The sequence below is a fragment of the Phyllostomus hastatus genome, unplaced genomic scaffold, assembly GCF_019186645.2.
Source record: "Phyllostomus hastatus isolate PE091 unplaced genomic scaffold, TTU_PhHast_1.1 phas_contig_209, whole genome shotgun sequence".
NCBI lineage: Eukaryota > Metazoa > Chordata > Mammalia > Chiroptera > Phyllostomidae > Phyllostomus > Phyllostomus hastatus.
This window is the reverse complement of record NW_025333735.1, coordinates 4,132,388-4,234,553: the sequence shown is the minus strand read 5'-3', so window position 1 is coordinate 4,234,553 and position 102,166 is coordinate 4,132,388. Positions and strand designations below refer to the sequence as shown.

The 102,166-nt window shown below is 40.5% G+C and overlaps 1 protein-coding gene across 2 annotated transcripts; it reads left to right on the top strand.

Moving 5' to 3' along the window:
* The first annotated feature begins 35,491 nt into the window (after positions 1–35,491).
* Positions 35,492–87,748, top strand: SAMD13 (sterile alpha motif domain containing 13). Of its 2 annotated transcripts, none has more exons than XM_045835502.1 (4): positions 35,492–35,561; positions 40,673–40,757; positions 70,987–71,098; positions 86,593–87,748. In XM_045835502.1, the coding sequence occupies exons 1-4, from the start codon at positions 35,552–35,554 to the stop codon at positions 86,734–86,736; spliced, it is 351 nt and encodes a 116-aa protein (XP_045691458.1). In that variant the 5' UTR covers positions 35,492–35,551; the 3' UTR covers positions 86,737–87,748. The 2 variants fall into 2 exon arrangements, with proteins under 2 accessions (XP_045691458.1, XP_045691459.1); XM_045835503.1 differs by lacking the exon at positions 35,492–35,561 and adding an exon at positions 39,226–39,313.
* Positions 87,749–102,166: the final 14,418 nt, after the last annotated feature.

Genomic DNA, 102,166 nt, shown 5'->3' with positions numbered 1-102,166 from the left:
AAAAGAAAGAGAGTGTAAGAAATCATGTCCCCAAGTCTGAAACTCATACAACTGTGAAGTCACAATGTGTGGGTTTGGAAACAAGCAAAGGAATTAACAGGGAAACTTGTCTAGAACTAAATTCCTTTGTCAGATATAAATGAAAAACCATGCAATGGTGACATCTCCACAACCTAATGGTCTCCTTATGAAGAAAACCTAAAAGTGACATTTAGAAAATTACAAATCACATGAGGAAATCAACTGTCATGAGGGAGAGTTAGCAAATACTTGTACAACAAAATGGGAAATTAGCAGTATACAAACCAAAAAACAAGTAGTCCATCCTCAAAAATTCAACTTTAAGAATATGGAAAGATTGGAAGATGAACTAAATAAAAAGTATAGAAACAAAATATATACTCACTGAGGGGAGAAGCGGTCGACTATCATTGCATAGGTAGCTGTGTACAGGGAAAGAGAAAACTTAAAAACCAGAAAGGAGAACTCAGAACATGGCACAGAGAGATGAAAAAATGTGTAGGATAAAAGAAGATCCAAAATATATCAATGAGAGAGCAGTAGGTATTCATTTTTCAGAGCAACAATGACTAAGAATTATCTAGAATTAAAGAAACATGAGTTTCAGATTGAAAAGTACATCAAGACCATGAATAAGTGAATAAAAGCAAATGTATACTAGATACAGCAGAGAGAAACTGAAGATCATCAAAGAACATGAGAAAATCTTCAGAGGAACCAGAAAATAAGTTACCTACAAAGGATGACAATTAAATAGACTTTTCTTTAACAGCAAAAATAGGTGCTGAAAGATCACAGAATAATAACTTCAAGAGCTGAGAAATAAATATCTGTTAACCTACAATCCCATTTTAAGTTAAACTTTTTTTTTTAAGAGTGAGGGATGCAGAGAAGATGTTTTCAAAGTCAGCCCCTTACTTAAAGAAATATTTTTTTAATTTACTTCAGTAAGAAAGTAGGCCCACAAGAGTAAAATACAAGATGCAATAATAACCAAAGGAATTAGAAAATATCTTAGCATTTACCATACATAAATAAAATAAAAATTTATGAAGTGGTTATGAACAAGATCATTTCATGTATTTTTTTGAAGCCACAACCATTTCTAACTACACTTTGAAAAACACTAAAATAGGTTTTTCTCCAATAACTCAAAGGTGGTGCAACGTTCATAAATCAAACATTCTCTCATTATAATTCAATACATTAGCATCCATTCCTAATTTTAAAATTTTAAAAATAAATCAATTATAAATAAAAGAAAGCTGTAGTAATGTGGTAGTGATCATCCTCAAAAACCCTGTCACAAACATTTACTTTATAATAAATATCAGAAGCATTCGTATTTAAGTGAAGAACAAGACACAATTATTATTTAACCTTTTTTTGAGACCTTAATCAATGCAATAACATCAGAAAAATAAACAGGTTTGAATATTGGCACTAAATGGGCAAAACATGTCTGCATTGAAAATCTAAGCCAATAAATTAGAAAATGACTGGACTTAATAACAGAGTAGCATAAGATATCTAAACACAGAATCAACATACCAAAATCAATAGTTTTCTTGTATGACTCAAATAAACAATTATAATTGGGAATATAATTTTTAAATCCCACTCATAATATCAACAAAAACATTATCATACTAAAGAATTATTGTAACAAAACATGCTAAAGAGAATGTAGAGAAAATGGAACCCTCATGCATTCTATGGCGGGAATTCAGACTGGTGCAACCACTAAGGAAAACAGAATGGAAGGTCCTCAGAGAATTAAAAGTGGAACTGCCTTATGACCCAGTGATTCACTTCTAGGTATATATCCAAAGAAACACAAAGCACTAATTTCAAAGAATATATTCACCCTTATGTTCTTTGTAGCATTACTTACTAATAGCCAAGACACGGAAGCAACCCAACTGCCCATCAATAGACAAGTGGATACATATGCACAATGGAATATTACTCAGCCATAAAAAAAGAACAAAACCTTATCATTTGAGACACAGAGTGGGTGGACCAAGAGGGCATTATGCTAAGTGAAATAAGTCAGTAAGAGAAAGGTAAACACTGTATGACTTCACTTGTATGTGGAACATAAAGAATAAAATGAATAAAATTGAAACAGATTCATAACATGGAGAATAGATGGACAGTTTCCAAAAGGGAAGGGAAGTTGGGAGACTGGGTAAAGAAAGTGAAGGGATTAAGAAGTACAAACTGTTAATTACAAAATAGTCACAGGGATATAAAGTACAGCATAGGGGTTACAGTCAATAATATTGTAATAACTATGTATGGTTCCAGGTGGGTAGTGAAAATATCAGGGGGAATACTTCGTAAAGTATATGAATTGTCTAACCACTATGCTGTACACCTGAAACTAATACCAAATAATAATAAATGTAACATAAAAGAAGGTAGACCTGATTGAAGAAAACTGTAAATCTTTATAGGAGAACATAGACTATAACTTCAATAATGTACAGAACCATTGTGTCCCTAAGATGGAAAGACTGATGAAGATTCTCTTTGACTAAACTTTAGACAGGATCCTCTGAGCCCTCCTTTCTACTAGGGCTCATCCTTGGGCCCTGTCTTCAACCAGGCTAGTGCAGTTTTAGAAGAATCCTGCTAAGTCAATTTAGCAAAATTCCCCCACCCTTAATGTCTAATTATCATGGCCTTTCTTCAGCAAGAATCTTAAGTCAGTTTATCAAGAATCCCCTTACCCTTGATGTCTCCTCTTAGTACTTTTTTATCCATCAACCCCCCTCACTCTGCTTTTTGGCTATGAATCCCACTTGCCTTTGCCGTATTAGGTATGGAGACCAATCTCTCTTCCCTGCTGTGATAGTCTTGAGATCTACTGCAGTACAATAATCCTGAAGGAGGTCTTCTTACCAGTTTAACAAGCATCAGAATTTCTTTCTTTAACAAGCGCTGATATTGTAAAAAGACTCTTCAAATAATCTCTAAAATTTAATGATTTCCAATCAAAATCCTAGATAATTTTTATGGAGTTTATTAAATTTATTCTCAAAATTTCATGAAAGAGTACAAAGGTAAAATTTTACAAAATGATTTTGAAAAATAACAAAAAGAGGTACATTGTCCTTTATGGTCCTACTACAATTAGAACAATATGGTACTGATGAGGGGAGAAATAGATCAATAGAGGGCAAGAGTTCAGAAATGTCCCAAAGATCTACAGGAGTTCTGTATGCATAAACTGATGCAGATTGCATTTCAAAGCATTGCAAGATGGGGGGAAGAAACTGATATGTAAATGGTATTGAAAAAGCTGATTATCCATTTGAAAATTTTAACACATTATAGCAAACATAGAAACAAATTCCAGGTGGAATAAAAATAAATATAAGCAACAAAACTACACATTTACTAAAAAGTCAGAATAACATCATATAATTTAGAATACATTTTTGTAAGCAAAACCCCAAAACTCAGAAGCAATAAGGAGACTAAATACTACAAATTTAAACCATGAAGTTGAAATATATGAAGGAAAACCTCCCAAATAAGATTTTAAAATAAATAATATTCTGAAAAAAATTGCAATATGCATCACAAAGGATTAATCTCTACTACACATAAAAATGGCTCTAACAAAAGACATCCCAACTAAAAGTTAGAAAAGATATGAATAGTTTATAGAAAAAGTATAATGGCTAATTTTTTTACAAAACCCAATTATATATTATATTTCAAGGGAATACAAGATGGCAAAACAATGTAAAAGACTGGGAGGGGTCATTTTTCCTGTAAAAGAACTCAGAAAACTTCATGGGAAGTTGTTTGGGGATTGACATGAAAAACGACAAAGACAAAGATGTAGAAGATGTGGGATATAAGAAATGGTGAGATTAAAGCAAGAGTTAAAGGACAAAAAATCCCAGGTGAAACAGAGTAGGCCTAGGAAACAACTGGTCCAAACTAGAACAAGAATTCAGAGACCTTTCCCAAAATTGTCTTTCATAGAAAAGGGTAAGATGGATCTCAATAATACATAGGGTAGAGGTGAGAAGCAAGAAGATATTAAGGACTGAGCAAAAAGAAAATTTACTTTTTCTAACAAAAAAAGATAGAAAACAACAAAAATCTTAACTAGGAAAATTGCAGCCCAGAATGAAGTACATTAGAACATGGTGTGGGATCTGAGCAAATAATGGAGCGCAACAGTTAGGATCCATTTTTTTGCCCAACAGGAGGAACATTTTATTTCCTGTGGTAGGCAAAAGGATGACTTCTCAAAGACGCCCATGCCCTACTCCTCAGACCCAGTGTATATGCTATCATACAGGGCTGGCAAAGGGAACTTTGCAGATGTGATTGAGATTATGAACTTGAGACAGGGAGATTATCCTGGATTATCCAGGTGAACCCAATCTAATCACATGAGTCCTTTACAGAGAACCTTTTCAGGCTGTTGTCAGAGAGAAATGTGAAGGTAGAAGAAGGATCAAAGAAATGCAATGTTTTTGGCTTTGAAAATGGAGAAAGGAACCATGAGCCAAAGAATGCAGTTGACCTTTAGTAGCCGGAAAAGGCAAGAAAATAAATTCTCCTCTGGAGCCTTCGGCAGAAACCATCCCTGCTGTCACCTTGGTTTTTTAGCTCAGGGAGACCCACGGAAGACTTCTGACTCCCAAAACAACAAATTTGCGCTGTTTGAGGAAACCACTAAGCAATCACATTACTTTTAGTACAGCTCTGGGTTTATGGGGCTTGTTAGTTACAGCAGCAGCTGAGCACTGATGCATGCCACAAGGTGCAGGAGTCACGGTGTTGACAGCTGGCTCTGCAGACAAAGGTATCTCACAGAGTAGCATACATTTATTCTTGATTCTCAACCTGTTAGAATTAATCCACATATAATGTAAAATTAGATTAATCTGGTTAGGGAAGATAAACATTAATTATTCAAATGACAGAAATTGGAAGGTGGAAGGACTAGTGGATGGAAGAGTGCCCTTCTCTTACAAAATAGGAACTCTTAGACATCACTGAAAGTTGACTGAACAAGGAAGACAGATCTATGTATAAAATTTGAAGTTACACAAAGATACCAATAGAAGAACTGAAGACAGTGTTATTAAATATCAAAAATTATAATAAAAAGGGGGAAGTAACATGGAGGTTATAAAACAGTATCTAAAATTGGAAAAACTTCAATTGCAATATAAATGTAATAGAGTCACAAACTTGAATTCATATCCCACTTGGGGTAGAGAACATGTAGCCCCTTTACTTTATCCTTATCAATCTAGTTCCAACCCCCCCACCCCCCGCCTTTCCAATGTCCATCCTCTGGCTAAGGAAATCATTCTTATGCTATGGAATTTAATGTGTGATCCAGACTAACAAATCAAGCTCTTCCTTACAGGGGTGTCCAACCTGCAGCCTGCAGGCTGCATGACGTCCAGGATGGCTATGAATGCGGCCCAACGCAAAATTGTAAATTTACTTAAAACCTTTTTTTGGCTCACCAGTTTTCATTAGTGTTTGTGTATTTAATGTGTGGCCTAAGAGAAATCTTCTTCTTCCAGTGTGGCCCAGAGACACCAAAAGGTTGGACACCCCTACCAGTGAGTTTAGAAAAAAAATCAATCTCTCTAAGAGTGCTCACCTCCACCTGACTTCTCTACCTCAGATAATGTGTCTGTGGGAAGACAGGGAGATGGTTTACCTGTGTGGTGTGTGCCCACTGCACTAGGGACAAGGATTCCTGCCCCTTGTGCTGGCCCTTAGGTGTGACTGGACAGCCACTGCCCCTCTTAGCCATTTTTCCTCCATGTGTTAGGCACGATGCTGGCACTGAGTCTACATCATCTGCTCTTTCGCATAAGAACCCCCAGTCTGCTCCAGCCTTGTTGAGTTCCCCCTCCTCTGAGCTCACAGCATATTTTGTCCATATTAGACATTTGGCTGACTTCTGCAATGATTCTCAGGAATTATAGATATAAACATGTGATGTATTATCATCTGTTATGAGATTGTAATGGGTACTTCGTTATTAATAATTTAAATACCAAAGATTCTCTGAGATTCAAGTAATCCTCTTACTCATATTCTTTCAGCTACTTAAGGTCTAATACATGTTCTGGGGTGGGAAAAAGAGGAGAAGGGACAGCTATGGCCCCCCAAACACCCGGGGGGGTGTCACCCATGAGATTATCTACATCATAGATGTCATGGTGGAGATGTCACGAGTTGCTGACACACTTGCTTGTAGCAGCTCCTGGCCTATCACAGCGCTCTAGTGTTTCTCCTTTCTTTTTTCATCTCACCAGACAACCTATAATTCCTGGCAGGCAAGGACTGGGTTGTGTGCCCCTTGGAACCAACCTGGCAGTCTTATGACAGAAGGTGTGTTGATTGATAGCCCAAATGTCAGCCTGAAAAGACTGAACACAGTAGCCCAGTAAAATCATAAATTAAATGGGCTCATGTAAACTGTCGATTCTGGAACACAAGCACAAAAATTAGAGCTTACAGCTATTTTCCTCCATCAGCAGCATCACAAATGGACGAAGCAAGAGCTTTAAAATAACATCAACCCAAAATAATACCTTGGTCCTATCGTGTACAGGTTGTGTAGAACTGAGGAAGTTACTTGGCCTTGATGATCCTCAGTCTTCTTCTCATTTGTGAAATAAAGATTCAAGAATGCAAATAAAATTAAAACTAGTTTAAAAAGCAAAGTATCTGAAGCATCTAACACACTTTCTGGTTCAGACAGGCATACAGTGGATGTTAATTATTTCTTCCTTGTCCCTTTCCCTCAAGGAGCAAAAGGAGGTTATATACCCAGGGACACAAGAAAAGAGAAAACCTGGGACATCAAAAGGTGCTGTCTGATAACTCTGTGGGTCCAGGAGCGGCCCCCCACCCCCTTGCCATCACTGTCTGTCCTGCTACAGTTGGGCAGATTGTGAGTGACCGTGGGCCTGCTGTTGAGGCCAGTCTTCAGGCTAACTCTCCAGTCCAGCTGTGGGCCTGGCTGGCTGGGCTCCTTGTGAAGACAAGTGCCCCTTTGTGCCTGTTCTTTCCATTTTTAGAAAGATGACTAATCTGTTCTCTGCCTGAGAGATAAATGCCTTGTAAACTGTTGTCCTTGCCCAGGTCTATGACTATATTGCAGGAGCCCGCAAGGTTCACAGGGTCCTGGCACTTACTGAAGTGGCGCCACCAGGCAATTAAAAACCTGGCTTAAGGTGGTCTTTCCCTGCGCATCTCGACAGAGAGGAGTCTGCACACCTAGACAGGAACACACAGGGACACCACGGCAAGCAGCAAAGATAATCTCCAATTCTAGTTAACCTCTTTTCCTCTGGGGGGGAAAAACCCTTTTATAACATTAGCCAAGGGTTGTTCTTTTGTCTGGGTCATGTGGAAAATCACGTTATTCTAGAAAGGAAATGAAGTGGCATTTCTTGGCAGCCAATTTTGAATTCTGCATTTTAAATCAGTCAACGAGCTTCTGCAGCTGGCGGAAGATAGAATCTTATTTGAAAAGAAGAACGAGAAACTCATCAAAGAATTACAACTCCTTGGGGTAATTTTGATTATAAATAGGACGGATGCCATCTGTCTAGCATGGCTTCTTCATTCATTCATTTGCTCATTCAGAAATATTATTAGGCATGTCAGTTGTGAGAGCCCTCTGTTCAGTACTCAGGATCCAAAGATGATAAGGCACAAAGATGGGGGCATATAGTGAACAAGTAATTAAAGCCATGTGAGACAGGTGCAAAAGAAATGCATAAGCAAAGCACAGTGATAGCTGAGATGCAGAGCTGCAGAAAGGCTGTCAGAGAACATTTCCCAGTGTAAGCTCTGACCTTTGGTTTAAGGATGAGTTGGTCTCTAGGTATATCAATGGGGAAGGGTGTTCCAGTCAAAGGGAGCAGACCATTGGGTTAGAAGTAAAGAACTCCCAAGTTTTAGGCTTGAGAAGCAGATTTTTGCAGGAATATCATGAGTCAGTGTGGCTTTTGAGAATGTGGTTGACGTTCTCACCTGTATGGGCATACAGGTTTTGGAGCCATCATGTGTAGTGCAGGTGGGTAGTTGAATCCTTAGTGGGAACATACAGAGCAGAGGTCACAAATGGGCAGCTCAAGGCCATAAATATAGTAGTGGATGTGGTTGGTTTGGATTGCATAGTGCTTTTAAATATTTAAATGCATTGCCAACATTTAAAAGTTGGGAAGATATAACAAAGAAAGAAAATCTAAAATTTTCTGAAAACAAAAATCAGAATATCTGGCAACGCTGAGCCCATATTCTTGTAGTAACAACTGACCAGGTCTGATCAACTGCTCCCCTTTAAAAGATGCACTCAGCTCATCTCTTTGTCTCTCTGTCCATTTTCACTCACACCACCTATTTCGTCCCTGAAGTCCGGAGTTCACAAAGAGAGGGCTAGAGAACTGCGACAATGAAGGGGCCTGCGACAGCAGAATCATGGCAAAGGGAAATGAGGGTTGCAGATGCAATTAAGGTTGTCCATCACTGACCTTAAAACAGGGAGGGTATTGTGGATTGCCCAAGTGGGCCCAACATAATCACCAAAGTCTTTAATAGTGGAGGAGGGAGACAGAAGAGATCAGGCAGTGTGAAGACTCAGCCCCGTGTTCCTGACTTTGCAAATAGGGGGATGGAAGAGTCCTTAAAAATGGGAGAGCGAGGAAGTGGAGGAGAGTCTGAGAAACAGGAGTGACTATTCAAGCATGGTCAGAGTAATGCCATGTGAGAAAGACTCGACCAGCCATTATTGGCTTTGAACATGGACGAGGCCCATGAGCCTCTAGAACCTGGAAAAGGCAAAAAAAAAACAGATTCTCCCCAGTGCTTTGCTGACACCCTGATTTCAGCCTAGTGAGACTACCAACCTAAAAAGTGTACAAAAGTAAATTTGTGTTATTTCAAGCCACTAAATTTGAAGGTTATGACAGTCACAAAAACTCATACTTGGCTGGTAGATAAGGAGTAGGCAGGGAAAGAGACTGCAGAAACCACAGAGATAGGAGAGAACCAGGGAGGGGCCAGTTAGATAATCAGGAGATGACCATTTTCAAGAAGGAGACACTATCAAATGGCACTGAGATGTGAAATCCAGCTCTGAAGGCAATGCATGAAGTTTATCTAGGGGCAGTCAGAATTACCAAGGGACATAGTGAGGAATCCCAGTTCCCAGGGTTGACTCCAGGCTACTGTTTTAGGCTCTGATACCAAGACAAGTTTAGTTATCCCTAAATGTGATGGCTTGATGTTTTACTAGATTAAATAAGTACTTTTACTTGTTTACTTAACTCTTACTTCTAAGGCTCCTTGCAGCCTTTCAACAGAAGAAAATCTATTTGAAATTTAATGGCACATTTTATTAAAGCTATTTATCTGCATGATTTCCGTCCCTATGCGGATAACAAACTCCTTGCAGAAGGTAATAGGTGCTTGCCAAATATTTGCTGAATGGATAAATGAAATTAATGTAGCCACTAAAGGACTCTGTTGTTTTCCAAAGCTAGAAGGATGGACAGAGATCATTTATCTCTTAAGCCTCCATAAATTAAATAATTCAGGTTACTTATGTACATTCGCCTTCATGTGGGTGAAGTTGTAATTTTCTACTTGGATGCCTGGAATCTTCCACTACTTGTCAGGTCATCAGAACCAGCCAGGATTAATGCCCAGAGGGCATGTGGTTCAGGGTGACAAGGCACTAGCCTAGATACAGTGAAACCTTAGATAAAATGAAACCTATCCCTAACCTGGTCCTGGAGGTTGCAGAGAATACCCCCACTTACATACCTAAAAAGCTGACCTAGAAGACTGGCCTCTGAAAATTATCCAACTACAAGTGCCAGCCTTGGGTACCCTTGAGCCAGCCACAATGGCCCTCCTCCACTTGGTGTAACTATGAAGTTCAAAACATGACATGCACGTGGATCCTGGACACAGTAAATAAACAGATCTACTTCGCCATCTGGGACAAGTTGCCAAGGCCAGGGAGAGACAGTGTTGTGCTGCTGCAGTTCGAATGGAAGAAAATAATTCCAAATGCTCTGTGTTTAATGGAAGGCTAGGATTCAAGGAGAACATTCAAACAGAAGGAAGGGCCATGAGCTGAGATCCAGAGGACGGAATCAGAATCTGGGAGGTTTTGAGGGACATCTTCCTCCTAGGAAAAGGAAGATCAATCAACTGTGGGAACAGTAACAAGTGACTGACAGAGAGCGCTGACTCTGTGTTTTCATTTCAGTGATGTCAGGAATGACTTGTGACAACGTTGAAACAGTTGGGACAGAAGCCAGGTTGCAATGAGTTAAGAAAATGCTTTTGGAAATCTCAGCTGAGTTGGGAAAGTGGATCAGGATGCTAAAAACAAATGCCATAATGAAGGAGGATTTTTTTAATTTTGTTGTTGTGTGTTTGGTTCTATTTTTAGAATTAAGGGGACTTGAACATATATCTGTGGGAGCCAGAGGTTTAAAACAAGGAAGGAAAATGATAAAGGAACAAAGATGGAGGTGAGGTGAAGAGATGGGATCATCCACACTAGCCGCAGGTAGATTAGTCAATCAATATTTATTGAGCTCTTCCTATGTGCTGGGATGAACAACACAGACAGATACGGTCCTTTCCTAGTGATATTTACAGTCTAGAAGTGAGCATGTTTTCTGTCACTTTAGTTGCAAGTGATAGAAGCCCAACAGCTTAAGAGAAAAAGAGTAATTTAGGTAACTGAAAAAATCCAGGCATGCCTGACACCAAAGACTCAACAGAATGTCAGAATATTCCGCCCCCCCCTCTCTTTCTCTCTACATGTGGTAGCAAATATGGTAGCCACTATTTTCATTAGTATATGGTCCATAAGGCCCACAGTCTCAGTAAAATATATAGACTATATCTCGATCAATGGCTCTGTCAAGATTCTCTGGATTGACTCTGACTGGTGCAGGTTTCAGTTATGTGTCCATTCTTACGCATTAACTGTGGCCAGGGAAATGAGGTGTTTTGATTTGCTCTAAATTGGTCATGTGTCCACCTCTAGAGCAGGAGTTAGGGTGGGATCAATATTAACTCACCACATGGACTAACAATAGAAGAGAATGGTTCAAAAAAGGTAACTTTGGCTTCTTGGCAAGAAGAAAGGGTGCTGGGGAGTCCACTGCAGAGAGAATGCCCATGAAAAGAATAAAATGCCTCTCTTATTTTCAGGCTGGAACAGAAGAGTGAAGGACTGGTGCCAAAGTGGACAGCTTTGAAGATGCAGGGGGAGAATGGGAAAGTCAGTACCTAGCAGACTAGCTTTCTTGCAAATGTGGAGGCCAGTGCATGTACAGCGAGGACAGGGCAGTGGAAAAGGGTTAAGGTTTGGAAGAACAGCTGGGGAAAATAAGAAAAGGAGCTGACTCATGACAAAAGGATCATTAAGTTTAACTGATTTTGTAAACCATAAATTTGTCATGGCCCTAATTTGCACAGTTATACAATTTTCTCCACAGGTTCAGCCCTGAATAATCATAGCTATGTCCGTTTGTGTAGAAAGGCACAGTGAGGAGCCCAATCTTCCTACCCATTCTGGGACAATTTAGCTATCAGGCAGACCCCCAGGAGTGGTGTTTGTACAAGGGCTTTAGAAGCCTTTTGGGAGAAGTGGTGCAGAAGGAGATAGAGTAGGCCTGCATGACACTGACTGTAGGTGGCACAACCCTCCCACCTCTCAGGAAACCACGTGCTAAGACAGGTCACTTCCTGGATGGCATGGGGATACCCAGTGCTTGGACCGCTCCCAGTCCCTGGCCCCTTGGGGATGGAGAAAGTGCAGGCTGCCCCTGTGGCTGCCCCTAGCAAGCGCTTCATAGCCCAGTCCCTGGTACTTTTCTCCACCTGTAAGCTGTTGAAGAACTAATTTTGGTGAAGCTCCTCCTGAATACCAGGCACTTTAAGACTGATACCTCATTTAGCCTCTCATCACACTGAAAAGTGGGTATTATTATAGTAATTTTATAGAAGACGATATAGAAACTCAAGATGTCGATAAACTTGCCCAAAGTGATACAACTAAGAAGAGCGTGTGGGTGGATAAAGGCCTTGGCTTTCTCTGTCACATGCCTTCCCGTTTTCTGCTGTTTGGTGTCCTGGAACACTGCTCATATACTAGGGTCCAAAGATTTCTGAAGGGCCTCAAATGTATTGTCAGAGCCTATGGGATTGTTTCCTCCTTTAAAAGGAGGAATAATTTGCTTGAATTTCAGACTTTGGCCTGGAGAACAAGGAGACACCTCTCAGCCCTGAGTGGGTGTGGACAGCAGCTTCAGCAGTAAGTACTGAGCTTGTTGTGGTGTGGGTTACAAAGGACGGGGCCACCCTGGCTAACCACAGCAGTGCCTTTGCCAGGGATGTGTCACAGAGGGATGGCGGTGGCTTTCAAGAAAGCCAGGAGGAGGCATGCAAGCTGCCAAGTGGAAAATGTTAAGGACAACAATGGTTACAGCTGAAAAAACTTCATTGGCCTTTAAAGGGCAAGGTCCAGGGGTGTTGGCATGAGTTACAATACTCAAAGAGGCCCACCCAAACCCTACTGCACTGTCAACAGCTCCCATGCTTGTGCCCAAACCAGGAGGACATGGAAAAATGAGTTTAAAAGAAAGCACTGCACAGAACATTATTTTTAATAAAACACTTACACTTTAAAAAGAAAAAGCTTTTAGCCCTTCCAAAACCTCCTGGATGGAGGTGTTATTAAGCTCATCTTATAGGGGCAGAAAACAGAGCTCGGAGCGGAAGGTCACAGCAAAATACTAACAGGGGCAGAAATCAATCCTAGGACCTTCCAGTTCAGGGCATCTCACTGAGCCCACTTGAAGCACCTTTCCCAGCAGCACTGGAGGAGGTCAGCCTGGAGGTCGGTTGCTGTCTTCTTGAATTATCTAGTTTCATACCAATGTGCTATTTTCTCCTCTTGTAAACAGTGAATGAGTGAATGCATGTTTTACACTTCAGTGAAACATTGTACAATGGAACAGAGGTCTTCAGTGCTTCACGTTCAGTTAATGAGAAGTTTTCTCTGACTCCTCGCCAGGTGAGCCCCCCTTTAAATAAAGTCAATATGTCATTTGCTTTCATTGTTGGGGTAAGCACAGGCAGGGCATGTGGATTTTGTCTTTGGTAATAAAAGGGACGAAAATGGGACTTTGGTGATGCTACATGTTAAACTGTGACTGCTCTTCACTGGGTCGTTTCCACCTGTACCCGTCCCAGACAGAGGTGGCGCTTGGCCAGAGCCACTCACCTGGTGTGGCTTGACCACCACAGCTTTGTTATTGTGCTCATGGGCTTTAAGACAAATGTGTACCTAGTAACCAATATTTACCATTTGGGGAAGACCATTAAACAAATCAGATTCCTGACCTAACTCAAAAACAAATAATTCTACTTAAAAAATGGACAAAGGACGTGAACAGACATTTTTCAAAAAAAGATATACAAATGATCAATAAGCACATGAAAAAGTGCACCACATCATTAGTCATTAGGGAAATGACAATCACAACCACAATGAGATACCGCTTTACACCCATAAAGACAGCTATTATAGAAAAGAAAGAAAAAAAGAGGGTTAAATTTTATGTTATATATATTTTACCACAGTAATAAATAAATAGTCAGATATCCATTTTTCTTTGAAAAAATAGGCTGAGACTATGCAGACATAGGAGGCCCACATTCTCAGACAGCACGTTCATGGCAATAGAGGAGGCCTCCGAGCAGAGGCTCTTGTGAGCTCGCATCCGAGTCGTAGATTACTATGTCACCCAAGAAGCCCCCAAGCACTAGAGTCTCAGGAAGATTGAAAGGATTTATACAGTAAAGGGGGATACAAATGACAAAGCTAAGGGACCAGGTGTTATTTCTGGGAAGTAAATGGCTCTACCAAGGTTCATTGGACCGGTGACTGGCCAGGTGAGCATTCATTGCCTGGACCACACCATATCTATGTGTCCCTGTGGCACATAGGTCTCAGCTCAGGCAGGACTCCATCATATTTTCTGAGCAGGAAACAGTCTTCTGCGTATGAGTGTTTTTTGGGGGGTCTGTCTGGTCAGATAAAAGATCACTTATAGCACACGTTATTTCTCACCTTGTACCCAGGTAGTCTGGAGATACACAAATTCCTCCAGCCAGAGCAAGAAACCCAGGAGAATGATTTCTAGTTGTTGGGGGATCGGCTGGGAGTGCAAGAAAACATACTAATAATAACTTCCCTCCAACCTTTCTAAGATGTTCTGGCTAGGCTAATAGTCAAATTAAAATAAGACAGATTAACAGGAGAAAAAGTCCAAAATGTATCATGAATATATGCAGGGATATCATAAGATATTGGGAACTGAAGATGCCTTGAGCAGGTGAGAGTGCCATTTTGGACAAAACAGAAGGAGGCAGGAATCTGAGATTTCAAAGGGAAAGCAGGCAATTTACAGGTAGAGGAGAAAGAGCAAACATGATAAATTCTTGCTGGGCCACCAGAAACAATGGGATATAGGGAAGTTCAAATAGGCTTTGGTAGATTTTCTCCTTGTCTGCTACATTTAGCAGGCAATTATAATTGTCTGCTATATTATGGTGCTAAAGTGATGCTCCTTTCCTTTATGTAGGTGTTTGCATATGAACCGCTTTAAGCAGATAAGAGATTCTGAGTCTTTTGTTTCTTAATAAGAAGTTCAGAATCAATATACCCAAAAGCATATGTGGACTGCCAAACTTTGGTCCTCTTCATAGTTCGGCCTATAAGGAGCTTTAAGATTGCCACTCTGCCCTGATGACAAAACTCTGAACACACTGAAATAGAAACAACTCTTCTTAGATTCAAAAGAAAGGGGAAGACCCAGGGCAAACTACTGTCCCTAATGTTGGTGAGGCAGCCAGACAAGCATAGGGAGTCATAATTTACGGAGCAGAGACTAGGGAGTGGTTGCTGCCGTGGGTTCCAGTGCCAGGGGAGGAAAACCAGGACTGTCCTTAATGAATTAAAGAAGGTCCAGCATGGGTAAGTCTGTGAATTAACAACTCCTAGGGAACCAGTCTTAGGGGGTGGGGAGTGGGTGGCACACTTTTGTGATTTTTATCTCCAAGAACTTGGCCAGGTTTTCACAGTAAATATCTGAGAAATATTACCTCAGGTTTTCAGCAGGGAGAGGCAAAAGGGAACCATTTTGAAATACACCAGAGTGGGATGCTCTGTTTTTAACAAAGCCTGCCCTCAGGGGAAACTAGTTATTCAAAGGCCACTGTGCTGAGGTACCATCAGAGTTCGCCTGTCCTGGGGGAAGGTAAACACCTAACTGGGGCTGACTGTAGTCATTTGTTAGACCTAAGGAGGTGATGATTCCTATGACCTAACTGTGATATTTTAAAGATGCAATAAGAGCCCTGTATTGGGGGGGGGGGGAGCCATATGAAAAGATGCTCCACATCATATATCATCAGAGAAATGCAAATTAAAATGAGATACCACTACATATCAATTAGAATGGCTAAAGTTCAGCACCCTGACAACTCCAAAAGCCAGTGAAGATGTGGAGAAACAGGAACTCTCATTCATTGCTGATGGGAATGCAAAAGGGAATAAAAATCTTATACTACTCTGACTTACTATAAAGTGGAATTAGAATAAGATATACTAACAAACTGATAAAAAGAACTCACATACCGACAGTTTCTTTGTCAGCATGTTGTGAGTGCCAGCAGTTCCAGTTCCTGCTTGTACAAGAAACGGCCTTGACCACGACTTCGGGTGACACAGGTCGCCCAACTGCAGGCATTTGGCTGGTACAGACCAGCTCCAGGATGTTGACATTAAAGATCCATATCAGGACCACCAAGGACACTGCCAGCAAGTCCACAGCCCCCCCCAAGTCTCTCTGTTCTGCTTGTGCCTCTCCCTCCCTATAAAAACCCCTTCCTGCACTGAGATGGAAAGATGGGCTTTGAGACTCAGGTCCCCATCTTCCAGGTGGCCGCACTTGAATAAAACCACTTTCCTTTACATCAGCACCTGCCTCCCAAGTATTGGCTTTCAAAGTGACAGGCAGCTGGACCTGCATTCAGTTACAGGAATGCAAAGTGTACAGCCAGTTTGAAACATGGTTTGGCAGTTTCTTACAGAGCTATGCATATTTTATCACATGATCCAGTCATTGTGTTCCTTGATATTTACCCAAAGGAAGTAAAAAGTTATGTACACAGAAAAACCTGAATGTGACTGTTTATGGCAGCTTTATTTATAATTGTCAAAACTTGGAGGCAACCATTATGTCCTTCTATAGGTGAATAGATAAATAAATTATGGTACACCCAGGCAATGGAATATCATTCATCACTAAAGGGAAATGAGCTATCAAGTCATGAAATTATGTAGAGGAAGCTTAAGTGCATATTATTAAGTGAAAGAAGCCTTTCTGGAAAGGCTACATACAGTATGATTCCAACTATATTCCAACATTCTAGAACAGGCAAAACTATAGATATGGTAGCTGCTAGGAGCTAGTAAGGAGAGAGATAAAGATCCGCAGAGGATCTTTAGGGCAGTGAAAATACTCTGTATGATACCTGTCATACATTTGTCCAAACCCACAGAATGCACAACACCAAGAATGAACCCTAATGTAAGCTATGAACTTTGATTATGATGTGTCAATGTAGACACATGTGTCTACAATGTAGACATGTAGTACAATTCATCCATTGTAACAACTGTACCACTCTGGTGGGCAATGTTAACAGAGGAGGATATGCATGTACTGAGGCAGGACGTAGATGGGAAATCTCTACACTTTCCTCTCAATTTTCCTCTCAATTTTTTGGAATCTAAAATACTCCAAAAAAAGTCCTTAAAGCACCCCAGGAGCTGGCTGCGGTCTCCTCCGTGATCACTGAGGTGGTCCTCAGAGAGGCAAGTCTACAGCCTGCTGCAGCAGCACTCCCAGCGAAACTGGAAAAGTGGTGTTCCTACTGCCTGTCATATACCAGACCCAATAAGCAGAGACAGGGATTGAATCATTGTGGGCATTTTATTCAGATGGCTGGCGGTTTAAGAAAATGGCGGGTTTGTACCCTAATGGACTGTCTCACACTTCCTTCCAAGCCAGCCTTTTTATAACAGAGAACAAAGTGCAGCAAGGGGTTTTGAAATTCAGGGGAAATCAGATTAAAAACTGCAGCACTCTTGCCCTGGGTGGTTAGCTGTTTCAGACCCGCGGTGTCTGTCTCTCCCTGCAACACCATGGCTCCGATGTCTCCAGCTATGCCCCAGGAGGTCGGCTGTCTCTCCTGGGAGTGGTGGGCCATACCTGCAGTTCCTGAAACAATGGCTTTAATATATACATTATCTACTAGGTTTATTAACTATTTACTAAAATTTTCCAACTCTTGAGTCCCCTATCACCAGGAGAGGTCAGTGACCAAGACTGGTGTCTGCAACAAGCACCAGATCAAAGGATAGGAGACAAAACAGACAGAGGATATTGACAAAGCTAGAAGAAGGAAGCCCATCGGTTGGCATGGAGTTATTAAACTCGGAGAACTAACGAGATGGTAAATGGGAGGGAGATGATAAGAGTTAAACTAGAGTCAGAGTGAGGTGCTGGGGCTGCTGGAGCTGGTTCCATTTGGACCTCATCAGCCTGAGTACTCCCACCACTTGTGGGGAGGAGGTGCTTCCTCTCCCCAGAGAGGGCCAGAGGGGTCCCTGAAAAAGAGAGAGAATGCAAATACATCCGATTCCACCCCGAAATACATGTATGGAATTTTATTTCCCTGAAAACTGCTCAAGCAATGCCTATTTCAGTAATGTCATAAAACGATTTTTTCAGCAGGCAAAGTTTATAATACTAGAATTAGAAAGACAATCACAGAAAACGTGGACAAGTTGTGCACAAAGAAAATTGTGACTAAGGTGTTACTCAGCCGACGTTTCTAGCATCCTAATGTCCAGCAGGTGCTGACCATCCAGAGTCTAAAAAGTCTCTGTGTGGCAAAAGAGTTTCAAACTAAAGGCTGGATTTGCCAACAGTCTGACTGACTTCTGGCCCTGAATTGATTTCCTGTCACTGACTTGGTAGTAATAGAATGTGCAGTAATACTATGCTAACATGTCATATAAATCTTCATGTGCTCAACATTTGATTTTATTATCGTGGGCCTCCCAGAGTGTGGATTTGTTTCCTGTTAGGCAGTTTTTACATAGTTTTTGCTTTCCTTAGCCTATTTGTGTGTGGTTAGCCCCTTTGATGTTAGTACAAACAAGTATATTGACAGTCACCAAAGCACAAATTGTTAACCCAGACTGGAGAAGTTTCATAATTTTCTTTCTTTCATTGAATATATATTGAATATATTTTTCCATTTTCATTCAATGGAAAAATGAAAGTTGGAAGTAAACATAATTCTGCTTTAAAATTAGTTGAGAAAGAAAACTCAGTTGATGTGTTTTAATCAAATTAATTTTAATAAGTGCTAATGTTTGAAACCCCAAACCAGAACCAGAAATTCTGTTAAGGCCAATGAGTTATACACAACAGGGAGAGTTATGCCCCCAAAGCTGAGTAATAATGTAACCCAAACTTAAGACTTCCCCACATACTGCACTGCTTCATTTACCTAAAAAATAATGATGATATCAATTTCCTACTAACATTGGATGGTTCCTAAATAAATCAAGATACAAAGGTATGACGTATGTTTGTGTGTCCTTGAAAGCAAGGAGATGAGTACTGATTGGACAGCTACTCTGTGCTCACCAGGTTCTGGGGGTACCGCAGTGGCGAGGCAGGGGAGTGGGGAGGAGTTCAGGTCAGGGGCATGGGACGAACAGCTCTCTGATGCCCCAAGTTGTCTGGTGCACCTGCATGGCCAAACCCTCTGCGCTCATCTCTAGCTTCCCTACTTTCAATAAGCTCTGTTGCTTGGAAACTCACATAAAATGTAAAGTGGGAGTGTTGCAAACCAACCTATCATAAACCCCCATGCCCTGTTCATATTGCTTTTGTGGCGTTTCAAGGGGAAAGCCTACATTTAGCCTGCCTTTTGCTGAGAAGCCATGAAGTTTCGTTGGCCTGTCAGGGGGACCCGCGCTCTCACACTCTGATCGCAGGAAGCTTGAGGTCTAGATATCTCTTTTCTAGGACAGGTTGGGGCTACAAAAAATAGTACTTTTTCTCCCACTGTCTCAGCTCATCTAGCTGGACTAAGAATTAAATTAACAGAGGCAAATTAATAGGAGAAAATCAAATTTTAAATATATGTGCACAGGGAATTCAAAAGCATGAAAATCTCAAAAACAGTGAGGCAACATTGGGTACAGATGACATTTTGGACCACAAAAAGGAGGGATATGGGTTAATAGATTTCAGGAGTGAGAATAGGTGATTTACAGGTAGAGGAAGAGGAGCACACATGTGCAGGCAAACTCTTGCTAGGAGGCTCAGAAACGATGGACACAGGGGATCTAGCTGCCAGGTCCCTGCCTGAAGCCCTCCTATTGGACATAACTCAAATTAGGCTAAAATGAACATCTTAAGATGTCCTTCCTGAAACAGCTTGGGTTTTTTAAAAGTCTTTTGGATGGAAAGGGGGAGAGGGGGCTCAAAGGTTCTTTCTGAGTCTTTTGTTTTTTTAATAAACAGCTTAAAGTCAATACCCTAAGAAGGTAGCTTCAGGGTGGCAAAATGTTGGTCCGTTTGAGCAGTGAATAGCCCGGGCGCCACTGACAAATGTGGCTACAACCTCCGTTCCCTAACCTCCTCTTAAATTCCACTGCATAACCTTCAACAGAGGAACATTTTTAGGAAGTGCATTTTACATAAAGAAATGGCTGATTGCTATTTCCAGACCAATTTATTCGCCATTATGGGAACCCTCTTTAAGCAAAAGACATGATCTGTGTGACATCTTTCATCCACCCACTTCCCTTTCTCCTTTCTAATGAAAACTGCACAGGGGAAAAACGCCCTCTGCATCAGTCTGAAGCTTGAAAGGCCATCTGGCTGATCCAGGATGCTATATTTTCCTGTGACAAGAAAATGAGCAATTTGTTTTTTCTTTTAAATGAATGAAAGCAATTCCTCACATTTTTTTCTTCAGAAATAGCAAAAAATTGAAAGAGTCTCAGGAAGAAGTTAGCAAACATTGCCAGTATGCCAAAATCTCTACTGATCTGACAGAAAGAGGACTTTTGACTCTTTCTCCACTGCATGTGCGGCTTCCCAACTTTGTTCCTGCTTTATTTGTTTGCTGTCTGCAACATCAGCTGGGCTGCAGATCGTTCCTCCACCTCATCCCGACTCTGCTGGAAAGTGTCCCTAATTCTATGAAGCACAGTGTACGTGGCTTTTCCATTACAACACAGTGTCTGCTGTCCAAAGATCTGGGTTTGAGACCTGTGTCCATCATGTGCTCACTGTATAGCCTTGAGTGACATCATTTCCCCTAGCTCCCCTAGCTCAGTCTATTTCCTCATCTGTATAATGGAGTAATAGTACTACCTATTTCAGTTTCCTCATCTATAAAAAGGAAATAATAACATTACATATCTCAAAGAGGAAATAAAATAAATGCATGTAAGGTGCAGAGCACAGTGTGGTATACAGCAAGCACCCCCAAAATAGTAACTACAAGTATGGCGATGATATTAGGATGGCATCCAGAGAATGATTTTTCATGTAGGCTGGGGTTTAAACCAATACAGAAGGAAGAGAGCTGTCCTGCGACCAGAGTGCAGTCTCCCTGAAGAAATGCTTAATAGGTCGTCTACCTGTACAGCTTATTTCACTCACCTACTAGTTGCACAGTAAGACCTGAAAAAGCCACTTATCCTCAGTTTACCTGTATAATTAAGTCATTGATTAAAACTCATTCAGTATTTATTCAGTAAATATTTCTTGAGCACTTACTATGTTCCAAACATAGTTCCAGATGCTGGAAGCACAGCTTTAAACGAAAATTCCCTGCCTTCTTGTGTTCTAGAGGGGAAGTTAAATAACAATCAAAACAAAATAAATACAAAAAATATATATAGTATGTTTCATGGTGACAAACATTATGGGGGAAAATGAATTAGAAAAAGGGTTCAGTGAAACAGGAGTGGAAGTGGATGAAGAATTCAATTTTCACTAGGGTTTCCAAAATAAGCTTTGTGGAGAAGGTGAAGTTGGAATAAAGTCCTGAGAAAATAAAGAAGAAATAATCTGCCCTGGCTGGTGTTCCTCAGTGGATTGAGTGCAGACCTGAGAATCAAAGGGTCGTGGGTTCAATCCCCAGTCAGGGCATATGCTTGGTTTGCAGACCAGGCCCCCAGTAGGGGCAACCACACATTGATGTTTCTCTCCCTCTTTTTCTCCTTCCCTTCTCCTCCCTCTAAAAATAAATAAAGAAAATATTTTTTAAAAAGTACAAATAATCCAGGTAACTGGAGGGAAAGTTTTCTAGGAGTGGAAATAGCAGGTGCAAAAGTCCTGAGGCAGGGGGATGCCTGGTATACTCCTGTGTTAAAAAAGACAGCAAGAAAGCCCATGTGGCTGGACTGGAGTAAATGAGAACAGGAGTGAGCAGAGGACAAGATCAAGAAAGGTTTTAGGGAGGGACTGGATACTGTAGACCCGTACTGTCCAACAGAAATATAATGCAAGCAGAAACATGAGCACATATATAATTTAAAATGTTTCTATTAGCCATATTAAAAAGTACATAGAAACTCATGAAATTAACTTTTAATGTTTTATTTTTCCAATATAGGTAAAACATTATAATTTGAATATATAACCAATAGAAAAATTGTTAAGAATTTTTTCAGTTTTATTGACATAAAATTGACATACAGCATTGTATTCATTTAAGATACACCACATAATGATTTGATAGATGTACAAAATAATTAACACAATAAGTTCAGTTAATATCCATCACCTCACATAGTTACATTTTTTTCTTGTGATGAAAAGTTTTAAGATCTACTCTCTTAGCAACTTTCAAATACACACTACAGTATTGTTAACCATAGTTGCCCTGCTGTATACTACAGCCCAGAACTTATTTATCTTATAATTAGATGTTTGTACCTTTTGGCCACCTTCACTCCTTTTCCCCACTGCCCAGCCCCCACCTTTGGCAACCACCATTCTTTACATTCTTTTTTTCCAAACGAATTCTTCAAAATTCAGTGGGTATTTTACATCTCAGTTTAGGCCAACCAGGCCTTCAGTGCTTTGCCACCCCCTGCAGCCAGTGGCTACCTCCTTGGACAGCATAGCTGTAGAACTATATAGGCCTTTGTGACGACACTGGCTTTTACCCTGGAAGAGGAGGGAGCCATGAGAGGTTTCTGAGCAGAGGAGTGACATGATCTGACTTATATTTTGAGGCACTGCATTGGTTGCTGTGTTGACACAGCCCATGGTGGGCTGCGGGGAGAAGCAGGGAAACCAGATGGGAGGCTATGGTGGTAATCTAAGGTGGTGGTAGCTCTCCCCACCCCCAAGGGTAATGATGGAGCTGGGAGAACTGATTGAACTCAGAACATATTTTGAAGATGAAGCCAACAGTGATGGGGTATGAGAGAAAGAGAGGAGGCAAGAAAGAGACGGAGGGAAAAACATTATGTTTTCATCAGTTTAAATCACTTGGCCAAAGTACCCACATGACTTTCTCTGTAACACAAATACACACACATAAAAACAGCATTCAGGAAAAAGGAACCCCAATCAGAGACCCTAAGGTGAGAGCGTGCCAGGTGGGCTCAGAGAGGACCAGTGAGAATGAAGAGGAGCGGCAAGGAGGAAAATAGTAGGAGATGCAGTCAGAAAAGCAACGGGAGGTGGATTGAGAGGGAAATGTGTTGCTTTCTACAATTTCAGGGGAGATGGAGAATAACAAGAAAACTCACCAACAAACAGTCTATGCCTTCATGTTATGGTTAAAAATTTGGCTTCAGACTCCTCTAGGCCAAAACCCTCTCTTTCCGCGATGTTTTTCTCTCCATGTGCACCAGTTCAGTTCACCTGACGCATGTGGAAGGGAGGTACAGACGACCTGAGCAAGGAAGCTCTTTCGGTCTGCGCCAGGACAGGAACGCTGCCCAGAGGCAGCCCTGCCGTGACTGTGGTGAAATTCAAACTTTAGAGCCTTCACTTGCATGGCCCCTTCCAAGGTCCTCTGCTTAATTTTGAACTTGTGCTTTGATTTTCTTTTCCTTAAAGAGGGCCTCTCCAAATTGTACGACCAACAAACCTGCATAGGAAGAACACCCCATTTTAGACCTCTCTTAGGAATAAAAACACCTGCCTTGGTTAAAAGTCGGGAGGGCCTTGGCCTGTCTGTTAAGCACACCTACAACGGATCATTTACGCCACTGGAAGGGAGCCTACACCTGCCCACCTGCCGCCCTTTGGGAAGGGTATGAGCCGGACGGGAACGTCTGCTCACATGACAGAGGGGCAGTTTAGAGAGGCTGAGCACTGAGGCTGGTTGGTGTGGGGTAATGCAAGCCTGAAAGTGTCAGCAGGGGTGACTGCATGGAATAAGCAAGTTTGCTTTGCTCTGGAAGAGAATGAGGCCAAAACAGAGCATCGGTGCTGTGAAATGGAAGGAGGAGGTACCCTGAAGACACCACTGAGCCCCTGAGCGTATTCCTTCTTGAGGCCAGCCTGCCTTCCTTTCCCCCACTCCTGTAAACCAGTACATTCTCTTTGTGGACTTGGGATGGTTTGAGTTGGGTTTCTGTAACTTGAAACCAGTATGTTTGTAGTAACAAACACTATTCTGTAAGTATTGCAAATTATGGCGGACAAAAAAATACACTGACATAGAAAATAATCACAGTAATTATTAAATGAAAAAAGTCAAATTGCAGAAAAGTATCTTTGGTAGCATTCTATTTGTGTATATAAAGTGCATTTTGTGTGTGTGTGATTTTACTTTGTTCTTATTTACTTTATTTTATTTTTGGTAAATGCCTGGAGAATCACTGGAAGAACACTTACCACCCTATTAGCGGGAAATGAGATTGGGAAATTTGTACAGCTCTGCACTGTTTTCTGATAATGAACATGTATTACTTTCATAATAAAAATACTTAATGTAAAAAAGGAAATGAAAGAAAGTCACTGAATGTATCCCATCTCTCTGATTTTCCTGTCAGAGTTAGAGGCACAAAATGGAAATGGTACTGTTGTTAAGGCAATCAACACTAGGTTGACTGAGAGAAATAAACTTAGTTACACAAAACTAAGTCTAAGATAAGTTTGCATCATAGGGCAACTAAATGCCCAGAGCCTAAACAGTTGATTAAAATACAAAAAGAGCTGAAAAGTGATCATTGCTGTTTGTCTCACACTTTGGGGGTGGAGAAGGTGGGGACAGGGGAAGTAGAGTCATACTTGGGGTGTCTTTGCAGAGGTGAGGAGTGGAGACTGGGGACCCATGGGCTAAAACACAGAGGGGGCCTTTGCAAGCACTCAGAACCTGGGGCATTACCACTTCCAATTACATGGATGCGGCGAAGACCTTGCTGAACAGTCACTGAAAAAGCAGGTATTAAAGGAGAGGGTGGAGAGGAGCTCTTGGAGAGGAAGTTCAGAGGGACCAGGAAGCCGTGGAACCTCAACTTCCCCCTGCCCCACCCCTCCAACTGAGGTGGGATAAACTCCAGGGCGGTGGCCTTAACAGACTCTATAACCTTGTTCGAAGGGCTCAGTTTAAGGAGGTGCCATGACCTTGAATATCGTTAGGGAAGCAAGACAGAAAAAGGCATATATTTCTTCTGATTCACATGACACCAACTTCCAGAAATTAATAAAAGAAAGCTTAAATGTCTCAGTCATAACTCACCAATTAAACAAATTTTACAAATCTGACATGTAGCAAAGAATCAGAGATGGGTTGATACATTTAGGACAAATGTACCAAAAAGAACCTGAGATGAAAGGGGCTGAGTCAGAGGCAGTATCAGCTTCTATTTTCAGAAAACAGCAGCACTGGTCACAAAACTAAAGGCAGGTGGTGTGCAGGCACTTGCACTGAGACGGAGCCTGCATCAGTCTCTGGTCACAGCTGCACACAGAGATAGCGAGTCACTATCTCCCCATCTGAGGAACTAAGATAAAAATTGCGTGACAACATAGTTCTTCCCCAAAGAAAACATTCACTAATGGGCACCCTGCCTCTGGGTTAAACTCAGTGTTCCCTGCTGATCTGCAGCCTCTAGGGCCAAGATCTTCCCCTACCCAGTAGCCCATTTGCAATAGTAATCACCTCTGGACACGACATGCTCGGCATTGGGGAACTCTCCTGTCTTGGCAGCTAGGTAGAGGCCGAGGCAGAACCTAAGTGTCAAGTCTTTGCACTGTGACTTCAAATTTGGTTTTGTTTTTTTATCTTCTAATCCTGGATCTCTGGCAATCCCGGCCAGCCATCCATCCACATCCATCCAACGAGGACAGCGTCTGCACTAAAGCCAGGTGCTGGGAGACATTATGGAACCAGATGTGCGCATGAAGCTGCCATTATAATGGTATGAGCACAGACTTGCTAACTCACTCTCTAAACCTCAGTTTCCTCAACCTTAAAAGGCAGCTGAAGATGGATACCTTTGAAATTATACTGGGACTTAGAAACAGTGTATGTAAATTTAGTAGGGCTGCTCCATAAGTAACATTTATTACTATCACCACAGACTACTTGAGGAGAGACATTCAAGTATAACTAAAGTTTACAATGCAGTGCCATTAGCTCTGCGATATAATAAAAGCATGGGGTGTTACTGAAGAGCATAGGGTAGGCTTCTAAACCAATACTGGAAGTGGATATGAAGTGAAGTTTCAGAAGTTAGAAGGTTGCATAGGGGTTAGCCAGGAGAAGGTAGGCAGAGCATCTCTGGGCAGAGAAAGCAGAGTGTGCTAAGGCTTGGTGGTGTGAAACACTATTATGCATGGTTTGGAAAAGAGTCCATGTGACAGAGTAAAGAAGGGTTTAGGGAATAGATGGCTGTCTCTCTGTGCTGCACTCTGTGTAAGGTCCTCCAACCTATGCTCACTGCTCCCTAACTCTTTCTTCCGCTGCAGTCTTTTCTGCTGCTCATTTTTCTACTGGGTTTTTTACTTCAATCTTTTCATTTTTAGAAGTTCTATGAAGGGGGGCCCCAAAAGGCCCAGAATTTATTTATAAAAAAAATATGTATTTATTCTTACATGTTTAAACTTCAGTCACCTTCAAAGTTCTCTCCATCTGAAGCAATACTCCTATTCAGACTTTTTTTCCGCTGCTCAAGCCATTTTTGAACTTGTTGATTTTGATGACTTTTAGTGCTTCTGCCATTTTTTGTTTCACCTCTCCCACATTGACAAAATGTTTCCCTTTGAGGACTTTTTTTAGTCGGGGAAACCAACACACACACAAAAAGTTGCTTGGGGTGAGAGCAGGTGAATAGGGAGGGTGGGGCACTGGGGTCATGTTGTTTTGGGTCAAAAACTGCTGAACACTCAGCATGGCGTGGGCTTGTAAATCACCCATGATGAAATGGGCAAATGTGTTGAGTCTTCAAAAAAATTCACTGAAGCTTAGCACCACTTCTCAAAACAATGCCAGCTGGCACACTGATACAGATGGGCTGTGAGAACACTCACCTAGCAGAGGAAGCCTCAACTACAAAGGGTGCACCCTCCAGAAGATAATTCCGGGTTTGGGGGGGGGTCTCTCCTTGTATTTTGTTATTTTGCAAATATACTGGATATTTTACAGTTTCTCCTTCCTCACATCTTAAATTTCTTTATAATATATTATAACATATTAGAAACACTCAATTTATTTTTAAATTTATTCAAAAGAACTTTAAAGTTTATATATATATATTTTATCACTCATGTTAAGTACTTCACAGTAAGAGAAATCTTCTATATATTTTTACTTAACATTTTTATTATTTCAAAGTGCTTATTCCTTAGGAAATAAGAACTTACCACTGGATCTTTCTCTTCCTCTGGATGTCTAACTCTGGGTCCTGCTATCAGTACGGGCCCCACTCTCACTATACACCATCATTACTGTAAGTAAGCCCTTGTCATCTGCCTGTATCTGCTGCTTAATGCATTTTTCTCCTGTCACTGAGTCTGTCTCCAATTGGCCATATGGCTACTGCAAACTTCATAAATTTAATTCAGGGTTTATGATTATTTCTAATTCTCAGAGACTTGCCCCTGTTTTTCTGTATCTCTACACTGCTGTTGTGTTTGGAGAGTGTCCAAAAGTTTGACCTTTAGATAAGGGGATGAAACTGTACAAACTTTTGCTTCTTAATACCATCTGCTTGGCAATAAAAATCTCTGGACAGGAAGAAATTAAGATGGGAAGGAAAATCTGTATATACATCCTTCCCACTATAGAGAACATGAGGGCAGGTATCCTATATTCCAATGATGAGTTTTCAATATTAGGGGCAGTTTCAGCAGACAATTCGATCTTCTATCTACTCTTGTTATAAATCCTAGCTTATAAACTATACTAACATTATCCTGCATTTTCTAACTCATTTGTGGCTTGTGATCATGTCAATTCAATGACTGCAGTAAAGGACAGATATCACCTGCTTTGTAAACTTTCTAGATGAAATCATCTCAGCAATGTTCATTTGTTTCCTATGATAAAACAGAGCCCATACTCTTACATACAAAAGTATAATGCCTGGATTTGTTTTCAAGTACATACTTGGCCCCTCATACATGTGGGCGTGATGGACTGCATTCCAGGTGTGAATCTTAAGGATGGCAATGTTCACAAGAAACATTTACCTTGACAATATTTATAGTTTTTTCATTAAACTATATGGATACATCCTCAGCACATAAAACCTCATTGGTCCCTTATCAAACTTTTTACTGTATAGCACATATCAAATCTTGGTTGAGAGGATAACATATAAAACATTGTTGAACAAAATGCAGTCTACCTGTTAGTTTCCAAAGGCAGCCACAATCAAGTACAAGAGACTGCGTGCCTCAAAACAACAGAAATTTATTCTCTCGCAGCCTGGAGGCCAGAAGTCTGAAATCAAGGTAGTGGCAGAGCCAGCCTCCCTCTGGCATGTACAGGGGAGGATCCTTCACTGGCTCTTTCAGCTTCTTGTGGCCCCAGATGTGCTTTGGCTTCAGGCAGCCTCATTCCGCTCTTACCCTCTGTCTTCCCGTTGTGTGTCTGTGTGTCTTCACATAGCATCTTCCTCCCTGTGTCTCACTCTTCTCACAAGAACACCAGTCCATGAGGTTAGGGACCACCCCCTATTCCATTATGATCTCATTTTAGCTAATTATATCTGCAATGATTTTATTTCCAAATAAAGTCACATTCTAATGTACTGGGGATTAGGACTTCAACATACCTTTCGGGTGGACACAATTCCACTCAATAACACTATTCATTCCTTCTAGAGAAGACTGTAGCTTCCAAACAGGCGTACATCATACTGTCTTAGAACCACAGGAATTTGCTTTCTCTGGACTATGTTTGGATGCCAGGTTCACACCTTTCATTAACCAATGCCATAAGAAAAAGCATAATGAATATCACTATTGTATTTACTGAATTCATTAAGAACCCAGACCCATATTTTCTTTAGAACTAAGTCTTACAAAAATTCTCCCCACACCTTCTCTCTCTCTCTGCCCTTTCCCCAAGTTCCAGGGACCCTTTTTTTTGGCTGCAATTTGTTTCCTGAGCCCATTTCTTCTATGGCTCACTTCTTCTGCCTCTGTGACTTTCTAAGTAAACTTTCTCTTATAATTTGAGTCTTGGCTGCGAATTCTTCTCTTAGCCAGAACTCAAGAACTGAGGTTGCTGAACTGAGGCTAACACCTGGCGCCATTTTTCTGCCACTAATAAAGCTACTGAAAAAAATCACATAGAATTTACTAGAAATTGGTGTAGAATGAAGGTGATCAGAGAGCAGATGAAAGACATGGCCAACAGACAATGGAGAAGTGACATGAGAGTGACTGCTGTCTTTGAAGATGAAAATGAATATATGGAGCTGAAAAAATTTACATAATAGAATTTTCTGAAGTAAAGCAGATCTTAAAATTACATTTTGAAAGGGCTCACTACATCCCAAGAAAATTTAATAAGAACTATTTTTTTAGAATTTCAAGGATTAAAAAAAATCTTATAGTTACCTAGGCAGGGGGAAAAAGGCCATCTTTGAAGACAAAGAAATTGGACATATTCCAAGCAGTGTTAGATGCTAGAAGAAAATGCAATAGTGGTTAATGAATGTTGAAGCAGGGAAATTCTATACCTGGTCTAATCATCCTTCACGTACAATGGTAAGAGAAAGAAATTCTCAAATATGCAAGAACTGAAAAAAAAACATAATGTAGGCACTTCTGAAAATTTTATCAGGAAAAAATTCAAGACACTGAGCAGATAAATAATAATAATAACGAATTCATGAATGAAAAACTCATGAGGTACAAAAAGTCTGGCAATGAGCTTTGAATCTATTTATACCTAAAATTGTATTTAAATAACTGGTGTTCTGAGTCACAAAAATGAAATATAATTGTCATCATGCTTAAAAAATTACATGATGTAAAGAATAATATTCTAGCCCTGGCTGGCGTAGCTCAGTGGATTGAGCGCAGGCTGGGAACCAAAGTGTCCCAGGTTCGATTCCCAGCCAGGGTACATTCCTGGGTTGCAGGCCATAACCCCCAGCAACCGCACATTGATGTTTCTCTCTCTCTCTCTCTCTCTCTCTCTCTCTCTCTCTCTCTCTCTCCCCCCCTCCCTTCCCTCTCTAAAAAAATAAATAAATAAAATATTAAAAAAAAAGAATAATATTCTGATGATAATAGACTGGAACAAAAATATTTGTTCTCCAAATTAATAAAAAGGTAGGGAAAGAAGAAGATAGCCTAAACAGATCAATTAATCATCTTTCATCATTTTATTTCTAAGGTGACTTAACAAATATAAATGTAAACATATTATTAAAATGTACAATGTCAAACTGCTTGAGTATGGTAGGTGGCATTCTAGAGTGGCTCCCTGTGGTTTCTGCCTCCTGCTATTCATGACCTTATGTGTTGGTTGGACATAATGGCTTGACTCTAACAAAGGGTATGTGGCAAAATGATGGATTTCACTCCTGAAATTAAGCTATAAATGACTATTACTTCTGGTTTGCTTACAGTGCTTCTCTGACTCTTCTACAGACTGTGATAAAGTTGTGAGTGGCCCTATAGAAAGGCCTACATGGCAGGAACCTGAGGCTCCCGAGGGATCCTGAGGAACTAAATCCTGCCAATAACCAGATGGATGAGCTTGAAAGCAGATCCTCCCTCAAGTCTGGCCTTCAGCAGAGAAAAGATCTTAGTCCAGTCTTGACTATAGCTTTTGAACACTCTGAAGCAGAGGGCTCAGCTAAGCCATGCCCGGATTCCTGACCTACAGTAAGTACAAGGTAAAAAATGTGTGTTGTTTTAAGCTGCTAAGTTGTGAGGTGGTTCTTTACACAGCAATAGATAACATATACCGAGGAAGATAAAAATAATAAAATAAAACAAAAACAAACAAAATAGATCATAAAGCAAGAGAGAAAACAAAGAAACAATGAGGACTCAAAATACAAACAGACACAACAGATAAAATTAAACATATCTAATTAAAATAATTTTAAAGGGGGTTAAAATAAACTTTTTTAAATGATTAAATTGACAGACAATTTATAATCTCTATAATGGCAAAACATACTAATCACAGTAAAGTGATTATAGTATGAATCTTGTGTATCAAATAATATAGTATTAAAATACAAAATTCAAAACTTCAAGAAATAAAAGGAAAAAGTTTTAAAGAAGTGAGGAGATTTCAGCAATTTCTTTTGTCATTCTTGAAAAGTCAAAAAGAGAAAAAATATGATACATTTAGAGGATGTGAATAACATGACTTAAAAAGATTGATGATAATATCTGGTATATAATAGATTCTCAATAAATACTGATTAAAATCCTATAGCCTGCAAAGAAAAAAATACTAATATTTTAGCTCCTCATGTAACATTTACAAAAAAATCTAATTCACAGGAAAAAAATTTAGACCCTATGTACCAAACATTCAACAGGGATAATTCTAGGAATTATCACTTATTGGAATTATTGGAAATTCTCACTTTTTGTTACTAATTTCTGGTTGTTTTAATATTTTACCAGATACTTAGTTTTTCACAATAAATAGGATTTTACAATGTTGCATCTTCTTATCTCTAGAATTTTCTGGAATCATTCTATTGTATTTCATTTCTGACAGGAAATACTGTTCCACCTTCCTTCCAAGAATAAACAGTTCATAGTTCTATCTTCTCTTGAATGTTATTCCATCAATTATCCCACCTGCTCTGAATTCTCATGTTTCAGCTTCTACTGGCTTCCTTACTTCACCTTACAAACATAGTTTGTTGTCTCCTGTTCCAAATTCTAGAGCACCCCCTCACTTTAATGGCCCAGCTTCACTGACCTTTGCCAAAATTCTATACCGCATCCTCCATTGCTACAATTATAATCCACCTCTTGTAGATATACATTTTATTGGATCAATATTGTTTATATGCTTTTGTACTTACAGTAATTACCAGCTTGTTCCAAAATCCCAAGCTCCATCAAAAGGGTTAACTCCATCAAAAAGATCAGGGTCAAGGGTGGAGAATACTATATGCTCTGCAAAAGTCAGGTCCTCTCCTTGCAGAAGTCATGAGTGAGCACTGCCCAGACTGAGTCCTCCCTTCCCCAGGCTGTTGACGTTCCACCAACACGATCAGAAGTCCATTTGAGTATCAGGCCTCTTCGCCTCCAGCGCCAGAACCCGGGAACCCAAACACTCATCTCTATTCTCCACACTCACAGCCTCCCCCACCATTGTAATATTTCTTCACTCTGAAACTGATTTCAATATCCCCTGTATCCCTGTGTTTATGTCAGTCGCCTCAAGAAGTCCCAGACACCCAGATCTCTCCCAAACTCTCGGCCCCTAATAATCTCTCTCCATTTTGCAGCCCTCCCCAACCCCTGGAATTCTTCTGCTGTGCCCTCTGGGATTCATGATTCCTCTCTCACTCTACTTTTCATGGCTACCACTCTGGATCAAGCCATAGTATTTTTCGCCTGGATTATTGCAATAGCTTCTTGCCTATTCGCTTTTACCATTTGCTCTCTATGACCCATTGTGGATAGAGCAGCCAGAATAATCCTTTGAAAATTATTCCTGATCGTGTCACTTCTTTGCCCAAAACTCTCCAGCAGCTGCTCATTTCATGCAGCATGAAAGCCAAAGCTCTCGCAATGCCCTACAAGTCCCTTATCGCCTGTCCCAACCCAGTCTTAGTCCTGAATCCTTCCACTCCCTACTCTCTTCAGCCCAGCCACACATCAGCATCCTTGGTGTTTCTTGAAAACTTCAGGCACACACTCACCTTGAGGCCTATACCTAACTGTTCTCTCTTTCTGGAGTGTTCTTCTCGCAGAAATCCACCAGAAAATTCTCTTACCACTCCAGATCTTTCCTTGTACGTCACCTTCTCAATAAAGCTTACCCTGATCACAATATTTAACATTTCAACCCACGCTCTCTCCTGCATCCCCAATATCCTTTATCTTGCTTTACTTTATATAATAAATCACTTTTGAATATATCAAAGAATTCACTTAATTTGTTTATTATTTAATATCTGCCTCCCCATACTCACATTAGAGTGTAAGTTCCATAAGGGCAGTAAACTTCTGTTTTATTTGTTGACATACCTCAAGTAACTAGAATGGTACCTAGTACATAGCACCTAAACGATATTTATTGACTTACTGAATAAATGGTTCTCAGCCCTGTCAAAGCTAATGCCTTTTTAATAACAAAGTTGGGGCAATATTCTGTTTAACATTATGAAGGTACCTACACACATAATTTTTAAAAATTCAAAGCTATAGCCTTAACTGTAACAGAGGACAAAGTAAATGCGTGATTCAACATGGAAATGCTCAGGCAAGTCAAGACTAAGAGACACAATAAAACAGTCAGATGCTTGCCTCCATCTTTAGAATTGCCATTAAATAGCCACAAAATGGACAGTATTAGTCATTAAAATTCCAAGAATATACTACCACATTCCAGGAAAATTTAGTATGTCTTCAACTGTGTGGAAAACACTTTGTTTATATGTAAAATAGATTCTAGGCTCAGGTAAATATGAACAGGTTTTTCATCTACACCAAGGAGCAGTGGGAGAGTCAAGTCACGCAGGATGCAGGACAACTCTTTCCCACGCAAAACGGTCCTGAGCATTGCAAGATGTTTAGTGTCTTTGGCTGACCAACTGCATTCTAGTCGTTTCCCCTCTACAATCACTGGGACAAGCAAAATCACTCTGGTAAGTTTCAAAATAACTCCTCGAGGCACTTCCATGTCAACAGACTCTTGATTTGTAAATCCAGTAGTCTCTATTCTGTTGTCATTGGCTACCTCCCTGTAGTGTGTGACCCATCCAGGAACTCCTCCTTACTCCACCTTGCCCCCGGGGTTGCCTGTCACTGCATTATTGCAGCTTTCCCTCTCTGCTGCCCCGCCCCCAATTCCTGCCTGGTGTCATTGTGTAACTCCTTACCTCCCCCTGCCCATCTCTGCTGCCTTTCCGTTTTCCTCTCCGAGTAATCTTCAACTACCTCTCCTAAGTAATTGACTCTCAAAGTTCCACGCTACACATGATATCCAAATCCATACTTCCAAATGCCACTTTGCCATTCATATACACAAAGCAGCGAGTTATACATGTCCAACACCAAACTAGTCATTTTCCTCCAAGCCATGTTATTCTGTCAGTTGTACCTATTTATGTGAATGACAACATCACCTACTTAATCTAAAAATGACAACCAACTTTGATTCTCTAGTCCTCTTTCCCCACACCCAGTTGATTGCAGTACTCTGTCCATTTTTCCCTCTGAAGTGTCTCTTAACTGCTTCCTTTCTACCTCTGTACTTCAAGCTATCATTACCCAGAACTTAGAAAATTGCCATAGCTTCCTAACTGGTACTTTTACTTCAATATATCTTTTGATGCTTCCACAAAAGGAGTTTCTGCAGATAATAATAGTATAAATAAACGATACTATTTATACTTAATATAGTGCCTGGTATACAATAAGTATAAATACTATTTACACACTATAATAATATTAATATATTTTAAATTTTAAATGAACAATATTTAAATTTTAAATATTAATAATAATATTAATATATTTTAAATTTTAAATAATTAATTGTATTATTTAATTAATAATTGTTAATAATAATTACACTATACAAAGTGCTTTCCATATCCTTTAATTCACACAGCCACATCATAAAGTGGGAACTATTATTTAAATCTTAAAGGTGAGGTTTGAGAGTTTAAATAACTTACCTAAGATCACAGAGGTAGCTCTGAAGTGACAACACCAGGATTCCGGGTCCATCTGGCTTCTAAAACTTGTTTCTTTTGGCTTTAAAAACACACACACAACTTCTCCTATGGCCTCTAGACTAATTACAATGTTCTATTCACTCTCTGTCCCTATCCCACCTGCCTTTTCCTTCCCACTCTATTCCTCCAGTCCACAGGTTCTTCTTTTGGTTTTACTTACATCCTTATTTCACAAGGACCTATTCCTCAGCTATTTCAAGGAAGTCCTCCAGAACAGGCTCCTCTTCTTTCACTTCCCCACCACATCTGTCTGCAGCTCCTCCCTCCCTCCCCCCAAGATAGGGTTCTGGAAGGAAATGGACAGTGTGAGTGGCTCCAACCTTGGCAGGTGCTAACATTAAAAAAAAAAAAAAAAAGCCCGGCATCTTGAGTTTTTCTCTGCCTCCTTGTTGCTTTATGGTTCTCATATAATAAATCAGACACTGTAGAGTGTTCTATAAATGTAAGGTACAATGATTTGCCCTCCTTTTGCATACCCAGGGCTTCAACTCAGTTCTCTGTGAGCAACAGAATCGGTGTTTCTGGCAGGAATGCCACGTGTGTGCTGGGGGTGAAAGAATAAGTAAGGCCCTAAATAACATAAACTTGGCCTGGGAAATCGCTTTCTCATTACTGCCAAAACCCACTGAAAAAGATCGTGGTTTTCGTCTGAAACTCCCCAGTGTAAAAGTCTTTCTAGGTGTGTTCCCCTCCCCCCAGTCCGTAGGGGATTTAAGTTTTTAATACTGTCCTCCCTTCCGTTCACAAGGCCCCTTCTTCAGGCCATTCCCATCACTTCACTCCCTGGCCTTCCAGGTTCCTGCCGCCCGGCTATTGACCCCCCACCCCGCCCCGCCAGCCCAAAGAGGACTACAAGTCCCGGCGTGCCGCGCGCGCCCCGCCGGCTGTACTGGGGCTGGGTGCCCGGCGTCCGACGAGCTCTGCGCTGGGTAGACCCTCCCGGCACCGGCCATGCGGAGAGGTGAGTGATACACTAGTGCTGCGAGTGCTGTGGGAACGCTCCCACCCTGTCCCTTCTCCGGGGTGAAAGTAAACGAAGAAAATCCCAATAAAAACCCTCCCTCGTCTCTGCTGTGTGTCTGGTGCCTCTTCAGCTTGTTGCACCCACGAGCGTGTCACCCAGGAGTGGAACTGGGGGCAGAAGCGTGCCCGGCCAGCGGAGGCTGCCGAGTAGAGTTCGAGGGATGGAGCCGGGTGGTGGCGTGGCTCGGCTGGGACCACACTCCCTTTCCAAAGACAGGCTGCCCCGGGGGATCCCCAAACTCAAAACAAACCGTTTCTTCTTGAAAGTCTTGGCCAGAAACTTTTCCCTCTGTCGCCTGTGCCACAAGCGACTCATTTGGCTTTCGGACGGCGCCGCAGGTCCAGGAGGCTTTCTCCTGTCCTGCACCCAGCGCCCCTTCTCCAGGCCACTCCTCACTTTCCCTTGAATCGCGTTTGGGGACCGTTGAACTCTGCCAAGCCCTGGGGAGACTTATCGAAATTTGTTCAGCAGCCAAATGGACCCAGGTCTGCACTGTAGTGTGGGCTGGACACTCTTGGGGGCCGATACGGCGGGAAGCAGGGGCGATGGCACCTGTGGAATGGCACTGGCTTTCTGGGCAAGGCTGCTCACTCTGGGGGATAGCTCCTGATCAATAAAAGAAGCGTAAGGGAGGCGCCCCGTTTCAGTCCCTTTCTGATCCATCCCCCCCGCCCCGTCTGAACCCATTCCCAAGTGTGCTCAGAAGTTCTGCTCCAGAATCCCAACACGAGGACCAACGAATGGTATTTTAGCACTGTCTGTAATAGCCCAGATCAGAGGGTCTTGTTTGTTTGCATCTCTCACACCCTATACTAACATACACACACCATGGACACTACACATTCTGCAAACACATATATACATTACACACACCACAAACAGGTGCAACAGTCACACACAGTGCACATAGCATAAAATTGCACTCATCACACACATTGCACGCACATCCGAGAGGGGACCCAAGAACCAGAATTTATGAAAAAATTGTGAATTTATTCTTACATGTTTAAACTTCAGTCACCTTCAAAGTACTCTCCATTTGATGCAGTACACCTATGGAGACTTTTTCCCACTGCCCAAAATAGCTTTTGAGTTCTTCAATTTTGATGCCTCTTAGTGCTTTTGCCATTTTTTATTTCACCTCTTCCACATCAACAAAGTGTTTAGCTTTGAGGACTTTTTTTCTTCTGGGGAAACAAAAAAAGGCACTCTGACCCTGTGAATAGGTAGGGTGGGGCATGGGAGTCATGCTGTTTTTGGTCAAAAACTACTGAACATAGCTCATAAATCACCCATCATGAACTGGGCAACATCTTGAAAGAGTCTTCATAAAAGAATTACTGAAGCCACACGCAGCCTCTCACAACAACACCAGCTGGTACACTGATATAGATGGGTTCCTAGAACATGAACCTAGCTGGGAAAGCCTGTACTACAAGGGGACTGCGCTCCAGAGGATAATTCCATGTTTTTTGTTTGGTCCCTACCTTGTGCATTACACCATTTATGCTATATACCATGAACACCATACACACTACATACTTATCATTTTTATTAGCAGAAAAGAAGGTTAATATTAGTTCATTGAAGGGAGTGGAGAGGAAGTGGGTGAGCACTAGTATATATACTTATACCCACAAATGTCATTTTATTCTAAAGTTAGAAACTAGCTCATGCATGAAACCTCCTAGTGTCAGAATTTAGAATGCCTTTGTGGCTCATTATTTGTGAAGTGGGATTATTTCCTGCACCTTCATAAACCCTTACTCTCATCTCAGGCAAACTTTGATCACAGCAAGCAAGAGAGGAAGGGATGTTCTTTTCTATATGTAGGAAGGAATTCTTGGAGAATCTTCACAGAATCCTTCTTCCCGTGATTGTGTTTAAGGAAGACTTGGGTGTGACCACATTTTCATTGCCCCTCCTTTCAAGAGTAGAGCTGAATCTGATTTTGCTCTGAGGGGTGGCAGGATGGTACTGTCAAGCCACCTTCCTCGCCCCCAGGACTCACAGCCCTCCCCTGTTCCATTTGAGTTTAGCTGAAGAACAGTTCATTTCAGATCAATTCCAAAACCATTATAAAATCTGCTGGTGAAAGAGCTCTCTATCTCCAGAGGAGTTCATCATTTTGATCATCAATGGTAAAAAACCCACCTATTTGACCCTTGCTCAGTAAATTGTGCTCAAAAATATATGAGCACTTAGAAGTGTCCCATACGTTATTGCTTGCTTTTTCAAGGGGGCAATGGCAAAGATGGCCAGAGAGAAATCTTTCTCAGCAATGATTTTTTCAAGAAGTTCAAAATTTCTAACATCATTCCTGGAATAAGTAAGAGTAAAAAATAAATTCAGTTTGTAAATTTAGATCATAGTCCTGATCTAGTGACCTTAAAAAATTCTAAGGAAAAGGGTGATCCACAGATTTCTCCTCAATTCTGCCTGAAATCTAAACAGCATTCCAGCAGCAGATGACTTTTTCTAGGATCCTCCTTGGAAACCTGTATTCTCTGTCCTATCTTGAGTGGTTTTGCTCACGTCTTGGCCTACAAGTGTCCAACTGTTGGCAACTATGTGTTTCATGTGTTTGCAGCATGTTTGTGGAATGGGAATGTTTGTCTCTCGCCTTGTTTCCAGCCAAGGAAGAGCTGTGAGACTGATCAGGGGTAACTTCACCGAAAGACCATGCCCAATCTCCACTCTACCTCCCAATTTCCTGAAAATTTAGATTTAAGATGGTGAAGATACAATGAATTTGAGGGTTGGCATAACATCTTTTTCATATGTAACTAATAGAATACCAGGTGCTCATAGATAATAAGTGTGAATTGAGTGTAGGCAATTATGCTTTTTCAGTGAAACTGGAATAAACAGTTAAAATTAAACCTCCCAGAACTAATTGTTTTGGAGAGTAAGGTTTGCTTCATTTTTAATTTTTGCTAACTTCATCTGGTAGGATGAATACCAAAATAAAAGAATGTGGGTGTTCTCTAGAGATCTGGTCATCTATTTTGCATCCTTTGAAATATGTTATTTCCTGCGTGATGAAGTAAAAGGATTTTCTGTTGGGCATTGCATTACTTATCCTCACAAAGAGATCACTTAAAAGCCAGCCCTGGGAACTTTGTATACAAGTCTCTATTAGGAAAAAAGAGAAACGCGGGAATGCAGCTTCTGCGTGTTCACTGGATATAGTGCATAAACACTAGGTTCTTTCTCTTCTTTTCTCTTCTATTTTTTCTCCCACTGGGGAGAAAAAGAGTTTGAAACATGACATTCATGTTCAGAACAATAGCAAACACTTATCATGCAGCAACAATGAAGGGGGGGCGAAAATAAGCTATAGATACAGCTTGTTTTTCTAGGTGCAGGGGAAGTGTAGGGAGAATTGTGCAGTTCTTGCACTCGGGATTCATTCACTTCCACTAATTGGGCTGAAGGTAGTTTGCAAAAGTGAACGGGCACACTGTAGCTTTAAAAAGTCAGCCATGAACCAGAAGGCAGTTGGTGCAGCTTGTGTGTGATTCCTAACGTCATGTTGGCTCAGAGCCAGCCTGGTTTTATTTCACTGTGTCAAATTGTACCTCCTTATTGAATTCCTTTGCCAGCCTACTTTGTGAAAGAAAACATTGGGGTTTCTTTGGCTGTTCTTGATAAGCCTATAAAAAATGACATGTTTTAGTTGCTTCTAGGTAGGTTTTCTTTTTACTCTTCCACAAAAAAAAAAAGAAAATAATAATAATAAGACAATGTAGTGTGGTGTTAGAGAGTATCATTGTGAGTGTTTTGTTTTGTTTTGTTTTCTGAGATGCTTAGAAAATGGTGAATATGTGAACAGTTTCCAACTGAAGTGAAATCATTCTTTTGGCATGGAGCAGCAGCACTATCTCCTGTCTCCTCTGTGACGGTGTGTGAATGTATGTTAATGCCTATATGTATATGCAATGTTGGGTTTCTCTCTGAATGCTCTAAGTGCTTTGGCGACTGAAGTTTGTGTGTGTGTGTGTGTGTGTGTGTGTGTGAGGAGTGAAGATTATCCCACACTTACAGTATTATTTGTTAATCATCTACTTCTCTAACAGTGATAAAATCTTGTGAATATACTAAATGGTGCACTTGTCATGTCAGAGTAATCCCTAGAGAAGGGGTGCCGAAGTATAAAGTGATTTGAGAGGAAATGTATTTAATTTATGGCTTCAGCTGTAGAAGAGTAAGCAGGTTTCAGAACTAGTTTTTTTTTAAAGCAGTTTTGTTCATAGCTTTTTCATCTTGCTAATTGCATATTAGTTGCGGAGGGTTTTTATTTTTTCACAGTGCTCATCCTACTAAACAAAAAGACAAAGTGATGGATGCTATTATATCTCCTTGAATGTTCTGGTGATTTTTATATAAATCTAATTAGCTGCCTACCCTCTCTTACACACATCCTAGCACCACCTTTTCGTGCTAAAGGCTATCTGACATTTTTGTGAGCTTCCAGCGTTATCAAAGCGTGGCCATCTCACGGGTTTGTGAGGCTTTCACTGAGAGTGTGTGAGGTAGGGGGATACTTGCTAACAAAAGCTTGAAGTGCTCTTTGGCATTGTTGCGAAAAAAATATAGAAAGAGAGGGAGTGAACAAAAAACCCCCAACCAAATGCCATAAGAAAAAAGAAATCACAGCCCATGGTGGAAAGGGGCAGGAAAAGGGGGATTGTTTTTCTCCACTTTGCCTCAATTTGTGAGTTGCAATGTCTTAAGTGAGAGCTTGCACCCAGAGGAAGCTGTGCCAGTTCACACAGAACTTGTTTTGAACAAGGATTCAATTTCATTTGCAAATGCTTATTGTCAAGGCAGGGAGTGCCAGTACAGAGGAAAGCACCCCTATCCGTCTCCTCCAGTTCTTTAGGTTTAATCACATCTCTCCAATCGCTGAGGGAACTGGAGATTTAAACAAACATACGTGAACTGGTGTGAAGCTGTAAAAGGAACCATTATGTTTCCGATCAGAATATATATTCGTCTCTCACTTTCTAAGAATTAAACACAAGCTTTTCTCCCTTATTAATTAGTTGCTGAAGTAAAGGAACCCTGCAGCCTTCCCATGCTATCTGTTGACATGGAAAACAAGGAAAATGGCTCTGTCGGTGTAAAAAAGTAAGTGAAACTGGCTTGTGAGTTCTGCTTCTGCAAACAGAGGGACTTGGTTTCTATTTTTATACTTCTTGCTTATCTACTACAAGGCACTGTTTGGGCTCGTCTTGTCCTGGTTGGTCTGCACTGGCCGCCAGCCTCCTTTCTCACCCTTAACCTCAGTTGCCTTTTTCCATATTCTGTTTCTAAGACTGATGACTCAGACATCAAACTATGCAAAAAGGGTTAGTGGATCAAGCTTTGGAACAGGGATGGTTCAGGATTTCAGCCCTGCATTCTCTGTATGAAAACAAACAAACAAACAAACAAACATGGAGCAGACATAATCTGCCTTCCAAGTCCATAGGCTACAAGGGGGGCAGAAAAGAGAGTTCAAGTCTTTTTAAATAAAATCACCTCTCTCAAAACTGAGAGCTACAATGAAGGAAGGAAAAAAAGCTTCAGTGAGGATACTAAGTTTTAACAACTTCCCTGTGCTAATTTTATGAACTTTTCTTTGAATGTGGAAGATTTCAGTATATACCATAGCATTCTATTTGAATGTCTGTTCTCACATTTGAAATTTCTAATTGTATTTATTGTGAGTTATATGCTTGTTGTTTTTTAAATAGGAAAATTCAGTCACATTATGTAGCATATTCTGAAGCAGAACAAAAAGTTAACTCACTAAGATATCTGTGAGTATCTGAAAAAATTGTATATTCTCATCTAGGAGTTACATTGAAGCTAATAACCACGTTGATTACAAGGATAAAGTTCCAAAGGGATATTGTCTGCTTCATTTATTTCCATGTCATTTATTTTAAAATTGTCTTCAACTTGAGCTTTGGAGGGAGCTCATTACATGCAGTTCATGGAAGCTGTGATGTCTGAGTGAGGAAACACTGTGCTATCTTTGTTTATAAATAGAAGGTATATTGTCCATTACAGTTACGTTAAACTTAATAAAGTCTGCTTTTTAGCATTCTCAGATAATTTATGTGAGTGCCATGATGCCATCCTTATTCCCATTCTTGAAATTCAGGGTAGGTGGATGTAGGAGAAATGAAAGAAACAGCTCTTTTGTGCATGCGTTGCGGCGGTGCTGTGCAATGGAACTTGAGCATTGATGGCAAAGTCCTGTTCTGTGCTGTCCAGAACGGTAGCCTCTAGCCATGTGTAGCTGTTAAAAACTTGAAATGTGACTAGGGTAACTGATGAACTGAACTTTTAATTTTATTCGATTTTAATCAATTTAAGAGTTAACAGCTTTATTGAAATATAATTGCATATAATAAACTACATGTGTTTAAAGTATGAAGTTTGATAGGTTTTGACATCTGTATACACCCATGAAACCATTACAATTAAGATAATGAATATACCCATCATCCCCAAAGTTTCCTCATAATCCTTCCTATTCTCCACCACCCACCCCTTCACCCTTCCCTGCCTATGTATTCTCAGGCAACCACTTATATGTTACTATAGATTAGTTTGCTTCTTCTACAATTTTACACAAATGGAATTATTCAGAAAGTACTTTTTTTTTCCAATGGGTAGGGGGTCTAGTTTCATTCATCCAGAATGATTAATGTGGGATTCATTCATGTCGTAGTAAGTACTAATAGTTCATTACTCTTTATTGCTGAGTAATATTTCATTGTATGGATATATAATAATTTGTTCACTGTTTGTCCATCCACTTGTTGGTAGACATTTGGGTTGTTTACATTTTTTAGGTATTAGAAATAAAGCTGCTTTGACCATTTGTGTATAGGTCTGTGTGTGGACATATGCTTTTATTTCTCTTGGATAAATATTTAGGAATGGGATGACTGGGCTGTATGGTAGGTGTATGTTTAACGTTTTAAGAAACTGCCAAACTATTTTCCAAACTGGTTGTCCTATTTTACATTTCCACCAGCAGTGTGTGAGCATTCCAGTTCTATATACTCATGAACATGATTTGAAAATAGTTTCTTGTATTATGTGATTTGTGTTTTCATTTTCTCTTTAGTGTCTTTTAAAGTGTAGATTTTCATTTTGATGAAGTCCAGTTTATCAATTTTTAAATTATATTGATAGTGTTTTTAGTGTCATATCTAAGAAATATTTGCCTAACCCAATGTCACAATTTTCTCTTATGATTTCTTAGATTCAGGCCTATGACTTTTTTAGTTAATTTTTGTGTATAGTGTGAGATGAAGATAACAGCATTTATGTTGATGGTGGTGGTTGTTCTTTTGCCTGTGGATATCCAGTTTTTCTAGCATTTGTTGAGTTGTTTGTTGAAAAATTGATTGATTATATCTGTGTGAATCTATTCCTGGAGTCACTATTGTATTCCATTGATAATTTTGTATATATTCATGTCAATACAACACTATTTTGATACCTATAGCTTTATAATAGATCTTAACATCAGTTTGTGCTATCCATCCAACTTTGTTCTTTCTCAAACTTGTTTTGCCTCTCCTAGGCCCTTTGCATTTTCATATGAACTTTAGAATCAGGTTGTCAGTTTCCACAAAAAAATGCCTACTGGTGATTTGATTGTCATTGCATTGAAGTATAGATCAGTTGAGGGAGAACTAACATTTTTAACAACATGGTATTTTCCAATTCATTAACACAGCATTTTTCTCCATTTCCTTAGGTTTTCTTTAATTCCTCTCAACACTGTTTTGTTGTTTTCAGTGTGCAGGTTTTGTGCGCCTCTACATATTTCATATTTTTATTCTGTGATAAACGGTGTTGCTTTTTAAATTTTAATTTTTAATTGCTTGTTGCTACTCTCTAGAAACACAGTGGATTCTTTTACATCTACCTGGTATCCTACAACCTTGCTAAACTCACTTAAAACTTGTAGTAGATTTTTAGTATTTAACATAGACAATTATGTTCTATGAGTAAAGACAGTTTTACTGCTTCCTTACCAATCTGGATGCCTTTTATTTCTTTTTCCTACCTTATTACACAGAATAAGACCTCCAATGAAAAGCTGAATAGAAGTGGTGAGATTAGACATCCTAGTTTTGTTCCTGATCTAAAGAGAAAACATTTAATCTTTTTCTTATCTTTCTTCTTCTGTACATAATGTCTATTTTTTTCCTGTCTGCTTTTACTTTTCCTCTATCATTGATTTTTAAGCAGCTTGATTATGAGATTTGGTGTAGTGTTCTTCATCTTTCTGGTGTTTGAAATAGATTTTGGTTTTCTTTTTTGTTTTTGGATCTGTGGCTTAGTTTTCATGAAATTTGAAAAATTTTCAACCATTATTTTTCCATTTTTTTTGGTTTCCCCTCACTTCTCCTTTGGGGACTTCCATTATAGGTATACTTGACCACTCAGTATTGTCCTACAATTTACTAATGCCTGTTAATTTTTTTGTCTTGTACCTCTGTACTTCACTTTGAATAGTTTCTTTTGCTTGCCTTCAAGTTCATTAATTTTTTTTCTGAAATGTATAATCTCTTGTTAACTCAATATATTTTTCACTTCAGACAATGTAGTTTCCCTCTCTAGAGTGAAACTTGGATTATTTTTTTATATTTTCCATGTCTCTACTTAACATATTTGGTCTTCTCTCTAGCTTCTGAACAGATGAAATACAGTCATAATAAAATTTTCAATGTACTTGTCTACTAATTCTGTCATTTCTCAATCAGTTTCAGTTGACTGATTATTCTTTTCATTATGTGTTTTATCTTTCTGCTTTGCACACCTGGTAATTTTTGTTATTCAGACTACATTAAATTACACTTGACATCAATAGTACATTAGTTTCAGGTGCACAACATAGTGATTCAGCATTTGTTTACCTTAGAATGTGATCACCACACTAAGTCTAGTAATCATCTGTCACCATACTAACTTATTATAATATTATTGACTGTATTCCCAGTGCTGTGTGCTACATCTCCATGGCTTATTTATCTTATAACTGGAAGTTTATACTTCTTATTCCCCTTCACCTTTTTCACCCATCCCTTTGCACTTCTCCCTGCTGGCAACCATCAGTTTGTAATGTTTCTATTACCCTGGTTTTGTTTTGTTTGTTTTATTCTTTTAGATTCCACATGTAAATGAAATTGTATGGTATTTATTTTTCTCTGACTTATTTCTCTTAGCATCATATCCTTTAGGTCCATCTATGTTGTTTCAAATAGCAAGGTTCCATTACTTTTTATTGCTGAGTAATATTCCATCACATATAAATATATACCATATCTTTATCCATTCAGCTGTCTGTAGATACCTAGGTAGCTTCTAAATTTTGGTTATTGTAAATAATTCTACAACAAACATATGGATTCATATACAGGTTCCAGCAGAAGTAACGCCATTGAGTGTGGTTGGCAGGGTATGTGAATGTCTTACATGAGGTGGACAACAATTTGAACATTTCCCCTAAAATGGCGTATGGTGTGCTAGAGTGTGATATTGTTATGTTCCAGAATTATATGCTTATGATTTTGTATTAAAAGATTTTTATGTAATAAAAAGGGGCACTATTTGTGCTGGACCCTGTATATTATCGAATTAGCGCTTCATTATTTTCTTTAGCTAAATACCTAGAAGTAGAATTGCTGGGACACGTGCTAGTAGTTTTTAATTTTTTAAGGAATCTCCATACTTTTTCCATAGTGGAGTGCCTGGTAATTTTTTTTGAATATTAGTATTGTGAATTTTACCTCATTAAGTGCAGGATGTTTTTGTATTCCTATAAATATTTTTGATCTTTGTCCTGGGATGTGCTTACATTACTTGGGAACAAGTAATTTTATTTTGTTAAGTCTTGCTTTTAAGAATAGTTTAGGCTAAGGGTATTTCCCTCCTTTTATTGAGGTAAGCCTTGTCTTTCCACTCTAACCAATGCTCCTGGATTATGAGGTTTTCCTCTCTGCAGAGGAAAACAGGCACTATTCCCATTCCTGCACTATCTCCAAGGATTGTTCTACTTCCTTTGAATAGTTTTTCTCCAGCCTCAATTACTTTGCTTGTGTGTGATAATCAGTACTGTGTTAAGTACTTGAGATCTTCAGATCACCACAGTTCTCTCTGTGTAGCTTTTTTTTTCCTCTAGGACTCTGCCCTGTGCACGGCCTAAAATCTTTCTCCAGGTGGTAGCTGGGTAGCGTTTCCCTTTCTTGTTTCCCATCTCTGAGGGATCTTTTTTTTATTGCCTACGTCCAACGACTTGAGTTCCATTCTTTCATATATTTTGTCTATTTTTAGTTGTTTTAGGCAGAAGAATAAATCTGGCCCATGTTACTCCATGTTAGCCAGAAATAGAAGTTCCTGTTAATTTATATAGCCACAAGTGATTAGTGGTTAACCTATTGGACAGGGCAGAGTTAAGATTATAATGCAGAATCACCAAAGACTTAAAACAGAGTTTTAAGGTTATTTCTGAGATCTACCAAAATTGGGGCTTACATTTTGCTTTCCATTTTGCTTTCTAGGTATGGAAAATACAGTTACTTTACTGGGAAACGTGCTGATACAAAGGGTCATTTCCCAAGAAGTCTAAGATAATAGCCCTATTCACTGGCTCCATGCTTCTGATTAGAGCTTTCGTTTTACAAGGCTGCTATTTATGGAGTTCCTTCTGTGTGTCTAGCACTTTGTGTAAACCTTGTTAATTCTATTTTGAGGTGTGTTATTATTCCCATTTCATAGCTGAGAAAACCGAAGCTCCAGAGGATTTCACAGCTACTAAATGGTCAGGTGGGGTTTCAGATGTAAGGCTGCTGTGAAGCCCAGCTCCTTCCTTCTGTGCCGCAGTGCCTAGGTTATCAGAGTGGCTTTCTGTTGCCTCTACTGCAACAAGCATGGCTCCTGCTGCCATGAGGCTGTGGAAGCCCATCTTTCATTTGTCTTAAAGATTTGTAGATGGATGCAAACTTCTAATAATGTGACCACAATTTAACAAAGATAGGACTTTTCTTTCAGAAATAGAATATGAGTACTTCTTACAAACAAAGAATATTTTAATGTCTGTTCTAAGTATACTAGGCCAGTTATTTTTCAAAGTTGAGTTTGTGTCACTTGAAGGCCATGTTAAAATACAGATTGCTGGCCACACCTCCAGAGTTTCTAATTCACTTGGTCTCTGATGGGACCTGGGAATTTGCATTTCTCACATGTTCTCTGGTGATATTGATGCTGATATCCTGAGAACCACTGCACTAGGTCAAGATTTTCCTGCTTATGCACTGTTGACACTTTTGGCCAGATAATTCTTTGTTGCAGTTTAGGGGGTTGTCCTGTGCATTGTAGGATGTTTAGCAGTGTCCTGGTCTCTACCACTAGACACTACTACTACACCCCCTCTGATCATGACAATCAAAATTGTTTCCAGCAGTGGCCAGGTGGCTCAGTTGATTGGAGCATTATCCCATACACCAAAAGGTTGTAGGTTGGATTCAGGACATATACATAGGTTGCAGGTTTGATCCCTGGTCAGGGTGAATATGGGAGGCAATCAATTGATGTTTCTCTCTCTCTCTCTCTCCCCCCACCTCCCACCCTCCTTCCCTCCCTCCCTCTCCCCTTTCCTTTTCTCTAGAATCAGTAAAAACATCCTTGGGTGAGGATTTTTAAAAAGTGTCTCCAAACATTGCCAAATGTCCCAATTGAGACCCACTGCTCTAAGTGAAGCTCTGCATGAGGAATATGTAACAGGGTGGCTTGTAGGTATAAGGACTAGTTTATACATTTATATATGTCATTGTTGCTTATGACTCTAAAAAGACCATGAATTCAATCTGGTACTTCCTCTGCCTTCTTTCTTTTGCCTCTTGCTTTATGTAGAAGAGGAGGGGCAGTAAAGAAAGAAAAAATAAATGTAAACATTTGAAGGACTCCGAGTGATGGATATATGGGATTTTTGTACTACTTTTGCAACTTTTCAGCATAAGTCTGAAATTATGTTTTTAAAATCTAGCCAGTTCATTAGATGAAAGGGAACTCCTAGCCCAGATGTGGACATCAGGGAGAAATTGAGTATGACATTGGAAAGCAATGGACAGAGCTTTCAACTTAGTCAAGTCAGGTTCTGAACATAGGTTTGACCTGGCTTTTGTTGCTTAACTAACAGAAGAATAATTAAGAAGTAAATCACTTGATTTCTCCCTGACTTGGTCCTATTGACTGTAAAAATACAGTAGTGGTGGAGGGTTATGAGGGTGAAAAGAAGGTACTTTTAGACAGTAGAGTGATATAGCAGTGATAGTCTATGTATTCCATTCACAGAGCACCAGAGTGCCTATGTGAGGCACACATTGTGCTAATTGTCTTCACAAACATATTTCCTTTAATCCTTGCAACATTTGATATGGTAAATATTATTGCAGTCATTTTTCCAAGAAAACAAATTGGGTCTCAGAGATAACTACTACCTTGACAATATTAAACAAACATCCCATTGGACTTTCCTCCCTCTCTTCATTCATTTATTCTTCCCTCCTGGTCTTGACACACACAAAACCGTTACATATCTAATCATGATCCTTGTTTAGATCTCTGTTATTCTGAATATTATAAATTAATGTGATTTAGCGTGATAATCACCAAGGCCTAGATCTTCTTGAACACATTCTGAAATACAAAAGTAAGTAAATTGTACACTTAATTCTGTTTAGGGTCTTCAACAGTAATGACCAACAAATCAATAAGAAAAGCATAAACAGAAAAATGCCACAGAAAAATGGCAAAAATGAGCAACCATTCACAGAAGAGGAAATAACATATATGGCAAATTAACATACAAAGAGGTGTTCGGTATCATTAATGACCAAGAAAATGCCTATCAGTATCACAGTAATATGCACATTGACCTGGCTAAAACTTTAACATCTGACTCTACCAATCATGAGGATATGGATTTATAGAATACAGTACTGATGAAAGTTTAAATTTGTATAGCAACTTTGGAAAACAATTTGGCATATCTTCAAGTACATAACAATTAAGTATTTTATAATTCAGCAATTCATTTCTGAATACATACCAGTGCTGCCCAATAGAAATAACACTTGAGACACATAATTATTTTTAAATTTTCTAGTGGTCATATTTAACAGATGAAATTAATCTTAATATACTTTATATTTTACTCAAGATATCCAAAATGTTACAGTAATATGTTATCTATACAGCATACTATTAATGAAATAATTTACATTTTTAAACTAAATTTTCTTTTTTCTTCTTTTTTAATTTATATTTTATTGATTGTGCTATTACAGTTGTCCCAATTTTTCCCCTTTTTATCCCCTAGACCCAGCACCCCACCCCACTAACTAAGGCAATCCCCACACTATTGCTCATGTCCATGGGTCATATATATAAGTTCTTTACCTTACTCTATTTCCTATATAGTACTTTACACCCCCATGGCTATTCTAACTATTTCTAGTTCTTAATTTCCACACCTCTTCACCCATTCCTCCATGCCCCATTCCCATCTGGAAACTGTCAAAAAACTCTCCATATCCATGATTTTGTCTCTGTTCTTTTTTGCTTAGTATGTTTTTTAGATTCAGTTGTTGACAGGTATGTATTTATTGCTATTTTATTGTTCATAGTTTTGATCTCCTTTTTCTTAAATAAATCCCTTTAACATTCCATATAATAATGGTTTGGCGATGATGAACTCCTTTAGTTATTTCTTGTCTAGGAAGCTCTTCTGCCCTTCATCAGCTGGCACTCTTATGGGAACGCTCCTTTAGGTAACTAACTGCTTTTCTCTTGCTGCTTTTAAGATTCTCTTTTTATCTCTAACCTTTGACATTTTACTTACGATGAGTTCGGGAGTTGGCCTCTTTGCATCCATCTTGCTTGGGATTGTCTGTGCTTTCTGGACTTGCATGTCTATTTCCTTCACCAAATTAAGAAAGTTTTCTTTCATTATTTTTTCAAATAGATTTCCAATTTTTTGTTCTTTCTCTTCTCTTTCTGGCACCCCTAGGATGTGAACACTGGAACATTTGAAATTGTCCCAGACACTGCTCACACTATCCTTATTTTTCTTTTGGCTTCTTTTTTCTTCTTGTTGTTCTGATTGGTTGTTTTTTGCTTCCTTGTGTTCCAAGTCATTGATTTGATTCTTGGCTTCATCCATTCCAATGTTGTTTCCCTATAAATTGCTCTTTCAGTTAGTGAATCCTTCATTTCTGACTGGATCTTTTTTATGCTGTTGAGGTCCTCATTAAGTTCCTCAGGCATGATTATAACCACTGTTTTGAACTCTGCATCTGATAGAATGCTTATCTCCATTTTGTTTAGTTCTTTTTCTGGACTTTTGATCTATTATTTCATTTGAACCATGTTTCTTTGTCTCCTCATATTGGCAGTCTCCCTGTATTTCTTTTTATGTATCAGGTAGAGCTGCTTTGACTCCATGTCTTGATAGTGTGGTCTAATAGCAGGTATCCTGTAGGGTCATATGACACTATCCCCTATCACCTAAGCTGGGTCCTCGAGGTATGTCCTTTATGTGGGCTGAGTACACCCTCCTCTTGTAGTTGAGACTTAATTACTATTGGCAGGTCAATGGGAGGTATTTACCCAGATCAGTCAACTGCAAGGACTGACTTTGACCTTTGACCACCAACTTTGCCCTCTATGGAGGATCAATGGTGCAGGAGCAAGGTGGTGGTGCTCTGACATATTCTACAGCTGTTCACTGGGTGCACAAGCTCTGTGGTTTCCTGGGTTGTGCAAGCCAGAGTTAGCACCCACCTGTGTTCTGCCTGGGGCCACCCTGCCTGAGCTACAAAGCAGTCTGAGATGGCTGCTACTTGTGCTGGGCTTGGAGATTCCCAGGGAATGCAAGCTGTGAATCTAGGCAGGCTACTGCTAATGCTGGATCTGGGGCCACTTAGCAAGAGGTACAGGGACTGGGGGCTCACTGAGGCCAGCTGTTGCTTGTTTGATAGCATTTAGGAAATTGTGAAACATGAGTCAAGACCAGCCATTCATATGGCAGTCACAGTTAACAGCTTGGGTGGACCCATAAGTTAGGTGGCCAGAGTGTCAGAGGATCTCCAGTGTGGGGGCAAAGTGTTAGCCATGTTGATGGAGTCTCAGATATGGAACCTGCTTGCCAGCTCTTTGGTTCCATGGGGGGAAGGTTCAGAAAAGGGACTATGGCCTCTGCCTACGTCTCTGTTTGAGAGAAAGCTGTCCCTCAGCTCCTGCCTTGATGCCAGACACTTCAATTCCTCCCTGTAGGCCACTGGTGCCTTTCCAGCTGCTATCCCGGTACTTGAGCTCAGAGGGAGTGAGTGTGGTTAAGTCTGTGTGTGGGTTCTTTAAGGGGAACTGTTTGGGACTCCAGAAGTTTCTTCCACCTACTTAATCCCTGCTGGTTTTTGTAGCCAGAAGTTATGGGAATTTACATTCCTGGCACTGGAACCCTGAGCTGGGGTTCTGGTGTCGGGCTGGGACTCCTTGCTTCCAAGATATCCCTTCCAAATTTTTATCCACCTCACGTGGATGTCGGAGCAGCTTGTTTCACATCTCTACCCTTCCTACCAGTCTGGGTGGATGTGGTTTCTTTAATTCTGTAGTTGTCAGACTTCTGTTCAACTTGATGTCTGATAGTTCAGAGTAATGGTTGTTGTATAGTTTAGTTGGAATTTTGATGTCTGTACTAAATTTTCTAAATCCATTGTATATTTTATACTTCGAGCATTGTTCATTTGGATGCAAAATTTTCATTAGATGTATTTGATCTGAATTAGATTTCATAAAATTTACAACTGAAAAAATAGAATTTACAACTGAAAAAATACTGCAGCCATTCCAAACTTACTTAAAAGTTCCAATATGAATCAAGTACCAAAAAATTATTTTCTTTTAATATGTGCATACACATTAACACAACTGTTTCTTCTTTTATAGAAGATTTTATTTGACTTTGAAGGAAAAGCATTATCAGTTTTAAAACTACTCCTGCCCAAGTTAAACAAATATACTAATACATATGTCAATATTGTTATTTAATTCAAAGGAGTATTGCATAAATTTATAAGCAACTATAAATTTGTTGATGTCAATAAATCATTCTTTAATTAAAAAATGATTTATGTTAGAAAAACGTGTAAAATTATTTTTGTTGAATTGTGTTCTGAAAAGTTTGTTTCCACACAAAATTCTGTACCTGTTTAAGTCACACATTAGCTTGTCCTTTTTTTATTTTTGGAGCTTCAAATTAGGTCATTTACATGTAGTCTGATATCAGTCTGATATGAATATGATATAGTAGAATGAAGCAATAAGAGAAACATAAGTCTCTTGTTTTAAAATTACATTAAGTCTAGATTTTTTTTTTATAACTAATGTGTGTGAAGTGTAATCCATCAGTATAAAATTTAATTTTTACAAATCTAGCTGAAGTTCTTTGACAGATTTTAAATATTTTAAAATATTTAAATTATGAGTTCAATTTCTGAGGCCACAAATTGACATTATTTCTTCATAAATTTGGGAGTTTTTTTAGACAAAGCATATTCCAAATATTAATTGAGCAGTGTCTTTTATGCTGTACTATTCATCTAAAACTGAAGAAAAGTAATTGTGTTTTTCAAATTTTCAATCAACTGATATTAGATAATGTTAAGCAAATCTTGTATTCCTCACACAGTTTTTGGTGGCTTGGTTGAAGAATCTTCCATTTTTTGTGAAGAACCTTTTTTTAGTCTTTTCTCAAAACATTCTAACAAATCTGAATATAACCACATATATATCAAAAAATTATTTCCTTTTTTGTTCAAGAAACTGAGCTGTTTATAGCTTGACAATTTTATAAGCTCAAATTCTTTTCAAATAACTTCAGAATATTTCATAGGACATTTAATTTTGATTTCAAGAGACTAATTTCATCAATCTCTTTTTGATTGAGAAGTTACCAAATTCACTACATTTACTGGAAATCTCTTAATATTATCAATTTTACTCTATCATTTTTTACAAAACAAATAGCTTTTCCTTTTGTTCTGCTCCAACAAATTGCAATTGCTATTCATCATGCAATATCCAATATACTTTTAGCTAGTCTCTTTCTATCTGTACTGTTCAGTTCTAATGCTAGTTTCTGCATCTCCTCTCAATCCTGCATCAGTAGTATAGCTTGTTTTTAAAATTTTAAAATTTGTTCAAATGTATTTTTTTAAAGATTTTATTTATTTATTTTTAGAGAGGGAAGGGAGGAAGAAAGAGAGAGAGAGAGAGAGAAACATCAATGTGTGGTTGCTGGGGGTCATCACTTGCAACTTAGGCATGTACCCTGACTGGGAATCGAACCTGCGACACTTTGGTTCACAGCCCAAGCTCAATCCACTGAGCTACGCCAGCCAGGTCAAATGTATTTTTAACTAAAAGACATTTAATTACACTTAGAATAGTAACAATGCCAACTTAATTTCCAATTACAACATACAAAGATCCTCATAATTTGTGCTATCTGCATCAAACACATTATAACATTGTATGGGTGCAAAAGAAAAATCATTTGAACTGAGCTGATCCGTTGACACCATCTAGATTGGCCATGTATAGGAGAACTTCAATTTAATAATAGTATGCTGAGGGATGCAACAGTTCAAGTGAAATGTCACACCAAAACAAAGAAGTTGTTTTAACGAAAACATGTATTATACCAGTTCAAGTTTCTAAATTTAAACTAATTAAAATTAGATGAAATTAAAAATTCAGTTCTTCAGTCAAATTTTAAATGTTCAATAGACACATGTGATTAGTGGCTACCATATTACACAGGTATATAGCCAAGAGAAGCTCAGGAGGATGATGAAGACTGGGTTGGGAAGAGATGGGTTAGATGTAGTTACTATAAAGATTCTAGTTTACATTTTGCCTGGTAGGTTCATGAGTGTTTGTTAAATTTAAAAATAACTAAGTAATTAAAAGTGAGCCATCTTAATAGTTTGGAATATATCCTTCTAGACAGTTTCTATACAAGTACCCTTGTATTTATCATCTATCTATCTTCCTATCTATCCAGGCATAGAACAATGTACACATGTATTCACATGTATCTAAGAATATTCAAGAATATATATGCATGTATGAGTACATACAAAAGAATATGCACATATTCAAAGGACACATAAATAAGCTTTTATAGTATTCTCTTTTGATGGATTTCAAATGTACAGATTTTGAATTAATTATAAACCTTGACATTCTTATCATTAACTTGTGTTTTGCTTTGTTGATCCATGTTAGAATTTTTACTAAATTCTAAAAACAGTTCTAGGTATTTTACATGTGTATTTATATCTGTATAAATTACAAGTGTTCCATATCATTATTTTGTCATTTACTTAGTCTTACTCTCTTCTTTATCAGTTGGTCTTTTTTTCCTTCTTACCTTTTCAACAGGGAGTAGTTTATCTCCCCACTGCCATGCCCCTTACTCCTCAGTGGAGAAGCTCTGCTGCAGTAGAAAGTTCACAGCAACAGAGTTTAGGAAGAACTTTCAAAAGAAGCTAATTCTTATTCATGCCATGCCTTTTTGTTGCATGTGTATCTCACTATCTTTCTCTGTCTTTATATTCAGTGTGGTGTTTCATTATGAAAAAAAATTATACTTTAGAACTAACATTCCTTTTATAATTAGTAAAGTGATACTTTTCTTAGTAATGAATGTTGTAAAGTTCTAAACTGGCTTTAATATTATGCTACTACCTTTTATTATCATTTTTAATTGTTGTTCAATTACAGTTGTCCCCATTTCTCCCCATTACCCTCCCCTGCCCTACCCACCCCACACCTCCCACATTCAATTCTCCCCCCCATTGTCTTTGTCCATGGGTCCTTTATACATGATACTTGACTTGACCCTTCCCCTTTTTCCCCCCACTATCTCCCACGCTCCTCCCCTCTGGTTACTGTTAGTTTGTTATTTATTTCCATGTCTCTGGTTCTGTTTTGCTTGCTTGTTTGTTTTGTTGGTTAGGTTCCACTTATGGGTGAGATCATATGGTATTTGTTCCTCACTGCCTGGTGTATTTCACTTAGCATAATGCTGTCCAGTTCCATCCATGCTGTCACAAGGGATAGGAGTTCCTTCTTTCTTTCTGCTGTGTAGTATTCCATTGTGTAAATATACCACAGTTTTTTGATCCACTCATTTACTGATGGGCATTTAGGCTGTTTCCAGCACTTGGCTATTGTAAATAATGCTGATAAGAACACTGGGGTGCATAGGTTCTTTTGGATTGGTGTTTCAGTGTTCTTAGTATATAATCCCAACAGTGGAATTGCCAGGTCAAAAGGCAGTTCCATTTTTAGTTTTCTGAGGAAATTTCATGCTTTTTTTCCACAGTGGCCATACTAGTCTGCATTCCCACCAACATTATACTAGGGTTCCCTTTTCTCCACATTCTAGCCAGCATTCATTGTTTGTTTATTTATGATGGCCATTCTGACCTGTGTGAAATGATATTTCATTGTGGTTTAAATTTGCATCCCTCTGATGGCTAGTGATGCAAGTATAGGTTTTTACATCCTTTGTTAGGTTTATTCTCAGGTACTTTATTTTTCTTGTTGCTATAGCAAATGGGAAATTTTTTTCCTGATTCCTGTTTCTGGTATTTCATTGTTGGTGTAAAAAACTGCCTTTGATTTCTGAATATTGACTTTGTCTCCTGCTGTTTTGCCAAAATCACTTATTAGTTCAAGTAGTTTTTTTGGTGGATTTTATAGGGCTTTCTGTGTACACGATCATGTCATCTGTAAAAAGTGACAGTTTTACTTCCTCCTTTCCAATTTAGATTGCCTTTTCTTTTTCTTGTCTGATTGTTGTGGCTAGGACTTCTAATACCATGTTGAACAGAAGTGGTAAAAGCAGACATCCTTGTCTTGTTCCTGATCTTAGTGGAAAAGCTTTTAGTTTCTGCCTGTTGTGTATGATGTTGGCTGTAGGTTTCTCATATATGGCCTTAATTATGTTGAGGTATGCTCCCTCTACTCCCACTTTGCTGAGTGATTTTATTATAAATGGGTGCTGTACCTTATCAAATGCTTTTTCCACATCTATTATTTTTGTCTTTCATTTTGTTTATGTGATGTATTACATTTAATGATTTGTGAATATTGTATCATCCTTGCATCCCTGGGATGAATCCCACTTGGTCATGGTGTATGATCTTTGTAATATATTGCTGAATGTGGTTTGCCAGTATTTTGCTGAGGATTTTATCATCTGTGTTCGTCAGCAATATTGGCTTGTAGTTTTCTTTCTTTATTGTGTCTTTATCTGGTTTGGGGATTAGGATGATGCTGGCATCATAAAAAGAGTTTGGGAGTCTCCCTTCTTCTTGGATTTATTAGAATACTCTGAGAAGGATAGGGGTTATCTCCTCCCGAAATGTTTTGTAAAATTCTCCAGTGAAACCATCTGGTCCAGGGCTTTTGTGTGCCATAAGTTTTTTGATTTCTGCTTCAATTTCACTAGCTGTTATTGGTCTGTTCAGGTTTTCTGCTTCCAGTTGATTCAATTTTAGAATATTATATGTTTCCAGAAATGTGTCCATTCACTCAGGTTTTCAAATTTCTTGGAATATAGTTGTTCATAGCAATTTCTTACAATCCTTTGTATTTCTGTGGTCAGTTGTAATCTCTCCTCTTTTGTTTCTGATTTTATTTATTTGGGTCCTCTTTTTTTCTTGATGAATCTGCTTAAAGGCTTGCCAATTTTGTTTATCTTTTCAAAGAACCAGCTCCTGGATTTATTGATCCTTTGAATTATTCTTTTAGTCTCTATGTCATTTAATTCTGCTCTGATCTTGGTTATTTCCTTCCTTCTACTTGTTCTGGGCTTTGTTTGTTATTGTCCCTCCAGTTCTTGTAGATGTAGTGTTAGGTTGTTTATTTGAAATGTTTCCATCTTTTTAAGGTAGGCCTGTATTGCTATGACCCCTCCTCTCAGGACTGTCTTTGCTATGTCCCATAAGTTTTAGACTATTGTGTGTTTATTTTCATTTTTTTTCCAGAAACTTTTTGATTTCTTCCTTGATCTCATTGTTAATTCATTCATTGTTTAACAGCATGCTATTCATTCTCCATAAATTTGAATGTTTTTGAGTTTTTCACTTAAGGTTGGTTTCTAGTTTCAAGTCCTTGTGGTCCAAGAAAATGCTTGATATGGTTTCAATTTTCTTGAATTTGTTGAGGCTTGTTTTGTGTCCTGTCATGTGGCCTATCTCTGAAAATGTTCTATGTGCATTTGAGAAGAATCTTTGGGATGAAAGGTTCTATTTATATCAGTTAGGTCCATTTGATCTAGTATGTCATTCAATGCCTCAATATCCTTGTTGATATTTTGTTTGGAAGATATATCCATTGTTGACAGTGGGGTGTTAAAATCCCCCACTATAAGTGTGTTGCTGTCTATATCTTTCTTGAAGTCCCCCAAGATTTCCATTATTTATTTGGGTGCTTCTACCTTGGGTACATATATGTTTACAATGTTTATGTCTTCTTGATGGATTCTCCCTTGAGTATTATGAAATGTTCTTCTGTGTGTCTTTTTATGACCTTTATTTTGAAGTCTAGGTCCATTTTCTTGGAATATTTTTTTCTAACCCTTCACTTTCAGTCTGTGTAGGTCTTTTGTTCTGAGCTGCATCTCTGGCAGGCAGCATATGTGTGGGTCATATTTTCTTATCCATTCAGCTACCCTATTTCTTTTGATTGGAGTGTTCAATCCCTTTACATTGAAAGTTGTTATTGATAGGTATTTATTCATTGCCATTTTCCCCCTTTGTACCTGTGTTCCTCTCTTACTCTTTTTCTTCATCTTCTTAAAGCATTCCCTTTAGCATATCTTGCAGTGCTGGTTTAGTGAAGGTGTATTCTTTTAGTCTTCTTTTGTCTGGGGAACTCCTTATTTCACCTTCCGTTTTAAATGAGGGCCTTGCTGGGTGGAGTAGTCTTGGTTGCAGACCTTTGCTTTTCATTACTTGGCATATTTCTTGAAATACCCTTCTGGTTTGTAGTGTTCCTGTTGAGAAGTCAGCTGCTAGCCTTATTGGGACTCCCTTGTATGTTATTTCCTGTTTTTCACTTGCTGCCTTTAAGATTCTCTCTTTGTCTTGGAATTTTGCCATTTTAATTATGTGTGTCTTGGAGTGGACCTCTTTGGATTCCTCTTGATTGGGACTCTCTGTGCTTCCTGGACTTTGTGATTTTTTATCTCATCAAATTAGGGAAATTTTCCATCATTACTTTTTCAAACAGGTTTTCTATCCCTTGCTCTTCTTCTTCTCCTTCTGGCATCCCTATTATATGGATGTTATTACATTTCATGTTGTCCTGTAGTTTCCTTAACCCCTCTTCATTCTTTTTGAGTCTTTTTTCTTTTTCTTGCTGTTTCTGGGATTTTTTTTCTACCTTGTCCTCCAGCTCACTGATTCAATCCTCTGCTTCATCTAGCTTGCTTTTGACTCCTTCTACTGTGTTCTTAAATTCAGAAATTGTATTCTTCATTTCTCCCTGGCTCTTATTGATAGGTTTTATATCCTTTTTCATGTAATTTGCAGTAAGTCCTTGTTGCTTCCCCATAGTTTTTTATTGTTTTGAACTATCTGGTAGTTTACTTGCCTCTGTTTCATTCAGAACTCTTTCTGGGGATTCCTCCTTTCCTTTCCATTGGGGATTGTTTTTTTGTCTCCCCATTTTAGGGGAGACTCTTCTTGTTTACTTTTGCTTCTTACATTGATCTGCTTTGACTCCCTGAGCTTGTGGTGTGAACTTCTATGGTAGGAGATTTCTGAGATTCAGTGGTGCAGAACTTGATGCTCTTGGGATGCCCTTTATGCTGTTGATGTTGGCTCTCTTGATGTATTAGGTTTTGATTGTTGTTGGGTCATTATTTGCTGGGTCCCTCCCTCCAACTGGTTGACTGGGGGCCATGTGCCCACCACCTCTTATATGCTGTTGTGCAGGTGCTATCATAATAGAACCACAAAGCCCAGAAAACAAACCCACACCCACAAAAATAACTGCCTCCACAATCCCACTCTCAACAGCAAATGAATCTGTATTAATAAGGGTGTAAAGAGATTAAGGAAAGTGAATATGATATGACCTACTGAAAGAAAAATGATTTTAAGAGGGTAGAGGCAGCAGCGCTAATAAGAGTAGGGAATTGGAGCAATGCAAAGAACATAAAATCTACATAATAAAAAAGGGAATGAAGAAGTGGAATGGAATAAGGGAAGGGAAACATATAGTATTAGGTTTAAACAGAAATTTATAAAAATAAAATAAAATGAGAGAGAGAAAAAAAAGGAAACAAATAAATAGCAACCAAACTGGAGAAAAAGATGCACCACAGTTCTATCAACAACAAATGAGCTAAAATTAACATAGGTGGTATGGGAATAAGAAGGAAAAAAGAAAGAAAGAAAAGCTTAAGAGATGTCTAGAGAAACAGGAAGTGATTTTGAAATGATAGAGGGAGAGGGAATACTAAGAATGAGGAATGAAAGCCAGGATAAGACAGGGAAAAATTAAAACTTGAGATGAAAAGAAAAGGAAAAAGAGAAAAATTTTAAAAGAGGGCAGGATGAAAGAGAAAAAACAGGCTAAGACAAGGAAAAATTAAATTTTGAGATGAATAAAAAGCGTAGAAGAAGAGAATGGTAAAATCTGCGATTTGAAATACAAAAATAGTGAAGATCCAGAGATAACATTGAAAAATGCAACAACGACTACCCTATGCACAACCAAACGAGCAAAGATTGATAAAGGTGGAGAGAGAACTCAGGTATTTTAAGAGTGGGAAAAAGAATGTGGGATGATCATTGACAAGAAAACTGGTTTTGAGTGGCTGGATGGGAGAGAAATAATAGTAAGCATGTGGAATCAAACAAATTGTATCAAAAGAGAAAAAAAATTTAAAATGAAAATAATAGGAGGAAAGAAGAAGGTAAAATGGGGTCAGAGAATGGAGGAGCAAAATATGTGAATTGAAATAAACTATAATATAAAATCTAGTGACAATATGCACAAACTTGAAGGACAAGAAATGAATGTTTAAAAGCTATGCAGGAAAGAAAATATCACAAATTATGGAGAAGAACACAGTGGATTTCATCTTGGTAGCATCTGGTATTTACCATTGTTTTTTCTTTCTGGATCTGCTTCTGTTGATGTCAAATGGTGACCCTCTCTGGCCTAAGGCAGCTTGTTCAAGACTACCAGAGATCTACTCTCTGTGGCTGTCTGCTTCAGTTGTTAATCTAGTCACCCTGCATTCAGCAGTCAGACTTAAGTACCATGGGTGGGTACCTCCTTGGGTTGGGGCTGTTTCCCCTCAGGCTGCTGCTGATCTGAGGGGAGTGGTCTGCCTGAGCAGGATGACTGCTGCAGTATGGAGGATGACTACTCAACACCAGGGTCCCAGCAGCTATTGTCTCAGTTCTCTCCCCAAAGCCTTCATCTCCAGTCTCTACTCAAGCGTCTCTAGTCTACTCTACATCCCTCCTTTGCCAGACCCCAGGGTAAGTGGCTACAAATGAAAATGTATTCATTGCCCCTTTAAATGGCTTTTCACATCTCCAGCTATCTATCTCTGGCAGAGAGAAATCCTGCCACTTTTTACAGCTGGATGTTATCTGTGTACTTTTTGGGCTCTGGTGCTATAGTCTGGGGATCCCAGCTTAGGGTTTAGATCCCACACTTCTCAGGAGGATCCAACTGGCTGCTTAAATATCCCTCCAGCACTTCAGCTGCCTCCTGTGGGCGCTCAGCCAGTCCTATTGCATCTCTACCACACTCCCTATCTGTCAGGTTATGCTAAAGCTGCTTCTTCTGTCTTTCCATGGTTATAAGGCTTCTCACTTGATATTGTTCAGTTCTTGTTCCAGATGACTTCTCCACAATTTAGTTGTAATTCCAGATTGCTCCTGAGAGGAAGTTAGTGTAACTTCCACTCACTGCTATCTTGGATCTCCTGCTATTAGCTTTTTAAAAATTTGAGATATAATTGACATACAACATTATTTAAGCTTTGGGTGTACAACATAATGATTCATTATTTGTATAAATTGTAAAATGTTCATGATGATAAGTCTAGTTAACATCTATCACTGTACAGAGTTATAATTTTTTTCTTATGATGAGAATTTTTAAGATCTACTGTCTTAGCCACTTTCAAATATACAATGCTGTATTATTAACTGTATCACTATGCTGTATATTACATGCCATGGCATTTATTTTATAACTGGAAGTTTGTACCTATTGGCCACCTTCAGCCATTTCTCTCAGCCCACTTCCTCCCAGCTCTGGCAAACTCCTATCTGTTCTCTCTATCTGTGAGTTTGGATATTTTAATTTTCTTTAAATTTTTTACTTTTATAATTCATATGTGAGTAAGATCATACCGACTTTGTCTTTCTCTGTCTGACTTATTTCATTTAGCATAATGCCCTCAAGGTCCATTCATGTTGTAGCAAATGACAAGATTTCCTGTTTTATGACAGAATAGCATTCCGGTATATAGATGCCATGTTTTCTTTATCGCTTCATCCGTTAGTGGACATGTCTTGGCTATTTTAGTGGACAGTTGCTTCCATATCTTGGCTATTTTAAATACTGCTACAATGAACATAGGGGTACACACATCTTTTCAAGTTAGTGTTTTTGTTTCCTTCAGATATGTAGCTACCTGGAAGTGGAATTGCTGGATCACATGGTAGTTCTATTCTTAATTTTTTGAGGACCCTCCATACTGTTTATCATAGTGGTTGTACCAATGCACACTCCTACCAATAGTGGACAAGGGTTCTCTTTTCTCCACATCCTCACCAACATTGTTACTTGTCTTTTCATGGTAGTCGTTTTAACAGGTGTGAGGTGCTATCTCTTTGTGGTTTAGTTTTGTATTTTCCTGATGATTAGATGTTGAGCATCTTTTCATACATATGTTGGCTATCTGTGTATCTTCTTTAGCAATTGCCTGTTCAGATCCTCTGTCCATTTCTAAATGGACTGTTTGATTTTTTGTTTGCTATTGAGTTACAAATTCTTTATATAGTTTGAATATTAACCCCCTATCAAATATGTGATTTGAAAATAGTTTTTTCATGTGGTAGGTTGCCTTTTCATTTTGTTGATGAAATGTTTCCTTTGCAGAATCTTTTTAGTTTGATGTAGGATGTAGTTACACTTGTTTATTTTTGGGTTTCGTGGGTTTTTTGCCTTTGCTTTTGGAGTCAGATCCAAAACAACCATCACCAAGATCAATATCAAGAAGCTTATCACTTATGTTTTCTTCTAGGAGTTTTATGGTTTCAGGTCTTATGTCAAATTTTTAATCCATTTTGAGTTAATTTTTATATATGGTATAAGGCAGTTGTCCGATTCCATTATTTTCCATGTGGCTGTCCAGGTTTTCTCACCATTTATTGAGCACTGTTTCCCATTGTATATTTTTGGCTCCTTTGTCATAAATTCATTGACCATATATAGATTAATAATGACTTAAGATAACCCTCTCTGAAGGCTGTTAACTATATTAACTCTTAAGCTAAGTATTAGGTTAAATAAGTTATCATTTTTGACCACATGAATTAGAGTATTAGGAGATGAATGTTAGAAGTAAAATATTTGGATCAAGTTAGAAATCATTATTGATACTGCTAAAATTTCAAAATTTTGACTTCAATGTAGAATTATTAAAGAGATTTTTCATATAACAATAATAACAATAATAACAGTGGCTACTATTACTTACCTCATTAAAACTGATACAATAACATTTACATGTATACAAATCTAGACAGTAGTCAGGTCTCCATTTGTAAAGGAAGCAATCACATCTAGGGTTGGATGAATAACCTCACAGGATATTTGGTTATTTGCCTGGAAGCCTTGCCTGGTTCCTTAAGGATAAAGGAGAGGAAACTGATAGAAATAATTGTGTGTCTGATCACTGGCTTTAGCTTTCATTCATTTACTCCTATATCTGTTCTTTTGTGGTATCACATAAATAATCAGCAGTCCTTAGATGTATGGTCTTTGAAAGCAATGAGGGGATTGTATCCAGTTTGCTTGGTTAGTTCCTGGGTATTCTCTCCCCATCACACCCCCCTCACCTGTCCTGTCTACCTTTCTAAGACCCTACAAGTACACTGCCCACCCCACTTTACCTGAATGCAGTGAGCGATGGTTCCTGGGATGCTGTTCTTTCCAGGGAACAGCAATGTGGAACAGGGAGTGATCATGATGGTAAGATGCCTTGACAAGAAAGGCAGGGAAAAATAAAATAAAACTCCTAAGACATTTACAGTGGCCAATACCAAATACTTCTTAACAGATAGCTAGGTAGGGAGGGAGGGAGGGAGGGAGGGAGGGAGGAAGTCAGGAGGAAGTCAGGAAGAAAGGAAGGAAGGAAGGAAGGAAGGAAGGAAAGAAGGAAGGAAGGAAAAAGGAGGGGAGGTAAACAGAGCCACTAATTTAAATCTAAAAAATGACCTTTCCAACCAAGGATCTGATGTAATCCTTCTGCAGATATGTTTGGTGGGATAAGTTAGAAAACTATATTTCTTGACTACAGATACTATATGAGATTAATAGCGATATGTAACTGGTACAGTTTTATTTCTCTTAGCAAAGCTAAAATTCATTTCTTACTATTTTATGTCTGTCTGTTCATTCTGGTATACTATGCATTAGTCAGCCTGGGCTGCCATAACAAAATCCCATAGACTGGGTGGCTTAAACAACAGAAATTTATTTCTCACAGTTCTGGAGGCTGAGATGTTTAAGATCAAGATTTTGGCTGATTCAGCCCCGGAGAAGGTTCTCTTTCTGTCTTGCACACGGCTGCCTTCTCACTTCTCTATGCCCTCAAAAGGACTTTCCTCAGTGCTTGTAGATGGCTCCTACAAGGCCACCAGGCCTATTGCATCAGGCCCCCACCCATATGCCCTCATAAAAGCCCTGTTTCCAAATACAATCATACTGAGGGTTAGGGGTTCAACATAGGAATTGGGGTGAGGGACACAATTCAGTCTTATGATGTTTCATTATACCCTTAAATTAAATGATAAATTGGGTTAACAATGGATTGTCTTTACTGTTTTGATTTATATCAGTATGCCCATTGCAAATAACTGCCTAAAAGAGCTGTACATTTCATCCCTGGCTGTTGTGGCTCAGTGGATTGAGTGCTGGCCTGCAAACCAAAGGGTCACTGGTTTAATTCCCAGTCAGTACACATGCCTGGATCCTGGGCCAAGCCCCCAGTCTGGGGCATGTGAGAGGCAACTTGATGTTTTTCTCTCCTTCTCCTTCTTCCTCCCTTCCCCTCTCTCTAAAAATAAATAAATAAATAAAACCTTTAAAAAAAGAAGTGTACACTTCAAAAGAGTTCAATGAGTAAAACTAGAGTCAGCTAAGCATACTATCACATTTTAAGCTTGAAAACATCAGGAGTTTCAATCCAAGCCAGCAGAATTCACAAACATGCATCATATATTTTTTATACAATAGCAGGGGAATTTTATACAATAAATTGCATTGTATAAATTTGTATACAGTAAATTGTAAATTATATAAATTTTATACAACAGCAAGGTTATTTTGTACAATAACCTTGAAGGGTTGCTGTTTTCCAGTGTGCTTTGATATTCCTACGGAGGAGGAGCAGAGGTCGTCTAAGCAATGAAACCACACCTAAGTCCCCTGGGATGGTACCACTGTGCTGTGCCTCAGAGAGGGGAGGGGAAGGTTTTCAGGCCATTTTTATATAATTGTCTTTAGTATTCATGATTGGGATATGAAAGGTTCATAAGTTTGTGTTTAGCAAAAATCTTGGCATGAGTTGTATCTATACTGAATAAAACCAGAAATTCATTGAGTCCTCTTGAGAGGAGAGTCCTTATTTACACAAGTTCAGAGATCTTTGTATGAAAAAGTTAAGAACAGATGTGAAACGAGGCAATTTTAAGATTCTTTCTTTTCAGAAAGATTAGGTGGGGTGTTGGGGAGACATTCCCAGCAGACATATCTAAGGACAGAGTGCCATGCCATTTCAGAGGAAAGCCATCATCAGCCTGGGGGGAGTTTCCTATTACAGTGGAAAGAAGTGATGCAGGAAGATGCCCCTCTGTTCCTGGGACCTGCTCCTGGTGTTGCTGCCAATTCAGGCCTCCAGAGCCTCTCACCCACACACCTAGCATGGCCTGACTCACGGTGCCAGCACGACTTTTACGTCTGTGCCCTCCTTCCTCCACCTGTCTCTTCCTCCTGTTCCTTAACTGCTCTTTGGAATAAGGCAGGGAACATACATGATCCTCTTTATCACACAGCTAACTTGAGATTTTCTTTTTTGCTAGACTCTGAGTTTCTAAGGCTCTTCAAGTGCCTGATTCATAATAGGAAGCTTAAAAATAATTAATGATTGGAATAAAATATTGACTGAGGATTTTCAGAAGGGGACACTGAACCAGTACCTTTTAAAACCAGGTAGGGTGCTAATCCTGAAGTCAAACAGACAGGACTTTGAGTGACATGACCAAAGCTGCGGTCATGGGAAGCCCAGGACTGTGCTCGCTGGGTTTCCGTACATACTTGGAATGGGTACAAAGCCCAGGAAGTCATGTCTGAGTCAAATCCCCGAATGCCAAGCTAAAGGATTTACAGAAGTCTTAAAGAATTATTTGCTTTTTCAGTGCTTTCATTGCTTGAGTATGCTGCAGCTAAATGCAGTCAATGTTTATTTATCTGAATATTAAAAAATGAAAAATGACCTGTCAGGAACCTCTGAATCATTTTCTCTTTGGGCCTCCCTACCTTGTAGCCAATTTCCTACTTGTTAGGATACAGGGAGAAGGAGAAAAAAATGAAAATAAAACTAAAGCTCTCTTAGTTGCTTCATTCTTAGCTATGTCATAAGCAAAGAGATCAATATTAATTTATTACAATTGAGATGATACTGCTTTTAGCCAAAGACTGTTTTAAGACAGGGGCAAAGAGTAAACTAATTTAATTTTGAATGTAAGTTATAAAGATTAAGGCAGTACAAAGTTAGAGTGCATTTCTGAGTGGGAACTTACGTAGCATTGAGAATTATCTTTATAAAAACAGTAATGTGATAAATATATCACCATAATATATTAACCAGTGTCTAAAGTAACTTTTGCTCTTAACTTTGAAGCAGAAATGCAATTAATGTGTATAATGGGATTTTGAATCACATATGGATTGCATTTATCCAGAGTTTCCCCTTGGTCTAATCATCCCTCAGAATCTCTAATACCGTAAGTACTGTAAAGTACACTCATACTAGATTCAGAGAAAGAGTTTCAGCTATTTTCCACATGCTTTCACTGACATACGGAGGGAAGTGGAAACTATTTGCTACCAGCACTTAAAATGATAATGTGCCATCGTGAAAACACTCATTGTAAGGTCCCGGTCTGCATATATCTGCCAAATGTGTTATGTATTGCATTTCTGTTCCCATGATAATGTCTCTCGAGCTCTCTTTAAAAGTGAGGCGATTGTTTAATTAGGGATAATCATTTCCCTGTGTGAATTATTCACGCATGATATAATTTTTATCAATGCATGATGCACCTAACCATATGCACAGGGACTAAAGGGTGACTGGGTTGAATGGAAGCACTAATTTAATTAAGTGGTGGGATAGCAGACAAGTTCTGCCCTAGTTTCTTGCTAATTTTTAATAATAAGATAAAATGCATATATGTTTTTTAAAAATTCCAAGCCTGGAAATTTATTCATGAACTGATCACCTTAGACAGTATGTTCTAAGAAGCATTTTGCTATGATAACAGTGAATAATAAATATTAAATGATAGTGGAACTTTTATATCTGTCATCTCATTTCATCAGCGTAAAATTAACAGCCACAATGGGAATCATCAGCTGGGCAGTGTTTTAAGCAGCACCATTTCAATTCCTTCTGGAATTTGACATGCACATGTTATAAGAAAAGATTTGGAGAAAATGGTCCATTAAAAGAGGAATGAAGTGTCTCCATTTGGCCACAAACAGCAGTCCTTGAGGGGAACTATGGCTTTCCTAGTGGGGAAAAGTGACACTTAAATCCATCCTCTGAAATGTTCTCATAATCTTGCCTGTCCCTGGTGCGCTGGCCTCCCCAGCCCCAGCAGTCAGGTTGCCTTGGATTGTCTCCAGCTCTCTCCTCAAGACTGTGCTGAAACCACCAGAAAGGCCCAGTGAAACCATCCATCATGCTTTAGCCTAAACAACCTGGGAGTGACAGTGTGTGCCTGCATGTACCTGCCTCTGCAAGCCATCCTCTCTCAGGGCCTAATTTAGGGTGTGTTTGGAGCAATAGATGTCTTTCAAAATTGCCATGGAAAATCTTTTAAGTGTCGTGTAGTCAGGCAGAACTACACGGGCCCTCCAGCACATGCGTCCTCACTACCACTTGTTCCCCCTCAGTTCCAGTGCGACAGCTCACTGTTCACCTGTCTGCTCCCCTTACCAGAGTGCCAGCTTCTTGAGGGCAGCAGGGCCAGCCCACGCTTTCCCAGCTCTGTAACCCTGCATCTACTGCAGTCCTGAGAAGACAGTAGCCTCTCCGTCAATGTTTGTTGTATCAGTGAATAGAAAGCATACATTTGGAGGCAAACATATATGGAATCCATTCTTCCTTATCTACATTACTGTATGATTTTGGGTATCTTAACCTTTCTGAGCCTTAGTTTCTTAAAAACAGGTACAGTAGCCAGTTCACAAGTACATAGCTGGGAGGCTGTGAATAAGTCACGTGTGAAAAACATATTGTAGACTCTAAGGACTCTCTGGTTGTTAGTCCATTAACATAACAGATTTTCTCTGTATTGATTACACATCATCAGACCTGTGCTAGGTGCTGGAGAGATGAGGACAGACAGGTAGGTTTCTCCTCGCAGGATGAGAGTAATCTAACATTGTGATTTGTCTTCTAATTATTTTTTGCGGGGGGAGGGAACTATGAGGCTTAACCTTGGGTGGATCACTTACTAAATGCATTGACTGGTGTCTTCTGTGTAAACCCCTCACCTAATAATGAGAGAGCACCTAGTTCCCCATCGCTCCTGTTCCTCACAGTACACCGTCTGCAGTTTTCCCAAGTTCTTATTCTCCGCTCTTTTGCTAGTACTCAAGAATATTTCCAAATTATGGGTGGGACGATGTCATATCCCAGCATAATAAGAATCAGGAAATCCTCCCACCCTAAAATGAGAATGTAGCATCCTTTGCTATTACAATTTGATAACTATTCTTTATGAGGAAAGGCAGCTACTTGAAGCCATCCATGGGGAGAGTGAATTCAGATGTTTTCTGGGGCACTTAAAAGTGCATCTGAAGGCACTCCGTGCCCACTGCTAGAAGTGAGCTGATTAGAAAACTCAAAACGTTCGTTAGAACAATGAACTCCTTTCCAAACATTCACCAAGCCCACCTTAAACAAGAGACAGAAGGAAAATGGTACCTTGAAGAGAGTCCCGAGTGTCGGCTCATGTCGCTTATGTTAAGGGGATGGTAGAAAATCCCAGCTTGTGGGTATTTTTTTAAAAACCCGTATAACTTTGATATTAAAATATATTATTAATGTTTGACAGTATTTTCCCATGTATATTGCCTGTTGAGTGGTAGGAAGATATGTATGCACGTGTGTGCATGTGTGTGAACATGTGAACACACATGTCCATGGGTGTGCATGTACATGGGCATGCATTGCTTATAGATTCACAACCCCTAAACCCTAAGTAGAAAACGCGTCTAACTAGTAAGCATTCACTCTAAATGTTTTTAAAAGAAGTGCTGTGTTGATAAACCATTGATGACACCTGCATCATTCGTGACTCCCTTTCCTTTAGTTAGGACAGAAGTTTGTGTTTTTCCACCAAATATTTTAAGTTCCTACTATGAGCAAAAGATTGTGCTGGGAGGGCAGCAGAAGTACAGCTGGGCCCTGGACTTCTGGATGTTTGAAGACTTCCAGGAACTCCCAGAGTCTAGGCAATATCATTCCCATTAAAAGTAACATGAATCTTTTCAACTTTCACTAAATGTTGAACCTCCCCAAGCTCAGTTCTAGGCCCAGCTCCCTTCTCATGTTCTCCAAGGTTTCAATTACCATCTAAATGCTTCTGTCACCCAGTTGCATACCTCTAGCCCACTCATCTGCTTTGAGCTCCAGAATCATATCCCACATTAAGTCTCTACTTGACTATTGGTGGTACCCCAAATTCATCGTGTCCAACTAGCTGGGGGTGTCATCTAAGTGAATTAATCATTTATGTAGTTCCATGTTCCTCATGCTAAACTTCTGGTGCACCACTTCAGTAATGCTGATTTTATTGGTTAAATCTCTCTTAAATCCACACACTTCCCTCCTTTTCATAGTCACTGTTGTAGTCTTGGTCACCATGATTTCCTGCCTGGATGACTCAACTAGACCTCTCACTGGCATTTCTTCTTCCCTTCTGGCTCCTCTCCAATGCTCTTTTCAACGTGAATCTGATCAGGTCTCCCCCTTTGTGTAAGGCCATTCAGCAAGGCCCCATAGTTTGTACACAGAAACCCGGAGTCCTCAGTGTGGCCTCCAAGAGCAGCATGGCTCCCTTCCCTTAGTAGTGTATCTTCCTGCCAAAGGGCCTGGAATAATCTTCTTCTGACTTTTTCATCTAGTTAACTTTTGGCTGCTTTCTAGACCTCACCTCAAAGGAAACTTCCACAGAAAAGTCCACTCTAGCCCCTTAAACTGTCCATTGCACTTACCACAACGTGCAGTTGTATGTACACTTAGTGGTGTTTCCTGATCAGTGTCTCCCCACAGGACTGAAGGTCCACAGCACAAGCGCCATGTGTTCCTCACTGGAGAGCTAGCAGGAGCTTTTCACTGAAGGAGCTTTTAAGCCAACTTAGGCTGTTTGGAATTTACCTTAAAAGCAGTGGGAAGTCTTTGGAGGATTTTTAAGCATGAGAACAGTGTGATTGGATTTTCACTTTGGAAGAATCATCTTGGATGAGGTGCAGAGAAATCCAGACAAATACTCCCAAACAGAAATGAGAGAGTCACAGTAGCTGCAGGTCCCTGCCAGTCTTCTCTAGTCCACTTCTGTCCCTCCCTTCTAAATCCAGTCCAGCAGGTTACCCACCGGCCTTCGCGGACAAGTGCTGGATCATATCTAGTCACTTGAATGTTGATTGAGTTCCTAACTATGTGCTTGACACTAGGAATAATAAAGTGAGAAATGGTTCAATGATCAATAATCCTGCATGGAAGTGCCACAGTGGGAGTTTGAGTGGAGTTCTCAGGTGTACAGGAGGTTATAACTAAAACAATTTCCTGGTAGAGCAAGAAAATGCCTCACAGAGGAGGAAGCACTTGAACTAGGATAAACTAGGTAGGAATGGTGGGTTTTTTTAAAGATTTTATTTATTTATTTTTAGAGAGGGAAGGGAGGGGGGAGAGAGGGAGTGAGAGAGAGAGAGAGAGAGAGAGAGAGAGAGAGAGAGAGAGAGAGAGAGAGAGAGAGAGAGAGAGACATCAATGTGTGGTTGCTGGGGGTTATGGCCCGCAACCCAGGCATGTACTCTGGCTGGGAATCGAACCTGCGACACTTTGGTTTGCAGCCCGCGCTCAATCCACTGAGCTATGCCAGCCAGGGCTGGAATGGTGGATTTTGTCAGGTAGAAACAAATGGGAAGGGCCTTGTAAGTGGCTGGAACAGCATGTGTAAAGGCCCAGAGCTGTAAAAGGGCATGGCAGACTGGGGAGTGGCATTAGCCCTGCGGTCTCACAGCTGCAGAGAGGATGTATGGGAATGGGGATGAGGAGGGTAGTGGGAGATGGAAAAAGACAGGTACGTTGGGGCCGTTTTGTAAAGGGCCTAGTGTTCTTGACTCAGAAGAATCATACTATGTGCTGCCAGAAATCAATGGACCACTCTTAGTATCTCTGGATTAAAAAATAGCACATGAAGAAATAGTTTGCATTGAAGGCCTAATGGTTTATTAGGGAAGCAGTGACTGAGCCAGTGAGACTAATGATCTTCTGAATCCCAGAAACTGAAGGACTAAGGTCCTGAGGGAAGCATTGCGACCTGGGCCCCACAGTTCCCGCGGGCGGGCCTGGGCCTGCATTGGGAGCCTGTGTCCTGGGTCTGGCTGCAGGCTGGCATGCTCTGCCATGACAACAGTCTGGGTTTGTGTTTTACAGTTCGGTGGAGAATGGGAGACCACCCGATCCTGCAGACTGGGCTGTAATGGACGTCGTCAATTATTTCCGAACAGCGGGATTTGAGGAGCAAGCTAGTGCTTTTCAGGAACAGGTAACAGTCTAGAGAAACACGCGATGAACACAGTCACTTACCTCCCTTCCCCACAGAGGCAGGAGTGAGTGAGGAGGAAGAGGGCCAGGGAGCAATGAGGGATCAGTGGGGCTCTCTGCTTGTCCTGCATTCCAAGTCTTAATCATATCAAGCCCCAAGACACTGAGGAGGGTGGGGAATGGAAGAAGAAAGTGACAAGCTAATGATTCCTTCCTGCAAGAGGAAAACCCAAGCCCTGAGACACAGTCACAGCTGCAGAGAGGAGGGCTAAAGCGCATTTGCAGCTGCATATTCTGAGAGACCAAACAGCCCTACCTTCAACATAAACACACTAGAAAGCAGAAAACAGAAAAGAATGAAAAAGGAGGGGCTAATCTGATTTAAGAGACAAGCATACCTGTCTACTACTGGCCTTTGCCCCAGCTGAGCTGAATAGCCTCCTCCAATGTGCTTTCCGAGTGCTCAGCAAAGTAGAGTGGTAAGAGCACAGGATTTATTTAAATCCTGGCTCTTCTAACACTGTATAACCCAGCCAAGTTACTATATCTCCCTGAGTCTAGGTTTGACATCTATAACATGAAGTTATCAATGCCTCACTTGATTGGGTGGTATTGTAAGGATTCAAAGGTAATGTATGCACAGTGCCTAGGATAGGTCCTGGCACAATGTTGATGCTCTTCAAAAGTTAATTCCCTTCCCTTAGGTCCAGGGTTAGTATTGGAACAAGGGAGGGAAAAACAGGGGGTATCTCCCAACTGTCTGGGTGATTCCTGGCCCCATTTTTCAGGCTGGGTCAAATCAATAGGGATGGTGCTTGAGGTGCTTTGACCATGAAGAAGCAAATTGGGGAAGCATGTTGTGGTCCACACCAGACCAGCTCTGTAGGAAAATACAGAGTTCCTACTCCCCATCCATAAAGGCTGCCATCTTCCTAGCATTAAATCTAATATTATAATCGAGGACATTGTGAACTGAAGAATCTGTTGGGCAGCTTCTTCCACATCCTGTTAGCTCGTTCTTATTCGCTCCAGCTGAGTTTGGATAGTTGAATTTTTCTAATATCGTATATGCCAACCTCTAGATTTCCTTTAACCAATGTTTCTTTTAAAGCTGATCCCTATTTATTTTTTGTTAATTTGGAACATTTGGCAAAATAACAGCTTAAATCACTTCACACCCACCAGAATAACTAAACTTAGAAAGATTGATAAACTCAAATATTGGTGAGGATGTGGAGCAACCACACTCTGTTACGTCGTTGGTGGGAGTGTAACATAAACATTGATACATCTACCCCATGCTCCAGCAATTTCATTCCTGAGTACTTACCAAAGGGAAATGAAAACATATGTCCACAGAAGATTTGTACAAAATTGTTCTTAGTGGCTTTATTCATAATAGTCTGAAACCAGAAACCTAAGTGTCCATTAAGAAGACAATGAATATACAAACTGTGGTATAGTCATACAATGGAATACTACCCAGTAATGAAAAGGAGTGAACTACTGATGAATGTAACAGTCTGGGTGAGTCTCAAACATCACAGAGTGAGAGAAGCCTTACACAAAAGAGTTCACACTAATGGTTCCTGGTTCCTGTCTCAGTCCTTTTGTGCTGCTATATCAAAAATACCATAAATGGGGTGGCTTATAAACAAATGTTTCTCATAGTTCTGGAGCCTAGGAAGTCCAGAATAAAGGCAGCTGCAAATTTCATGTCCGACAAATGCTCGCTTCTGAGACAACCATCTTTTTGCTACGTTCTCAAATGGAGGAAGGGGTGAGAGAGCTCTCTGGGGCCTCTTTTATAAGGACACTAACCCCATTCAGGAGGACTCTGCTCTCATGACCTAATTAGCTCTCAAAGGCCTCACCTATTCATAGCATTACTAATACCCCTACTATGGCTTGGGGCTAGGTTTTAATATATGAATTTGGAGGGGCACAGACATTCTGACATTAGCAGTTCCATTCATATAAAGGTTGAGAACAGGATAGTGTGTCAGTGGTAGGAAAAATCGGAACAGTGGTTGCCTCTGGATGGATGGGAGAGGAAAATGACTGGGATGGAGCATGAGAGGACTTTCTGATGATGATAGTGTTCTGTGTCTTGATAAGACTTTGGGTTATAAGTGTGTGCGTTGGCCACTGCCTGTGCACAAGTATATGCCAGTGACTCAAATTTGTGCATTGCATAACCCATACGTTTTCCCTCAAAGGAAAAGAATTATGAAAATAATTACATAATTAATGACTTACAAGCTGAAGTATTTAGTTTAAAATTTATTGATGTATAAAACTGAAATGCATCAAAGTATGGACTCACAATCACATAGAGGGATGAGTAGATGGACATGATAAAGTACATAAAGAAAATGTTAATAGTAGAACCTAAGTGTTGAGAATATCAGTGTTCATTATAATATTCATGCAACTTTTCTTTATGTTTGAAAATTTTCATAATAAAATTGTAGGGAAAATAGCTCAGGTTGGCAAGTAGAAGGTTGATCAACTGGGTTTGTAATGGTAGAAGGATCCATTTGTATCATTGCAATTGAGTAATTGCACCTCTCAATTTGAACAATATTGTGAAAAGTTACCAAAAAAAAAGGGACTTTGCTAAAAGGACTCTTGGCTGGATTCCCAGCTGCCCAGAGTGTTTTTCAGAGTGAGCTTCTGCTCAGACTCCTGAGACATAGGTCCTAAGTTGGGGTTGGAGCTGTTCTTCGGGCTTTATGGGTTCTGTGCAGAATTCAAAAGGACCTCAGAAATGGAACTGGGCAGTTCTGAGCTTGGCCCAGGAGCAGGCCCTTTTCCCAATGGATGACATCACTCTGGCACTAGATACACTTTGAGGCCTTTGAGAGATACAAAAAGGAACAAATTCTTCCAAAGCATTTCATTGAGAAGTCCTTCAAGGGGTGCGGGGAAGGAACATGATCTTGCTACTGCGTTGAACCCACCAACTCAGTGGCCCGAGGAAGAATTCCCAGGAGACTGGAGTTTCTCAAGCATGGTCCAGAAACTGGAGTTCCTTCATTCTCATGGAAGGGCGGTTGGGCAGGGGAAATAGTCTGCCTTGGATTATTCTCTAGAAGTGATGCAAATCTTCCTCCTGCTGTGAAATTATCATTGTCTTTCCTCTGCCCATTAAAGAAGGATGATAAGAGAGTTACTGGACAGGCTCCAGCTGATAAGACAAGTAGCTGCTGTGATTTTTAGGGGGACTGAAGATTAGGATATCTACTGTGTTAACCTCCCCCTTCCACCATCATGGTTCAGAGGCCTTTAGTGTTTCACCTCCAAGGATCTTCCTGTCAATGAACTACAAACAGTCAGCAGTCCCTAGCGCAAAACACATGACCTTTCCAGGCATATCTTCTAGGTCACAGCAGGCGCATCCTTCAGTCTCCTCAGGTAAGGCTTCACCCTGCCTTTAAATGTAAGCAGACAGGGATGGAGACCATCCCCTAAACCACCTTAGAAATGGGCAAGTCCAGAAAGGGTAGCACAGTTGCCAATGATGTGGGGAGCTCAGTTTCATGCTATCTCTTATGGACTGTTTGTGTCCCCCCAAAAGGTATATGTTGACACCCTGACTCCCAAGGTGATAGTAGTAAGAAGTGGGGCTTTTGACAGAGAACTAGATTTAGACGAGGTCATGAGCGTGGAACCAGAGAGCTCTTTCTCTCTGCCATGTGAGCATACAGCCAGATGGCAGCTGTGTGCAAGAAAGAGGGTCCTCACCAAGAATCAAACCATGTTGCCACTGTGATTTTGAACTTTCAGTCTCCAGAACTGTGAGAAATACCTTTCTCCTGTTTAAGTCATCCAGTCTATGGTAGCTTGTCACAGCAGCCTGAGCCAAGTAGGATGCTGACACTGATGCCAGACATGTCTGCCCACAGAGGGGCTACTTTCAGAAGAGTGTCTGTGGTCTCCCAGTACATAACTGGATACTACGTTGTGGTAGCAACCAGACCGGGATATGGCTTTCCAGCAGCACGCTCCCTTGGAAGCTGTCAGGCCACTGTGCGACATTCATCCTAAGGACAGGAATGGTGTCCCATGTTCCTGTGGAATGGAGTGGCACCCAGATTATGCTAGTGATCTTGGTGTAACCTCCTTTTCTCTGTGCAGGTGAACTGCCACATGACAATTATCTCCATTAAATTTCCCTCTGGGTCAGTTATCTCCATTAAGTTTTCTTCTGGCAAACCTTTTTTGAGCTTTTTGTGTGAGCCACAGCTACAGGCCGAAAAAACAGTCAAAGGGAAGGCCCCTGCACAGCCCCTGCCTAAACCCCACCAATGATTTAATGTTAATTGTGTGTGTGTGTGTGTGTGTGTGTGTGTGTGTGTGTGTGTGTGTGTTGGGTTACTGTTCTGGTCAGTCTCCTTTTATGGCCAGTGATGTCAATCTCCCTCAGGTTGGCTTGTGGTTTGTATCATCAAGGGAGTTGGGCCCCCTGGCTTCATTCACACTGTGCCCCAGAGCATTCACTGGCCCAAAAGAGCAGGAGCCAGGGGGAGGCCTTCCTGCAGAAGGCACTGTTGGCGCTACCTCTGTTTCCCAGAGACATCATGGTGCAGTGGCAATTTTCCCAAGTATTTTCTAGCTGACGGACTTCTTAGCTTGTGGTAAAGGGTGTGCATGAGTCAGGACTCCTGGTTTCTTTTCTCTTAAATTGACGCATAGTCACTGGATGGTCCTGAACAGTTTGTCTTTCAGGGACTCAGATTGTTGTAGTGAATGTGGACTTAAACAACCATAATATTATTCAAGCTCCTGCTTTAATAGTCAGGTATTATTTTAGAACTTGCCCTCATGAAGTATGCTTTCAATGCACAGCATAGGGCACAAAAACACTTCAGGTGTTGTATATACACAATTGAACTTTCATGACTAGCTGATAAAAAATTGGAACTTGCCCATGGATACAGGTTGCCTGGTTTTCAAGAGTCAAAGATACTTTAGAAATTTTACTTTTCTAAGAGCTTTAGTTTTTAAGAGGGAACCTTTTGACTAAGATCATTCAAAAACATTGCCATCTTCCTCACACTGAACATTAAGGATTGGGTCATTTTTGTCAAACTCAGAAGGCTAAATGAGCACCATTCTTCAGTGTGAAGCCATCCCTGTTGACCGTGGCCAGTGAAAGCATTCTGGCAATGCAGTACAGTAATGTCACCACTTGAACTGGACTCTAACTGTGAGTCACAAAGACAGTTCTGCTCATTTGTAGTGAAGTCACTTCATTTCTGTCTGTATCTGTCTGACTCACATACTTATATATACTGAATACATACTCTGAAGATGGAAGATAGAGATATGCCATTAAATCAATGTCATATCATTTACATTGTTCAGATTCCTCAAACTTACAAGTGAATGACATCAGTATTCTGTTTTTAGAACATATGTATCACTGAGATAATTTTTTAATTAGAGCATCATGACAAAATCATATGCAACTCAAGGTGTCAAATTAATTTTACTCTTTTATCTCCTTATATTCCCCAAACCCTACGAATAAGAACAGTATTTTGCTCTGAAATGCCCAACTGGTTGTTTAAGCCATTCATTTGAAATGCAGAAATTGGCATTCCTTCTCAGATGGTTTCTTGCTAAATTTTGATATGTTTCTGAGGCCACTGACTTAATAAATATAAGTAAAATTTCTTACTGCCACAGAGTGCCGGTGACACTAACCAGCCTTGTCGCCTGGAGTGGTGGAGCGGGGAGCTCTGTCGGAGCCACCCCAAGCATGTGTTCCAAATTGTGGCCAGACGGGTTTCAACTGTGCTGATTTTAAATGGATAATTCCTAATAATACCCAGGAGAAATCTAGGCTGTAGGGGGTCTAAAGCTTATATAATTCTAATGGACTGCCTTGAGGAAAAAATTACAAAATTATGAATACAAAATTGCAGAGGCAAAACTTAAGCTTCGTTAGCTTCATGGTAAACCAGCTCTGAATTAGACTGGCTGAAACCCCACAAATTGGAAATAACTTTTATTACTTTATCAGCATTTCATAGTACTAAGTACTGAAAATATTCAAGGTGCTTTGATACTTGATATTTTGTAATAATCGAAGGCTTCTGAATGCTTAAATATAGCATATAGTGAACAGGGGAAATAGCAACTTAAACTCCGCTGATATGTCCTTTCAGCCCGTAAAAATTTAGAAAAGAGTTAAAAAGCAAACGGGTAATGCTAGCAATATGAAAATGGCCAAGAGAATTGAAAGCAAAACTGATAAGGAAAGAATCTTTTGACTTTTTTATTGAAATAGATTTCCATAAACCAAAAATCCTAAAAAGCTGTTTAAATCATTCATTTGAAATTAGAACATTTTTAAGACATTATAAGATAGACAGGTGTGTGGTGCTTCTTTGGCTTGTCCACATTGTCTCCATAGCTGTTATAGCTTTTACTAGCATTCATTAAAATATAAGACTGTCCTAGTAAATAATGCTCATTGTTACAAATACTTTTAGTTTAATAAAGTCACCAGAACCTATTATAGGTACGAGAACTATTTGAAGAGGATTTTGGGCAGTAGGAGGATCAAATACCAAGAGATGGGGACATGAAATGACATGGTTTATCCTGTGGACTCCAAGTACCTCGGAGTAAGACAAGTGGTCCAGGGAACACCAAGGGACTGGACTGAAAGGTAAATAGGGATTTAGGTGACAGTCTGATTTGCTTGGCAGAAGAGGACTTTACCTGACAAGCACTAAGAAACGACTGAAGGGTAGTTAAGTAAGGAGTGCTATGATGAGATTTCTGTTCTTGAAAGGTCAGTCCAGTGGCATTGTGGAGAGTGGCTTGCAGGACAGGAGACCAAAGGTGAGAAAGCTGCTGTAATGGTTCCATTGGCGATGGAAAATAAGAGATAGGTTAGAGAGTCTAGGAAGAGAGTCAAAATAATTTACTGGATCGTTAACAATGAAGATTGTAGATTTGTCCCATTCTGGCTCTCTGATGTGTAGCCCCAGGACTGAGCTCAGTGCTCTCGGGTGGGAGATGGTGAAAGCTTGGGTGACTGCCAGGTTTCCAGGTTTGCTGGTTGTAAACTACTGCCATTAACCAGGATGTTTGTGGGAGGTAGTTTTAAAAGGGCTGTAATGAGCACAGTTTGGGGCACATTAATTTGGAGGGCCTGTAGGTCATGGAAGTGGGTATATCTAGTACACAGCTCAGGGGACAAATGAGCCCTAGAAACAGAGGATGTAAGAGTCATCAGCACTCATAGGAGGAGTAAGAATGAGAGAGACATTTAGAAGGAGATCTTAGAAAAAGTCCAGGGACAGCACCTTGGGGAACACCAAAGTTTTAATTGTTAGGAGAAAAAAAAGGCAACTACAAAAGCAACTGAGAATGAATACTCAGGGAAGTGGGGGAGAGAACCACTAATGAGAGGTTGTATAGAAACTCATAAAGGGAAAAGTTTCAGGGAAAATGCAATGATTAACAAGATCAAATACCTCAGAAAGGTGGCACCCAGTGGCATCTGTGCATACCAGTGGAGTTTCAGTTGAGTTGGGAGGAGGGAAGTGGATGACTCTCTCCTCCACGGTGAGGAGTGAATGGGAGACAGGCAAGTGGAGGAGAATCAGTACCTACAGGGGCATGTAAACATGAGGGCTCTTTCCTCATGAGAGAGAAGACACTTAAACCTATTTACATGTGGGAAAGTAACCAAAAGAATTAGATAAGTTAAAATCGAATGAAATTGAGGACAGTTAAACAAAGCAAACTCCCTCATCATAAGGAAAGGGATGAAATCAAAAGAGTATGGAGGGGTAAGGATATGGAGAACTCGAAACCCTTATGCGCTGCTGGTGGGAATACAAATGGTGCAACTGCTGTAGAGAACAGTGTGGCAGTTCTTCAAAAAGTTAAGCATAGAATTACCATATGACCCAGCAATTCTGCACAAAAGAACTGAAAAGAGGTACTCAAACAGACACATATACACAATCTTCATTGCAGCATTAATAACAATAACCAAGTGATGGAAACAACCCAAGAGTCCATGAACAGATGAGTGGATGAAGAAAATATGGTGTATACAGATAGTAGAGTACTACTCACTTATAAAAAGGGATGAACTTCCGGCACACACTGCAACATGATTGAACCTTGAAAGCATGCTGAGTGAAATAAGTCAGTCATATAATGTATGATCCCATTTCTATGAAATACCTACAATAGGCAAATTCATAGAGGCACAAAATAGATTAAAGGTTATCAAGGGCTAGGAGGACGGGGAGTTATTGCTTAATGGAGTTTCTGTTTGACGTGATAGAACAGCTTAAAAAATTGGCAGTGGTGATGATTATATAACATTGTGAATGCAATTAATGCTACTGAATTGTACACATAAAAATAGTTTAAGTGGCTTATTTTGTGTTATATGTATTTTCCCACAATAAAATGTAATGTCAGCCATCATATACATGGTGATTCAATTTGATCAATCAATAAAAAGTTCAACTATTTTATATTTTTTAACAAAAAGAATATGAAAAGATTAATTCTGAGCAAAACAGGGCCATCTTCCTCTGTCCTTCTAATGCTCTGGGTGAGGGTGTACATAGACACAGGGAAGGTTGCCCCTGTCTTCGGGATGTTAACAAAGTTCCTGACAGTCTCTGTTTCCTTCGCCGACCAAGAGAGAAACTCCACTGCTTAGAGTGGACAGGGTGGGTATGACTTTAATAAGGAACTCAGAGAGAGCAAGTGAAAGTTAAGAATGGCCATGAAGGGAAATGGAAGTAGGAGCTGACCAAGTGTAAACCAGAGAGCTGTTCAGGTGTTCTGCTGGCCCAGCTGATGTTGGTACCCTGCGCAAGTGTGGTGTTTCATCTTCACGGCTTCTTGACTTTTTTCCCAGCTATACCATGTAAAGGAGTCAGAAAAGCTGGATTGCTCCTGCATGCGGTATTTGTGATGTGGGCACATACAGGGCTTATGGCCTGAGAGGGCCAAACAGGGGGCACAGACTTGGCACAAAAGAGGAGCCTAAGGGCACTCATGACCCTAGAGGAAGTGGAGTTGAAATGCAAAGTGGGGGTAAGGGGAGTGAGGTGTGAGAGAGAGAATAGATGCTGAACTTCCTGTGTTGCAGAGGTGAGCCTCTTCTGGTTGATGACAGAAGAGTTAGGCTCTAAAAGTGAAGGTGACATTGTAGGTAGAGATGATTGGTGTATTAGAGTAGACTAACTGCCATCACAAGTAGATGAAAACATGTATAATGACTTAATTACAGTAGAGGCTTATTTCCTGATTATATGAATAATCCAAGTTTGGTCAATGGGGTGTCTGTTTCACAGTAATTCAAGGACCCAGGATGGAGGCTCTGTCATCTTCAACCAGAAGCTTTCAGGGTCATCTGGGTATTGACATCCAGTTTTGTGTAAGGGTAGGGAGCAAGGAGGAGTCCACGTAGGTGGTTTTATCGGCCAGACCCGAAAGAGGTGCACCTCAATCCCTTCATATGTCATTGGCCAGATGCAGTCACATGGCCATGACCAATTGCAAGGAAGTTGGTGAAGTGTGTAGCTGTGTGGCCTAGAAAAAAGAGCAACCAGCAGCCCTTGCTATAACTGAGCTTTAAAGCCATTTTAAAAGCATTTGCTGTTGTGATAGTTGCTACTTAGTTTTGTTAAGTCCAGAGAGAAATTTCAAAAGGCTAACTTTAAAAAAATCAACTGAAGTGAAGAAGCCTTATCTGACCATACATGGGAAGAATTCATTCCTAATTCTATTCTTTAAACCTACTCCTTTTTTAAATCTAGGCAAACATCTCTATAACCCAGTTTCCTCATTTGGTGAACTGAGTTTCATACTTTTTCCTTCATCAGAAATGCATACAAGATTTTTGTGTGTATGATGGAGCCCCTTTATCACTCATTTTGTGTTAGCAGCAAATATTAAACACAGGCAAGATACCTATTAAGTCACTGGCCCTTACAAATGAGCCAAAATGAATTTTGTGCCTGATTTAAGTGCAAGGCCCTTTTTGCTTTGTACTGTTACTTTAATAAATGAGTAAGATTTCTTTTTGAGCTACATAAATATTTCATCTCTGTTAACAAGCTGCGCAGTGTTGAATGTTTAAACTAGGTGAAATCTTCCCTAGTTTATGTATATTATCCACCCAAATTCTCTGCCAGTAAGAATGCAAGGCAAGCACAGCATCAGCTGAGGGTCATTGTCTGATAATGTTGAGTCACAATTACCCCCCGCGCAGTGTGCTGTGGAGGGCAGGGGTGGGTAGGGGCACTGCTCAGGACACCCACACCAACGAGGAACTCCCCCCACAGAAGAGACTTTGTCCCAGGAACCATGGCATAAGATTCAGAGGGTCTTTATTTAGACTTGAATAATTCACCACCTTCCTTTTCAAGACTATATGGAAATTCTTCAGAAAATAAACTCTGTGTCTTGGTGAGGAAAGATCCTTTAAAGAAACATGGTGAATTATTACAAAGTTCTAGGGGTGCCTCCAAATGCTTCCTCTTGTGATATTAAGAAGGCTTATCATCAGTTAGCTCTTCAGGTGCACCCAGACAAGAACCCGGAAAGCAAGGAGGCAGCTGAGGAGAAATTCAAACAAGTAGCTGAAGCCTATGCTGTCTTGTCTGATCCCAAGAAACGCAATGACTATGACAAGTCCAGAGGCAACCACATCAAAAGTGAACATGGAGGAGACGGTGAAGACAAAAACTATTTGAAGAAGGAAGTGTGGTTTGAGAGGCCACACTGTGGTTTTCAAAATGTCTTTGAAGACCTCTTCTTGGGAGATTTTTTCCCCACTGGCTACATGGGTAGAACCAGGTCCCGCTCCTCCTTCTTTGATGTGATCCCCATTTTGGACACAGGATTTTCTACTTTTGTATCCCTGGGCTCCAGACCAAGTTCTTCTTCCTCTGGGACATTTGTCCCCTATGTAAGCAGTGGGATGGGAAGCTTCAGACTGGTCACCACTTGTAGCCAGATAGTGAATGGCAAGAGAGTTGTTACAAAGAAGGTTGTAGAAAATGTGAAATAGAAGGCTGAAGTGGAAGGAGAAAGCCTATTTCATCAGATTCCTCTACGTCACTGGTAAGGAGTTGCTGCTGTACTCTGTCACAGGCAGACTTTCCTGTGACACCGGTGAGTCTGATGCTCACCAAAGACAGAACTGGAATCTGAGAGGGTATTGAACTGGAATGGACAAAGGCCAGCTCAGTCCAAACATCTTTTTTTACAGAGAAAGAGGATAGTGCTCCATGTTTTACAAGGAACTAGAAAGCAGCAGAGTTTGGCCCTTAGGACCAGGTCTTCCGATTCTAAATTGACCCTTCATGTCCCTGCACTACATCGGGACACTGAGACCACCGCCACAGACACGGCCTCCTGAGTCAGGGCGCTGCGGCCAGGAACCCTGCTGACTTCCCCATGCTTACTCTGCCGCACACTGCTGCTGTGCAGTTAGCTCTCTCTTGGTGGTCGCTCTTTCTCTTTCTAGCCTTCCTCTTAGTTCCTGTTCTTTCCCCCTCACCTTCTTTCTTCCTGTACATTTCCAATGAACTATATCACAACTAGATCAATTGAAAGAGTTATCTAGGTATAGATTGTTAGCAGAGAGAAAGAGTGAAAGGTAAATGGGTTAAGACCGTTTTTATGCACTTTTTTAAATAGCTAGAATTTATTGAGCACTCAGCTGATGTCAGGAATTCTACTTCACATATGTTATCTCAATAATACTTCCATAGTGAAATATAGTAGCTACTTTCCCCCATCATATAGATAACGAAATGAGATTTCGATTGAGTATCTTGCTCCAGGCCCCACCTAATAAGCAATAAAATAGTGTCTTACATCTAGAGATCCCTCTCACTTATTTTTAGATTTAGGGTCTTGCCCTCATTGGAAACTTACACCTGTCATCTCTGAACCTTACTTCCACGCACAAGTACTTGCTGGGACTTATTAAGTATGTGAACATTTTGAATATTATTGCCCAACAGGTCCTTGGTTACTTTTACATAAAGACAGAAGATAAAAGTAATGTAAAAAGTTTTGCTGAAACTAGCAAATGATTATCCCTTAACACAGATGTATAAATTGGATGCCAAGATGTGAATTACCTTTTTAGTTTGGCTTTAATTGTGATATTCATGCAGTTGTGAGATTTTTTGTTTAGCTGGATGTGGTCACACTCCAACCCGTTCATTTGAATAGGGCTTATAGGAGGGTTTCCTTGTGGAAAGTTACTGATGGAATCTGCATTAGCACTTTTGTATTCCAGTTTCCAGTCTTAGGCTCATTCTAGTACATACACCATGCTGACTGGCAAAATTTGGGTTTCATTTGCACCACAGACTTTTATACAAATTATGTAACAAATGAGTAGCTTTCTTAATTCAAGGAAAACACCTGTGTTTGTGATTTTTATGTAGTTTTTCAATTTTTTAACATTTTAATAAATTTTCTGAACTTGAACAGGAATATTCCTGCATCACTCTGGCAGAGGGTACTGTTCAGGCACAGAGCACTGTTCCAGAATGGAAACGGAAGGTGGATTTGAAATTAGAACATAACCCATTTTTTTCAAAGCCCATACATGTCCACTTAGTAGCCATGGAGGACCTCCTATACATCAGGCACTGTGCTGGTTGCCTTACATAAGAGTGTCACATTTAATCTCCAGAATCCTTCATGGGTTTACCTCCATTTTACAAGTGATGAAACTGGGGCTTGAGGAAGTTAAATCGTTAAATCTCTTACCCAGGGTCACACAACAAGTTGGGGAGACAAAGGTCAGCCTATGGTTTGCTTGACCTGGAAGCTCACATTTCCAATATGCTCCCATTCACCTGAACTGCCAGTCATGATTTAATAGGAAAGTTTTCTTGTATGTATGAGCACTATTCGCTTCAAATTTTTTAAAATAAGGATTTCCAGCCCTGGATGGATGGCTCAGTTAGTTGGAGCATCATCCCTTCTTTCCAAAGTTTGTGGGTTCGGTTCCTAGTTGGGATGTGTGTGGGAAGCAACTGAGTGATGCCTCTGTCTCTCTCTGTCTGTCTCTGCCATCAATAAATACGTCCTCAGATGAGGGTTTTTTTAATGAGGATTTCCAAACAGAGCTTCCTTTCACAAAACCTAGTCTGAGGTGAACTACAGGGTGGCCACTGAAGAAAGGGAAAATCTAATTGGAGCCTGGAACATGATTTCCATTTTGTCTTAAATAAAATATAAATTTCAGCATTTTTTGCAGACATACTTGGCTTCTGACAGAAATGCTGAGTTGTAGAGGACTTTTCACTAGCAAAGACGTTTAAAAATTCACTTTCAGTTAATCAAGGAAGTTTTCTTGTTGTATAGAAATGCAGGCAGTGACATCTCTTCCTGATGCCTGTTTAAAATATGTAATAAGTGAAGTAGGAGCAAATACTAGCAAAGGAAAGATGGAGAGAAGAAAAGGCTTTGCCACTTTTTTAAGTGTTTCAAGTGAGTCAATGTTCATCTCAGTGTGTAAGCTGGAGCATGAGCTTTGAAGTAACTTGTGATTCAGGTTCCTGTCACCTCACAATGCCTTCCGAACAGCCACTGTGACTTCCAGGCGTCAAAAGCCCCTCTGCCAACTCTCAGACTTGCAGGTTGTCCTGATGGGCCCTCTTTGAGATTACTAGCTGCTGAACTAGAAAAAAAAATACTTTAGGGTTGGAAATGCAGTCCATATACCCTTAATTTTCCCCTCTTACCCTATTCAACCAATTTTTTATGCACTGTGGTTTTGAATAGTTGTCTCCTACATATTAATGAGAGATATTTTGTTTTTTAGTAGATGGCAAAGTCAAGGTTTCCAACACTCAAAAATACCACAGACCAGTTACAAGTAATTCCTTGTCCTTCTGCTCTGGTTTGTGTTAGGTATTTGACAAGTGAATTGAGGACCATGATCCTGTCAAGGAATAATGACAAATGATTGTATGACTTACTGCTCAGGGACAGGGAGCATTTGTAAGGGTGTTACCTCATGGAATCCTGTCAGAATCCCCTTACTCCCTATTACCCACGGACGAGAGAGAGGAGGAAGGGAACTTGCCTCAGGTTCTGAAGTGGGTGTTTCTTCAGCCCCTCAGCCCAGCTATTTCTCCCCCACACAGAGACGTTCCATGCACATGTATTTCACAGCCTGGCATAGTACATGAGAGAGTTTGGAGGAAGGGCCCCCTTGGTCATAGCACAGGAGGGAGTCACAGTTTTATGTAGCTACAGTTGCACATTGGGTCCCCTTTCTGTCCCTCAGTCGCGGAGGTGGGTATGGATGTATATGTGCAGATTGATGAAACAGATATGTTGAGGCTTACCAAGCATACACAACTGGCCCATCTCTTGAACCCAGGTTCCCTAAGAACTAACTCAGCTTCTCTCCGCAGTAAGCGATAACAAAAGTAAGGGGGCAGTCAGCATTCTCAGTGCTTACTTTCCGAAAGTTTCAAACCACTTTCTATACTTGGGGTCCTCATATCTTTCATGAGAAGTCTGTTTTATTTCTCCCCAAAGCTTTGTAGTCTTCAGGTTAGTTGGAGTGAAGGATACCTGGTTGGGTATCTGAAGGGTGTGGGAAGTGGACTCATGAGGAGAATAGGGGAGAGAATTTGCGGTAGGCAGAGCCCTGCCCCTCACTACCTTATTTGGGATTTCAAAGCTCCATTAAGAGGAAATGTGGTAGGACTTTCAACATGAGAGGTTGATTTTCAGGTGGAGGCAGGATGATTTTCCTTTGAAAGGGCGGGAAGAAAGTTCAGAGTGAGTGAATCATTTTCCCAATGTTCATTGATGTGATTGACAAGATTCCAGAAAACTAAGACTCTAGTCCCCATTAGTCCATCTAAACAACACACATGTACTTCTAAATGTCAGGAGAGACAGAAGGACTTAGGAAGAGAACACTGGCTTTGGCTGTGGGCAGACGAGAGTTCAAACCCTGTGCCATCCTTTCCTAACTTCCTGATCTTCATTCTTGATGGTTCACTTCTTGCCTGGTTCCCGGTTTGCCTGTAAAATTAAGATGATAACCCCTGCCTGTCCTAATTTATAGAGTTATTTTAGGAACTAAGCACACAAAATTCTGCATAAACTATTCATATTTTATAAATGGGAAGTGTCATTTTTTTTTGGAAGCAGTATCTTTGGGTATGTAAACCTAAGGGTACATACTCCAAACTTGCTGTCAGTTTTTTAAGACATTTACGATGTGATCTTGAAAACAAGAGCAGCTATAAAATGTATTTAATCTGAGACTAAAAGTAGAATATGCAAGATAAAAATAGAAGATTTCATTTTGTTTCCATTTTGGCAGAAGTGGAAAAATAATGATTTTAGCTTGAAAATCAATGTGGCTTTTTTCCTTTGAACTTCCTTTTTTATTATTCTTGAGATTTTGTACTTACATGTTGGCTTTGCCCTCTGCTTCCTTTACAGGAGATTGATGGAAAATCCCTGCTATTGATGACAAGAAATGATGTGTTGACAGGACTTCAGTTAAAACTGGGGCCTGCTCTGAAAATCTACGAGTACCACATAAAACCTCTTCAGTCAAAGCATTTAAAGAACACCTCTTCATAGTACGGTCCAGTTGGGGTCTCAGACCTCAAAAAATGCACAGAGACATAATTCAGTTTCATGTGATGAAACTTTGTAAACAGAATACATACATGTGTATATGTAAAGAATTTCAACCAAATGAAACGTTATCCTATTGGATAGACTAGGCAATCCATCAGCTGACCTGAATTCAGTTAGGAGGAGCAAGGAGAACACGAGAACACGTGGACGGGATAGTTTTCCTTGTGGGTTTGTCAAAGAGCGTGAAAGAAATCAAACTTTGACATGATTAGATACCCTTCCCCAGAAAAGCTTTGAAATCATAAGGATTTTCTTCATTTTTTCATAGATGGCTTTACCAAAATTCATTTAAAAAATTAATGGAATGAGCATCTTTTGGTTATAGACTTGGGAAGGAGGAAAAAGAGAAAAAGATTGGTGTCTCCCTTGGTTTCCTCTGCTCCTTAGAGCTTGTGTTACTGGGATGGAATTGCTGACACCCTTTTTTATAGAGGGTCCTCCACTTGACCTTATTAAGGTTTCACTGGGACATGCTGCGGTGTGTGAAATGAACATGCATCTCGGCCCCTTCAGGAGAGAACCGTAGCTCTAAAAGAAAAACTCTGTTGTGTATTGGGGATATCCATCCATATTCAGCTAGCTTTCACAGGGACTAATGGTATTTTCTGTATAGAATGGCTTTTAAATGGGTTCTTTGTTTCTGAAGAAAGCATTTTTTTGCTTTATGGTTGTATTTATGATAATTTGTTTCTGAAGAAATTTGCCAAGAGTTACAGATCAAAAAGCCTTGTTGCTAGCACAGAATATTTTTATATATATTCCTTCATGATGGTGTAATATTTTTTTAATTGCTCTGATGCTTTGTTTGATTCCTGGTTTGAGCACTTGTTTTTAAAAACTTGAAGAAGTGGGCTTGCTACATCTCTGTTCAAAGAGACATTTGTTCAATCTCCATGTGTCGATGCCTTGTTGGGTCGGTGCTTTGTGGTTGCAATAAAGCATTGCTTCATTTGATTCCTGGTGTGTGTTCAACCTTCTCTGTTGGTTGCTTCTGCAGTTGGGAGTAAGGATTAAGGTCACTCCTTAAAACCATGGAAAGAAAGCTGCACCTTTAAAAAATGTAGGTATGGAGCCCTGGCTGGGTGGTTCAGTTGGTTGGAGTGTCTTCTTGTACACGGAAAAGATGTAGATACAGGAAACATATGGATGTATATGTGGATTTATCTTCTTTATGAATGGAATTGGCTAAGCTTGCTTGGTTCCTTCTCTTACCCAACCCAGCAACACACTTTAGGTGTCCTTTTAACTAAAGATTTGTATTGTTTTTTGTTGTGTTTTGCTGTAGGCCAGTAGGGGTCATGATTTTTTTGGAAATTCTAATGAAAGCTGTGGACCTTCCTCCAGACAAAAAACTCATATTCCCACATACAAAACTTTGCAGAGGTGATGGACTCCTCAAGTTCCCTCTTCCTTCCTCTCAAGTTAAGAATCACTATTTTAGAAAGTGTTACAATTCACTCCCCTGCGGAGATCATTTGGAGAACACACTGTCTGAGGATGAGAGTGACAAAACACAGGCAATGGGTGGGTGGGGTTCAAAGATACACTCTAAATTAATTGTTAACAGAGTATCTGAAACTTGTTTATTTATTTATTTATTTTTCTTTTCATGTATTTTTCTATTGAATTTGTTGGAGTGACACTGGTTAACAAAATTCTACAGGTTTCTGGTGCACAATTCTACAACATGTCATCTGTACACTGACTGTGTTCACCACCCCAGTCAAGTCTCCATCCATCACCATTTATGCCCCCGACTCCCTGTACCACCGTCCACCACCTCCTATCCCCTCCCTCTGGCAACCACTATGCTGGTGACTGTGTCCATGAGTCCTTCCTCTGCTTTCTTTTTCACTGAATCCTTCCTTGCCCCCCTCCCCACCACCTCTCCCTCAGGGCTATCAGCCTGCCCTCTATTTATGAGTCTGTCTCTATTTGGCTTATTAGCTCATTTTTGTTCATTAGATTCCACAGATGGATGAAATCACAAGGTACTTGTCTTTCTCCGACTGGAAATTTAAGTAATGCTTTGTTTTACTTTAAGTGGGAGAGGATCACAAAAGGGACTTTTTCTGTCCCCAAGTTCTCACAGCCTACCCGAGACAGCAAACAGAAACATGAGTAAAAGGCAGAATGTAGGTAAGTACTGGGAGGTGAGAGTAATGACAGGTGAGAACTGCACCTGCTGGAGACCTTGGTGGGAGAGAAGGGGCAGGAGCTCCAGTAGAAGGAAGATGGAATGAAGAACCTGATTAACCTTTCTGAAGGTGTTTCCCACAAGTGACACGGTGATTCTGTTTGAACCCTGTACCTCAAAGGGACAGCATGAGGAATGTCCAGGCCCTGCTTTCGTGCATCCACCTGGTACTTCCTGTCGCAGTTTGGAGTAGGGTTTGGCTGTGAGTGATAAAACCTGCCTCCCCTGCTCTTAACTCACATCGACAGGTCATATAGACAAGACAGAAGCTTGCTTCTTTTTATGAAATTGTCTAGATTGGGGAACCAGGCATTCTCTGGTATGGTCCTCCATGATGTTAGGGGCAATATAGACTCCACCACTCTTTTTACTCTGTTATGCATGGTACTCGATCCTAGAATTTCACAGCCCAAGGTGGCGCTTTAGCTCTTGCCGTTGAATTCCAACCAGTGGGAAAACAAAAGGGGAAAGGTACATACCTCCTTTTCTTAAGGACATTTCTGAGAAATTGTTCCTCTTTATATCCTCTGATACCTTGCTGGCCAGAATTCAGTCACATTGCCATAACTAAGCTGCAAAAGAGGCCTGAAATGTTTCTTCTTTTTCTTAGAGACCATGGGTCCAGTTAAAATTCAGAAGTCCCCTAATTCTAGAGATAAAAGATAAAGAATACTGGGGGATGACTTGCTGTCACCAGTCAGCTGGCCATTGAACACTTGGGACAAATGACACTGAAAGTTCATCTTTAGTTGTATTTTTCTCTAGATTTGAACTTGGGCTCAGACTCCTTTTAGTCTGAATGTTTTTATCACAATCACCTTTCACAACTATTGAAAACTTTGTTCATTAATCCCAACCTAACTCAACCAAGCTTCAAACCTAGACTGCTCTATTTTTTTAAAAAAAGGGAAGGAAAACATTTTTAATTGAAAGGCGAACTATCGGCCACATTCCTCTAAAGGTGCAGAGGCCCATGGCTTCAGCCATAAAACCCTGTGTGTCGGGGGCAGGACTCGGGCCCAGGACTGTGTTTGCTACACTGTCTGCTGTTACTCACTAACTGACAAACTGGACTTGCTCACCTCATCCTTCGGTCTCTCGGCTTCTCTGGTGTTTGGGGGCCGCTTTACATTCACATCCCTCTCTCAAAACGAGCACTATCACCGTTAATGCTGAAGATAGCTCGATAAATTCCATATTTTTAAGAATTAAATGATAGAGAAAATTGTGAGCCTTGATGTCAGCTAGAAAATGAGGATTCTGGAGTCAGGAGATGACGGGGACATTTGCAGAGAAATGCTTGCGTGGAAGAATTGGTCCACCTAAAAGGGCATGAAAAACACTCCCAGTGGGGCCTCCAAGGAATGCCTTAAACTCTGTCTCCGAAATGGTGGAATGCAGAATTCTCATGCTGTGACCCTGGCAAACTGGGGAGCACAGTGGAGTCTGCACACAGGCGTCAGAACAAGCTGAGTGGGATGTAGCCTTCGGTCTTTGGTCTCATTATTTGTCACATGAAACAAGTGATAGAAGTTCATCCGTCCCCATGCATTACCGTTCAAGTTTTATAATAACTCCTTGGCTCTCTTGTTTTCTCTTATCACAACCAGAACATTCACCGTACCCACAATAAATTAGCATTTAACCAATTAAAAAAAGGAAAGCAAACTGAAAAGAATCAAATCATTCTTCAGCCTCTGTTGACAGCTTTCAGGCAAAATTAGCAAATTAAAGATAGTCTGCCCGTTCTTACGCCCAGAATGAAGGCCTGTCACAGGCAAGCCTGAGCACCTCAGAAACCAGGGCGGCTGCTTTCATGCCTCTCCCTCCTACCCTCAACCCAGGGAAAAGCAGTGTGATCAAAATAAGCCACTGAGAGTGGCTGCAAGTACTTGAAATTCAGCAGGTAGGCAGTCTTTGTCCCCAGACAACAGCAAAACCAGAGCCGCCTGATTCCTTTTCAGATCACACTGGATTTCATTAATGTGATCTGGGTCTGCAGCTAGGAGCAGATATACGCGCCGCGTGGGGAAGCACTTCACGAGTGCAAGTGGGAACAAGCATGCCTTGATGCCAATAGATTTTATGTGAGAACTGTTTAATGTTGAATTTGATTATTTTTAACCAAAGGGGCTGGCAGGGTATCAGAACCACAAGAGACTTCAAAAAGTAATTGCCACTCCACCCCGCTCCCCACCCCACATCTGAACCTCTATGGTTCGGACTCTAGAAAAGACATGTAATGAATTGGTTTAAAGGCAAGCTCACAGACTGGTTGCTTTTCAGTAAAACCTGAGCTGACATGTTTTCCTTTGGCCAGTGCAGCATGTATATGTTTTCACAACTACATTTGCTTTCTTCTAGGTCAGGCCGAAAGCTCCAATTTATTACAATCTTTTAATTCCCTAATATTTTGCAACCAGGAAGGGCATAGTTCTACACTGACTATCTAGATCCTGGGGTATGATGAAAAATAGACCCCCTGATCTAAAGCAAAGAGACACAGACAGCCACCTTAGCATAAGCTAGTTCAGGAACCGGAGATTACCAGTGCAGCAGATTTCACGGAAAACAAGCTGGCATGTTGCACTGGAGTGTGCAGCAGATATGAGCATCGGTTCTGATGCTCACTGGACATGATGAATATGGTGAAAAAGAGACCAGTTGCTGGCAGTCTCCTCATCTGTCCTCAACAAATACCCAGCGTGAGCACGGATTCTGCCCTCAGAGCTCCGAATACCGATCAGGGGCACACAGTGTTCCTCCATTGCATTAGTGAGATGTATCTTTGGAGCAATTTAATTTGGAAATGTCTAATGACCCACCGTTATCCAGCCGCTCCCATATTTGGAAGCTGAGTGCAGAAAGGACTTACTGGTGGCGATCCATCTGCCTCTGACGGTCACGGCAAATGGGATCTGCAGGGGTCACGTCTGGGCACAGAGCCGTTAGCTGTTTTCTGTAATGATTAGAGGATGAAGCTAGATGTTCAAAGAGCTGACTGCTGTAGGACAGATACACTTCTTAGGGGAAAAACTTGTTAATTCTGCTTCTAAACTAGGAACAGAAGCCACAGGAAGGAGGGAAAGAGCCATGGGTGCATTAATGAGCAGCTCGTTAGCTTCATGCTGTAGCTCCAGAGGCAATTAAATAGTTTGGGTACCATTTCTGGCCAGGAGTGGCAGTTCTACAGAGAGAAAAGGAGATTACAACAATCACATCCAAGTTCATCTGGTGACTGTGGCTGTCTTCTATCTTTGTGAACCTCAATGAGAGAGTTGTGTCTTGCCCACAGTGGGGCAGAATCACAGAGGAACCTGTGAATAAAGCAAGAGAAGTCTTTGGCTGCCTGCAAATCGGTAGCTGTATTAATGTCTATTTACCTCAGGCAGGCTGCTCCTGTCCACAGTTATCTCTAGAGAGAAATCCCGAAAGCTGGGGGTATCAGGCAATTTCCAAGTAGAATATATGCCCCTCTTCCATAGAATAAGTACATGGACAGACTTACCACCTTTGTCATGGCACAGGTCGGGGGGAAGTTAATGAGCAAAAGAGTAAACAATACTGAACCTACTTACAATCCATGGAACAGGCCATGGCCTGGGCAGCCAGATCTCCAAACAGCAAGATAAGGGAACATGTGCCACAAGGTAGCACATGCTGTCACCTAGGTGTCACCCACAGGGCATCTTAGGTCATAGAGCTCAGAGGCCTTAAGCTCCCAGAAAAGTCAGGTAAAGCACCCAAGGAAAGATCTGACGTAAGGGTCTCCAGCTCCGTCATCTGTGGGGCATGCCTGTAGCAAAGCTCTCAAGTTAAATGCCTTCTTGCTGAATTAAAGATAGCAGAATTGTTCTGTAAATGATGTTTCATCCTGTTTTTTTGTGGATTGTACTTTTTTTTATATGCTGGGAAATATACAATTTGAAAATAAGACTAGGAAACTCATCAGATTATGGACACAAATTTGAGGGAAACTCAGTAAAACTCCTCAGTCAACCAGCATGCCCTACCATCAAAAATCAGTGTCTGGGACAGTGTCCTCTCTCCTGCGCCAGAACTCAGTGACGCCAGTTGGTACACTGTGGTGCGGTGGGTGGAAGCACTGGGGCTGTTCCCGATAAACCTGAACTTGAGTCCATCCCACCATTTACTTGATGTGGAAACTCGGGTAAGCCGTTTGGCTCCTCTGGCCTCAGGCACCTCCTCGGTTCTCTAGTGCAGACACAGAGACAGAGCACACAGCACTAGCCTGGCTCCGTCCCATGAAAATATAATGTGAGCCACACGTGTAGTTTTTAATTTTCTGGTAGTCACATTTTAAAAAGTAAAAAGAAACAAATAATAAATTTAACCCAATATGTCCCAAATTTACCATTTCCATATGTAATCACTATAATAGTAATTAATGATATACTTTATAATCTTTTCTCATGTCTTCAAAATCCACTGTGTATTTTATACTTACAGGACATCTCAGTTAGGACAGAACAGCTCAAGTGTATCAGTTTGGATAAGATTCCGTCGAAAACCCAAATAATGGTGACTTAGACAAGAGAGAAGTTTTGGTCATGTGTATGAGGTCTGAAGATAAGCAGGCCAGAGTTGGCCTGACCACTCCACAATCACTGGGTCCCAGACTTCTCCTAGAGTGCTGATCCACCATCCGTAACACACAGCTTCCTCTGTGGTCCAAGGTGGCTGCTTAAACTTCATTTATCACAACTGTATTTCAGCCAGGAAAAAAAAGAAAAAAGTTGCATATTGCAACTTGTACTTACATCCTTTTTTAAAAAATATTTTATTTATTTTTAGAGAGGGAAGGGAGGGAGAAAGAGAGAGAGAGAGAGAGAGAGAGAGAGAGAGAGAGAGAGGGGGAGAGAAACATCAATGTGCAGTTCCTGGGGGCCATGGCCTGCAACCCAGGCATGTGCCCTGACTGGGAATCGAATCTGTGATGCTTTGGTTCACAGCCCGCGCTCAATCCACTGAGCTACACCAGCCAAGGATATCCTTTTAATAAGAACTTAGTCATGGGGTCATAGTTACTTGCAAGGGAGGTTGGGAAGTAGCCGGCCAAGTAGCCAGCTAAATTAAGGACAGGAGTACGAATGCTGTGGGGAAGCAGGCGACCCTTCCATAGTACCAGTCTCATAAGGTCAATGGAGAGCTGAATGAGACTACAGTGTACAGTCAATAGTATGACAGGGACAGTGAATTAAAGTGTGGCTTTATTTTATGATCTCCATTTCAACCTCGGCCAAGTCACAGGATGTACAAACACACTGAACCCAAACACTGCTCATCTGCTGCATCCTAATATTACTAAAAGATAAAACAACTTCCTTCTTAGGTCTTTGGATATCAGGTAATTCTAAAGCTCTATCTTTATAAGGGCACATAAAAGAAAAAAACCTGCATTTTTTAAGCTTCATAAAAATTTGTAATGCTGAGTTAAGGGAAATGTGCTAAACAAAATGCATATTTTTATTGGTCCCCAAAGACGTAGAGAAGTTAGTTTGAAGCTTTTGTGAATTCTAAATACTTCCTGCCCCTAATTAAAAATGAACATACAATGACATTTGAAATAGTTTTGTGAGTCTAATGAAAGGGAGAACTCTGATAACCTTTGGCTCAACAACAAACAGCAAAAAAATAAAATAAAAATAATAACATTTAAAAATCTGAGAAGATCTGCATTCATTAATTTGAGCCAATTAGGTTGACATCAGTCTGTTTAATTGTCTATTTGGGCAGCTTTCATAATGAATTTTTAACGCTAAGGTGACTTTTCCCAGCCACCAGAACGCAGGTCATTCATCAGTCTTCCGTGTGGTGTGCATACAGAATGCAGAGTAAGGTGGCATTGCCTAATCGACACATGGTTGAAAAGGGAAACTTCGGAACTGGGAATCCACCGTGGAGGAGCAAGGGAACAGCACTGACTTATCTGTCAGACCTCGCACAACTCTATTAACCTCTGTTGGTTCAATTGCCTCCCATGTAAAATAAGTAAGTCCAACTAGAACTTTATTTCTGCAGTTCATTTCTGTGAGTTTCTAAAGATCCAATTATTTGAGTTACATGTGTCACCGCTGCCCTCCACCATTCAATGAAAACTCACAGCATTGTCATGTTTTACAGTGTCATTTCCCCTTTATAAACGTTCTAAGATTTTAGTCTGATTGATTCTCGCTTGGCTGTGCAGTGGGCTGGGAACGATGGGCTTGAACATTGTCAAGTCGGCTGATTGAACAAGCCTACAGATTTAAGTTTAAATCACTCTCATTAGATCCTCTGGTGGAAGTATCCCCCTTTTAGGAGTAGGACTTCTCCACAGTCAGAGCTTAGAGTTGAGGGGATGGAAAAGCGTAAATTTCCCAGTGGGTCACTGGGAACGATGGTAAGTGGGGCCATTGCCATTCTTACCCTTTGTCTAGCAGACCCATGTGCTCTACCATTTGGAGACAGAGTCAAGTATCTGGGGAATATACTGCATCCTGGAGGCTGATTCTCCATCATCACATGGTATCATCGCCAAGCTGGCACCTCATTGTGCCTTTAAAAGACCTCCCACTGCATCACTCTGTGAGGCCGGCAGCTTCTGGGTGGTGCAGGATGTGGTTGGATCAGAGGACCATATGGCCACATACAGACTGCCATTTTATTTTAAAGTAGATCCCTTGGTCTGAGCAATATTTTGCAGGACTGTCTAATCTCTTGGATAGTGTTGCCAGCTGAGTCCCTGCAGGCAAGAAACGCAAACCCATATCCAAAGAATGCACCAGTTCTGGCTGAGTCACTGCCCCCGTCAGAGTGAAGGGGTCCAATGCACTCAGCTTGCTGCCGAGAAGCTGGTTAGTGTTCTCAAGGATTGGTGGCCTATTAAGTTCTTACTTGATATTGGTCTCTATTGCTGACAAGTTGGATATTTGTCAGCAAGTTATGGGCAGTAATGAAAAGCTGAATGCCATGTGTTGGGACCCATGTATGGCTCCTATCTCTGCTACTATGACAACTGTGCTTGTGAACTCTTTGTGCCAGCACTAAGATCGCCAGTGACCAAGGATGACTGACATCAACTAGCCCAGTCATCTGCCCACTTGATTGGTCAGCCCCTTTCCATAATTAGTGCCCTCTAATAGATATTATGCAATACAAAGATTCTCACATTTAATGTCCACTCCCACTGTGACTTGTGTCCAGGTCTTTGTTTACAAAGATGACTGAGTAACAACATGGAGAAGTCAATGGCATGTAGAGAAGAATTTATTCCTCATATTTCCTGAGAAAAGGGGTCAGAACGAAAGCATCAGGTTTTAGTCAGGAGGCAGGATCAAGGGCTAGGGAAAGGCCTAGGCCAGAGCCTTAGTTGGAGTGTCCACAGGAGAGGCAAAGAAGCAGGGCAGAGTAAACAGTTCAGGATTTGCTGGTTTGAATAATTCCCATGGGCCTTGGGGCACAGGGGCTGCCTCTAGCTGTCTGGTTCCTGCCCTGAGTTGACGCAGGGCAGGGGAAACATTGGTGTGGTGTGTAAGTCAGGTAAAGGAGGTGGCTGGGTTACCTCTGAGAGACATGCTCCCAAGTAAGTTTTCATCTTTAGGAACTAGCTACACCTGGGACGGGCGCTCTCTCCCTGGGTCTGTAAGTCCCTCCAGTATCTCACAACATCCTAAGATACAGAAAATAAAAAACATGATTAAGACATACAGATCCATTCACCAGCCTCTTTCTTGTCCCCAATCTCTCCATCTTTCTCTTTCCAGGAAAATGACCAACCAACCAAGATATGCTCCCTTGAGTTTTTATATATTCTTAACCTTAGACTGCTTTTCTTTCTACATGAAGTAGATGAACTTTTGGTGCATTGCCTAAATCTTTACTCATGGGGAGGATTTCCCTTGGCCAGGGTCTTAAAAGCTTCCCTCCTCTACGACCATTGCTGGATGCCGTGGAGGATGAAGCCCACATCCCTTTCCTGTGCCCTCTAGCCCTACTGTGCCTGCCCCCAGAGCTGTTGTCACTCCCATCCTACAGTGGATTAGTGGATTCCTGCTGGGCTCACCAGACCCTGATGTTGGCGGGTTCGCTAGAAACCTGTCCATGATGAGCTGCTCCAGCTGCAAAGTCTCTTAATGTCCCATGACAGACATTTGTCTTTATTAAGACCCAATAATGCACCATGAGCTATTTTTCAAATAGAGCAGAGAGCATGCTCCAAACCCTAAGAGTCTATGTTGTCATTTTTCCTGTTGGGGCTTGCTGTAAGTCCCCACAGCATCTTCCCCAATCAAGACTCTTCTAATAGAATATGGTCTGCTAAATTATGTGGCCCAAGCACTAGGAATGTTTGTACGCTGCCTGGACCTGCTGCATAGCCTTTTGCTACTCTGGGCCCCGTACAGAGCTGGAAGCCTTCCTTACTGGGTTGGACCAGTATTTCCACTGGGATATCCCATTGGAATATGATGGCTTCAAAACCTGAAGAGATTTCCAGGCATTGTGTGTGCTTCTTAGTGATAGAAACATTGAGATGCAGTAATGTGTTCTTTATTTTGAAAGAAATGTCATGGAATGCACTGGACCTGGGACAATCAAACTTTTTTCTACATAGGGCTAGATAGTAAATATTTTAGGCCTCATGGCTCAGATAGTCTCTGTTACAACTACTCAACTCTGCCACTGCAGCGCAAAAGCAACCATAGACAATACATAAGCAAGTGGGCCTGGTTGTGTTCCAATAACATTTTATTTACAAAATACATGTGGTAGGGCAGATTTTTCCAATTCCTACCCTAAACCACTCCTACAAACTTCACTAATATGGTGTGCCTGTGGTGGGTTTCTCTGTCATTCGCTGGAGCACAGCATCACTTCTTGCTCCTCCAGTCCAATTCACATGATGATCCCGTGGATGTGATGGACTGATGTGATGTTCTGTGGAATATCCAGACGGTCAGGTTTCCATATACAAACAGTAGGAGACTTATAGTCCTGAGCAAGACCATCAATGAATGATCCATCCCATGTGAATGGAAATTGCTCCTGTTCCTCCTTTTTTTTATTATTTATTGTTATTGTATTACCTATTACAGTTGTCCCAATTTTCCCTGTTTTTCCCTTCTCTGCCCATCCCACCCGCCCCCCTGCTCCCACAGTCAATTCCCACAGTGTTGTCCATGTCCGTGGGTCATTCAGCTCTCAGTCTGTTCCATGTTTTCATGCCTGTGGTTCTCTTTTGTTTGTTGGTTTATTTTGCTCATTAGATTATTCCTCCTTCTTGATTTGAAAGTCTGATGGGTTTTATCCTGTACCCTCAGGATCCAGTCTCACGTATAATCTTTAAGCTCCTGTGAGTCTTTGTCTTCTTTTGGGCTGTAGTCTTTGTCATTCTTTTGGGCTGTCTATCCCTTTCCTCCCTGAGTAGATCCAGCATGTCTCCATCTGGTTTGTGATGGGACTTGACCGTAATGAATAGGTCTGGTGGCCCAGGAGAGGGGGTGGAGATAGATCCTGGGGAACACTGTTTCATTGCTAGGCAGAAGCCTCTGTTTTGTCTTCAAGCAAGGAGGCAGGAGGCAGTGCTAGCTTTTAACAGGGAGAAGGGAGGGGTAGGCCAGAGAATTCAGGGAAATCTGAGGACTTGAGATTCCAGGTGCACCAATCAGGACCCTGATTTTCGTGTGGCAGACCTGTTGGGGTTGAGAACTCAGTCCTCTTTGGAACTCTGCTATTCTTGTAAGTTCTGGGCTTGATCCTAAAATTTTTCTGATATCTGGCCACAGCCTGTTTAAACAGGGTGGGGCAAAAGCAAGTTTACAGTCGTGAGTACACAAAACAGAGTTTATTCTTGTATTATTATTTATTATTGTATGATTTTTCATACAAACAACTGTAAACCTACTTTGCCCCACCCTGTATGCTGCCGAAGATGCCCTCTTGTTTTGCCTTATACTGGTTATTAATTGCCCTCAGCTATTAATTCTTTCTAAATGATTTCATGGTCCCCAGCAACACTCATCCAAATTTCGTAGTCCTTGTAATAATTATTTCTCCTAAACTTCTCAAGCATCTAAGATACTGCCTCTGCCAGGATAGTCCCTTCCTCTAGGGCCCCCTTCCCATTCACCTCTGGTGAAAGTTTTAACAGCTGCATGACTCCAGCATTTCATGGTTCATTGCCCACTGATCAGCGAGTGGTCCAGCTCCAGGCACCCCATCTTAGAGTCTTCTTCCTGGAACTACTCTTGGTATCCCAGGGTACCTTGCCTGGAAAACACACAGTGAGACCCTGAGATTATCGGGTGGGAGGTTTATCGAGGAGTGGTCTCCAGAACAACGCCTGTGGACAGTGAGGGAAGCTGGACTGCACAGATGGAGAAGCTCAGGTGTGATGCAGTTGCAACAGAGGCCTTAGCCAATTGGGAGCTCTGGAGCTGGAATGTGCATGCAGAGTTGTTCCAGTTGAGGCAAGGAGGTCAGGATTTTGCACCTCTCACAATGACTAGCAGAAGAGTAGGTGTAAATTTGGGGGAAACAGCTTCCTTTAGCCAAGGGCAGTTCCTGTGCAGGGATCTAACTATGCCATCAGAGGCCAGCACTGCTGGCAGCTGAGTGCCTTGGTCCCAAGAGAGGTCTGGGTGATGCACCACAGCATCTTCAGCAGGAGCTTTACCACTCCCTCTGTGGGGAAACACTGCCCCACACTGAGGATGGCAGAACAAGGAATGGAATGAGCCTGAGGACTTGTGCTATCGCCAAATGGACAAATCAGTCCTGGGATAGTCTGTCTCAGAGAGGCCAGTTACTTGAAACCAACAGCATTCTTGCTCACACATGTATTATCTCATTTACTCTTCAGTTATTCTGAGATAAGGATTATTATCATTTCCATTTCAAAATTAGAGAACTAAAGATTAGTGTAAGTGGTCCAAGGTCATGTAGCTAGAAATTGGTGGAGCCCCATCTAAAGCTTAATCACTACTAAATCCAAAGTCCATGCTGTTCTACCTTTTATAAACATCTGTGGGATAGCTGATCAAACTGGTAAGGGGAATGTCGCCATCCCCAAGATATGAAGAGATTGGTAGCCTGTGTGTACCTAAAGAACTAGTGGGTACCAGAAGAGCTGTCCTCAGGATGCTCACTGTCCCCTGACTTGTTATAGTAGGTTCAGTGGTCACCCCAAAATCCTATGTCCACATTCTGATTGCCAGAACCTATAAATAGGACCTTATGTGGAAAAAAAGAGACTTTGTAGATGGTGGTAAGTTAAGGATCTTGAGATGAAGCAATCACTGTAGGTTATCTGGGAAGGCCCTAAATCCACACAGGGAAGACAGACAGACAGACAGGAGAAAGAGGGAGTGTCACCATGGAGACAGAGGTTAGAGTAGTGAAGCCACAAGCCAAGGAGCCCCTGAAGTTTCCAGAAGATGAAGGAGGAAAGAGCAAGGCTGAAATCTTTTCTAGAGCTTTTGAAGAGAGCACAGTTCTGCCAGCACTGTGATTGTAGATGTCTGGCTCAGAACAATGAGGGAATAAATTTCTGTTGTTATATACTACCAAGTTTGTGTTACTTTGTTGCAGCAGCCTCAGGAAACTAATACACCTGGCTCCTTCTCTTTTATTCTAAGCTTGTGGTAGGCAGTTAGACAGACAGCAGCAGAGCAAGGACGATGGGCCAGGTGCAGAAGATCACCAGGGCAGAGAGCCCCGGGTGCCTAGCAATGGGGCAAAACTGGGAAAACAGGACTTTACCTCCAGAGTGACCTTTCCTCCTCTAGCAGATCGCTGGAAGTGTGGTTTTGAACCCTTGACCTTTCCAATCATTGGTCATACAGCTTAGATCCCCTGACCTTTCATATCCCTGTTCATGCAATTCGGACCCTCCCCTGACCTTTTCTCCCCTGGCATGTTGCTAGTCACATGGGTTAGACCCTTCAGAGGGGGAATGAACAAGGGCCCTGGAGAATAGCTTTTAAGCATTAAGCCCCCAGGACAACGAGGTTCTGACCCACATCAAACACATTCAGGCCTCAGTTGCGTTTTAGCTCCAGGCCCAGAAAAGCAGCAAAAACAGACAAATGACACCGTGGCTGACATCAGGACCAGCTGCACTGACTAATGACCCTCTGCCCGGTGCTGACCGATCAGTAGAGACCATGACCCTGAAAGGACTCACATAGAAAGCTGATGAATATTCTGCTGGGATCATCCCCTGAGACCTGCAGAGAAACACCCGCAAGACAGAGGACCCAGCACAGTTCCCCCCATGGAACACACAGCACCTTTCCCCCTCCCCGTTGCCCCGGGTGCCCTTTCCTTGCCTCTCTCTCCTACGCTCCAAGGGCCCTTCTTTTGTCTCTGCAATTTGTTTCCTGAACCTATTTCTTCTACAGCTCACTTCTTCTGCCTCTGTGATTTTATAAATAAACTTCCTCTTACAGTTTGAGTCTTGGCTCTGAATTATTTCTTAGCCAGAACTCAAGTACCAAGGTTGCTGAACCAAGGTCCAGTCTGACTCCACATAGTTGACTATATTCTTTATGTGGTGAATTTCTTTCAGAATCCTTTGTACATTAAGGATAGAATGTAAACTACTTCCTCAGTAGTGAGCGAGCATTTTCCTGAACAGTAGGTCCATAGCCATTATATTCTCAATAGGGCCTCAGTAAAAAGACTCTAAGAATTTCTGAGAAAGAGTTTGGGCAAGTGGAAGAATGAGAAGCAGCTGAGTTCTTTGAGAAATAAGAACAAAGAATATAAAAAATACAAAGAGATTGTTTCCAATATTTGGAAGCAGAAGGAACCCAGCGTATCTGGTTAGAGGCTTGAAATTCACATCTTTAGAAAGGTTTGGTTTCTCATAAATGCAGGTGAGGAAGCAGAAATTACAAAGGTTTTACAAAGGAGACTACAAAGGCGAGTTCTGTTTAGCCCAGAGTCTTAAACGAAAGGAAACGCTCTTTTTGGACAGAGGGTTAGGAGGTTAGAGAGAAGTGAAGATACTGTAGTTAAACCTTGTAGGTGATTGAAAAAGACAAATTTTCTTTCAATGACGAATAAGTAAAATGCTTCCTCAAAAGTGTTATTTCTATTGGGAAGCAAAAAGGGAGAAAAAGCAGGTTCTTAAAAGTAAAGAATGGTATGACCTTAAGTCTGACTCTAAAA

Bases quoted from the DNA above. Each gene is read 5' to 3' on its own strand.
- SAMD13 (XM_045835502.1), top strand. The intron at 40,758-70,986 runs GTAAGTGAAACT...TGTGTTTTACAG, and splicing joins GGCTCTGTCGGTGTAAAAAA to TTCGGTGGAGAATGGGAGAC. The intron at 71,099-86,592 runs GTAACAGTCTAG...CTTCCTTTACAG, and splicing joins CTAGTGCTTTTCAGGAACAG to GAGATTGATGGAAAATCCCT.